General features: G+C 44.9%; 1 protein-coding gene and 1 long non-coding RNA gene across 3 annotated transcripts; both read right to left on the bottom strand.

Annotated features, from left to right (window-relative positions):
- Nucleotides 1–27,396: 27,396 nt before the first annotated feature.
- On the bottom strand, nucleotides 27,397–31,903 carry LOC119967304. The gene is made up of 3 exons (XR_005460957.1): nucleotides 31,449–31,903; nucleotides 30,040–30,103; nucleotides 27,397–27,684 (listed from the first exon to the last, which is right to left on the bottom strand). It is a non-coding gene; the product is annotated as an uncharacterized LOC119967304 (long non-coding RNA).
- A 16,588-nt stretch (nucleotides 31,904–48,491) lies between these two features.
- On the bottom strand, nucleotides 48,492–142,891 carry LOC119967303 (histone deacetylase 2-like). Of its 2 annotated transcripts, XM_038799649.1 has the most exons (15): nucleotides 142,786–142,891; nucleotides 119,618–119,656; nucleotides 102,270–102,382; nucleotides 102,058–102,175; nucleotides 96,475–96,549; nucleotides 96,214–96,352; nucleotides 73,994–74,135; nucleotides 66,232–66,324; nucleotides 65,949–66,057; nucleotides 65,688–65,828; nucleotides 63,551–63,659; nucleotides 59,229–59,359; nucleotides 57,395–57,547; nucleotides 50,472–50,522; nucleotides 48,492–49,864 (listed from the first exon to the last, which is right to left on the bottom strand). In XM_038799649.1, the coding sequence occupies exons 1-15, from the start codon at nucleotides 142,874–142,876 to the stop codon at nucleotides 49,842–49,844; spliced, it is 1,527 nt and encodes a 508-aa protein (XP_038655577.1). In that variant the 5' UTR covers nucleotides 142,877–142,891; the 3' UTR covers nucleotides 48,492–49,841. The 2 variants fall into 2 exon arrangements, with proteins under 2 accessions (XP_038655577.1, XP_038655578.1); XM_038799650.1 differs by lacking the exon at nucleotides 119,618–119,656.
- Between the last annotated feature and the right edge of the window lie 1,288 nt (nucleotides 142,892–144,179).

Raw genomic sequence — 144,179 nt, 5'->3', positions numbered from 1 at the left:
ATTTTAAAACATTGGCATGCCATTAGTGAGCACTCTCTCCAGACCTTCCCCCTTCACGGAATCTTGATCCCGCAGTGGGGCGACGTCACGCAGATGTAATTTGTTTTTCTTTTTCTTTTTTTTCCATAAATTTAGAGTACCCAATTAATTTTTTTCCAATTAAGGGGCAATTTAGCCTGGCCAATCCACCTACTTTGCACATCTTTGGGTTGTGGAGGCGAAGCCCACGCAAACACGGGGAGAATGTGTAAAATCCGCACGGACAGTGACCCAGAGCCGGGATCGAACCTTGGATTTCGGTGCCGTGAGGCAGCAATGCTAGCCACTGTGCCACCGTGCTGCCCACGCAGATGTAATTTACACCAAGTCCAGCCAGGTGTGAGGCAATCGATGGGATCCCTCCGGGGAAGCAGAGGTAAGTATAGCCCTTGGGGAGGGGTGGGGGGGGGGGGGGGGGGGGGGGGGGGGGGGGTTGTAAAGGGACATGCCCAGCATGGGCAGAGTGGATAGTCAGAAGCTTTTTCCTCGGGTGGCGGGGTCAATTGCTAGGGGACATAGATTTAAGGTGCTGGGGCAAAGTTTAGAAGAAATGTGCGAGGGAAGCTTTTTTACACAGAGGGTAGTAGGTGCCTGGAACTGCTGGGGGAGGTGTGGAAGCAGATATGATAGTAAAGTTTACGGGGCGTCTTGACAAATACATGAATAGGGCACCCCCTAAAACGAGCCTCACAGCATCTCACTATGTTCTTTCTGTGCCCGCAAGGATAAAGCGGTCCATAATACCCAGAACGTCAGAAGTTGGGAGACGACATTGCAGATATTCCATCCACACCTGCTCAGAGGAATGGGCCCTGCAACTCAGGGGGGAGGCCAAGTAGAAGGAAATTGCTGCGATGGAGTTCAGCACGAGCCAAGCAAGTGAGAGTCTAATGCAGCACAGATGTTCCGATAGCAAGTGAGTAACACCTCTCACACAGACCAATCTTTTCCAAGATCTCACCCCATGTCTTTTGTCTGGCAGCATCATCATCAAATGAGGCCGGCTATCCAGGGTCACTACCCACTAGCCAGATCCTCAGAACACCCCAGAGGCGACTCTGGGCAAGGCACTGACACCATGCCACTGCTTTCATCTGCACCATCCGCCATTGCAGAGACTATTGCCTCGGTGGGTAACGTTAGTAAACAGGCTCCTGGGTCGCCACACACGTGCTGCAGCACATCAGGTAGAGGTTGGGACACTCAAGGGTGAAGACAGTCAGAGGGCTGCCTGCTTCCAGGAAACAGCTGTTACCCAGACAGTTGTTGCGCTTTTGGAAAAGATAATCCCATCACTGGTGCAGATGCAGAAGCAGTGCAAGAATCTACAGGAGGGGATGTCAGCAACATTGCAGAACCTGCAAGTCCATCTGAAAGGACCAGCTGCCTGCAGGCGAAGGAGATGGTGCCGACAATATTTGACACCCAGGTCAACACTGAAAGAGTGGCGGTGGGAGTGGAAGGCCTGGAGAAAGACATCAGAGCCATGTGCCAAGACATCCAAGATTTGGGCACACTGCTGTACATGGCTGAGGTGCAGGACAGGAGAACCCAGTCACAGGCAGACATTTACTGGGCGCAAATAGACATTGCTGTGGTGCTCCCGAGCTTGGCCCATTCATAAAGAGTCATGGCGGGGTGGCACGGTTAGCACTACTGCCTCATCATGTCAAGGAGCCGGGTTCGATCATGGCCCCGCGACACTGTGCGTGTGTAGTTTGCACATTCTCCTCATGAAATGAAAACCTCTTATTGTCACGGGTAGGCTTCAATGAAGTCCCTAGTCGCCACATTCCGGCGCCTGCTCGGGGAAGCTAGTACAGGAATTGAACGTGCTACTGGCCTGCCTTGGTCTGCTTTAAAAGCCAGCGATTTAGTCCAGTATGCTAAACCAGCCCCTGGTCATGTCCCCACAACTCATAGATGTGCAGGGTAGGTGGATTGGCCACTCTAAATTGCCCCTTAATTGCCCCTTATACGTGGCACGGTGGCACAGTGATTAGCACTGCTGCTGACAGCGCCAGCGACCTGGGTTCAATTCCGGCCTTGGGTGACTGTGTGGCGTTTGCACTTTCTCCCCATGTCTGTGTGGGTTTCCTCCAGGTGCTCCGGTTACCTCCACAGTCCAAAGATGTGTTGGTTAGATGGATTGGCCATGTTAAAATTTACCCTAAGGCTAGGTGGGGTTATGGGGATACTGCGGGGAGTGGTCTGAGGTTAGGCTGCTCTTTCAGAGGGTCGGTGCAGCTTTGTTGGGCCAAATTGCCTCCTTCTGCATTGTAGAGATTCTATATATAATTGGAAAATAAATAAATAAAAGGTCATGGCTGAGGGTATCGAGAGCATTGGCCGAGCACTGACTGGCATTGGTCAGTCACAGAGGGACATGACACAGTCCCAGAGTAACAGGACTGAAGAGGTGAGGGATATGGCTCACTCACTGAGGGGCATGATCCCGTCTCAGTGCGCCATGGCTGAGGATATTGAGACCATTGTTCAGACCAAGCAGGCCTCCAGAACTAGCAGCGCCAGGTGATATTGGCACCTCCGGAGCTCACTCCGGTCTGCCCTCCATCCATGGAGTAGCCCAGGGGCCAGTGAGCACCCTGAGGGAGAAGAAAGTGATGCCGCCCATGCCCATGACACATGAACATCCCACATGATTACACCCTCACCGCGAACTGGCAGGGCATAGGGCAGCAGTGTGAGCTCACCTTGTATGACAGCATCCCCTTTGAGTGAGCCCTAACTGTTCAACATCCCCCGCAACCCCCCAACATTCTTTGGCCCGTGTAAAAGAATCACATGCAGGGACCATCTGGGCAGACAGGGTTACGTTATCTTAAGGACAGGAGTCAGACTTTGTCAGACAACGAGGAGCAGCAGAGTTCATCTCACAGCGGATGCGCCATGATATGTGCATTGTGCACGCTGCATGGATATCAGGCGCAGACGTGCATGATGTGCAGCTGATGGCCACATCATCATCCTCCTCCGTTCTGTGGACAAGACCTGCTGATACTACCAATCTAGGGCCAACACCCAGTGGTGACGATGCTGGTAGGACCCTCGGAGGGGGAAGGGGAAGTTGTGGTAGTGGGAAGGAGTGGAAGCCTAGGGGGAAGGTGGCAAGAAGGACTGAGGGAGAGGGAAAGGTTTGAAGGACTAAGGGTGTGGGAAGGGCTGAGAGGTTCAAGGGAAGGTGGAATCTGTGTGGGGTGGGGGGGGGGCATTGAAGTTGGGGTAGGGGGAAAGAGGGGGGAACAGGGTGGCAGAGCTGCATGTGACCTGGCCTCCTAGTTGGTATATCGGGCGTTAATGATGTTATCCCGTGTACAGTGGTCCTCGATCACACATTGGGGGGCCTGCTCTGGCAGATCAGGTCCACGCCCAGATGCTCCTGGAAATCATCCTTGTACCCCTCATACTGTTCTTCCTCTTCCTGCATGCCATCTCTCTGCTGCGGTATGTTATGAAGAACACAGCAGGCCACCATGATGTTTGAGAGTCTCTGAGGGCTATATTGGAATGCCCAACCAAAGCAGTCCAGTATCGGAAGCATCATTTGAGAACGTCTATGCACCGCTCCATGATGCTCTTCGTTGCTGCATGGGAATCATTATAATGGTTCTTCACCTCATTCTGTGGCCTTTACTCAGGTGGCATTAGCCAAGATCTCAGCAGGTGACCTTTGTCGCCCACTAGCCAAATCCTCACCCGGGGGAGTGCCTCAAAAGTGCCGGGAACTGACGAATGCGCCATGATATATGCATTGTGCACGCTGTGTGGATATCAGGCACAGACGTGCATGATGTGCAGCTGATGGCCACAGACCAACTGTACTTTCAGGGAGTGGAAACCCTTCCTATTGTTGGCTGTAGTCCGAAATCCATGTATCTGTGGGAGGAGGGGGGAAGGGATAGAGATAGAGCAAGATGAGGATTCCCTTGCCATCCAATGCTACCAGGTTACATAGTCACCCTGACTGTGCTGCTGCACCACCCTTACCTCCCCACCCCCTCCTTCCTTCGACCCCTCTGAGGTGATGGAGACTGCACTGCACCCATGTCCCCATCAGTAACTGGCCCTGTGATTTGGGAAGCTTCTATACTCACCACACATCCCTGCTGTTGGCTGCCGCAAACAATGGTAGCAGTAGGCTTTTTGCCCCCCTGTTCGATTTCTCCCAGTGAGGTCTACCGTGGGTCTCCTCACTGGGTGAGCCTTGTGCTTCACATCAGGAGGGTGGCAAATGGTTGAGGTCGTGGAGACATTCATACTGTGCAGCCATTTATCTCCATGGAGTGCCCGCAGGTCCTACAGATGGAGATGAGCAAAGTATGTGTGTGTTTGCTGGGACCTTAGCTGCAGTGTTATGTGGAGCCTGGGTTTTACACATAGATGCAACAGGGAGCTGGTCAGGTTTCCTGGCTGGGGGCAGGATGGATGGGATCAGTGCCATGGTGGACAGGCAGGGCTTGGAGTCATCTCGTGATCCTCAGAAATGGACTAGCGGGGCTGCATGTGGCGCAATGGATAACACTGGGACTACGGCTCTGAGGGTCCGGGTTCAGATCACGGCCCTGGGTCACTGTCCATGTGGAGTTAGCACGTTCTCCCCATGTCTGCATGGGTTTCGCTCCCACAACCCAAAGATGTGCAGGTTAGGTGGATTGGACATACTAAATTGCCCCTTAATTGAAAAAAAAAAATTGGATACTCTAAATTTATAAAAACTTTTTAAAAAAGAATGGACTAGCTGATGGGATTAGTGAGATTTTCGCTCTGAGAGGGTTCCTGCAACAATGGTGCATGTGTCCATTGTTTGGGGTGAGCTCTGCTAATGTTCTGCTTCCTCTGCTGTGGGGCGGCACCTGAGGAGTGCACTGAGTGCCAACACCTGGCACGTGGTGGGCCAGCGATTGACCATGGCCATGCCCGTTCCCTCAGTAATACTGCTGGGTATGACGGCTTCCAGAGAGACGGGTTGGGTGGAGAGCCACGTGATCAGAAGCCCTCAAGATACTATGAGCATTTAGCAGTCTCGATATCCAGGAACGTAAACTGCAGCTAGGGGGTGGGTTTAAATGATTGTATAGCAGCAACAGGGATGTCAGCCAGGGCACCCCACTCCAAAGGTGGACAGCCCGAGTCCACATATTTGCCCCATAATTTAGGATGGGGATATTTGTGGAGCCTCTTCCTCCAGTGAGTTGTTTAATTTTCCATTACCATTCATGACTGGATGTGGCAGGACTGTAGAGCTTAGATCTGATCCATTGACTGTGGGATTTCGTAGCTCTGCCTTGACATGCTTCTTCCACAGTTTGGCCATGCAAGTAGTTTTATGTCGTAGCAACACCAGTTTGACAACTCATTTTTAGGTTTGCCTCGTGTTGCTTCTGCCATGCACTCCTACACTCTTCATTGAACCAGGGTGATCTCCCAGCTTGATGCTGGGAGTAGAGTCAAGGATATGCCAGGCCATGAGGTTACAGAATGTGGTTAAATACATTTCTGCTGCTGCTGATTGCAGTACCTCATGGATGCCAAGTTTTAAGTTGTTAAATCTGTTCAAAATCTCTCCCATTTAACACAGGGGTTCCACAAAACACAATGGAGAGTAACCTCCATGTGAAGAAGATGTCATGACATACACCAGTATATCATGGTGCAGACACACACTGATGGACACACACAGGGACTAATCAACATGTACAAACACCGCAGCCAATCACCAGTTAGAATACACACACTATAAAGGCAGAGGGCACCACGGTTCCCGCTCATTCTGGGTGCTGCCTCTGAGTGTAACAAGAACTCATCCAGCCCAGCACAGACTTACAACACATGCTGAGAGAATCAACTGGTTCGGACAAGGCTTAGGTCTCTAGTTTAAGTTAGCATCATTTAGACCCACAGTCATCATGTATTAGTTAGTTAGAAGTAGTTAATAAAATTGAGTTGAACCTTCATCAGTGTTGGAAGTGTCTGTTCATCTCTCAAGTCTACACTAGCCAACACTTCAGAAGAGACTTTGGGCTGGATTTCATGTGTCCCCCACTGGGTATGTTTTTGGCAATGGATTGGGTGGCTTGCCCTCCACCTTCTCACACATCGCTGAGTTGACCCAAATAATATACAAGGCGAGTGGATGTCAAAATCAGCAGCCTGCCTACGATTATAAATAAAAAAATTGAAGATCTATTAGGCTTGTTAATGAGCATAGTGACCTGGATAATATGCTGCCATGCCACAATCTAGCTGAGTAAAAAGTCTTCCAACACCAGGTTTACGTACAACAGGTTTATTTGGAACCACTAGCTTTGGGAGCGTAGCTCCTTCATCAGGTGGAGGAATTTATTTTCACTCTGAATTTATTTTTAAAAAGTATCCAAATCAATTTTTTTCCAAATAATCAGGGTCAGCATGGTGCCGCAGTGGTCAGCACAGCTGCCTCACGCCGCTCAGGGTCCAGGTTCGATCTCAGCCCCAAGTCACTGTCCGTGTAGAGTTTACACATTCTCCCCGTGTCTGCGTGGGTCTCACCCCCACAATCCAAAAAGATGTGCAGGATAGGTGGATTGACCACATAAAATTGCCTCTTAATTGGAAAAAAAAAAGAATTGGGTACTCTAAATTTATATTAAAAAGGAGAGATAACCAGAGGGAACATAAGAAAAGGACTGTAGAAGGAAATTATAAACATAAAATAATTTTTGGACCAGAGGAAACGACAAAAGAATACAAACAAATATTGAAAAAAAAAAGTGAAAGGAATAGCAGGAGTAAGTAATTAAATTGGAGACTGAGACAAAAACAACACATTTCTCTTTAAACATCTTGGGTGGGGTTCTCCATCGGCTGATGGCGGAATCGTGAAACGCGATTTGACGGAGACTCGGTTCCGACACTGAAATAATGGCAGGCGCCTATTTCACACAAGATTGCAATTCTCCGTTGCCTTACAGTGGCATCAATGCATTCCAGAATGCATTTACAGTAAATACCATTGGCATATCATTAATAATGATAATCATCTTTATTGTCGCAAATGTGAAAAGCCCCTAGTCGCCACACTCCAGCCGGGATTCTCTGATCCTGAGGCTAAGTGTTGATGCCATTGTGAACGTGTGACGGCGTCAACATGGCCCCAGGATCAGCAATTCTGGCCCCTACACGGGGGCCAGCACGGCACCGGAGCGACCCTTGCTGCTCCAGCTGCCGATCCCAGGTTCAACTGTGCACTGTGGGGTCCGTGCATGCGCAGTGGCACCGGCACCAACATGCGCATGCGCAGTGGTTCCCTTCTCTGCGCCGGCCCAAATGCAACATGGTGTAGGGCTACAGGGGCCGGCGCAGAAGAAAGGAGACCCCCCAGCACGAGAGGCCGGCCCGCCGATTGGTGGACCACAATCGTGGGCCAGGCCACAGCGGAGGCCCCCCCGGGGTCAAATCCCCCTTCCCTCCCCCGGCCGCTCCCGGACCCTTCCACGCCGAGGTCCTGCCGGATAAGACCAGGGTAGAACAGCGCCGGCGGGACTCGGGTTTTCTGTTTCGGCTGCTCGGTCCATCCCGGTCCGAGATTCGCCGAGGGGGGTGGGGGGTTGGGGGGGGGGGGGGGGGGGCGTAGAGCGGCTCCCGGCTGGTGCCGCGCCGACCACGCCAACGCCGATGGTGGCGAATCTCTGCTCTGCAGAGAACCGCGTCCCAGCGTCGGGGATCCGCGATTCACGGCGGTCACAGTGATTCTCCGGCCCCGGGCTGAGGGAATGCCACCCTTCGTGTCTGTTCGGGTACACAAAGGGAGAATTCAGAATGTCCAATTCACTTAACAAGCACATCTTTCAGGACTTGTGGGAGGAAACCAGAGCTAACCCAGAGTCAACACACGTAGACACAGGGAGCGCATGCAGACTCCGCCCAGACAGTGGCCAAAGCCAAGATTCGAATCCGGGTCCCTAGCACTGTGAAGCAACAATGCTACCACTGTGCTACCGTGTCGCCCATACACCACCGTGCTGCCCATAAACCCAGCATTCTCCAGAGCCTCAGCGACCGCCTGCAATGGGCCAAACTCCCGACAGCAAGCCTCACTTGTGCTTTTAATATTTGTGAAACAGGTGATGTGGCTAATAAGGGAGTGAGAGGGGAGTATGGAAATTTTTCTGACAGTTTTCTGACAGTTGTGCCGCTGGCCGTGTCTTCTGCCAGTGCTAGGGGGAGTAACAGGGGGTGGCCAGGAGGTGGGCTATGGGGTCGGGATGGATGGGCATAAAACACCATTGCCGCAGCCTGCAAGGCAGCCATGCAACTGCACATGCCGCTGACTGCCCACTGTGAAACACCTGTACTAAAAAATACTTTACAATAGGCTAATTAATTCTTCCAAGTTCAAATCTGAAACAGAGGAGTCCTGTATTATATTTTGAAGCTCTTTAAACTTCCACAGTCAAAATACATCAGGACGTCTGTTGATTAGCTGGTAATTTTTTAATTTGCTGTTCATGAGAGCTTGCTGAGTGCAAGTTAGCTGCTTTTTTACCCATGGTGCAGAAGTGACTACATATCAAAAGAACCTCATTGGCTGTAAAGCACTTTGGGGCATCTTTAGGGTATGAAGAATGGTGTGCAAGTGCAAGTTCTTTATATTCTTATACTGTAACCTTAAAAAAACAGCCCATAGAAACTGAAATTCCCTAGCAACAGGAAACAAATAGTAATAAATTATTCAGAGGAAATTTCAGAAGTGACATGTGACATGTTGAAATTTAATTTCTAAACCCCTGCAAGATAGGTGGTAATTCACTTTGTGGGCGGAATCTTACCAAAGAAATGGCAAAGAGTCAGTTCCGGTATGAAAAACAGTGCGGATTTCTTGTCATATTTTGAGCCACCTTGCCAAACTAATGTGAGTGGGCATGATTTACGCTGTCACTCTGGCAGGGTGCTACCTCTTAGAGTTGGTAACCAGCTCCAAACAGATTGGGCTGCCACCTTTAAAGGGTGCCCCGACCACCATTGCAATCTAACAGTCCCAAGGCCACATCACGGAGCTCCCTGGGGCTCTCTGCCCCATAACATTCATCACCGGCATCCCCCCCTCAATGGCCACTCTCTCCCCCCCCCCCCCCCCCCCCCCATGGAGCTCCCACTAGGGTTAGCCGCTGGAACTACTTTTGGCACAAGTTGGCACTGCCAGATTGGCACTGCCAACCTGTACTGGGGCAGTGTTCGGGCATTGGCCAGGCATATCCCTCCACCCACCCCTTCCAGGGTTATATTTAACTCTGTGCCTCCCAGGCGGCTCCCTTCGACTGCCTTACGCCTGGCCAAACATGATGTACATGATGACAGCGTGATGTCATGCCGGTGCCCGGTGAATATTCTATGAAAGGTGAGATTCTGGAGCTAATGCTTGCTCTGGCATGCTAATATATTAAAATGAGGTCCCTGGGCTCCTGCAACACAATTCGTACTACTCCACTCGGAAGGGGATGGTGGTGGGAGAGGTGTGAAAATTCCAAAACCCAATCATGCCGGAGAGAACTCCGTTTTTCGATTCTCCCTGAATTTTGAGCCTACGCCAAGTTTATCTTGGGCAGAGAATGCAACCAAAAAACAGCCTGCTATGAGATTGTGGACAACGGATGTAATGAATTAGCAGCATGACTAATCTTCATGTCCACTTAAATCACAGGCCTGATTTTCCAATAAGAATAATCTTTAAGATTAAAAAAATTTTTTTTTTTTAAATTCAGAGTGCACATTTATTTTTTTCCAATTAAGGGGCAATTTAGCATGGCCAATCCACCTAACTTGCACATCTTTGGGTTGTGGGGTGAAACCCATGCATACACAGGTAGAATGTGCAAACTTCACACAGACAGTGACCTAGGGTCGGGTCCTCAGCGCAGTGCTAACCACTACACCACCATGTTGCATGGAATAATGGTTTTGATAACAGCTCTCATCTTTATAATCATGTAAATTGCACAGCAACTTCTGATGTCCTCATTTGTGCAGATAAATGTGCAGAAATACACTGCTCCTCCATAGACTGCACTACATCAGTCTTTATCAATATGCTTGCCATTGAAATTAATGCAAAAACATAAACATGGGGTGTCCACTGGCTCCATACAAAATGAACTGAGGAGTTAAGGCTGGCACAACATTCAGAGTAACTGAGATTTTAAACAGCTTCATTAAGTGATAGCTGTTGCTGAGCAATCTCTGTTCAAGAAAAGTTGAATTTATAAGTGTGCTGTCTCATGCCCTCAGAAGAAATTTTAATGTCGTACATTTCAAAAAGTATATACTTTTAGCCTTTTCTGTCGATCTCTTTTATTACTCTCAGTCAACCCCAATATATACTTTGCTTTCTGCACTTGGCTTACATCTGATTTTTATTTCCTGCTTTAAACCTTGTAGATAAACTCTTTGGCTGGGATTTTCTGGCCTTGTCATAGTGGGACCCGCCACGGGAGATTCAGCAGCTCAACCAAAAGTCCATCGACGTCTGGTGGGAATGGGAGATCCTGGCAGCGGGTGGGGCTGGAAAATCCCACCCTTCATGTCTCAATGGAAATCCTGCAAATTAATTAGTTGAAGAGCCTTTAAATTACTTATTCTGCTCAAAGGTGTTATTAATCCCCTACAGCGGTGTCACGTCGCATCAGTCACCAGTTTGAAGCAAATTCCCACTCAAATCTGCAAAACCCATGAGAAGTTGTCATCAAAGTGAAAGGTTCCTTCATCACTGAACTTGAAATCTGGGCCAGTGAAAAGGGGAGAGATGGAAAACTAACTGCCTAACCATTGTCATCCAATTTACACTATCACACAGAATAAAAATTACCTCATTGGCCACATGTATTAAGCCATGATCAAGTTGCTGAAAAATAATTGTTACTTATTGTATAAATTCTAAACCTGAAAGCCATTTCAAGCCATCATAAATCAACCCATTTTACTCACAAGGCCAGTGTATTGGGACACATTTCTTTTAGAATAAAATATTGATGTAAGAAAGTATTTTTTTAATGTGACTGACACAACAAATAAAATAGAGGCTCATGTTAAACATATAAAAAAAACTGAAGCTGGCCTCAATTGTAGTAGTAATTTGATAGAATTACATAAATCTGAATTTGTTTTATGCATGCTCATATTATCCTATTTTTAAAAATAAATTTAGAGCACCCAATTCATTTTTTTCCCAATTAAGGTGCAATTTAGCGTGGCCCATCCACCTACCCTGCACATCTTTGGGTTGTTGGGGCGAAACCCAAGCAAACACGGACAGTGACCCAGAGCCAGGATCGAACCTGGGGCCTCGGTGCCGTGAGGCATCAAGGCTAACCCATTGCACCACCGTGCTGTCCCCTTATTATCCTATTATTCACTTAAAATAAGGGAAAGACATACAGATTATAGAATCATATCAGTGCAGAACAAAACCATTCAGTCCAACATGTCTGCACCAGATGTCTGAAAGAGCTTTGTGATGTTGTACTTAAATTTATGATCAGTAGTCATTTTGTTTGACTCAGTTTTCCCTGTGTTACTTTCCTATAAATCTTCACTTAAAGTACTTTGTCATTAATAGGAACAAGGTAAAGTGGAGAATGTAATAAATTTGCCATAAATTTTTCTATCTGTTGAAGGGTCAGCTATCCCTCTCCCTCTTGAGGTACCATGTCCTGAAAGAGCATTGGTGACCATGGTTAACAGTCCAGAGTTACACTTAGCAAGCTAGTGCAGTGGTTTGCCGTTGCCTTCTGCTGATGGCTGACCAGGAAACTCTCCCGCTTTTATCACCTGCCATGGAGGTGCCAGAAGGATTACAAGTTGCTAATCAACCTGTTTGGTCATCTTGTGAACGCACTTTCGGTGGCTATCAAGTCCTGGGGTGAAGGGCAGCACGGTGGCATAGTGGTTAGCAGTGTTGCCTACGGCGCTGAGGACCCAGGTTCGAATCCTGGCCCTGGGTCACTGTCCGTGTGGAGTTTGCACATTCTCCCCGTGTCTGCGTGGGTTTCACCCCCATAACCCAAAGATGTGCAGGATAGGTGGACTGGCCACACTAAATTGCCCCTTAATTGGAAAAAATAATTGGGTACTCTAAATTTTTTTTTAAAGTCCTGGGGTGGGACTCCAACCTGATGTTTTTGGCTCAGAGGTAGGGACGGCTACCCGCTGTGCTGCAAGACCTCAATCAAAGGCTCTGCCGTGTTTGTTAACCTCATACTATAATTTCAGTGGCCTGTGCAATTCTGAGCCTCAGATTTATTTTTAGAAACATGAGAGCAGCATTTTAGATATTATCCAAATTCCAGTTAATCTTGTAATTTTGTAATTTCCTCCGCTTGTCTAATGAATTTGTGTTTTTCCAGTATCCCTGTACATTGTAGCTGAATAGTATGTTATTTTTATGACCATATTCTCCTCATGGATTTGCACATTGAACATTTATCTATGTTCTATATTATCCAGATGTCAGGCCCCTGTGATATAAAACCCTAGAATTCACATCTGGTCAGTATTTTCTTCTCCCCTCATTTGATATCCGCACTGTCCAGTGGGACTTGTGGCTAGCAATCAAGAGTGCGAACCCTGGCTGAATCTTCCACTTGCTAATCCAGGATGGACTGAAGCCAATTGATTACTCCTATCACCACCTTGGCTAAAATCAACGAACTCAGTACAGACTGTGGATGAACTGTATTGCTCAGTTCCATCCTGGACGTTGAGGTAAGTTTTCAATGTCTGTTTCGTTTACAATTTCTATTTCTCTTGTTGGCATGGATCACATACCCACAAGCTTTCTTGAGTGGAAACACACAGAAAATGAAATGATCTAAAGTTTAGATGGAAAAACGCTGACAGTGCAAACTGAGTATCCTTTGTCAACATACTGGAAACAAAAACATCAATTTGATTGGCTCACTGTCATGTAAAATGCCCTACCTCCACCCCAACCCATCCCCCCCACTGACACTCCCAGGATATTTCCTTGAGAGATGGCATGTTTTGTTAATACTTTGCAAGAATACAATAAATGAATGGTTCATGACAAACAAAATAGAAAATAGAAAATCCTGAAGTCGCTGAACCACTTAAAATTGTTCTGCAGTTTAAAAAAATGCCTTGGTCTTCGGGGGCGGTACAATGGCTAGCACTGCTACCTCGCAGCGCTAGGGACCCGGGTTCAATTATGGCCTTGGGTGACTGTGGAGTTTGTATTGTCTCACTGTGTCTTTGTGGGCTTCCTCCGGGTGCTCTGGTTTCTTCCACAGTCCAAAGATGTGCAGGTTAGGTGAAATGACCATGATAAAATTGCCCATTAGTGCCGAAGGATATGCAGGTTAGGTGGGGTTCTGGGTATAGGGTGGGGGGGTGGGGGGAATTGGGCGTGGGTAGGGTGCTCTTTCAGACGGTTGGTGCATACTCGATGGGCCGAATGCCTTCCTTCTGTACTGTAGGGATTCTATGATTATATGATTTCTTAATGAATATTCCTAGTCATCAAGGTAAGAGATATTGGGAAATAGGTTGCAATTCCTTTCACAGAGAACTCACAACCAGCAGACCAAGACTTTCATTCCATTAGTCCAGGCTGCATTTCAACTTGAGTCCCCTAATAGAAAGAACTATTTTAAACCCTTTAATTTCCTGACTAATGTAAAATTTCATGTTCAGTTCCACTTCCAGTCCACAAAAAATATTATACTTTACAGACAAAATGTAAGGACCAGGAAGTTCTTTAAAAAAAAAAATTTCGATTATTTTCACGTCCACACTGAGCAGCGAAATGGGTTTGTATGATCTGCATTCCCTTGGGTCTTTGTCTTTTTTGGCTATGATAGCGTTGGAGGCAGGGTGCCCCTCGCTGGCGAGTCTACGAACATCTCCCTTAGATGCGGGGGGAGCGCCAGCATGTTTTGCAAACGTCTGCCGGGAAAGAAATTGGGTCCCAGTGCCTTCCCCACCTGCATGGAGCTGATGCTCTCCATGACCTCTCCCAGCCCTATTGGTGTTTCCAGCTCTCTCTGTCTATTGCCCGCCTCCAATGGTGTGTCCAGTCCATCGAGGAACCGTTTCATCTCCGAGTCCTGCCGGGGTTTCGGAGGTGCATAGACCCGGTAGAAAGCCTCAAATGTGTTGTTGACCTTTTTTGGTTCAGCTACCAGTCTGCCTCTGCTATCCTTTACCTGTGCTATTTCCCTCATGGCCTGCTTTCTCAGCTGGCCTTGCCTCCATCTCATAAAAGGTTCACCGTGTCTAACAGAGTTGGTACACTGCTTTCCTGGTGGATAGCAAATTAAAGTCCATTTGTAGCTTTTTCCTCTCTGCCAGAAGTTCTACAGTAGGGGCCTTGGAGTACCTTCTGTCGACCTGGAGTTTGGAGTCAATCAGTTGCTTACTAGCTGCCCTCTCTTCCTTCTCGCTACGGGCCTTGTAGGTGATAATTTCTCCCTTAATCACAGCCTTCAGTGCTACTCAGATGTGGAAGGTGGGACTTCCCCGTTCTGATTATTCGTAACGTACTAACCTATGGCCTGTGATGTTTTCTGGCAAAAGATCTTGTTGGCCAAGAGGGTTGTGCCCAACCCCCACATGGGATGTTGGGCATGGTGGGTCTCCAACCTCACATCCATATAATGTGATGTGGAGATGCCGGCGTTGGACTGGGGTGAGCACAGTAAGAAGTCTTACAACACCAGGTTAAAGTCCAACAGGTTTGATTCAAACACGAGCTTTCGGAGCGCAGCTCCTTCCTCAGGTGATGTAAGGACCAGGAAGTTCATTCACCTGAGGAAGGAGCTGCGCTCCGAAAGCTCGTGTTTGAATCAAACCTGTTGGACTTTAACCTGGTGTTGTAAGACTTCTTACCATATAATGTGGAGGGTAGTTGGAGATTACGATTACAGAGTATTCCGCTCTGACTATTTCTTGAAGCACCGATTTCCTCATTGCAAAGAGTCGTGCAGGTGTCAAACTTGTGTACTGGTGAGAAGAACGAGAATTCCATCTCAACTGGGTGCATGAACTGCCATTGGTCCACTGGCCCCATCTGCTCCATAAACGTTCCCAGTTCCCTAGCCATACCTGTTGTTTTCCCCATTTTGTGGCTTGCTCTATCTGTGGGTCCGGCACACAGTTGATGTTTCCCCCCCTCATGATCACTGGGTCTCTATCTATGTTGGAGATTTACGCCACGGTCTTTTTTACACGTGTCATCCTAGTTGGGTACGTACATGTTTGCCAGGTCTACCGGTGCCCTGTTTCGGAAACTGCTGACCATAACATACCGCTCCACCTTTATCCGGAAGTGTCTTTGTCGCCGTGAACACCGACTTCTTGCTTATCAAAATTGCCACCAACTTTGATCTCATCCCATAGCAGGAATTGTATGTCTGTCCCACACAGCCCTTCCTTACCCACAGTCGGCCCTTCTCCCTCAGCTGCGTCTCTTGGAGGAAGACTATGTCGGCTCTCATACTTTTCAGGTGCGCAAAGTCTCCGGATCTATTCTCTGGGCCGTTAAATCCTTTTAAAAAATAAATTTAGAGTACCCAATTATTTTTTTCCAACTGTGTGTACGTCATGTGGGTGAGCCCCTGCACTCCGGGGTTTCCCTTTGATTAGGGACCCTCCAAAGGTCCCTTGCAGTGCCATCTTGTTCCACCTTGCCGAACCTGACCTGACGAAGCCAGCCTAGAGCTCTCCCCCCCTTAAATCGCTGTGTTCCCTGTTGGTCTCGGTTCTCCCTTCTATCCTGCACTCTGCCCTCCGCCACCCTCCCCCTCCACCCCAGAGCCCTCCATTTTCTATCTGCCCCTCTACTACCCCCCCCCCCCCCCCCCACCCCCATCCCTGTGTTTCCACCCTCCCCCCACCAGACACACTCCCTACTGGGAGATGCACCATGCACCCCTCTCTCTCATGCTTCCCGGCACTAGCTTTCCCCACTAGTGTGGTGGCCCCCCTCCCGGGCTTGATCTGACCTCCTCCTATGCCCATTCTGTTGACGTCTTCTCTGTCTCATCCTCACCCTCCCTGTGCTTTGCTACCCCCGCCCCTCCTTTCCTATCTTTTTTTTTAAACCTATGTGAATTAGGTGGATTGGTCACGTTTATTGACCCGTAGTGTCCAAAGGCTTGGTGGGGGTTTTTGGGTTACGGGGTTGGGTGGAGGTGGTGGGCTTAGGTAGGGTGCACTTTCATAGGCAGCACGGTGTCACAGTGAGTAGCACTGCTGCCTCCCGGCGCCGAGGTCCCAGGTTCGATCCCGGATCTCGGTCACTGTCCGTGTGGAATTTGCACATTCTCCCTGTCTTTGCGTGGGTTTTGCCCCAAAACCCAAAGATGTGCAGGGTAGGTGGATTGGCCACGCTAAGTTGCCCTTTAATTGGAAGAAATGAATTGGGTACTCTAAATTTATTTTAAGAAACAAAAAGAGGTAGGGTGCTCTTTCAGGAGCCAGTACAGGTTCGATCGGCCAAATGGCCTTCTTCTGCACTGTAAATTCTTTGATTCTATGATTCTATAACACTAACAATTAAATGTAACTTTTTTTCAAATCTTTTCTCTGGAAAAATACATTTAAACATGATAGTACTGAAAAGAGAATTGCAAGTGTTGATCATTAACATATATAGCTATGTGATAACCAGAGGAAAAGTGTGTATGTTTATTTTGTAAATAAACATAATTGTCTACTTGTTGAAGAATTGCCATTCCCGATCTCAAATGTATTAACATGCACTTACAACACTCAAAATTTGAGGTGAAGAGCACCATAACTTGCTATTGTCATATAAAACTGCTGTTGTGGATATCACCCGAATCTCATTTTCACTGACGTCAATGAAAATTAAAATCAGAGCATTTCTACAATGGACAGCCCTGGGCCTAACCATCTTCAACTGCTTTTCAATTACTGTTCGCTGATGATTGCACAATGTTTAACATCATTTGCAATTTGTCAGACACTAAAGCAGCAGTGTACATATGCAGCAAGAACTGGACAGCATTGAGGCTTGGGCTGGTACGTCGCAAGTGACATCCATGCCACACAAGTGGCAAGTAACAGTTCTCTTCAACAAGGTCCTCTTCAACAAGGAAGGATTTCGCCTTTTCGCATTCAATGGCATTATCAGTGGGCACAAAGGTTATCACTGCTGCCTCACAGCGCCAGAGACCTGGATTTGATTCCAACCTCGAATGACTGCGTGGATTTTGCACATTCTTCTCGTTTCTGTGTGGGTTTCCTCCCACAATCCAAAGATGTGCAGGTTAGGTGGACTGGCTGTGCTAAATTACCCCTAGATGTGGTTATGGTGAAAGGTTGGGGGATTGAGCCCAGGTAGGGTGCAATTTCAGAGGGCCGGTGCATACTTGATGGCCAAGTGGTTTCCTTCTACATTGTAGGGACTCTAATTCCCTTGCTCAAAGTGAGGCAGTGCAGTCCCACGCAAAATTGTCCATTTCCATCGCTTTCTCTCTCTGAGTCTTCCTCACCGCTGCCTCGTTTGCCTTTTGTCTAGTCTGTTTGTGTGGATGAACTCTTCCGCCTCTGCTGGGGTAGGAAACTAGTGCTCCTTGTTCTGGTACGTCACCAAGAGCCTGGCTGGGAATAATATCCCAAATTTAACATTATTTTTGTACAGGGCTGACATTGTATGTTTGAATTCGGCCCTGCGCTTGTCCAGGTCCGCCCCAAAGTCTTGGTATACGTTTATCCTGTGTCTTTTCCAACTGCCTGCATTTCTCTACTGAGCACAGCACAGGATCCTATAAGACCATAATCCTGATCCTCATCCTGGTATCTGTGCAGCTTGGCTATTATTGCCCTGAGCTGCTCGCTGGCCTTGGGTTTGGTTGGAGCGACCTGTGAGCCTTGTCATTTTCCAGAGGTTTGGAGAAGCTGTCCCTTCCAACCAGGGTGACCAGCATCTGGGCCACATAGTCGGTTGGGTCTCTGCCCTCAATTTCCTCTGGCAGGCCCACTATCTAAATATTTTATTGCTAGGATTGGTTCTCTTTGTCCTCGACCTTCCCTTTCACGGTCCCCTGGGTCGCCTCCAACCTATTTATCTTTTCCTCCAGGGTGACAATTCGGTTGCTCTGGTCCGTCAATGCCTTTTCAAGTTCCTACATCGTTTTCCCTTGGGCCTCCAGCCTCCTTCCCATGCCGTCGAGCGCCATCAGCATGGCGGCCAGCATCTCCGTCACTGCCACTGTTTGAATCTCCTCCTTAATTTCGTCCTTCATTGTGGTTAGTTAGATAGGAATGTCTTCCAACCATCTCCTGATGGCGGGGGGGGGGGGGGGGGGGGGGGGGGGGGGGAGCCTGCTGCCCGGGAGTGGGTCCGCTGACCCGCTTGCTCTCTGCACAGCCCTTTTCCGCAGTTTCTGGCGTCACTACAGCCTCTAAAGCTACTGTTTCCTGCCATTCTTGTCCTCTCTGCTGTCTTTGTGGCTGAGGGGCTGAATGAGTCCGCTTTGTCAGACTAAATTCAGCCAAAAGTGTCTATATTGCTGAGTTCTGGAGGAGGTCACCTGATCATAGAATCATAGAATCTACAGCACGAGACAGGCCCTTCGGTCCAAACTGTCCATGCCAACCAAAAAGCCCATCTCAGCTAATCACATTTGCCTGCAGTTGGCCCATATTCCTCTAAACCTTTCCTATCCATGTTTCTATCCAAATGCCTTTCAAATGTTGTCAATGTCCCTGACTCAACCACTTGTCCGGCATCTCATATCTCTCAGCATATCCCCGTCACTGGAAGTCTAGGCCACTCACTGTTGACCATGAAGTGGTCTCCCAGGTGAGAATTTTCACCTCTGCCTCCATGCGGGGGTAGTGTAATTGATTACAGTGTCCTTTACTGAAGATTTGCAGTGTGGAGCAACAGTGATGTCATCAAGCTCTTTAAGTAGCCAATCACCTTGAAAGGTTTTCAAAGACACGCAAACAGGAATCTAGAAGCACTAAAATAAAAATGTTTTTCAAGTATTTTACACAGAGCAATTAAAAATTGGGACATGCAGCATGGTGGCAGAGTGGTTAGCACTGCTGCCTTACAGCACCTGGGTTCAATTCCAGCCTTGTCTCTGTGGAGTTTGCATGCTCTACCTGTGTCTGCATGGGTTTCCTCTGGGTGCCCTGGTTTTTGCCCACAGTCCAAAGATGTGCAGGTGAGTGGGATTGTCCATGCTAAATTGCCCCTTAGTGTCCAGGGATGTTAGGTTACAGGGAAAAGGCGGGGTGGATGGGAGAGTGGGCCTGGATACGGTGCTCTCTCGAAGAGTCGGTGCAGACATGATGGGCCGAATGGCCTCCTTCTGCACTGTAATGAATCTATGACCCTATATATATGTGGTGAAGGCAGAAGTTAAAATTTTCTGAAAAAACCTTTGTTTAAAAAAATTACATGCACAAAATTGGTTAAATGTCTAATTAATCACTAACAGTGCTCATGATAATAAAATTATATTTTTTGGAGCCAGCTCTGCTGTTTGCCAAATTTTATCAATCACATCACCCTTAAAAAATCCAGTTAGAGCTGATTGAACCAGATGAAATTTTTTAAAGTGTTTGAAACAGCAATGTGGGGACAAAACTTGAAACGTTTGGCGATTGCCAACTCTGGGGCAGAGAGGTGCCACAGTGCAGCCAGTGTTGGAGCCCTGAGTGACATAAGCAGGATTTCTGTGCTAACCTGCCCACGTCCAACATCCTGAAGTTGCATTCGGTTTTAGAGAGGTAATGATGGTGAATTATTTTCTTTAAAAAATTTTTTTTTAAAGTATCCAATTTTATTTTTCCAATTAAGGGTCAATTTAGCGTGGTCAATCCACCTACACTGTACATATTTGGGTTGTGGGGCTGAGACCCAGGCAGGCACGGGAAGAATGTGCAAGCTCCACATGGACAGTGACCCAGGGCCAGGATCAAACCCAGGTCCTCAGCGTTGTAAGGCAGCACTGCTAACCACTGAACCACCATGCCACTCTACCAACGGGCACTTACGTGTCCAGCAGCAGGTTTTCCCCAGGAATAAGGGCCCCAATATTGTGTAGTAATGTTTGTTCTTAGTTGGAACAAGGTCACTTTAAGAGCTTGATCACATGACACACTGGTGACATCATTGGCAGTTTGGGGGGATCTGACAATCAGTCTGTTCTAGCAGCCTATGAGAAAACATCTTTCCACTAAAGCTCTTCTTTGTGCCTTTGTGGTCTGCAAACCTAACCTTTAAAAATACCTCAAAGAAACTGGCGACAGGGTGTTCAGAACCATTTTATCAGACTCCCGGAGAAGAAAGAAAAATAGAAAAATCATTGATCTGTGTGCAAATATCCAAAAAGGAATAAGAAGCTAAAAAAAAAAAGGGCAGCACGGTGGCCTAGTGGTTAGCACAACCGCCTCACGGCGCTGAGGTCCCAGGTTCGATCCCGGCTCTGGGTCACTGTCCGTGTGGAGTTTGCACGTTCTCCCCGTGTCTGCGTGGGTTTCGCCCCCACAACCCAAAAATGTGCAGAGTAGGTGGATTGGCCACGCTAAATTGCCCCTTAATTGGAAAAAATAATTGGCTAATCTAAATTTATAAAAAAAAAAAAAGAAGCTAAAAAATATTGCTACACCAAAACTGGTGACGGATATATAATGGCAGCAAACATCGAAGTAACCAAAATTCAAAGAAAGCTTTTGGTGAAAACAGCATCAAAAGAAACTTGCCAGAGGCTCTGCTTGGAAAGTTCTGGAACAGTGCTCCCTTTGCTTATGAGTAGCAAGTAACAAATACTCTGCAACAATAGTTTAGAGCTGGGTGTGTTCCAAACTTGGAAAAAACAGGCTGAGCTCAGTGTTACATTGTTTGAAGGAGAAAAAAGAAGCGGGTAGTACTAAAAGCTTTGTGGCACATTTGTGCTTATGCAAGCCTTCACATCATAAAATGGCAGGGGTTTTTGGGACCATTGGACCGTGTAATGAAAGCACCGAATGCTGCCATACATTGAAAGATTCAAATACTTTGTTCAGACAAACAAAATTTTGGCAGACATAGCAGTCCCGAATTTCCTGAGTACGATGGACAACTTACAATCTCCCGCGCAGTCTGGTGCTACCAGAAAAACCAGATTGGAAAACCTATTGTGAAATCGTGGAGCTAGTGCAGGGCCCCTTCTCACCTCAAAATCTGGCTATTGCCGAGGGATTCAAGTTCCATAAATGTAACTAACATTTATGTGGTGAATCAATCTCACAATTCATACCTACTTTAAGAAATTGGCTGAATACTGTGACTTTAGAGATGCCTTGAATGACACCATTAGGGACGGACTAGTGTGTGGGTTAAGAAGTGAGGCTATCCAAAAAAGGCTGCTGACAGAAAGTAACTTAAACCGAAAGAAGGCTTTAGAAGTCACGATCGCTTTGGATCAGCATCAAAGGAAGCTCAACAATTAAGCTTGATCATTAAAATCAATAAATATTTCGCTGAGACCCGAATCCAGACACAGGTTTGAAATTGCCGTTGATGTGCAAAGACTGGGCACACAGCAACTGATTGCTGGAGTAGAGATGCAAAATTTAGGAATTGTGATAAAAAGGGGCACATCAAGCATGTGTGTTGGAGAAAGAAGCAACAAGTTTCAAACAAGAATTATAAAACAAAAGAACAAAGTACATCAAATGAAAAATCAAATAGGGGGAAGAGTACCCACGTGATACTAAAAGAGCACGGAAAAGGAGCAGTCTGATGCCAAACTGTCATTGAACATACTGGCCATTGTGGGCGCAGCGAACTATTAGTGGGTCATTCCTTTACTGGACAGACAACCAGTAAAAATGAAGAGGGATACTGTCGCAGCAATTTTGTTGGTCCCAGAAACTGTTTACCAAGAGAAACTATGACATATTGCCTTGGCACACTCAAAGATTAAAAACATTTTTTTTTAAAATTTAGAGTTCAATTATTTTTATCCAATTAAGGGGCAATTTAGCGTGGCCAATCCACCTCCCCTGCAAATCTTTGGGTTGTGGGGCTGAAACCCACGCAAACAGGGGGGGAGAACGTGCAAACTCCACACAGACAGTGACCCAGGGCAAGGATCAAATCTGGGACCTCGGCACCATGATTGGCACCCTCAAAGATAATACTCAAAACCTATCTCAGAGAAGTAGTTCCGTTAAGGGGTTGTCTCAAGTTAAATATACAGTTAAATGGACAGAACCGCAGACTTGTCCCTTCCGTTATTAAAGGTTCAATGTGGAGAACCTGGCTGAAGAGACTTAAGCTAAACTGGGCCGAGGTGAATTTCATGTCAGAGTCTGAAGTAGGCCCAACCAACAACCTAAAGGAACAGAAAGTAGAAGCTGCTGAAAAATGGAGCTGTGGCCAAGGCTCAGGCTAGCAGTACTGGGACCAAGACGACAAAGACTCAATACATACTGCAACAAATGTAGTTCAGGAAACAAAAGAGCTGACAGAAGAGGCATATGAATGCTTTGACAAAAATGAAACTCAAAAGTATACTGAAAAAGAATTACTGTAACCTGACTTTGCTTAAGGTCTAAATTTGTTATGTTCTTAATGGGTGAGAACCCTTTTGGAAATCCTCAGGAGCAACAGCTTCAGCTGGAGAGGTTAAAAGTTGCATCCCAGAAACATGGCCTAAAACGGAAGGGTGAATGCAGCGAGAATGAAACCTTGATGGGGGAGACACAGGGTCTGACAGAATCACGCCACAATCTGGAAAAGGCACCGCAGAAGCTGTGCCATGAAATTCAGGCAAAGGCGGCCCCGGTATGCAGTCTGGAGGGGCAGCGGTTGGCATCAAAAACCAAATCGACAGCCTGGGGCAAGAACTAAGGAGGCTGGAAACAGAGCTTGAGTGAAGTCGGAGAACTTCAACACTCGCAGAATAATAATAATAATCTTTATTATTGTCACAAGTAGGCTGACACTAACACTGCAATGAAGTGAACGTCAGCCCCAACCTACTCCAGCGAAGATCTATCCTGGATGTATCACGCTCAGCAGTGTAAATGAAAGATCGTAGCCTCTGAAGTGAAAATTGTGAAGAAGCAGCCAAATCAGGTTTTGCAACATGAGAACAAGGCTAAACAGTATTTTTTATAAAGGTCAACAAGTATTGGCAAGGAACTATACCACCAGTAAGAAGTGGGTACCTGCCATCGTATTAGCAAAGACAGGACCCAGTCTCCTACACAAGTCAAACTTGGGACAATGTAGTGTGGATACGGCATGCTGATCAACCTTTAGCAACTAGAACAAGGTTGCCGAAGACAGTCAACTGAGAGTGTGCAACAAACTCTACCAAGTGAAGACCTGTACATACTTGAGAACCTGACAATACCAGAAAAGACTTTGGAAGATTGTACCTCAGTTGATGACATTTCAACACCGCGTCAACCTTCAATTTCTAGGTTGACTCCAGTTGAGACAACAACGGACGATATTCAAATTACACGAAATACACCAGAAGTTAGAGTCAGCATGAAAAAGCCGACTCCTGTGGTTCACCAAAAACCACACCAAAATTGAAGTCCTCTGAAACTTTTAATTTATTGATTGTTCTGTTTATTACCTGTTCACACTGTGCATTTTGATTGTTAATGTTATATTGTGTTTCATTTCAGGAACCACTGATGTAAAGGGGGAGGAACTTGTTGTGTACTGATGTTTGTTCCCAGTTGGAACGTTAAGAGTTCAGTCACATGATATACTGATGATGTCATTGGCATCCCTGACTAGTTCCTCAACCAGTGAGGCAGTGTCTTTGTCAACAGTTGCTTTGTGGTCTCGACATGTGCGATGGGGCATAACTCGGGTGGGGGGGGGGGGGTCTTCTAATCCCCCAGTTTATCATAGAATCATAAAATCTTAGAATCATAGAATTTACAGTGCAGAAGGAGGCCATTCGGCCCATCGAGTCTGCACTGGCCCCTGGAACGAGCACCCCATTTAAGCCCACACTTCCAACCTATCCCCGTAACCCAGCAACCCCACCGTACCTTTTTGGACACTAAGGGCAACACTAAGGACTGCAGGTCAAAATGATCTGTTTGCCTCGGCCAGAATAGAACAACAAACTGGATGACTGTAGTTTAACTGGATAAAAAAATTGTTTTTGTGAGTATTTGCAATGCCAGTTTTTGTGCTTCTTTAAAAGTAGGAGCTGCCGTGCTTTTTCAGAGTCAGTGAAGACTGGACGGAATGGCCTCCTTTTGTACTTTAGGGATTCTATGACTCTTGCCCCATGAGGCTTGGCCCTTGTCCTTCCACAGCGGCCATGGGTAATTGAGCAAACTATGTTAATACGACACTGGTGTCCCCATGGTACCCAAAATCTTTAAGGTTTCCCCTGTATAGGTTCCCAATTGAGCATTCATGCTGTTTAGATTCAGGTGTTTGACTCCTCTTTGAAGGTACTTGTAAGTTAGTTCACTGTGACCGACGCCCCTGTGTCAACCTTCAAGCTTACTGGTCGCCAGTTGACTATAAGAACTATTTCTATGAGAACCACCTTGCTTACTTTAACCATATTTAACCTGTAAATCTCTGATTTCTCTTCAGGATTTTTCACTACTATATATGTACTGGAGTCATGATGTGTTTTTAAAAAAATCGAACATGCCCTGTCTGGCCGAGCAACATCCGTGTATGTGGCCCTTTCTATTGCACTTGAACTACACAAAATCTCTGCAATGGCATATCTCTTGGGGATGATCTCCCCCACATCTGTAACACTCATCAAAATTCCTGGGCTGATGGTTCACTTTTCTTTCTTGCCTCTGTCCACGATCCTGCTCCTGGGATCTCTGTTCAGCCTCCTTTGTGCCTGTTGCTCAGGGTACTTGCCTGGCATCTGTTCAACTCCAAAGCTGAGTTACTTCACCTTCCTCACTCATTCCTTCATTCAGTGGCTTGAGTTATCTCTATTGCTTTGTCCAGGAATATTTTCATTTTGACTAATAATTTTCTTTGTACATTGATATTGTTGATGCTGCTTACAAGGCGGTCGCACAACATGTCGCTTAGCACCGTGCTGCAGTGTTCAGTTTGGCAACAAAAAACAAAATTGTCTCCCCTGGGTCCCTGATGGCTAAATAAACGTATGCTGCTGCAGTATTGGATTTGTTTATTGTCACGTGTACCGAGGTATGGTGAAAAGTATTGTTCTGCGTGCAGCTCAGACAGACCATTCCATACATGAAAAGAAAACACATAGGGCAAACATAAAATACACAATATAAATACCTAAATACAGGCATCGGGTGAAGCATACAGAAATGTATTATTACTCAGTAGAGAAGATGTGTGAAGAGATCAGATCAGTCCTTAAAACTGTTGTTAAGGAGTCTGGTAACAGCGTGCAAAAACTTGTTTGAATCTGTTCGTGCTTGTTCTCAGACTTTTGTACCTCCTGCCCAATGGAAAAAGTTGGAAGAATGAATAAGCCGGGTGGAAGGGGGTCTTTGATTATGCTGCCCACTTTTGCAAGGCAGCGGGAGGTGTAGACAGAGTCAATGGATGGGAGGCGGGTTTGTGTGATGGACTGAGTGGTGTTCCCGACTCTCTGTAGTTCCTTATGGTCTTGGGCCCACCAGCTACCATACCAAGCTGTGATGCAGCCAGATAGGATGCTTTCTGTGATGCCTCTGTAAAAGTTGGTAAGTGTTAATCTGGACATCTCAAATTTATTTAGTTTACTGAGAAAGTATAGGCGTTGTTCTGCTTTCTTGGTCATAGTGTCAATATGGGTGGACCAGGACAGATTGTTGGTGATGTGCATACCGACAATGGAGGGTCTGGGAATGAAGTGCTCTTTCATAAGTGTCACCAGCTGTCAAAAGATTTTATGCCTGGAGCCTTTGGGGGTGTTAAATTCCTATTGTGGTTGTATGCCTGGGGCCCACAACCGTTAAATAAATGATATTTTGCTTATCTTCCTCCATGATATCATTGGCGGTAAAAAGGTACCAGAACCTTTCAATGCACTGGCTCGAGTCTTCGGCCCCCTGGTCGAATAGATCAAGTTTTCCGATCATAGGTATTATTTCTCGCTCTGTTTTTTTTTGCTGACCTCGTCCATTCTGTTTCGAGGAGATTTCCGATACAGTCCCTTCCTCCATGAATTTGGAGACTTGTTACCATTGTCCGATTTACTCTTGTTCCCAATGTAGTAGTGCGAGGTATTACTGAGAAGTCTTCTTATATAACAAAGAGGCTTATTGGGAACAACAATGATGTCCAATTATATACAGGCACAGAGGTATATCATACATGTCTTCAGTCCTTGATTCTCAGGTCCAGACTATCCCACCCCCTGCTCACAGGGCCTTACACTTTCCCCCCATTGGTTGGGGTTCACACGCTCCCACATGACAGCCTGAGTGGGTCACATGCACCACGAAAGGCCACCCCTTAAAGCGGCCATGCTACCACAAATACAATTACAATTTGGAATGATTTCAATCTCTTTCATAGCAGGCCTGTAGTTTCTCAGTTAAATTGATACTTAGTTGGAGCTGAGGTCTTAATAAACAAAGGAATCACAATAAGCTGCAGTTGAATCCCCAGGAGGCTGACCTCAGGCAAACTTGCAACTGGATCAAGTTGTTGGGGGAGGGGTGAATTCCTTCTCACTGTTAAGGTATAGCTGTTTTATCCTGGCTCCATTGTCTTGCAGCTGGTTTGATGGCTTTTCAGTTGGATGTTCCTGATTTGAGCTGCTTCTGTTCTTATCTTTAGAAAGAGCAGGTGACAAACAGGGCTGCCTTAAATCATGTGACCTATTATAAGTTCAAAGTCCTTCCTCAAGAAATGGCACTAGGGTGTTTCTCTTCGCATCTTGTGTTTTAGCTTTTCACATGTTGAGAATTTTTGAGACAGCCAAGGGTCATTTTAACTGTGTGACTCATTCAATTCAAATCAACCTTTGCATGCCTTTCTTGAATAGGACAATGTTTCAATGGCTCTATGGTCCAGGACAACAAGTTGGTTGATATTTGATAGTTTTGTTCCATTTGCAGTTTTGTTCCATTTGCAGTTCATTCTTAATAAAAAGGACTTGTGAGTTTCACAAGTGACTGTGATTTTTCATACTTTAATGAGCTATTTGCTTGAGTTTCAGTTCTGCCGAGAGTTAACAATATCAATGTCACACGGTATGTTGTCAACCATCCTAAAAACTATTGGGTCAATTCCAAAAATATATAGTTTAAAAATTTGTAATATCTTCATGCTTGCACTGGCCATGATAATTTTAACAGAGATACAAATTATCCAAGTAAAATTAAATCAGGACAATGGTCTTGCCAAAAAATATATATTTTCACACGTTTCGCACATAATTTCAGAGCATTGCCAATTACAGTTAATAACTTTCTTTCTCAGTGCTCTGGTTGTTTTAGATAGAAAACCATTTGCAGAACGTACAGTTTTAATGATGTTTTTGTCATAGTTGCAACTTTTCATAAATGTTTTCATAAGTAACTAACTTTAGTCCAAATGATCACTCCTGTAATAATGGGAGAACTGTCTTGTGATGTGACTGGTACAGGTCCAATTGAACTTCAAGCAAGGCCTTCAAATTGCTCAGGCTGTAACATCACATGGCATAGTTAATGGATAGCTGCAAGTTAGAAGCGTATTTTTAAAAGAGAGTGAAATTTGACTTGTGATATGCTCAACATACTTTTCAATCAATGCAAGACGGCACATTTCTGCATTGATGAAATGAAATAAGGAAGATTTGAACCTCATATATTATTCGATCTTGGGCTGGATTCTCCAGTTCCCCCAGCCGCGTGTTTGTCGGTGACACACGATTCACTGATGACGGGATTCTGCCTTCCCGGCGTTTGTCAATGGGATTTCCCATTGAACCCACCCCACGCCGCCGGGAAACCCACGGGTGAGGGTACGGTGCTGGCAGGGAAAAGTAAATAATAATAATAATAATCGCTTATTGTCACAAGTAGGCTTCAATGAAGTTACTGAAGCTCCTTGTCGCCACATTCCGGTGCCTGTTCTGGGTGGCCGGTACAGGAATTGAAACCGCGCTGCTGGCCTTGTTCTGCATTCCAAGCCAGCTAAATCACAAGGGCAGGAGAATTTTGACCCTTACTTTTATAAAAATTACACAGTAGCAAGCTTTAGGATATTCTTGAACTTGTATCCCCTGCATAAGTAACAAATTAAAGAAGTTGAATTTTAATTGCCTAGAGCTGGACTGTAATGTTATTAACTTCGAAGGCGGCATGGTGGCGCAGTGGTTAGCATAGCTGTCATCCCGGGTCACTGTCTGTGTGGAGTTTGCACCTTCTGCCTATTTCTTCGTGGATCTACCCCACAACCCAAAAAGATGTGCAAAGTGGGTGGGTTGACCATGCTGTATTGCCACTTAATTGGGAAAAAAAAGAATTGGGTACTCTAAATTTATATTTAAAAGAAAATTAGAGCTTTTGACCCTTTGAGCCTGTTCCACCATTCAACATGATCAAGGCTGATCATCGATCTTAACACCACACTTTCGTGCTGTACCATGCCCCTTGGAACTACAGTATTAGAGTCTGGATATCTATCTAGAAAGCTATCTATCTAAATCACAAGCTTGCCACCCTCACATTGATTCTGTATACACCTCCCGCTGCCTTGGGAAGGCAGACAGCATTATCAGAGACCCCTCCCAACCAGGCTTTGCCTTCTTCCAGACCCTTCCATCAGGCAGAAGATACAGACCTGGGGCTGGTTTAGCACAGTGGGCTAAGACAGCTGGCTGGTAGTGCAGTACAAGAACAGCAGCACGGGTTCAATTCCCGTTCCAGCCTCCCCGAGCAGGCGCCGGAATGTGGCGACTGGGGACTTTGCACAGTAAGTTCATTGACGCTGTTATTATTATTAGAAGTCTGAAGACCCGCACATCCAGACATAGGAACAGCTTCTTCCGCACAGCTACTAGACTCCTCAATGATTCTCCCTCGGATTGATCTGTTCCCTGCAAGAATACTATTCATGATACCCTATGCTGCTTTTACTCATGTATTTGCTTTGTTTGGCTCCTTGTTCTGCACTGTAACCAATCACTGTTTGCCGATGTACATTTGTCAATGTTCTCTGTCAATTATTCTTTTTTTGTCTACTATGTACGTTCCCTTGGTCGCAGAAAAATACTTTTCACTGCACTTCGTACATGTGACAATAAATCAAATCAAATTAAAAAATCAAAATCAAATATTTGCTTCTTAAATACATTCAGTGATTTGACCTCCACAGCCTTTGTGGTGGAGAATTCCATCGGTTCATCACCCCTCTGAGTGTAGAAATCCTAAATGCCTTTGTACTCCAATGTTTTGTGTCAACCTTGCACCACAAAAGACGTTAGCTGGTAAAGCCATTACTCCAGAGAGCCGAGAGCATTATTCTGACTTTAATGTTGGGGTCCAATGCTATTTTAATTTTGTGTTGCAACGTCAGCGTCTGGTGTCAAGCGCACCTAAAAAACCCACTGCTGAGCAGGAGCAAGTCCAGAGGTGGTCTGAGAAGATAAGTATATTATTATAATATTGGTTTCCTTGTGTTCCAAGAGAAGGAGGAGTGCTCTTCCGGGAGGTTCTGGCCACTTGCAACCTGGATTTTCACCTCTTCCTATTAAACTTACCTTCTCAAGGGGCCATCTTATGGCAGTTGCTTTCTGCTGAATTCACTGCTCCCACCCACCGCTGCGAAATAACTGATGTTGGATTTGGGTGTAAATCAAGGTCTGGCTTACTGAAATGACGTTTGAGAGTTAAAATAATCTTAGTCTAACATAAGCATGAACCTGACGGTTGCCCTAGTACCACTGCCCCCCCCCCCCCACCTCCCCCACCCCCACCCCAGCGCCCCCCCAAGCGCCAGACACACACACACATACCCCAGCAATTCAATTAAAAGCAGCAAAATATGTTACTTACTTTTTCTTTTAAAATGAATCGGGAGAGGCCTGAGCACACTCCCAAGTGTCAGTATGAAGGTCACCTTGACAAAGGGGAAAATTATTCAGTTACCAACAATCTGTTCATCACTCCTTGTTATTCTTATTATTACCCAGCTGACTATTATGAGACACTTTATTGAAAAAAAAGACAAATTGGCCTGTACCTTCCGGGCTCCCTAGAATCTGATTTGTGGGACCCGTCTGGACCCCATCAGCTTACCTTTCTGCCCTGACCTCTGGCCCCCAACCAGAACCATATGGAACTCCCACTTCCCCCCACCCCATCCTTTGACCCAACCCAACTTCCCCTCCACCCTGAAAAATTACCCGATCTGGCCCAGTTAGATTACCTCCCCAACCTGACCTGGTCCAACTGGACCACCAACCAACCGCCTCCTCGCCCTTACGCGCCAAAACCATTCCAATGTTTGACCCTCTAACCCCTGATGCCCGACACCCCAGCCACCCACGTCCAGCACTCCATGCCTCTGATATCTGACCTAGCCGCCCCCCCCCCCCCCCACCCACCCTCAGCATGTCTGAACCCCCACTCCCCAAACTCCATTCACTTATCTTCTCCCTAGCCTGATTGTTGCTCCAAGGAAGTTCTGATCCATTGGCAATAATTCTCCGAGTAATGGGACTGCTGTGCGTGAATGTTCTCTCGACCTAACCGTCCGATCCCAACTGCCAAAGAAACGCGTAGTGCAATGTCCATCAGTGCACAGTAGAGACAAGACACTTGCCTTTTTACGGTACTAGCTGCTGCATTTTGCCTGGTAGGTTTAAAGGTCTTTTGGGCTGGGTTTTATGGCTCCTCCACAAAGTTTTCACTGGCTTCCCGCCTACACGCAACCTATAAAATAGGGTGCGGAATGAATCAGTGAGTAAAGCACCAACTAGGCCACCTGTGTCTGGCAATGTTGGCACTTAAGTGGCAAATGATTGCCCACTTAATGAACTCAATAAGCCTCTACTACTATAACCTGGGGCTCGTTTGGCTAGATAGCTGGTTTATGATGCAGAGCAAGGCCAGCAGCCAGGTTCAATTCCTGTATCAGCTGAGATTATTCATGAAGGCCCCACCTTCTCAATCTTTCCCCTCACCTGAGGTGTGGTGATCCTCAGGTTAAATCACCAGCAGTCAGCTCTTCCCATTAAAGGGGAAATGCAGCCTATGGTCACCTGGGGACTCTGATGACTTTTACTACCATAATATGCGAGGTAATGGAAGGCAGATGAGAAGGCCATTCTTTTTAACAAATTTGCTGAAAAGTCAGGAAGGAAGGGGGTTATATCATTTGGCAGGAGAGGTGGGGGTGCCCTGTGTGTATTGGAAGCTTTAACTTCCTGGGCAATTTGAAAACACACTACTACTACACTGACCTTATCGGAAAGACTTTTATCAGCATATGCCGCCTGCTGTTTGTTTAATTGCAGTGTGCCCGAGTCAAGTGAAATGTGGAGGAACAATTGTGGAGGCAACTTCAAGTTTAGCAGAGGAGCCCCATAGGATTATTTCCCTTCCTCCACCTTCAGGCCAGGAGGGGTTTTGATACAGTGCCGAGGGGAAAGCTGTTTTGGTCTGTAACCAGAGGACACTGGTTTGTGGTCATTGGCAAAAGAACCAGAGAGGAGATTGAAGAAAATTTGATTTGTAATGCACATTGTTATGATCGGAAATCAGGGAATCTGTCACGGAGGGTAGTCGAAGCAAATTTAACTGTAGCTAATAAAAAGGGAATTGGATACATTCTCAGAAGGAAGAAATCGCAGTGGAGTGCGACTAATTGGAAAGCTCATTCAAATAGCAGGCACTTGCATGATGGACCAAATGCCTCCTTTTCTACAGTTTGACTCATGATTCACTGAAATATTACTCCAATGCGACAATCACAGTACAGTCTGGTAACATCGTCACAAACGTCGTATTGTCCAGCTCACAGTTTTATCACACGTGGGAGTGGAAAGATAGATAGTCCATTAAATAACTAAAATAATCCTCTCAGATTGGAGAAGTGGGCACATATTGTTTGGACACAGCTATTCATTTGATACCTTCCGTGTGCACAGCCAGAGTAAGTGATTCTCCCTTTAGTAAAGTAGGACTAGGAGCTAAGGTGCTCTCACACTGTCTGGAAGAAGTTCACGGATTGTTATTAATAGTGCAATAGCACTATCTGCTGGCAGGATTCAGAATTGCACCAGGAAAATGCCTGTCCCTTATGACATCTCTCCCTTTTCCTCCCTTCTCAAATACGATTTCCATCCTCTGGTATCTTGCCCAGGTGATCATCACTGATTTGTGTTTTGACAGTTTTCTTAGCTATCGGGGCATCACAGTTGAGCCTACTTATACCTTTTATCCCGTGCCCACAATATCAGAAATAGCAACGTTTTCCAATGCTCTCTTTCCCCCACATTGAGGGGGTAATAAAACCAACTAAAGACTCAGGAAACTACATGCCTGGGATCAGGGCCAGAATTCTCCAGTAGTTTCGATTCACTTTTCCCGCCAGCAAGGCCCCCCCTCCCTCAACTTGTGGGTTACCCAGTAGCTGGAGTGGCTTCAATGGGAAATCCCATTGACAAGTGGAGGGAGTATAGAATCAAGCTGCCAGCAAATAGCTCACCACCGAGAAATGTGGCTGGGGAACCAGAGAATTCCACCCCAGGTAACTCAGCATAGACCTGGGTTCAATCAGGGAATTTCCTTATCTGCATCCTCTACCCAGTCACTGCATAAACATACACATCCATCATAAGGTGTACTTGAGGATAGACTACTTTATTATGGCTAGGATTCTTCTCTCCTGGGTCAGCAAGGTGGAATATTCGGCTGTCGTTATCCTTGGCCATGCTCCACATTTCTCTCCTGGTGTTGGAGGCGGGCTGGACACAATGCACAGAATGAATGTCGGGCTTTTGTGACCATCAGGGCAATGGTCAATGCCTCAATGGAGGTAGGGCTTTTGCCGGATGTGGGGTTTTGTGGGCGGGTTGAGAGAGACATAGGCGAATGCATGGAGTTCAACGAGAATGGGATGGTTTTGTCTTCTACTCTGTGGGGGGCATTGAAGATGGTGATTATAGGGAAGATCATATTGTATAAGGCACACAGGGATGGGGAGGCTAGGAAGGAGCACCTGAAGTTAATGGACGAGGTCCTGGGAGTGGACCGTGGGTATGCGAGTGACCCTACTCTGGAACTTTTAGAATACAGGAAAAAAGCTGCAAATGCAGTTTGACCTGCTGTCTCCTAATAGGGCGGTGCACCAGCTGAGGAGTTTAAGGAGGGATGTGGCCTATGAGTATGGGGAGAAGGCCAGCCGTTTCTTGGGTCACCAACTGAGGCAGCAGGTGGCCTCTAGGGAGACCATCCATGTTAGGGATTTGCGAGACAGGCTGATGAATGGGGCATTGAGCCTTTTATGAGAGGCTTTATTGATCGGAGCCGCCAGAGGGCAAGTTATGAATGGCACAGTTTTTAAGAGGGCTTAGAGATCCCCAAGGTGGGAGGGGAATTGCGGGATGGGCTGGATGCACCACTGAATTTGGAGGAGGTTCGAACAGCATTGGGTCAGATACGGACAGGGAGGCACTGTGTCAGATGTGTTCCCATAGGAATTCTACAATAGTTTGCAGATCAGTTGGTTTCGTTATTGATGGAGATGTTTAATAACTCTGTGGCACAGGGCTCCCTCCCCGAGAAGCTTGAGCAGGCACCCATCACTCTTCTGAAAAAGGATAATGATGCAGAGTTTGCACATTCTTCCCATATCTGTGTTTCACCCCCATAACCCAAAGATGTGCAGGTTAGGCCACTAAATTGCCCCTTAAATGGAAAAAAATAATTGGGTACTCTAAATTTATAAGAAAAAAGAAAAGGTCATAAGGATCCCACAGAATGCGGGTCGCAATGCCCGATTTCATTGCTTAATGTAGATGTAAAGCTATTGGCCAGGATTCTAGGTTGGAGTCCTGTCTCCCAGAGGAAATTGGGGACGACCAGATGAGGTTTGTAAAGGGCCAGAAATTGTCGTCCAATGTGAAGCGACTGTCGAATGTGGTTCTCACCCCAGCAGCTGAGTCAGAACTTGAGATAACTGAGTCGTTTTGAATACCCAATTGTTTTTTTCCAATTAAGGGGCAATTCAGCATGGCCAACCCACCTACTCTGCACATCTTTTGAGCTGTGGGGGTGAAACCCACGCAAAATAGGAATGTGCAAACACCACACGGACAGTGACCCGGGGCCGAGATCAACCCCAGATCCTCGGCTCCGTGAGGAAGCAGTGCTAACCACTACACCCCAGTGCTAACCCTGGGTGGGGTTTTAATGTGTTGGGTGTGTTTTAGTTTTGTAAAATGTTGAAAATTGGAATAAAAATACTTTAAAACCCCCCTCTCTGCCTAGGTATGGTGCCCACACATTCCAGTTGTCCTTGACCTCTGACCCGTCAGGCTTACAATATCCCCTTTTGTGCACATGCAGTAGAATTACCGCACAACAGGCACGAGAGGGAGGAGACACGGGGATATACCAGAGTTGAGATTTTTTACTCCATTCGAACAAAAGGCAATGGAGCCCGCTGGGAATGAGCAAGATCAGGCCTGCACCGACAGTGAAGTAGGCCTGCGACAGAAAAGTGATGAGCCACTCCACGTTCATCCAGGTGACCTGTCTCAAGTGAGTCTTTAAAGTGCCCAAATCCTTGACCCTGTCATTTACAAAAACCATGTTACTTGCCTTGCAGGATCATCAATTGATGAAGCTGGACCATCCATTAGATGATTCTCCCCCTTCAACTCTCATCAGCACCTCTGAGGAGATCACGGAGGAGGACACCGAAGATGTGTCACATCTATTGCCTGCACCATCCACCTTTGCAGAGGGGTGAACTTAGCAGGGAGGTTTCAGGGTCACTTTCTGGTGAGCAGCGCACTGCTTCTGATGCACATCAGGTGGACGCAGGAAAGTTCCAGCGATCGGGCAATCAGTGGTCTGCTGGATCCCAGGACACAGCTGGGCCCCAGCCAGATGCTGTGACTCTGGATGCGTTCGTCCCTCAGCTGCTAGAGATGTAAAGGCAGAGCGGAGAATACCAAGAGGGGTTGTCAGCGACATTCCTGCAACTGCTAGGCTGATTGGAGAAGTCCAAAAACCTTGCTGGCATTATGTAGCACCCAGACCAACATTGCAAGGGTGGTGTCTGCTGTGGAAAACTGGGTCATGTCATCAGAGCCATGGCTGGTGAACTCCAAGTCTTGGCTCAGTCTGTAAGAACCATGGCTGAGGGCTTCAAAAGCATGCTTCACACAGTGGTTGCCTCCAGATGACATTGAGGCTTCTGGAGCTCACTCCAGCTGCCCCTCTGTTCCAGGGAGTAACCCAGGGGCTATGAGCACCCGAGTGAGGGGAAAGTGCTGTAGCCCATCCCTGGGCCTTCCACCTTAGAATCTCTGGCAGTGATTAGTCCTTCTGACTCTCACCTTCCTGTCACTGGAACACCTCAGGGACAGCAGGCAGAACTGGGTGACACGACTACACCTGTACCACCTGAAAGACAGCCGGATTGCTCCAGGTACACGTCCACCAAAGAACACCCACCAAAGGCATGCCAGACAGCAGGCTGCCTCCACTTCTAATGTTCATCCTGGGGCCACACCAAGACAAAGTGGGAGGACTCGTAAGATGAATGAGTTTTAGGGGCACAGAGTGGGTATGGGTGAAGTAAGGCGCAGCATTACGGCACCCTGGGCAAGTGTGCGGTCAATTCCAGCCCCACGTGCCCCGTAGTCACAACAAAAGTGAATTAAACAATAATTCTCATATAAATTCCACACGTCTTTGGCCTTTGACTCACCAAGTTTGTAAGTTGAAACACAATTACTGTTTATTTATACCAAGAACTATCATGAAATATGCAGTAAATACAACTGGTTAATGACAAATTAATAGCTACTATCCACTTTAATGTCCTACCCTCTACCCACAGACATAAAACAGACAAACACAGAGGGGTGGAAAGAAGGATAAGGGGCAAAAGATAAGAGCCTTTGCTTCAAATGGTGGTTCTTTAGCATGCTTGCTGATTAAAGTCTCTGGTTTGCAGCCAGTAATGGTCTTCCTTGTAGAATCATTCATTTGGGGACCTAGTAGTTTAGTACTCACAGGCTTTCTGGAGAGACACTTTGGTTCTTATCAAACAGGGCCTTCAGCTCGAGGTTCACTTTAGACCATTATCGTTCTGAAGAAACACGGTCTTCCACATCAAACTCTTGCCTCCAGCTCATGGTTCGACTTCAGGCATCCACAGTCTCAGGAGAACGGCACCTAGACCTGCTAGAGAGACAGTCAGCTCTCATAGTGCCCCTCTGATGAGCGTTTAGCTGGATCTTTTGGGAGGGAGTTAGTTAGATCCCTCCATCAGGTTGCCCAAATCAAAACCAAAATTAAACTGGAACCCTTCTGACGCTGAAAACATTCCAGTGAGATCAGATACAATCACCACCTGTTACTGGGTAGAGCACGGCCTTTTGAGCCATTTCATTGGTCCACCAGCCAAATCAATCAAACCAAGTCATCACTGATACCAGTCAGCCTGCAATCAACAATCGAAACCTGAATTAAAGGCACAGGCCACTGCTTCCGTCTGCTTGAATTAAAAATACAGGCTGCCTTAAAGATATATGTCCATAAATCATCCAGGGACCAAAAATGTAACGGCAAAAATAAAAAAGGGGAAATAAGGGAATAAACAGGTAGTTAGGATTCAAAATAATTTGCCACAATCACTACTCACATTATTAAAAGCTATTGTAGTTCACAACCATCATGCCTCACAGTCATTGACCCTTCTCCCACTGGGATAGGTACTCACCAATTCTTATACTGCTTTTCCCACAGATCCTCAATACAAGATGAACGTTAAGGTCCACTCAAACCGACAGTAACAGACATCCTGGTAGGGCGCTGCCGATATTCAGTGAAGCCTAGACCTAGCCCCTTTTCCCCTTCTGGGGCAATGGAACAAAGGGATGTGGCTCCGACCCTCACTCAGATACGAACCAAGGAGCCAGTGTGCAAGAGTCCATCCTCCTGGTGCTCCTTGGGCTCTCCCTCCAGTCCATTCTGGACAACCTCCTCAACAGAGGAACTGTCCTGCTCCTCCTGGTCTTCCTCCAGTGCATTGCCCTGCTGCTGCACTAAGTTGTGGAGGGCACAGCACACAACGACAATGCAGGAGAGCCCTCTGGGAACTGTATTGAAGGACCCCATCGGACCTGTCGAGGTAGCGAAATCGTATCTTTAGTAAGCCGACGCATCGCTCTACCACAGTCTGGGTGGCACTGTGAGCCTCATTGCAATGGGACTCTGCCTTGGTCTTAGACCTCTGCACCGGCATCATCAACCAAGATCTAAGCAGGTATCCCTTGTCTCCAATGTGCCATCTCAACAGCCTGGGGTGACCCCTGGGATTTTGCAGCTGCCCCAGGACAAAACTGTCATGCATAATCCCTGGAAAGTGTGAAGAGACATGCATCACATTCATACTCTGGTCACACACCAGCTGCACATGAAGGGACTGGAAGCCCTTCCTTGGTTATCTAGGGGACTCCCTGATGCCACAGTGAGTGAATAGCCATGAGTGCCATCGATGGCCCCTTGGACCTGTGACGGACCAGCAATGGACACAAATCCCATAGCCCTGTCATCCTGATCAAGATCAAAGTTAACGTATTCTGAGACCCAGGCATACAGTACATCCGTCACCTCGTGGATGCATTTGTGTGCAAATGACAATGAGAGTCCACAGTGGTCACCCGTTGAACCGTGGAACGATCCAGTGGCATAAAAATTTAGGGCTGCCGTGACCATCATAGCCACAGGGTGCAAGGTTTGATAGAAGGTGGCACAGGTGCCACACTACCACCTTTGTGATATGGGAGTCTCCTGTTCTTCAGCAGGTCCATGAAGGACACCTGGGTCTTACACACCCTTGATCTCCTTATTCGTTGCCTTAGAGTCCCTTCTTCAGCCTGATGGATAGCTGGTCCTTGAGGCTTGCTCTGCAGTCCCCAGACTTCCTGGCACTGGATCCTCCTTGGGTGCAGCATGTTTGCACTGCTGGAGTCTGTGCTTCTCCAGCTAAGTGATCAGTATAATCGCCAGCTTCACTGGCTCCATCTTGATACATCTCAGAACACTGGAAGGGATCAGCGACACAGAGAAAAACAGGCAGGTTGGTGTTTCATCCCTGGTCCAGGATGCTGTCAACCCTACACCTTATCTAGAGCCAGCGCAAACTTACATGTCTGTGGCTGTTCCAACTTCATAGCTTGACTGGCCCCGATCAATGCCTTTGCCATTTCAAAATTGTTGATGGACTTGCGACTGGTTGATCACTCCCGCAATCTCAACACCACAGGGGGTTCTGGCAAGTTGCTTTAATGGATGCCCACCCCTCATGCGTAGGAGAACACCTATGTGATCATTTTTTTAAAGGCAGTCGGTGGGGAGCGGCTGCGAGGCTCAACGCATTTCTTCCCAATGCCCTGCACCCAACCTTTCATCCTTGATACACAACGTTCCACCCCTCTCTTGGACCTTGAGACGGTGGGCAGCTGACATTGGTAAGGCTCAAATCATGATGGCCAACTGGCTAGATGAGCAGGACTCAGAAATGTTAGAGGGCACAATTACTCTCGAGGCAGAGACATGTGACACACATAGGCAACAATCATACACAAGCTTTGTAATCCCATGAGTTAATTGCTGTCAAGCCTTTACACCCAAGACGCCTGGCTAATTTATGCATAATCTCGAATTTACTGCCCAATGGTGCCTCTTCATCCAGTCACCCCCCCCCCCCCCCCCCCCCCCCTTCCTCATTATCGCCCTTCCATCTCATCCCATCCAGCCAGCCCCTTAGGGTAGCCTCTTTCTGTCACTTCACTTCCATCCAACCCCCCCCCCCCCCCCCCCCCCACCTCATGAGCCCCACTCCACCTGCCCATACCCCGCAGGCCAACAACAGTTTAAATTATGCACTCATTCTCACTTACTTGTCACACAGACAGAAGCATCATTCATGGCAGTCAAAAGGTTTTAAATCAGAAAGCCTTCCTTTAGGATCACTCGGGCAGTTAGCAGCTGTGAAAATGGAAAGCCTTCATTCATTATGGGCTCTTAAGACAAGTAGGCTGAAGACTCCATGGCAACAAGCAATAACCGACCATCTTGGAACTGTCCCCACACACCCCCTCCCATCATCCTTGAACCATTGCCTCTTGGCAGCTGGCCAGTAGATACTGTCGCTTGTAAACCTCGGTACAAGGAGAGAGGTACTCACCTCCTTCCTCCCCCTCAGACACTGTGGCACCTGGCTTCCATGTTTAAAAGTACCAATTCCCACCCGTCTGGCATGATGCAGGTGGATGGGAACATTTGGCTTGAACTTTGGTAATGATATTAAAATGGATTCAAATTCATTCAAATCGAGTTTGCCCCTTTCCTGTTGAAATGCTTTTAAGGGTTTCAGTGGTTTAGATCTAAATTTTAGAGAGATGTGAATAAATTAAAATAAAATCACTAATTATGATTTTGTTCTTTAAAATTTTTTATTAAGAGTACCCAATTATTTTTTCTCCAATTAAGGGCCAATTTAGTGTGGCCAGTCCACCTAACCTGCACATCTCTGGGTTGTGGGGGCGAAACCCACGCACACATGGGGAGAATGTGCAAACTCCACACGGACAGTGACCCAGGGCCGGGATTCGAACCCAGGTCCTCAGGCAGCACACTTTAATTTTGTTGACCGTAGTCAATTGGTACAGATTAAATCCTGGTCTGTTTGACTTCCACATAATGGCATTTACAGAGTTTCTCAAGTTAACTCTTAAAAAAAATTACTTAATTAAAAATTGGGTACCCAATTATTTTATTTTCCAATTAAGGGGCAACTTAAAGTGGCCAATCTACCTATCCTGCACATCTTTGGGGGTGAGACCCACGCCGACCTGGAGAGAATGTGAAGGTAACAATACTCTTGGGCAGCACGGTGGCGCTATGGTTAGCACGCTGCCTCACAGCACCGAGGTCCCAGATTCGATGCCGGCTCTGGGTCACTGTCCACGTGGCGTTTCCACTTTCTCACCGTGTTTGTGTGGGTTCCGCCCCCACAACCCAAGATGTGAGGGTAGGTGAATTGGCCATTAATTGGAAAAAAGTAATTGGGTAATCTAAATTTATATTTAAAGAAAAACAACTCTTTTATCTATATAGCTCCTTTAATGGAATGAAACATAGGAATGTTATAAAGTAAAATTTGACAGCAAATCTCTCACAATGATGAGGATCTTGATTTTAGAGGTAAACTTTAAGGAGAGAGGTGGAGAGGTTTAAGGAGCGAATTCCAGAGCATAGGGCCCTGGCAGCTGAAGGCATGGCCACCAAACAGAGAGAAATGAAAATCAGGCATGTTTGAGGCCTGATCAGTTGGAGCGTAAATATCTTGGGAGAGGTGCAAGGCTGGAGGAGATTTCAGAGATAGGCCAAGATGGAGCTGTGGAAGGATTTGAAAACATTGATGAGAATTTTAAAATCAAGATAGTATTTAACTACAAGCCAAAGTAGGTCAGTGAACACAGTGGTGATAGGTGAACGGGAGTTGGTGGGAGTAAGGATTCGGATAGCAGAGTTTGGGATGACAAGAAATTTATGGACAGCAAAACCTAGGAGGTTGGCCAGGTGTGCATTGTACTAGTCAAATCTAGAGACGACAAAGGCAAGGAGATTAATAGGAACATTTTCCCAATAATATAAACTAAATCAATGGCATGGCCAAGGTTTTCCACCATCTAAGATGTCCCCCTGACCTCAATAGAGGGAGTATATGACCAAGTTGGAAGAGGTGTCTCAAAGCATACTCTAGAGTTTCTCTCACAGGAGATCTGTGTGTTCAAACTGACTCAACTTTGCAGCAGAGTATGGGGCCCCTCTGTTTCTTAATAGTTAAAGACATCCAGCCCAGGGACAGAGAGGAATGGACAAAATCTCCAGAGATGCAGCCCAATCAAGAGGGACGGACAGAATGCCTAGGCCAGTTTACCAATGGAATGGATTTAGAAGCAAAATTGTTAAAAGGCATTTTTTCAGTGTCAGCATAAATATGTCATGAAATCACTCCAAAATCCCCTTTTAACATAGTGACTAAATAAAATAGAAAAATGTGACGATTAACTTATGAAAATCAGATGTTTCTGTAAAGCGGTTTTCTTTCTCGTTTGAAGAGCACATTTAAACCAACTTCAGCTTAACAGACGTGAACCTTGGTTTAAGTTGCCCCGGTGCTGTACCTGTCTCTCTGATTCCTAGCTTCAAATTTGTTTTATAAGATTCTAATTTCTATGATTATTCTTTACACCGTTTTTAGCCTTGGTGTTAATTTTGTTGTTGCTAACTCCAGTTTGATAGGTCATTGTAGAACAAGAGTTGAGAGAAACCAAAGTTTATTAATCACTAGTATTCCATTAGTCCTGACACCTAACTACCAATTACATTAAAATATTTAGCATCACACATTAGACACTGTTGTGTTTTGTGTCCAATAACAAAATGTTTAATTAAAAGAGCTGTAAAAGCTGAAAGTTTAATTAAAATTGGAGTTACACTAATCATGTTAAAGTTTAATTAAAAAACAATTAACTGTGCTGCCTGTAAAATCTCTATGGGCTGTTCCCAGAAACGCACACCAAGATAAACATCAACTGTGGATGGAGAACCATCAACTTGGTGAAAGATGCTCTTCGGTCTGCTGGAGAAGTTGCTGATCTTCTAGTGCAAAGAGTTGTCCACGGCTGAATGTTGCCCACTTGCTGTTGACTCCACCCTAACAAAAACGCTGCTTATGAGATTATGGTCCTCAATAAGTAGTTGGTAATCACCATTATTTTAATGTAAAAATAAAACAGTTAATCTTGAAATTAAATCAGCCAAGACGAATCAAACAGAAAATGCTGGAAATGCACAGCAGCTAGCCAACATATGTGGAGTAAAGAAAAAGGTGCAGGTGATGTATTTTGCCATGTTTATGTCTTTATTATTTTTTTTTTAATTAATAAAATCTAGGAACAGGCTGTGGAACAGGACCCCCAATGTCATTATATTTAAGCCATTTCCTATATTTGTTGAATAATCCTGGAAGTCACGTTCCCCAAATGTTTGTGAAGCATGTCCACTCTGCTAGCATCATGGAGGATGCTATTTACTGCCATCTTTGTCAATCAGTTGTAGCAATCTTTTTCAGTACGGACAAGAATAAATATGAAAGAATACAAAGCTCACATTAAAAAAAAAATCTGTATCTGATTGTCATGCAACTAAATGTTTTTCAGGCCAAGGGGTAGGAGGAACCTAAAGACCAGTCTACAAGCATCTCTATTCCTAAAGTTACAGGTTGTGAAGGCCAGAGAAATGGACAATTCCATATCAGACAGGCATTGTTCAACTGATCAGATGTCTGCTAACATTGTACCAACTATCATGGAACTGATTTCCAAGTCCACATATGTGAAGTCAGCTATTAATTGCACTGCAGTTTTATTTGAACTTTTATTTTTGTTTACTTTTTGTTTGCATTCGTGAATCATCCTGTTGCTTGTATTTGGCATGTAGAAGTTATATGAAGTCAGCGGCCAAGTGGTAAATAAACTTGAATATCAACTAATTCTAAAGCTTTTGGTAGGTGGTAAAATCCAGAGGAAGATATTGTTCTAAATTTTGTGCCAATGGGTTGCTTACCAGAGAAGATAATCCTCGTCCAATTCTTCTCCCATTTTCCATTTCAGTGAGAAGGCCCTCACTTGGTTCCTTTCGTACCAATCCAAAGGTTTTGCTGCCTATCCTACACCATTATGAATTGTCTTAGGTTCCATGCTCTTCCTCTACATGTAGCCCTTTGGAAACATTACATCACCGTCCACATGTATACAGATGACAGCCAGATCATCTCTCCACTGCCTCTATGTTGTCAAGATGGCTTGCCAGGTAGCCATGTCATTTCATTCAAGTAAACACAGGGGAAACCAAAGCCATTGTCTTCAAGCCTAAGCAGCTCTGGCCTCTTTCCAGTGATTTCATCTCTTGTTAGCAATCACTTGTCTCACGTTGAGCCAGATTGCTCACATTAACATACATTTGAGCTCAGCTGAGCTTCCAACTCCATGTCATCTTCATCACAAAGTATTGATTTCTGCAGGGCCACATCACCTGCTATCTTCTGACCTCAAGGGTATATTTTGCCTGCTTTTGACCACCATAACATCGGTCACTTTTGTTTTCCCCTCAGCTTATCTACTCCTGAAACAAATGTCTTTGTTAGCTCCACAATTGACTATTTCAATACTCTCTTGGCTTGCCTTCCACACTTCATAAACTTTAAAGTAATTTAAAACTCTACTGTTTGTACCCTATTCCATCTCACACCACACCCTGCTCACATCACTTCTGCCCTTCCATACGTGCATTGTCGTTGGACCTCATCATCTCCAATTTAAAATTCCACATTTAAGTCCCTTCTTCGCCTTTCGCCTCTTCATTACTATATTCTCCAGTTACCCTCACCATCATAAACTCTTTCTTTGACTTTAGCCTCATCCCCACCCTCCGTTTTGCCCCACAGGTGATGGCCATGCATAAAGCCACCCAATGCCTAGGCTCTGAAACTTTCATCACATGCTCTCCAGTTCCTTTAAATCTATTACTTTTACCAAGCCTTGGATGGCCATACCCACAATGTTTCTTTGTAGTGTCCATTTTTCTCAGATTACACTGATATTTTGCTGCATTAAAAGGTGCAAGTGGTTACAAACACCAAAGCTGGAAGAGTTTGATGTGATGGCAATTATTATCCACGAGGGGGTGCTGTTTACCGTTTTTAGATTTTAGGAGATAAAGCAGGTGATTATTTTGAGCAATTTAGATTTACTTTATATACAACAGAGGAATATAGGCTTTTTTCAGAAATGTGCAGGAAAATCAGAACTGATAAGTAATAGTAGAATGTCAAATGGCAAAATAAAAATGTGAACACATTGCAGCGTTACATACCATTGGTGTCATATTTCACACAATGGAAGGTAGTTGTGGCTGCTGGAAGTCTATTATCTCAGCCCTGGGATGTTGGTGCAGGAGTTCCTCAGGGTAGTGGCCTGGGCCCAACCAATAATGCTTCATCAATGACCTTGCCTCACTTATAAAGGTCAAAAGGGCGGATGTTTGCGAATGATTGTACAATATTCAGCACTACTCACAACTCCTCAGACAGTGGAGTATTTCGTGTACAGAAGTAGAAAGACTTGGACAGCATTCTGGCTTGGGCTGCTAAGTGGCAAGAAACATTCACGGCACACAAGTGTCAGGTAAAGGGTGGCACAGTAGTTAGCACTGCTGCCTCATGGTGCCGAGGACCCAGGTTTGGTCCCTGCACTGGGTCACTGTCCGTGTGGAGCTTGCACATTCTCCCCGTGTCTGTGTGGGTTTCATCTCCACAACCCAAAACCCAAAGATGTGCAGGGTAGGTTGGGCCATGCAAAATTGTCCCTTAATTGGAAAAAGAAAAATCAAGTGTCAGGTAATGACCATCTCCAACAAGAGATGATCTAACCATCTGCCCTTGACAGTCCAGATTACCAGCACAGAATCCTCCACTATCAACATCCTAGTGGGGCGGGGGTTACCATTGACCAGAAACGAAACTGGACAAGCCAAATAAATACTGTGGCTATAAGTTTGGTCAGAGGCTTGGAATTCTGCAGAGAATAACTCACCTCCCGACGCCTCAAAGCCTTTCCATCGACAAGTTAGGAGTGCAATAGAATGTTCGCCACTTGTCTGGATGAGTGCAGCTCCATCACTTTAGAAGCTTGACACCATCCAGAAAAAGCAGCCCGCTTTATTGGTAACACATCCACCACCTTCAACATCCACTCCCTCCACCACCAACACAGTGGCAGCAATGAAAACCATCTACAAGATGCATTGATACAATGCATCAAGGCTTCTATGACAGCACCTTCTAACCTCCAGCCTCTATCGCTTAGGACAAGGGCAGCAGGTACATGGAAACAGCACCAACTGCAAGTTCTCGTCCACACAACATCATGACTTTGAAATAGTTCCTTCACTGTCACTGCATCAAAACCATGGAACTCCCTCCCCCCTCCCTTACAGCATTGTGGGTGTACCGACACCACATGGGCTGCAGCAGTTGACAACAGCAGCACATCATCATGTTCTCAAGGGCAATAAAAGTGCTGGTTGAGCCAGCTATGCCCATGTCCTTTGAAATAAGTTTAAAAATGTACAATATGGGCAGCACGGTGGCGCAGTGGGTTAGCACTGCGGCCTCACGGCGCCGAGGTCCCAGGTTCGATCCCGGTTCTGGGTCACTGTCCATGTGGAGTTTGCACATTCTCCCCGTGTTTGCGTGGGTTTCGCCCCCACAACCCAAAGATGTGCAGGGTGGTGGATTGAACACACTAAATTGTCCCTTAATGGGAAAAATTAATTGGGTACTCTAAATTTTTTTTTAAAAATGTACAATATGCACTGCAACTTACTAAGGCTCCTCAGGCAACACCTTTACCTAGACCTTCTGGAATGAAGGGCAGCAGATGCATGGGAACAGCACCACCTTCAAGACACACAACGCTCTTACTGGTGTGGGTTGCACGGGAGCAGTGATTAGCACTGCTGCGTCAGTGCCAGGGCCCCGGGTTTAATTCCAACCTTGGGTTACTGTCTGTGTGGAGTTTGCCCATTCTCCAGGTAGTCCGGTTCCTTTCCACAATCCAAAGATGTGCAGATAAGGTGGATTGACCATGCTAAATTGCCCCTTAGTGTCCAAAAGGTTACTATGGGTTATGGAGCTAGGGCAGGGGAGTGAGCCTAGGTAGGGTGCTCTTTCAGAGGGTCGGAGCAGGGCCGAATGACGTTCCTCTGCACATTTGGGATTCTATGAAATTGGAATTATATAGTCATTCCTTCACAGTGGCTGGATCAAAATCCTGGAACTCCCTTCCCAACAGCACTGTGGGTGTACCTACACATGGATTCTAGCAGTTCAAGGGGGCAGCTCACCATTATCTTCTCAAGGGAATTTAGAGATGGGCAGTAAATGCTGATCTAGCCATAAGTGCCCACATGCAAGGAACAAGTAAATAAAAAAGCCAAAAATTGCCTATGTTGGTTTTGTCACCGTTATTGAAAACAAGCACACTAGCCTGCTCGTGATTTCCCTCAATGTTTATCAATGCTGTAGAAATCTCCTTTAATTGTGTTCAGCACTTTAAGCCAGTTTTCAACATCCGTCGTATTTATATTAAAGTCATTAATTTTGTCTTGGTTCACGATTGTGGGATAAATTTAGGGTTTACACCAATGAAAATTTGGTGGAAGCAGTCATTCAGAATATTTATTACTTTATCACTCCAGAGACACAAAAACAAAATCTTGGCAACATTACAATTCAGTAATGAGTGCTGTGCTGCCTGTGATGCCATATTTTGGACGAGAACTAACCCATTTAAATGGTCGACTTCGAATCTATATGTGTAGAATCCACTTCAAATAAAATCTAGCACTGCACTTGTATAGTGATAATGAATTGACAGCAGCTGGCATGGGTTATCCAGATTGGAATTTCAGCTTTACTCCTTCTGTACGGTACCAATTTTTCTAGCTTTCTGCTGAACTTTAGTAAAATGAGATAAAGAACGATTCTTAATCTTCCTTAAAATGATAATGGTTCAAGAAATAAAAGCTATGCAGAGTTTTTGGGCAACACTCAACCCAACTATATAATTTAGTTACTGAAGATTGGTTTTAAAAGCTTTTTTGCTGTACGTCTCAAATGGCTGTTGCACTTTCAATTTTGCACAGTGCAGATTTTCTCAAACACAATACCAAATGGCCTTTTCAGTGAGGAATAAGTCATTTGAAAGACATCGATCAGAAATCAATCACTTTAATTGGAACCAGCAAGAGAAAAGGTGAGTTTTATTTCTTACGTCTGTGTACAGTGAAGTATTTTCAATGTATAATGTAGTTGTAATGAGAATGTACTGAAGGCATTCAGTCTAGTCACTACAATATTAATGACCCAACACTGCTTGCACTCCTTGTTCTCTGGTAATCACATTCTATATCCTCAAGGGACCATAGATCTTCGCAGTGTTGGCACATGCAACACAAGTGGAATGCTAAATGAATTTCATTTTCCCCAATCATTTTTAATAACAGCAGTGTTGATACTTGGAATTCTGAATCACTCAGGGTTATTGTTAAAAGTACACTGTTTAGGTGGCAGCACTAAATTCTTATTTGGAAGATCTGTACTTGAACCTCAGCTAGTGACTGTGTTTCATCAGCTCTTGATGAGATTACTTGCCAGAATATTTTTAGTGGATTGCTCCATCATGCCAGACGTGCATTTCACACTTAGCTCCAATAACCTACCTAAAACCTTTACTACATCCTGCAGGATTTCACATCATTTTGGAATACGTATTTCTGGCAGCGTACAATTAAAGAACACATTTAAAAAATATATATATTCTTTGCCTCATTTTTCAAGAAGAATGTCCTACAGTACAGTTGTGAAGTAGAAGCATTAATTTTAATATTTTACATTTAAACTAAGATGGCACGTGTAGAAATTTCTATTGCTATGAACTGCATTTATAGAAGGCAGCTTTTTCAGGTTTAAGTTACATTCCAATTTAATATGCATAAAATATAAAATATTTGTTTTCAATAAAGCCAACAAAATAACACGTTGTAACCTCTCCAGTCCCGAAATACATTGTTCAGAAAGACTAGTTCTGAGGAAATTCTTTGAACAGATCCTTGCATCATTTTAGCATAGTAGCAGAAAAATGGAAAATACAGTACTTTGGATAAGTGAAGCAATTGTTATTACTGCTTTGTCATGTGTTATCACTGGTTTATATGTTTCAGGTAAATGTTTTCCAATTTCCCCCCCACCTGGGGTTAGGCATTCTTAAGTCATTCTATAAATCTAGCAAACTGGGAAATCCTGATACGCCTGTGATACAAAATTAATTACAGCCATTTTAAATATTGATAATACTCCTAACTCGGAGGATGCCAAATCTAAACAGTGTCTTTGATTATTTAAAAACAATGGACAAAATTTAGTTCTGAACAGTGAATGAATGCCGGTGACATTTGTTTGGCTTGTACTTTTCTATGGACATTTCCATGGCAAGTTGCTGCCAGCCCACCATCAAAAAGTACAATGCCCTCCGGAGGACATCTGGCCTCGGTGCGAACAGGGCAAACACTAGTGTCTCTTTAAACAATCCAATTGAAGAATCAATGAACCACCAGTCTGAAGCACAATGTCAGTTTGAACAGTGAATTTAATGTCAAATCAGGTACAGTGCAGAAAGTGAAATGGACAGAAAGAAAGGCATGACAGAAAGAAAAAGAGTAGAAGAAAAATCTTCAATTGTTTTTAAATCTCCACAAGCTGAACACTGATAAAAGTTCATTTTAAGAGTCAGAGTGGTCATGCCCTTGACCCAGACTCATCACACCATTAAAGGCTACTGAGACTGGAATGGATATGCCCCAATCACTTCTGATAAGTTTAATCAAAGGCCAATTTAATGCAGAAAAGAATGACCACGGAGACCATGTATGTTTAAGAGAAAAATTCTAATCTTTCTACCCTCCTTTCCAAAACTTACCACCATTCAATGTACTTGAATGTCGATTCGAAATGCAAGATAGTATTATCTGCAACTTTTGAATTTTTACAGTCACGTCCAGCCCAATAGCTTTCAAAAGCAGCATTGTCAGGATCCATATTAACTGAGATTATAAAAAACAATCATATTGACCAATTTCAAAGTAAAAGGGTAGGTTCCTTTAAAGGGGATATAGGCCACTTAGGTTTGATATCCAGAGACTAACAAATGGGCAGTTTTTGAAGTAGTACAAAGTTCTTTGAACCTTTTCTTCCCGGCAGCATAGCAGTGTAATAATGATGTTTAAAAAGAAACACAGGGGCAACGAATACTCTTGTCTGGTGATTTTTCCAGGCTCAAGAGCTGATCTTTGCATCAGTATCAATTTCCTTAGTCATATGCAAAACATACTTTTCATTCACAATTATACATTTAGGCCAACACTCTAACACCTAAATAAGCAGGTGTTGATAAAGCAGGTTTTTGTTCAGCCTGAAACTGACACTTCCAAACAAAATGTTCTTCTAATATTGTTGTTGAAAGTTTAATTATTAGCATCAATTTGCAAAAAATTAGAAACCAGCACTGAAATACTGATAACATTTATCGGAGTGCAGATTGAAGTTACTTCCAACATGACAGACACATATTTGGTCATGTAACACCGTTTAATTACAAACATTTGTAAAAGTAGTAAACTCAGTTTTCAATAAGGTAACAGCATATTCAAAAGCAAAACAGTAAAAAAAAACAGATTTACTTACAAATGCTATTATTTGCAACATGGTAGGGTGGTTGTCAAAACGAAACCTTTCTTTCTCTCAGCTTCATAATTAGGATTATTTGTATTTCTGTTGCTTAGAATATCAGAAAGAAACTGACAAACACAGATGTCCAGTTTTGAAATAAATACATGGCCCATTTGAAATAGTTCAAAAAGTCTCTCAGAACAACTTTCTTTGAGATGTGACCTTCATTTACTGCACAAAACAACTCAAATTTTCATGGATTGCTCTGACTTGATCCTGATGGGGGAAAAAAGTAGAATTGGTGACTTTTATTACCACAATACCACAAATGCAAACACTCTGCAATACAATTACTATTTCAATGCAGAAAAGAATAACCATAGAGACCCTATATGTTTATAAAATATATTTCACGTTAAGCTTTCCACCCTTCTTTCCGAAAGATGCGGACACTTATTAGGTTATGCCTTCTGGTACCCTTCCCAAGTGACTTCTGAATAAGGTATGAGAGCGAGTGTCAGCAGGCTATGTAACAGTGGAGAGTATTACAAGCTCAACATAATCCTGTTCTATCAGTGGAAGAAGTTAGGTTGTGGTTAAGGGTTCCCCATTCTCCCTTTACCTCCACATAGCTGTGTCTCTACTTAGCTGTGAATTACAAGCAAATGACAAGAATTCACATCATGCAAAATTAACTTTAATTATTCAACCTGTTCAGCTGGTTTTATTTTGAACAATTGTACAGATGACAACTGGGCATAGGTATAAATCAATAGAACAGTTTAATTTATGCTTAGGTGCACTTGCTTATTAGATTGTCACCTTTAGTGAACAATGTTGCTAATTTAAAACGTTACAGTGCGTAGACAGCAATTTTGTTTACCCTTATCAGTTTTCTCTGTAATATCTTTTGCGTCGTCTTCTTCTTCAGCATCTGCAAACAGTTCAGTCATTATTACGTTGATTAAAGATAGACGAATTTAAAGAAAAGGCATTTGAGATATGTCCCTCTTAGTGGCCATATGATTTAACACGCGTTTCTTAATTTACATCTGCAGAGTTGTGAAACCATGATTTTCTGAATGAAAATGTGTCACATTTTCTACCATAGGTATGATATTCCTCTCGTGTCATCCTTCATAGAATAAATCAACGGAGAAGGTTTTCCACAGAAAATCAGCGTCTTGTTATTCACATTTTTGTTTGATGCAAGATACAGCAAAGATTTACTCTCACAGCAGGGGGATAAAAATGAGGCCAGAAGCAGGATGAGGTCTTAAATACAACATACTACTCGAACATCATCTGATTCCTAACAACAGATGCTACAATCTTGGTAGAGACTAGTAACATTATTTTCAATCCAGAAACCCAGGTACTTACTAAAACTATCAATCCATAAGGTTCATGGTTTAAACAAAATAATTTTACTACACAAAAACCGAAGAATATAAACACTAAGCACTACACTCTATCTTAGTCAGTGAGATTAAAGATATTAAAAGAACAACAAACACAGTTACATAGTTTCTAAAATGGACTTAAAACAAAAAGTTGCCGCCCTGATTCCACACTGACCGATGAAACCACAGCCGGGCTCATGGAGTACTGAGTCAGCGAGAATGAAAGAGGCGCCAGTAACATTGTTCTCAAATACATCCCTCTACACGAGACCTCCGCCATCCGCCCCACACTGACCTCTCCTCCACAGCCCATTTCCTGACTGTTTCAACATTCGCCGCCCAGTAATAATTCAACAAACTCAGAAGCACAAATCCCCTTTACCACCTGCCCCTCTCCAAAAACACCCTCCTAATCTGGGGTACCTTACCTGCGCATATAAAACTCCCAAATCACTATTCACTCTTCCAAAGAAAGACATGGGCACAAAAATTGGGAGATTCTGGAAAATTAACAGAAACTTCGGCGAGACCGTCATCTTTACTGTCTGTACGTTACCAGCCAGCGAAAGTGGTAAAACATCCCATCTCTTAAAATCCTCCTTCATCCCATCCACAAAGTTCGTCAAATTCAACTTTTGCAATTGGGCCATCCGTATACCCGAATATTGAAAACTTGACTTGACCATCCAAAATGCCCCCCCCCAATAATCAACCTGTGTGTGTTAACATCCGGAACCTTTACCAGCACCCTCTTCATAAAATCTATATCATCCTATTTGGGGGCATAGATGCTCAACAACACCACAGGCACACTCTCCAACTCACTATCATGTACCTACCCCTGGATTCCCCACTATACTGCCAGCTGAAAAGGTCACCTTCTAACTAATCAGGACGGCAACTCCCCTCGTCTTCAGATCTAACCCTGAATGAAACACCCTTTCCTCAATCTCGTCTGATGACAACCCTCAGATGCGCCTTTTGGATGCGTCTTTTGCATGAACACTACATTTGCCTTCAAGCTGTAAGTGGGCAAAAACACAGAATCTTTTGACCAGCCCATTCAGTTTCTGAACATTCCAAAACACCGGTCTAGTCAGCGGGCACTACCCAACCCCACCGCCACTGCCCCCTCAACCCCCACCACGTGCCCCACCCTGATACGCCGGCTTTATCCATGTCTCAATGGGCACCCCAGGCCAATGTCCTGCCCACCTACCAGGTCCCCTCACGGTGGCCACCAGTATCCAACAGCCCCCGAACAATACCTTCAATGTCTCCTCTGCCACCTCCCCAAACACAGAAATGAAAAGTCCCGCCTCCCCAGGCCCACCATTCCCACTCACATCAAACAAATCCTGCCTCCCCAAGCCCACCATCCTCCACCCACGCCACCATCAAATAAAACCAACATAGCACAATACCCAACCCAACCCCCCTCCCCCCGACCCACAGCTGGGCTGGTTTAGCTCACTTGGCTAAAATCGCTGGCTTCTAAAGCAGACCAAGCAGGCCAGCAGCACGCTTCGATTCCCGTACCAGCCTCCCCGGACAAGCGCCGGAATGTGGCGACTAGGGGCTTTTCACAGTAACTTCATTGAAGCCTACTCGTGACAATAAGCGATTTTCATTTTATTTCATTCAGCTGTTCCTCCCACTTCACTTTTGTTAACTAATCCCGACCCCCACAAGCAAAAGACCAACTCTCTCTGCACAAAATCACCCTCCCGCCCAACCCAACCCCTGCGCCACACCAAGCGCCTCCACCCCACCAGGTCGCTCCTCACGTTGCCCACCAACCCCCACACATTTTATGTTACAAACATGACTACCCCAACACAGGGAGGCAAAAAAGATACAAAACACTACCTTTACACAATTAACTATACAGAATGAGTAGTAAAAACCAAACAAAATATAACAACCCCATGCGAAAACAAACAGTATCTCCCCCGGCCCCCTCCCGGAAGTACAACATTTCCAGTCCGTTACGTTGATGAATCCAACCAAATTGCAATGTCCTCAAATGTCCCCCAATCCTTGGTTCCTTAAAGTGGCTTGCATCCTCCAGCATGTCGAAGTAATACTCCTGTCCCCCGTGCGTGACCCACAGACGAGCAGGGTACAGCACCCTGTTCCTGAATAGGGCCGCCTTGACTGTATTAAACCCTGCTCACCCCATGGCCTGCTCCGCTTCACATTTTGGTAGATACGAACCGTGTGGCCGTCCCAAATGCATTCATGTCTCCTTCGCCCACTTCAGAATCCTCTCCTTATCCAAGTATTGATGCAGCCCGACGACAATCGCTCTTGGCAGCTCTCCCGCTTTCGGTTCCTCAACGACCTGTACGCCCTATCCACTTCAGGAGGACAGTCGAAGAAAAAGCGTCTCAAACATCTTGGCCACGTACTTCGTGTCTTCTGCCTTTCACATGATAGGATGCCCCCAGACGCTTCACAGGAACATTATGAAGAAAAATATGATGCATAGCTCCACAAGGTGATATTGGGGCAGATTACCAAAACCTTGGTCAAAGAAGGTAGGTTTTAAGGAGTATCTTAAAGTAGGTGAGGGGGTGGAGCAATTTAGGGAGGAAATTCAGAGCTTAGGGCCCAGGCAGCTGAAGCTATGGTCATTAATGATGGAACAATAAAAATCAGGGGTGCTCAAGAGGCCAGCATTAGATGAACACAGATACCTTGGAGGGTTATGGGGCTGTAGATTAGAGAGATAGGGAGAGGTGAAGTAGGAGGGATTTGAAAACATGGATGAGATTTTAAAAATCAAGACATTGCTAACCGAAAGTTAAGGCAAGGAAGTGAGCATAGAAGTGATGGGTGAATGGGATTTCCTATAAAGACTCCAGCGCTTGACTTAAGCGAGTGGAGCTGAGAGCCATACGGAGATATCATCCAGCGTGTGAGTAAGAGAGAGAGAGAGAGGGAAAAATCAGTAACTGCAAAAATGTTGACGTGATCAGAGGATCAAAATGGGAATTCTGAAAGTGCAACTGTAACTGTAAGGAGATAGCTTTTTCCAGCAATGTATGCAGTGGTGTAGAAGGGGTTGTGGGTGGAGAGTGTTACAAGCAAGCGATCAACAATTACCTTACCTGATTGATACAATGGCACTAGCAAGACCACATGAGATGGCAAGATAAAGCGATGGCCATGAATATGGATTGGGGACATTACAGGGTGACTTATAGAAGATAGGAGGACAGTGAACTCAAGTGAAGAGAGTATGATGAGTTGGGATGGAGTGCAGTGTATTTAAAAAGGACAGTCCATGATCTAATCATCCTGTATGGATTTGTTTTCTTCTTCTAACTTCTCGTTTGTTCTGATAATCCCAGGTCCAATGGTCACTGAATCAACTAATGAAAACTATATTTCACAAGTCTAGAACTTCAATATCCTTTAAAGTGTTTAATCAAGCTAATCAATTTTGTAAATGTTGAGATTTTCATCTTGTATCCCTAAAGGAAGGGATTTTTCAGTTCATTCACTTCTCTGCCTCAAAGCTAAGGGACCCAGGTTCAATTCCAGCCTCAGTTGTCTGTCTTGTGTGGAGTTTGCACTTTCTCCCGTGTCTGTGTGGGTTCCCTCCGGGTGCTCCGGTTTTCTCCCACAGTCCAAAGATGTGCAGGTTAGGTAGATTGGCCATGTTAAATTGCCCCTTAGTGTTCAAAACGTTAGGTTGGGTTACAGGGATAGGGAGGAAACGTGGGCTTAAGTAGGTGCTTTTTCCAAGGCTGGTGCAGATGGACCAAACAGCTTCCTTCTGCACTGGAGGGATTCTATTCTATGCCTCCAAACCCCAAATTATGTGTTCTTCCTCTTTACTTGTTAAATGGAATAATCTTTATTGCTGTTCTCTGTACATTATGGAATCAACCTACTGTCACTTACAATATACCAACGCACTCAATGCAAAATATGCATCCATTATGAAAATGCATCTTCAAGTTATTACTAAATGCACACTTTAATGGACTGGCATGAGAAGGTTTGGGTAATGCAAGTCACTTCCGTAATAGAGTGGTTTTCACTTATTTCCACCTCTCGATTAACTGCAACAAGATGTGTTTTAAACTCTTGGTCATGGAGGACAATGAAGGTTGGATGTTTCTGGCAATGAACTTAGTGGGTTTCTGGCTTTTCCAGCAGAGGTTGTGGTTGAGCCCATGTAGCGAAGATATAATATGGTGAAATTAATCCCACTTCTCTACATTAGGTGAATTTTCTAAGTAAGGTTCTTCTTTTTCTTGGCGAGATCTCTTCCCTCTGTGGTCTTTGTACCAGGCTGACTGCCCTAGCTCATCTGCCAAGACTTCGGTTAATAGTGTGTTTCTTTGCATAAGCTAGTTTCTGTCATATGACCACAGTATTAATCGTCCTACTGTCCACACAAATGGTTTGTTAGGCTAAGCGACTGTCACACATTGGAGAATGTTCGATATCCCCAACAGCATTCAACTTATGAATAGCGCCCAAATATCTTTATTCGTATTTTCATCTCAATGAGGCCTGGAGGTGTATCAGATATCGTTAGTCTCTTCAATTGAATTGGAGGATTTTTTGGGAGGCGGGGAGAGGGAGAGAGAGAAAGAGCGAGAGAGAGAGGCGGGGGGGGGGGGGGGGGGGGGGGGGGGGGGGAAATCAGCATTTCGGAAGGCCATTTGCATTTTAAAGTGACTTTCCAGAGACATACCCAGACATGTCAGTCCATGCGTTTGTACAGAAAGCAAAAAAGGTCACCTGACACCCGGAATCCATCGTGTCAAATTGACCTTCTAAATTCTGCCTTTTAAAAAGTAGAGCGTTCATCCTCTTCACAACTTCACACGTATTTTACACTGGCTCAACAACTTTCAAAGTATACAGTAGAACACACTCAAATCCTTCACCCTACAAGTGCAACCATTCTCTTTCAAACCACACCAGGTTTCTTCCGATCAGTACTATGAATATTAAACTAACATTTAGCATTTTTCAGAACTCCGAATGTGCATATTTTGCTTCCCACACAATTGGATTGCAGTATATATACACACACAATGTATCTATTTAGTTCAAATAAATAGGGATGAATTTTGCAGTCCACAGTGAAGCAATGGCACTTGCCACTGACCTCAAACATAGCTGTTCCCAAAGATCCAATGATCTTGGGGAAGTACCCAAGTCAAGGGAATTGCCACGCCTCCAGCAGCAGTGATGTCAGCAAGAAGTATAAGCAGCCAATCACATTGTAATATTCACATGGACAGTAAAGCAGGAATTAATTATCCCTCACTTTTAATTTTTTCAGATAACAAAATAAATGATTGGAAGAAAAGAGAGCTAAAATACCAAGCTTAACAAAAAGAGTGTTTTGTTTTTATTATGGAGAAATGTGACATTGCACGAACATCAAATGTTTTCATCAAATGTTTTTCAGGGCCAAAGAAGATGTTTAGCAGTAAAATGAACTTAGTACACAAATTTAAATATCCAGTCACACTTGATTCATAATGCTGAAAATTACAGCAAGTCCAAATAGCATAAAAGTGGATTTTATTTGTCAATTAACTGATTTGGGATTGTATTCTGGGGAATCTCAATAGCATGTCTTTGGAAGAGTGTAGAATTACTGACAGCAAAGTTCCCTGCACAGGAGGCTGGATTCTCCGGTCGGCGATGCCGAAATCACGTTTGGCGAATGGCCGGAGAATTACATTTCCAGCCAGAATCGGGGCGGCGCTGCTTTTGCGATGCTCCGCCCCCTCCAACACGCCACATATCGACGGACTCAGGCCATTGCCTGAGGCCCGCTCCCCAATGCTCTGCCCCCGACCGACCGAGTTCCTGATGAGTTGGGACACGTGTGGTCTCATCCGTCAGGAACAGACTCAGTCCAATGCCGTCAGTCGGGGGAGAGCCGATCCGCGGGCCGGGGGGGGGGGGGGGGGGGGGGGCATTATTCGGGGCTGGGGGCACTATGGTGGGGCGGTCCGGGGTGCGTGAGCCAGCCAAAGGGGGGGGGGGGGGGGGGGGTGAGGGGGGGGCTATTTTGCAGGCTTGGTCTGTGAGCAGCCTCCGCCATGAAGCACGGGCCAGTCATTGCAGGCCGCCGCCGCGCGCATGTGCAGCCATGGACCGGGCAATTCTCCAGGCCGTATCGGTAGCTAGATTCGGGTGCTCTATACTGCCGCCCTGCTAGCCCCCAGCAAAACCGGGCATCTGTGGCCGTTTTGCACCAGTTTATCTGTACCACCGTTCCCACTCCGGCGTGGGGACACAGCCCCAGAATTGGAGAATCCAGCCCATGGACTTCCAAGATTCCTGTCAGTTTCAGTACAGCAATGGTGACGATTGAGTTGGCGCCAGTGTCACTGCAAAATTCAGGCCTTAGTGCACTCACCATTTTGTCTGTCTTCTGGTTGCTTCTTTTCTTCTATTCGTGCTCGCTTGGTACTTTTCTTATGATTTCCAATATTTCTTCTACCTCCTTCACCTTCATCTTCAGAGTCTGAAAATTCCTCATCACAGGCGATTCGCTTATCAGAAGCTCGGACTGCAATAAAGCAAATAAAATCATATGCCAAGGTCCATGTTCTGATTCAGAAATTTAGAGTTCTTTCATATAAACATTTACAAATAAATGCATGGTTATAGAGACAGTCAAGCAGACAGACAGACTTGCATTTATACAGTGCGCTTCATGATCTCAGAAAGTCCAAAAGCACTTTGATCTACATTTAACGTTTAATTACTGTTGTAATGTAGAAAATGGAACAGCTTATTTTCCACATAGCAAGATCCCATATAGCAAGACCACGTGTCAAGCAAATAACCTGTTTTATGTTGATCAAAGGGATAAATAACAACCAGGCCAAATGACAGAACTCTTGTCATTCTTAGTAAAAATACTCACATGGGATCTGTTACTTCTACTGAAGATTACTTGGTTTAATGTCACCCAAAAGATATCTTAAACAGATTATTTTGGAAAATATTTATATTCAAGTTTTGATCCATCTTAAACAGTTATGACTCCCTCAGTACCACACTAGGGTGTCAACCTAGGTCTTGTACTCAATTCTCTAGAACCTTCTAACTCAAGCAAGAGGGCTACCAGTGAGGTATTTTGGCTTAAAGGTACACAATTTTAGTCTGAAGAAAGAAAGGACAGAAAAACAATCAAATCTCAACTTTAATAAAATTAAGCAAGCACTTATTTTTTTAAATTTAAGTACCCAATTCGTTTTTTCCAATTAAGGGGCAATTTAGCATGACCAATCCACCTAACCTGCACATCTTTGGGTTGTGGGGGTGAAACTCACCCAAACACGGGGAGAATGTGCAAACTCCACTCCAGAGCCGGGATTGATCCTGGGTCCTCGGTGTCGTGAGGCAGTAGTGCTAGTCACTACACCACCGTGCTGCCCTAAGCAACCACTTTTATTATGGAAATAAATTATCTTGCGAACTCCAAATTATAACTTCTGAAGACAGAGGCATTTTTGACTATCATTTCAGCTTGTTGCATTCATATGATTCTTAGGGGGCTTGACAGGGTAGATGCGGAGAGATTGTTCCCCTTCTGGGAGAGTCTAGGTTCAGAGGGCATAATCTCATAGTAAGGTGTCACCTTAAGACAGAGATGTGGAGGAATTTATTCTCTCAAGAGCAAAGTGAATCTGTGGAATTCTTTACCTCAGAGGGCTTGTAGAGGCTGGGTTAAGTATGTTAAAGGCTGAGACAGACAGATTTATAATCAGCAAGCGAATCAAGGGTTATGGGGGTAAGGCAAGAAAGTGGAGTTGAGGAGTATCAAATCAGACTTGATCTCATCGAATCTTGGAGCAGACTTAATGCCCTACCTCTGCTTCTACGTCTTATGGTCTACATAAAGATGATTTCTGATTTCAATAACCTTCCCAATCTATAACTTTATCCGAGCCTCCAAAAACCTGGTCAAACTCCAATTATGGTCTCTTGTGCATACCCAACTCTGTTGAACAGAGGCCATACCGACAGCAATTTTGTCCTACGTTCTGGCCTTTTCTTTCTCTCCCTTTCTGTCTTTTCACCTCCTCCGCCTCCTTTGAGGACGTCCTTAAAAAACATCTTTTAATCAACTCTCCAAAGATCTCCATCTTGTACTCGTGTTAATTTATGTCTGCTTGCACTTCTGATGAATATTTTTTTACATTAAAGCTAGTGTTATAAAACATCAGTATATTCCCACTAACTTGAAATTCGTTTGTCAGGATCATCTTCCTCCTCGTCTCCACTGTTTTCTTGAATAGCATCCTCTGGAATAGCCTGCATCTGGGCACCAGGTGCATGAGGCAGCATACGTAGATTTTCAAATAAACGTATTCTGTAAAAGAGACAGGACAAATTACGCAAAAATCTCTTTTCTAGAACAATTGTACCATTTGAAATAGAACTGGGAAAATGTATATCTAAACATAAGATACTGTGGCATTTGGAGTAGTGCGTGCAGTCCTGGTCACCTCACTATAGGAAGTAGGTGATTGCACTGGAGGGGTTACAGAGGAGATTCATCAAGATGTTGTCTGGGATGGAGCACCTAATAAGGAGAGACTGGATAGGTTTGGATTGTTTCCTTTAGAGCAGAGAAAGCCGAGGGGGGTAGAGGGTATTAATGAGCTGTATACAACTATGAGGGGATTGGACAGGGTAAATAGGAACCAGCTGTTTTCCCTGTTGGAGGAGTCAATCCCAAGGGGCCATAGTTTTATAGTGTGGAGATTCAGAGGGGATTTGAGAAAATTGTTTTTCACTCAAGAGGGTGGTGAGAACCTGGAATACACTGCCTGGGAAGGTAGTCGAGACTGGAAACCTCACAACCTTTAAAACGCACTTGGATGAGCACTTAAACCAACATCACCTTCAAGGTATGGGACAAGTGCTGGTAAGTGGGGTTAGCGCGAGATCAGGGGTAGTTTTTGTTGGCACAGACTCGATGGGCCGAAGGGACTTTCCTGCACTGTTGGACTCTTTATACACTAAAACTATGGAATTGGAACATGTTAATTATTTTACAAATAGCTAAAAGGCTTTCATATATGAGCAAAATTCCATCTCCTGTCAAGGTACACTTTCAAACTGCCGTTGAGTGCAACGGTGGTGTGAGTGGCCTTGGTCAGTAGTTGCTGCCCATTCCTAATTGTCCTTGAAGACAATTCTTTAACCACGATGTGGAGATGCCAGCGTTGGACTGAGTGAGCACAATAACAAGTCTTACAACACCAGGTTAAAGTCCACCAGATTTGTTTTGAATCACTAGCATTCGGAGCCCAGCTCCTTCCACAGGTGAATGAAGAGGTGGGTTCCAGAAACACACACAGACACGTGTGTATATATACCGTATATACTCGCGTAACATGCGACTTTTGAGCACCTAATTTGAAGCCTAAATTTCGGGGGTCGCATGATACGCGAGGTACAAAGATCGCGGGTGTGAAATGCTGGCCAAGATAAGTCACATAGCATCCAGCTGGCTTTACTAGCGTCGTTCAGCCACTTGCCGTTTCCATTCATAAAAACATGACTGGAAACGTCAAGTGGCTGAACATCTTCCCATCAGAATACTACTCTTCAGATTGTGCAATTCACCTAACAAGGAAGTCTTTCGGGACTTGAGAGGGGAAACTGGAGCACCCAGAGAAAACCCATGCAGACATGGGAAGAACGTACGGACTCTGCACAGACAGTGACACAAGCCTTGAATTGAACCTGGGAACTCTGGCGGTGAAGCAACAATGCTAACCACTGTGCAACCAATCTGCAATGCCCATTGGTAATACCATTGAATGCCAAAAGGCTAAATCCTTCCTTGTTGAAGAGGACCTTGTTGAAAAGAACTGTTACTTGCCATTGTGTGGCATGGATGTCACTTGCGACGTACCAGCCCAAGCCTCAATGCTGTCCAGTTCTTGCTGCATATGCACACTGCTGTTTTAGTGTCTGACAAATTGCAAATGATGTTAAACATTGTGCAATCATCAGCGAACATCCCTACTTTTGACCTTATGATGGAGGGAAAGTAATTGAGGAAGCAGTTGAAGATGGTTAGGCCCAGGGCTGTCCATTATAGAAATGCTCTGATTTTAATTTTCATTGATGACAGTGAAAATGAGATTCGGGTGGTATCCACAACAGCAGTTTTACATGACAATAGCAAGTTATGGTGCTCTTCACCTCAGATTTTGAGTGCTGTAAGTGCATGTTAATACATTTGAGATCAGGAGTGGCAATTCTTCAACAAGTAGACAATTATGGTTATTTACAAAATAAACATACACACTTTTCCTCTGGTTATCACATAGCTATATATGTTAATGATCAACACTTGCAATTCTCGTAATTCAGTTTTTCAGTACTATTATGGTTAAAAGATATTTTAACCATATTTCCAGAGAAAAGATTTGAAAAGAGCTACATTGGATTGTTTTTTATAATTTAAAGTATCCAATTCATTTTTTCCACTTAAGGGGCACTGCATTGCCAATCTTTGGGTTGTGGGGGGGCAAAATCCACGGAGTGAATGCGCAAACCTCACATGGACAGTGACACAGAGCCGGGAACGAACCTTGGACCGTGGCGCTGTGAGACAGCAGTGCTAACCACTGCACCACCGTGCTGCCCCGAATTGTTAGTTTTAAAGTATTCACATAAGTTTTTCAAAAAAAAAGAGATGCAAGATGGCTAGATGTTGAAGTTGTTTCCCCCAAAATTCAGAACAATAAGCTATTCAGTACCCTGACTTAGAAATCAACAATCACCTTGTGTTTATTAAGCAGTATATAATGGAGGCAACTAGAGTCTCTGTCTGCTGGCTGGGGAGCCAGCGGCCATCAGCATCACCTCTTTTACGGATTTGTCCCCGAATTAAGCGCCGCTCCAGCACAACTGGACGGAGGCAGACCTTCCCCAGGATCCAGGACGCTAGGGCAAAAAACCTGCCAGCCAATCTTATTGAATGGAGGCAGTGGCTACTGCATGTACGACACCAACTTGAGTCCTAGAATTGTTGCTGGATCCCACACCATAGATGAGTTTAAAAAAAATAAATTTCGAGTACCCAATTCTTTTTTTACAATTAAGGGGCAATTTAGCGCAGCCAATTCACCTACCCTACCCCTCTTTGGATTGTGGGAGCAAACCCACACAGACATGGAGAGAATGTGCAAACTCCATACGGACAGTGACGCGGGGCTGGAATCACACCCGGGTCCTCGGCGCCGTGAGGCAGCAGTGCTAACCATTGTGCCGCCGTGCTGCCCCCAAGACCATAGATGAGTTGAATGATGGTTGGAGAGCAGTTGTGGGTGGGCCCTCAAGGGGGAGATTGGCATCAAACACATTGGAGTGGCTCTTAGCAGACCTCTCCCCACATCCGGATACCAGGTACCTCAATCAGGCACTGAATGTCTTTGAATGGGCAACACCCCTCCCCCTTGGGAGTCCGCAAGCACCCACCCCAGATTGTCATGCTTGCCACATGGTGAAGCCAGTACATGCTGCTGGGTTAATATAAGGATAAAGCCTTCAAGTGAACATTAATAATCACTCAAAGGCCTTTATTGGTGGCAGGGCAGAAGGTCGTCCACGCCATTGATTTAAAAGAGACGGAGGCAGGAAACTGGCACTGTCCTCCTGCTTAATTAAATGCCATCATCACCAGAGTCGGCCCAGTGGAGAGCAATAAATTTTGTGTGTTGCGTTTGTGAGGGCCAAGATTCCAGGCACCTGGCAGAAATTATTTGTAATGGGCCTGCCATTCTATTTGCAGGCAGAAATTCAATGGGGACATGACTAACCACAAATCCAATACCTGGATTTAAAGTCAAGGAAAATGATTCAACAGCTTGCATTTAATTTGCACCTTTAATGTAGAAAAAGGTTTAATGTAGCGAAGTGTAAAGCATTAATTGATTTGTAAGACGAAAAAACAAGTCATGTGAAGTAAGCCTAGTCTTAACTATTAATATCTGGCACATCTTACCACGTGTTTTCTCACTCCACTTCCCAAAAGATTGGAACACCGAACAATAGAGCGACCACTTAAGAAAGCTACCGTCAACACTCAATCCGACATAATGTCTAAGGCAAAGCCCAAATTCATAACGAGCATCTTTAGTGAGCATTTTTCAGCAATGCTCAAATTTCTCCTATTTTACCAAATACTTTATCTTCCTAAACTTTATGGGATATAACACTGGTACTTTTGTAGTGTCAAATGCAAGAATATGAATCAGAGCCATACCTATCAGACTTGGATAATCAACATAAGTCATAATGCTAATGATGGGGAACCTATGACAGAATCCAAAGAAATTAAAGAAGAATTTGCAGTGTTCTGGCTATGCCCAAATTCCTACACACATTGAAATGTCATTGTCTCATATGGTGCAAAGGAAACAGGAACAAAGTGCAAGTTGATCAGATCATGCAGGGTAAGATTGCTCAGTTGCAATTGTAAAAATCACAGGTTTATGTCTAAATCAGAATTCAAATGATCAGTTTATCAATTAGTACTTACTTAATTTTTTCCATGTATTCCAGTGTGTTCTGGTTCGTCATATTAGAAGGACTGATGTGCAGTTTAAAATCTGGCCCGAAGTACTCAAAATAGTCATTGTAAGGCAACTCTAAATTAGTAAAATAATCAATGTAAATTTAGAATCAAGATAATGTCACGTTATAGGGCAAAATAACAGTGCAAGTTCATCCTATTTGTACATAAATAGCTCATCAAAAGATTAAGGTCTTTCATAATGCAGGCTACTAGAGGGATATAATTCAAAAGTAGAAGAATTGTGCCAAATTTATACCGTATAAAGGATTTGGTTTTAAAAAATGCAGTGGATAATATCAGAACTGAAACAGTACAAATATCAGAAAAGATCTAGAAAACAGAAGACTGAGAGATGGCCTAATAGAGACCTTTCAAATTAGAAAAGCATTGTCAGGATAAAGATGATGTTTCTATTTATCGGAAGTCCAAGGTTAGGGGCCATAAATATAAGATAGCCATGATGTGGAGATGCCGGCGCTGGACTGGGGTGGGCACAGTAAGAAGTCTTACAACACCAAGTTAAAGTCCATCACCTGATGAAGGAGCTACTCTCCGAAAGCTCGTGATTCCAAATAAACCTGCTGGACTTTAATCTGGCATTAATAAATCAAATAAGGAATTCAGGAGAAACTTCATAATAGAGTATGGTAAGACAGCAGACTTGCTACCATGTGGAGTGGAGTGTCTGATGCATTTAAGAGGAAGCTCGATAAATATATGAGCAAGAAAGGAATAAAAGGATATGTTGAAAGGGTGCGATGGAGTAAATAAAATAGGATGGGATGTGTGTGGAGCATAAACACAGGCACACACTGCTTGGATCAAGTGGCCTGTTTTTGCATTATACATTTTACGCAATACTTTGTGCACTAGCTAGATTAATACAACTACAATTTTCTTTTCCTAGGACCTAAATGTACATGCATGCTTTTAAAAAAAAACTGAACTCAGAATGCAATTACCATAAGTTAGTATAATACCCTACAGTATAATCTAAATCCTTAGAGACATAACTGATTTGCCAAGAGACTCCTGTGCAAGTTTGCGGCAAGGAAAGCACCTGAGAAATAATGAAAATGGCTAACATTGGACATTCATGTCATTACTTTAGGAGTTCCGTCAACTGACTGAAGTTCCAGTATGAGCTAGAAGAACTCAGTTAAAATTCAATCTTTGATTAATGACTATGGCCTGAATTTTGTGCCCGTAGGGCACGTGCATTTGGTGGGCCCAGAAGCGGGTTTGAAGCATGCTTCCAGCAGTGATCGGTCTCGGAATGCAATTTCACACTGGCTGGCCAATTAAGGGCAGCCAGCATGAAATGCATGCTAGGAAGAGGGCAGGTGCCAAGAAAAGGGACTGTGTGGGTTGGGGCTTCTAATGGGCTCCTTCAAGGGGACACCCACTGTGAAGCTGTCGCAAGGAGCTGCAGACCTGAAAGAATAAATCCCGATTTTAAAAAAATTGTCTCGGCAGTACATTTAAAAACAATGTCAGTTCCTGGACACATTTTTTATCATTTCATCCCTGACTTTCCATACCACCCTGGATCGAAGTTGCAGCTAGAGCATTAAAAACCTCTTGGCCAATTGGTCCACAATCAACAGTAAAAGTTGACAGGCCATGAAAATTGCTTTCAATTCACCCCATAATGGATTAAATTGCCTGCTTGATTGTGGTTGGGCACACACACTTCCGACTCCTTTGTACACCCGCTAACTGAAATGTTGTGAGAGTTTGTGATGACATCGGGTCACGTGCCTGACATCTTCTTGCGTGATTTCATGTGTTTTCCCGTAAATTCTGGCCCAGGAATCATACCTACAATTATTTCACATATTTACATTTAATCCTTGTGCAAATGATAAAATATATAATCTTCTGATCAAACTAGTTGTATTGATAGGACATACAACTCCAATCAAAGGAAACCATGTACCAGTCTTCCTCATGTATCCAAAAAGGATTTTGCATTGTTGGTACATTAAAATACTGGTAATGAGACTAGAAGGAAATCCATGGGAATATCGGAGCTTCAGAAAGCTTACTTATATTTTCAAAGGTTGCGAAAAACTAAAGTTTTTTTGTATCAAATAATTACCATTTGGAATCTCTGTATCTAGTGCAACTGCAGTCTCATATGTCCAGCAGCGGGCGACATTTCGGATTGTGTAGCCTCCGCCTCCCAGCATCAATAAGGGTAGGTTGAAGGTCTTTACGAATTCCACACATTTAGCATGGCCTGTTTTAACAAACAATAATAATTTACAACAGCCCCATCTATAAATATTAGAACACACCATTAGTTTTTCAATAATGTATTAGAATTCACTATGACACACGATGATGCATTTACTTGTACCTTTCAGTGTAAGATTGAAACATCCAAGTCTGTCCCCTGACAAAGAATCAGCTCCACACTGCAGTACAGCTGCACTAGGCTGGTACATTTCCATTACCTTGGTCAAAATCTGAATTAAAAATGAGACAAGATGACCTTATTTGTTTTGTCACAATTATGACAAACTTTAATAAAAATGGCAACACTTCGTACTAAACTATTGTATGTCTCCAAATGTTGCATCACCATTACAGTCAAGTTTAAATAATTACTAAATAAGAAAAATAATATTTAGAAGACTTACTGGCTTAAATATCTGCTCGTAAGACTCATCATCAATTCCATCTCGAAGCGGAAAGTTCACAGCATAATATTTACCTTTCCCCGCTCCTATATCCTGCACATGACAAGAATACAAATTTAGAGCCAATTTTGAGGCAAATTACTGAATACTGCACGAACATTACTTCTTTTTGTTTTTAGAAAATATTTTATTGAAGCGTTTGTCATTTTCACAGTTTACGGTTTAACACTTAACATTCCTTAAACAACCGCGCGGCTGACGCACGCAAAAAACCTAAAAACATCTGGTTTAGCACACGGCTAAGGAGCTGGCTTTTAAAGCAGACCAACAGCATGGTTCAATTCCCGTACCAGCCTCCCCGAACAGGTGCCGGAATGTGGCGACTAGGGGCTTTTCACAGTAACTTCATTTGAAGCCTACTTGTGACAATAAGCGATTTTCTTTTCATTTCATTTCACGACCCACGGCCTATTTCCTAATTGCCCATGTACTAAGTTCCCTATCCTTGTCTTACACTACCATGCCTTCCATTCCCCCCCCCCCCCCCCCTTACTGCAGACGTTCAATTTTCCTTGAAGAAGTCAATGAACGGCTGCCACCTCCGAGCAAACCAATGAATTGAACCTCTCAAGGCAAACGTAATCTTTTCCAGCCTGAGAAACCCTGCCATGTCGCTGACACACACTCCTGACTTTGGAGGTTCGGAGTCTCTCCATCCCAGCAAAATCCATCTCCGGGCCACCAGGGAAGAGAACACTCGAACATCCCCCCCCGGGCCCCCGGATCTTCTAATGCCCCAAATATTGCCAATTCTGAACTCGGAGTCACCCTCCCTTCCAGTACCTCTGACAAAACACAAATCCCTGCCAGAATCCCCTCAACTTCGGACACACCCAGAACATATGTACATGATTTGCCGGGCTTCCCCATAGCGCCGCACCTATCCTCCATTTCCTCAAAAAACCTGCTCATCCGGGCTACCGTCATGTGGGCCCTACGAACCAACTTGAACTGGGTCAGACTAAGTCTGGCACAAGACGAGGATGAATTAACTCTCTTCAAAGCCTTTTCCCATAATCCGATTTCCAACTCTCCACCCAGCTCCTCTTCCCACTTCCTTTTCACCTCCCCAATAGGGACTCCTTCCCACTCCATCAACTCCTTACATATCTCCGAGACCCTCCCCTCCCCAACCCCCGTTTTTGACATCACCTTATCCTGTAGTCCCTCAAGTGGAAGGAAAGCTTGGAGCCTGCCTCCGGACAAAGTCTTTACCTGTAGGTGCCGAAACCCGTTCCCACCCGGCAACTCGAACTCCTCCTCTAATGCCTCCAGGCTCGGGAAACCCCCCCCCCTGAATGAAGAGATCCCCAAATCTCTCAATCCCTGCCTGCTGCCACCTCCTAAAGTCCCCATCCAGACCCCCGGAACAAAACGGTAATTGTCACAGATCGGTGATCATATTGACGTCCCCTCCAATCTCATATGCTGTCTCCATTGTCCCCACACCCTCAGGGCTGCCACTACCACTGGGCTTGTGGGGTACCGAGCCAGCAAGGGGTGCCGACAATAAAGCCTTTAAACTCGTACCCTTATAGGATGCCACCTCCATTCACTCCCAAACCGACCCCTCCCCCACTACCCACTTCCTGACCATCAAAATGTAGGCCACCCAGGAATAATTAATAAAACCCGAGTGGGCAACGCCCCCCTCCCCGCGACCCTGTTCCAGGAGTGCCTTCTTCACCCTCGGGGTTTTACCAGCCCACACTAAATCTGAGATCGCCGCATTCAGTTTCCTAAAAAAAGGTCTTCGGGACAAAAATCGGGAGACATTGCAAAAAAAACCAGCAGTCTCGGGAGGACTCATCTTCAGCATCTGTACCCTCCCCGCCAGTGTCAGCGGGAGCATGTCCCACCAGCGGAAATCCCTTTTCATCTGCTCGACCTCTTTACCCAGATTTAACTTGTGGAGCTGTCCCCAATCCCTAGCCACCTGGATCCCCAGATACCCAAGCTCCTCCCCACCACCTTAAAAGGTAACGCCCTCAGTCTCCTTTCCTGCCCCCGTGCCTGAATCGCACACACCTCACTCTTTCCATGTTTAACTTGTAGCCTGAGAGCCGCCCAAATTCTTCCAGTGTCTCCATAATTCCAGCCATCCCCCACAGCGGGTCTGTAATATAAAGCAGTAAATCGTCTGCGTAGAGCGAGACCCTGTGCTCCACCCCAACCCCCCCCACTATCTCCTGCCAAACATTCGATGACCCAAGGGCCATTGCCAAGGGCTCTATGGACAGGGCAAACAGTAGTGGGGAGAGCAGGCACCCATCTTGTTCCTGTCCAGAGACTAAAATATTCTGACCGGACCTGGTTGGTTCTTCCATTCGCCACCGGAGCCAATCCACAAATCCCTGCCCAACCCCGAACCTGCCTAAAATATCCCATAGGTACTTCCACTCCACCCGGTCTTTTCTGCATCCATAGCTACTACCGCCTTTTCTGCATCCATAGCTCCTATCACCTCAACCTCGCGCCCCTCCGCTGGCATCATTATAACATTCAGGAGCCGTCTAATGTTGGACGTTAGGTGCCTGCCCTTCACAAATCCCGTCTGGTCCGCCCCGATTACCTCTGGGACACAATCTTCAATAGGTGTGGCCAAGAACTTTGCCAGCAATTTAGCATCTGCGTTCAAAAGAGAAATCGACCTGTATGATCCACAGCTCTCCGGGGTCTTTGTCCCACTTCAAGATGAGAGAGATCGATGCCTGTGATAACGTTGGGGGGAGCACTCCCAACTCCTTAGACTCGTTCAAGGCCTTAACCAGGAGCGGCCCCAGTAACCCAGAAAACGTTTTATAAAACTCCACTGGGTATCCATTAGGTCCCGGGGCCTTACCCGATTGCATCGCCCCCAACCCGTCTATCACCTCCCCGAGCCCAATTGGGCCCCCAGGCATTCCACCAGCTCATCGACCTTTGGGAATTCTCGCCTCTCCAAAAATCGCTTCATACCCTCCTCCCCGGCTGGGGCTTCCGATTCATCAAGTCGACTATAGAATTTGCGAAACACATCATTTATCACCTTCGGGTCCACCACTACCTTCCCCTTCATATCCTTTACTATTGCCCCTTTCACCCTCTTCAACTGCCCTTCTGCCTTGCCTGTGGACAGGAGCACAAATTCCATTTGGAGTCTCTGATGCTCCTTCAGGAGCTCCTCATCCGGAGACTCCGCATATCTCCTGTCCACCTGTAAGATTTCACCTACCAGCCTGACTAACTCCGCCCGTTCCGTCTTCTCCCTGAGGGCCCGAATCAAAATAAATTCCCTCTAATAACTGCCTTCAATGCTTCCCAAACCACCCCTGTCGCGGTCTGTCTCGTGTCATTGCTCTTTATGTACCCCTGAATGGCCTCCCTCACCCGTTCACAAACCTTATCCTCTGCTAACAGACCTACATCTAACCTCCACTGTGGACGCTGGGTCCTTCCTGTGCTTACCCGTAGGTCATCCAATGTAGTTCGCGTCCGACACCACGATTGCTGAATACTCAGTGTCCTCCACCACCGCTAACAGCGTTTTGTCAAGTACAAAAAAGTCTACCCTGGAATATACCTCGTGCACGTGGGAGTAGAACGAATACTCGTTTCCCGACCTGGAACTTGACCGGTCTAGCCGCGGGTCTAGAACCAGATTAAAATCCCACCCCATAATCAGTCAGAGCGACTCGAGATCCGGAATCTTCCCCAGCACCTTCCTGACAAACGTGACATCATCCCAGTTTGGGGCGAATATATTGACTAACACCATTGCCATTCCCTCCAGCTTCCTGCTTATCATAATAAATCTACCCCCGGTCTGCCTCGATCTTTCTCACCTCGAATGCCACCTTTTTAGTAACCAGGATTGCCACCCCCCTTATTTTAAAGTCCAATCCCGAATGGAACACCTGTCTGACTCATCCCTTCTTCAGTCGAATTTGGTCTCCCAGCTTCAAGTGCGTCTCTTGCAACATGGCCGCGTCCGCCTTCAGTTGTCTCGTGTGCGAAAACGCTAGCTCTTTTGACCGGCCCATTCAGTCCACGAACATTCCACGTAACCAGCCTGGTCGGGGGGTACACAACCCCCCTCCCCTGTCAATCAGCCATGACCTTCCCTAGGCCAGCCCTTGGCTCATGGCCCGTATCTCACCTGGCCCGCCCCACAGCAGCTACCGTCATCTACTCTCCCCCTCCAACCTCCTAAAAGTCCCCTCCTCGTCAGCAACACCCCCTCCCCCAACGTTAATCTTCAGGTCAACCCCACTTTGCTTCCGTGAACTAACCCTCCCAGCCAGCCCGGCAACTCCCGCCCCCTAGCATCCTACCACCTGCTGGTTTCCCCCCCCCTCAGTCTTAGTACAAGTTCCAAAAACAAAAAACAAACAAACAAACAATCCCTCCCAAGGACCAAGCACAGAGGCCCACCCCTCCTCCCTTAACAAAATCTTATCTAATCTAACACCCTCAGGCAGGACCAAATAAGACCAGACAAAGAAAAAGGAATTATACTTGTAAAAAGTATGGGCAGCACGGTAGCATTGTGGATAGCACCAATGCTTCACAGCTCCAGGATCCCAGGTTCGATTCCGGCTTGGGTCACTGTCTGTGCGGAGTCTGCACATCCTCCCAGTGTGTGCGTGGGTTTCCTCCGGGTGCTCCGGTTTCCTCCCACAGTCTAAAGATGTGCAGGTTAGGTGGATTGGCCATGATAAATTGCCCTTAGTGTCCAAAATTGCCCTTAGTGTTGGGTGGGGTTACTGGGTTATGGGGATAGGGTGGAGGTGTTGATCTTGGGTAGGGTGCTCGTTCAAGAGCCGGTGCAGACTCGATGGGCCGAATGGCCTCCTTCTGCACTGTAAATTCTATGGAAAACTCAAACAGCTTTTCAAACATCGCAACTTAAATTACAGAGTTAAAAGACTAAGGTTTTTAAAAGGGCAACACAATTTCTAACTCAGTTCTCCACAGATCCTTGTTTGTCTACCAAGTTATCATCCTTCGCGAAGTCCGCCACGTCCTCCGGCTAACTAAAGTACAGTTCCCGACCCTCATAGGTCACCCAAAGACAGGCTGGGTAAAGCAGACCAAACTATATTTGCTTCTTGTGCAGGGCCACCTTGACTTTATTAAAACTCGCCCTCCTTTTTGCGAGTTCTGCTCCCAAGTCTTGGTACACCTGGATCTCAGAACCTTCCCACATACACCATTTTGTCTGCCTGGCCCACCTTATGATGCGTTCCTTATCTAGGAATCGATGCAGCCGTACCACCATCACCCTCGGGGGGCTCACTCCCCTGCGGCTTACGCATAAGCGCCCTATGGGCTCGGTCCACCTCCAGCGGCTTGGGGAACGAACCTTCCCATATCAACTCCTCTAGCATCTTTCCCCCCCCCCCATATGCACCGCCATTCGATCATTCCTTCCTCTCTGGCAGACCGACGATCCGGTATTCTGTCTCAGAGAACGGTTCTCCAGGTCCTCCACCTTCTCCAGCAGCTGTTTCTGTTGGTCCTGCAGCATCCCGATCTCCATTGCCATTGCAGTGGATTGCTCCTCTCGTTCCACCGCCAGCTCCTCCAACTTCTGGATCGACTGTCCCTGGGTCGACCACCGCCCTGATCGAGTCCACTGCCCGGGCCAGGTCCTCTGCACATTCCTTGCGATGTTGAGTGAACTTCTCGGTCAAAAGTCCACCATTGAGCTGGTGTGGTCGAACCCTGCTCCCCCGCCATTGCCTCCTTCAAACTCTTCTCCTCGCTTCCAGACAACTTTTGATTTCTCTTTTTCCGATTTTTCCTCGGGTGCAGCTCCATAAACTAGGGGTCACCTCCTTCTCCTCTTGCTTTTACATCTTTAATTTGAAATATTCCTGTGGAAATCCAGTCTAAAAGCCACAAAAAGACCACCAAGGGCGGGAGCTGCCAAATGTGCGACCTTTCACTCCATGGCCGCCACCGTAAACCCACAAACATTACTTCTGGTGCAGGGAACATAGGAACCGTAATGTTTTGTTTTCAGATATCCTTGTGCTTTAGATAGTCACTTTGCTTGGTGTTGCAACCAACACTATACATTTTATCTTTGGATCACTGGAACTCAAAACACATATCTCCCCATTGATAGTCAAGTTTTATGCTAATCAATTTGGACAATCTTACCACTTTCCTGAGGTCAAACCATGAAGGTATCTGTTTCCCCCTACCCATCCCTCAGCTAAATCTTTTCTTTGAAAGGATTGCAGTCATTGACCAATAAAAGGTACCATTTAGGCAGAGCAGGTTAGAATAATGTCTTCCAGAATTTGAACTCGAATTCAAAATCTTTGAGCTGCCATGATGAAAGTATCCTCAGGTAATTGAGTTTCTTCATTTTTGAAAAAGGGAAAAAAAACACCAGCTGCTATACCATTTCACCATCTGGCAGAATACATCACTACATGTAACCTGCTGGGCCATCATGACTACAGACTGCAACTGAGTTGAAGACATCTGGTCAGTAAAGCAAATCAAGGCAACAATTTCACACAAAGTGAAGGGAAAGGCTCTTAATTATGTAAATCACAACTAACAGCATGGCACACTTTACATATTAACCCCATCATATTTATTTCAGCATTGAATGGAACAAAGCCAAAGCTGCTGAACTGTTTTTTTTGAGTAATTATCTATTACCTTGCAATGACTTTAGAAACAAAGCAACCAAATCAGAATGTTAAGGTCTGGATTTTACATGTCCTCGTTGGGTGTGTTTTCAGTGGGGGGAGGGGGTATGTAATATCGGGAATCTCCCCCCCCCCCCCCCCCCCCCCCAAGCTCATCATCCCCATAACATTGTAGATGGGCGGGTGCCAAAATTGGCAGCCTTTCTGGCATATTTAAATAAATGATCATGGGTCAATCAAGCTTGTTAATAAGCCAATTGACCTCAATAATACACTACCCATGCCATAATATATCTGGTGTGAACAGTTGGTTGGAAATGGGCAGGCTGATTCTATTGAAAATATTTTTTAAAGGGTGAGAAGGAAGTGGGTAGGTGCCATCTTTAGGGGGTGATCGTTGTGCGTGGGGGGACGGAAAGGAAAGGGACAACTCTCTGCTGTCTTCGACCTGCCAGCTCTCCAAATCCCACCATCCCATGCTCCCCTCCTATAACTGCCCAAATCCTCCCATTCAATACCCCAGACCTACCTTACTTTGGGATCCATTGGGCCTTCTTCATGCCACTGCCCTGACTGGTGGGGCTGCTGGCCAATCGGATTGGCTGGCAGCTCCCGTAGATGGGACTTCCTCCCCACTGAGAGGCAAAGGTCCTACTGCTAGGCAATTTTGCCAGACTGCAGCATGTTATGCCAATAGCACAAGTGGAGGTGGGCTTCATGTGGGGACACGTGAAGCCCAATGTTTCTCTGCATTTTGTCTCTAGTTTAACCTTTTGAAGTTATTGTTTAGAACAAAAAAAGCCTAGTATTTTCTGAAAATTAATATCAGGTTTGAAAGACAGAAAACAGGCTATTATAAACACATGTTTGAAGACCCGAAGCAACAAGATTAGCAAATACAATCTTCCACTCAGTTGTGGTTTCTAACCGTGTACAATGTTTTCATCCTTTTCAGAAGGCCACTTCCAGGCATTTCAACTGTCTCAAGTTATTTAGCTTTCAAACTGAAACTTGTATTTATGAACATCTTTGTTACTGAAATGAACACTCACCCGAAGATCACCTGTCCCAGGGAAATATTCACCATATTTATGGAATGAAACAGTCATCACACGGTCTGTTGTATAAAAAGCCTCTTCTACACCATCTCCATGGTGGATGTCAATATCAATATACAAAACTCGCTGATGGTATCTGTGGAAATAGAAGACATTACATTTAGGACTGTGCTTTCTGTAAATGAAATGTTCAAATGGGAAACTGCCTTCGCTTTAAATCACAGACAAATGTGAGGCATATAGGACGTTTTATTTTTTTCCAAATGAATATTCTGCATTACTGTCTTAGAGTTTAAAACCACTGGAAATCAGTAAATGTGCTTGATTGCAGAATTTTTCTGATACCATGTTAGAAATGTTGCTATATATCTCTCAAGATGCCAAGTCAAGAAGAAAACACAAAGTGAACTGCTAACAGAATGAGAATGAAAACAGGGCGCGGTAGCATGGTGGTTAGCACTGTTGCTTCACGACGCAACAGTCCCAGGTTCGATTCCCGGCTTGGGTCACTGTCTGTGCGGAGTCTGCACGTTCTCCCAGTGTCTGCGTGGGTTTGCTTCGGTTTCCTCCCACAAATCCCGAAAGACGTGCTGTTAGGTAATTTGGACATTCTGAATTCTCCCTCAGTGCACCCGAACAAGTGCCAGAATGTGGCGATATGGGCTTTTCACAGTAACTTCATTGCAGTGTTAATGTAAGCCTACTTGTGACAATAAAAAATATTATAAAGATTATAATAAAAGAGTCAAAATGGTACTGTGGTGAATTATAAATACTAATAATCCACACTGTATTGTACATGTGTTGAGCCTGTATATTGTATTAGATCACGTGCAGTTGCGCGGCTCTACCCATAGGGGGAGATGAGGAGCTTGTACTGGGCTCCACCCCCTAACCGGAAGTATAAAGGTTGATGCTGAGAGCCTGCCTGCCAGTTCATCTAGAGTTCATCTCGTCACAGGCAGGCTCTGTTGTAAGACGATTAAAACCACTGTTCACTTCTAACCACGTGTCGCGTGAATTGATGGTCTCATCAATTTAATCGTCTTAAGAAACAGTAAGGAACGACTATGGAATCAGTCCTCAAACCTGATCGACTGGAACTTGACCCACAGGATGCAGAGGCGAAATAAATCTTTTCACACTGGCCCCGATGTTTTAAGGCCTACCTGGCTGAAGCAAGCACCACAGAAACGACGGAGGAGCAGAAACTCAGCCTACTGCACGCAATTGTGAGCCATCGTATATCTACTCAGTTAAATTGTACCGGCTCATATACAGAGGCCCTGGCCCGACTCGACAGAATGTACGTGAGGCCTGTCAATGAGCTCTACACGCGCCACGTTTTTACTACTTGCCGCCAGCGCCCCACAGAATCGCTAGAAGAATTTCTAAGAGACTTAAAAGCCTTATCCTGGGACTGTAATTACCAGGCTGTAAATGCTGCTGAACATAGAGAACTTGCTGTCCGCGATGTATTTGTTGCAGGCCTCAGATCCAATTACGTGCTCCAGCGACTGCTTGAGAAGGTGGCCCAAAATTTAGAAGACACTGTTGAACTCGCTACTACTATGGAGGTCTCGTTTCGCAGCCTCACCTCATTCCCTGCGGTCTCCGCAACCCCGTCATGGGCCCCCGACCAGCGACTGCCCCAGGCCTGCGCCGCGTGGACACCCAGCCACTATGCTTCCCCAGCCTACCACTTTTGTGGCCAGCCCCAGCACCCACGGCAGCACCTCCCGGCCCGCAACGCGACCTACAGCAGCTGCAGTCGCAAAGGACACTATGCCAGAGTGTGTCTGGCGAAGAAAGCCCCAGCCTCTAACCCTCCCGTGGCTCAAAGCACTCGTTCTCTGAATTCGCAGGCCCGCAGGCCTCGTAACGCTGCGGCCTACACCTCGACTCCGCCCCCACCCACCATGTGCGACCCATGGGGGCCGTTATCTTGGCAGACCCCCACCACGCGGCCGACCATGTGCGGCTTATGGGGGCCGCCATCTTCCTCGCCGCCGCCACGTGCGATCCACGGGGGCGGCCATCTTGGGCTCCATCCTCTCCAAATTCAAAAAATCTGATCGAAGACTGCGACCTCAGCGGGCATTCACCACAGGGCCACCCCAACACAGCGGACCGAGCCGCCGACTATCCGCAACTCGGCACAGTCACGTTGGACCAGTCGCGTCCAAAACACCTCCGCAACTCAATGACGACCGTTCAAGTTAACGGGTACAGTACACCGTGCCTCTTCGACTCCGGGAGCACCGAGAGCTTCGTACACCCAGATCTGGTAAGACGCTGTTCACTCCCTGTTTTTCCTGCACGGCAAACTATCTCCCTCGCTTCGGGCTCCCACTCTGTTCACATCCAAGGGCGCACTGTCGCGACCCTAACAATCCAAGGCGTTAGTTACTCTAATTTTCAACTATACGTCCTGCCCGAACTCTGCGCCCCACTCTTACTGGGACTCGATTTTCAGTGCAACCTCAAGAGTCTCACCCTCAGCTTCGGCGGATCCCTACCCCCACTCACCATCTGCAGCCTAGCCACGCTGCGAATCTCCCCCCCCCTCCTCTCTTTGCCAATCTCACTCCGGACTGTAAACCTGTAGCCACTCGCAGCAGGCGGTACAGCCTACAGGACAGGGTGTTTATCCGAAGCGAGGTCCGCAGGCTCCTACGTGAGGGGATCATAGAGGCCAGTAACAGCCCCTGGAGAGCTCAGGTTGTGGTCGTCAAGACCGGGGAAAAATTCTGCATGGTCGTAGATTATAGTCAGACCATTAATCGGTTTACGCTCCTCGACGCGTATCCCCTCCCCAGGATTGCAGACATGGTGAACCAGATCGGCCAGTACCGCATCTTCTACACGGTGGATCTGAAGTCTGCATACCGCCAGCTCCCAATTCGCCCGGAGGACCGCCACTACACGGCGTTCGAGGCCGATGGCCGCCTCTTCCACTTCCTCCGAGTTCCCTTTGGCGTCACGAATGGGGTCTCGGTGCTCCAACGAGCAATGGACCGAATGGTGGACCAGTACGGACTGCGGGCCACGTTTCCGTACTTGGATAACGTTACCATCTGCAGGACCACGATGCCAACATCAATCGATTTCTCAAGACGGCCCTGAAGCTCAATCTCACTTACAAGGAGAAATGCGTTTTCCGCACGACCAGACTAGCCATCCTCGGCTATGTCGTGGAAAACCGAGTCCTGGGCCCCGACCCGGACCGTATGTGCCCCCTCTTAGAACTCCCTCTCCCTCATTGTCCCAGGGCCCTCAAACGGTGCCTGGGATTCTTTTCATATTATGCCCAGTGGGTCCCTCAATATGCAGACAAAGCCCGCACACTCTTTAAGGCCACACTTTTTCCCCTGTTAGCTGAGGCTCGCCAGGCCTTCAACTGCATCAAGGAGGACATCGCCAAGGCGGCCATGCGGGCGGTGGATAAATCCGTCCCCTTTCAGGTTGAGAGCGATGCCTCAGAGGTAGCTCTTGCAGCCACATTAAATCAGGCAGGGAGACCAGTCGCATTTTTCTCCCGAACCCTCTCCGCTTCGAAAATGAAGCACAAGCCATTGTGGAGGCTATACGTCACTGGAGGCACTACCTCGCAAGGAGGAGGTTCACCCTCATCACCGACCAAAGATCGGTTGCCTTCATGTTTGACAACTCGCAAAGGGGCAAAATTAAAAATGATAAAATTCTGAGGTGGAGGATTGAGCTCTCCACCTACAAATACGATATTATGTATTGACCGGGGAAGCTCAACGAGCCACCAGATGCCCTGTCCCGCGGCACATGCGCCAGCACGCAGAGCGACCGCTTAAAAGCCATCCACAATGACCTCTGCCACTCGGGGATCACCCGGCTCGCCCACTACATTAAAGCCCGAAATCTGCCTTTCTCCACTGAGGAGGTAAAAGCCGTCACCAGGGATTGCCCGATCTGCGCGAGTGCAAACCGCACTTCTACAGACCAGACAGGGCCCACCTGGTCAAGGCTTCTAGGCCCTTTGAACGCCTCGCCATCGATTTCAAAGGGCCACTCCCCTCGACTAACCGGAATGTATACTTCCTGAATGTCATCGACGAGTTCTCCCGATTCCTTTTTGCTATCCCGTGCCCCGATATGACCTCCCACACAGTCATTAGGGCCCTGCATAGTATCTTCACCCTGTTTGGTTTCCCCAGCTATGTACACAGCGACCGGGGTTCGTCCTTTATGAGCGACGAGCTGAGTCAGTACCTGCTCGACAAGGGCATCGCCTCAAGCAGGACTACCAGCTATAACCCCAGGGGGGAACGGGCAGGTGGAGAGGGAGAATGCGACAGTCTGGAAGACCGTCCTACTGACCCTCCGGCCCAGGAATCTCCCGATCTCCCATTGGCAGGAAGTCCTCCCAGACGCGCTCCACGCTATTAGGTCCCTCTTATGTACCGCCACCAACCAGACCCCTCACAAGCGGCTCTTTATTTTTTCCAGGGGCACTACCACGGGGGCTTCGCTCTCGGCATGGTTGAAGACACCGGGCCCAGTACTCCTCCGGAAGCACGTCAGGGCACACAAAACTGACCCACTCGTAGAAAAAGTGCTTCTACTACACTCAAATCCCCCAATACGCCTTCATAGAGTACCCTGACGGCCGTCAGGACACCGTATCCCTCCGGGACATAGCGCCTGCAGGATCAAACCCGAACACTACCACCACCGAGGTTCCCCTCACACTACATCCCATCCCACGCAACTCGCCGTGCCCCACGCCCCCGCGCCTACCAGTTCGCTACACATGTTCTGCGCGCCCGCACCCGCAAGCTTCCAGCGCCCCCACTCCCCAGTCAAACCAGACGGGTACGAAGCTAGGACATAATCACCCCCGGAGTCCGCCATCGTACCCCAACCGACCGTGATCATCCAGCCACCAGAAGGGGCTGCATCCCCGGTGCTCCGCCGATCACAACGGACAACCCGACCACCGGACAGACTCAATCTGTCAACCATCACCCCCGCCGGACTTGATTTGTTTACAGGGGGTGAATGTGGTGAATTATAAATACTAATAATCCACACTGTATTGTAAAACATGCGTTGAGCCTGTATATTGTATTGGATCACGTGTAGTTGCGCGGCTCTACCCATAGGGGGAGATGAGGAGCTTGTACTGGGCTCCACCCATGGCTCCTCCCCCTAACCGGAAGTATAAAGGTTGATGCTGAGAGCCTGCCTGCCAGTTCATCAGGAGTTCATCCCGTCACAGGCAGGCTCTGTTGTAAGATGATTAAAACCATTGTTCACTTCTAACCACGTGTCGCGTGAATTGATGGTCTCATCAGGTACATCCACAAGATATTAGGCTAACAGGAATTAGCTCAATATATCGAGGGTAAAATCTAACTTCAGTGAGGGCACAAAAAGCAGTGGTAGATCAGCAACCAGTTACATATTGCAAAATTGCAAAATCCATGCAGAGGAAAGTAAAGAGTCACCTAAATTAGAAATAAAAAGGTAGGGTAAAGCTTTCTGAAAAGGGAAGCAGAAAACGTAGAATTAGATTTAATTAGAATTATAATTAATATAGAAATAAAGAATTCAGCAAAATGAATAGCATACAAAATAAATAAAGGGGCTAAGGCCAGAAGGCCACATCAACATAAACAGTGAAATGACAGGGTAACCACTGAAATAAAGGAATGAGGGGTGTGAGCTTGGGGAAAATAAAGGCAAAGAAGTGGCATTAAATATTAACATTAAAAACATGAAATGCATAAATTGCAAAGTGGAAAATAAACCAGGAAAATCAGATAAACCACAGTCCACCCACCCGTCTTCAACGTGCCCTGCCAGCATTGGACACTCAACCGTTTCAGTGCTGGCCACGGTCTTCGTTCGGCAAATTGGCACAAGTGGGTTCTGGCAGGAAACCTGGACTGCAACCGTGGAGCACCCCAAGCAATAACTCACATCATTAAAGACTGCCCCATGACAATATTCAGCAGAAGGCTCAGAGAGCTCCATTTAGCTACTGCGGAAGCTATTGCCTGGCTTGGTGATTACTGCACATGTGAATAATAATATAATCAGAGAAATTAGAAGTTACTTAATTTAATAGAACAACAGGTACTTGGTTGCAAACTGTATGGAATGAAATATAATGAGTTATAATATTTTTAGGAGAGACAGAGCAGGTAGGATAAAAATGCCAATATTGATGGAGAAGGGAATATATGCTGTGGACAGGACTGATGAAGAAAAAGTGAAGTTGCATTTATATAGTACATTTCATGACCTCAGGATGTCCCAAAATGTTTTACAGGCAATGAATTTTATTGAACTGCAGTCACTGTAGTAATAAAAGGAAATGAGCGAACCAATTTGTACACAAAATAGTCACACAAACAGAAAGAATATAAATGGATACACATTGGCGTTAGGTAAAAAAACAGAAAATACTGAAAATATTCTGCGAGTCTGGCAACATCTGTGGCGAGAAAGGGGCGGGATTCTCCGGTCCCCCAGCCATGTGCCATTCGTTGTCAGCAAGATTCTATCTTGCTGCCGCATGTCAATGGGATTCCCATTGAAACCACCCCTCTCCGCCAGGAAATCCATGGTGGGGGTGCGCTGCAGGTGGGAACATCGCAACGATGGGAGAATTCCGGTCAGAGTTAATCTTTCAGGTCAAACATTAACCCTTTTTCTCTCTTCACAGATGCTGCCAGACCTCCTGAATACTTCCAGCATTTCAATTTTTAAAAAAAGATCCCCAGAATCTGCAGTATTTTGCTTTTGTATCATCTACTTTATATGTCAGTTCAGAGATAAATAATAGCCAGGCAACTGGGGGAACTCCACTGTTCTTCAGATAGTTACATGGAATATTTTATGTCCACATAAAGAGTGCATACAGATTTAACGTTACATCTGAAAGGAACCATCTCTAACAGTGCAGCACTTCCAACACTGAAGTAATGTTTGCAAAAAGGAAGTACAAAGTCAATATGGTTAGAGATCAATGAAATAATAGACGTAGTTACACTGCTTAGGCTGCGTTATGACCTTCCCACCCCACCCCAATTATTAGGAGGGAATGAAGAGGAAAATATAGACACATTAGGAAGAAGATTTCGGAACAAATTATCATCCTACAAGGTTTTAATTACTTGCTCAATCATTAAAACAGAGGAACTAACTGAAGAAAAGGGAAAGGAATTTCTAAAGTATGTACAGGATTCCCCCTTCAAGCATTATATTCATATGTCAATGAGGGACAGTCATTGCTAGTGAGTAACAAAATGGTTCAGATAGGTGAGTTACATGTGGGTAAGCAGGCAGGGAGCTGTCATAATGTGATACAGTTAAAGAACTAAATGGAAAAGAAAAAAATTAGTACACCAGATTGGAATAGGGCAGATTTTGGAAAGATGAGCAGTGAGCTAGCTGAGGTGAGAGGAGAAATTGACACACAGGAATGCTGAATGCCAATAGGACCGTTTTAAAAAGATTGTAAAGTTGCAGGAGAAATACATACCATGAAAAAAGGAGACAACTTCAAGTTTCAGGATGCTGTGAATAAATAAAGAGGTTAGAAACAAAATAAAACTGAAGGCCTATGGGAATTATAGATATAAAAAATAGAGAATAAGAAAAAATAAAGTTAGGAGGATACGAAGAGTAAAGAGGGAAAATGAAAACAGAATCTCAATATTAGAAAGAAAAGTAATGTATACAAATGCATCAGTGAAAAGAGAATTGTTAAATAGGAGTTGGACCAACATAAATTGGCAAGGATATCCAACAAATACTTTGGTTCAATATTCTCCAAGAAAAGGGTAGTGTGGCGGGGTAAATCATGAATGAGTTAAAAGTAAGAGGACATTATCATGATAAGTATTGGAGAAATTATTTAAGATACATGAGCACCAAGGGCTGGTGGGACCAGAGGGAGAGTGGGACCAGAGGGAGAGTGGGGGAGTGGGATTCAGGGTAAAAAGACAGAGACCTCAAGGTTGTGTTGGGGGGGGATGGCATCAGAATGATAATGCTACTGAACTAGTAAACCAGAGATCCAGACTAACGCTCCAGAAACCCCAGCACGTGTGCTTGCGGAATTTGTAGTCCATTCATTAATAAATGTAATGAAATTCTACTCTCACTAATATTTTACATATTTAAAAAAATAAATTTAGAGTACACAATTTATTTTTCCCCAATTAAGAGGCAATTTTAGGTTAGATGGGCAGCATGGTCAGCACAGGCTTGGAGGGCCGAAGGGCCTGTTCCTGTGCTGTATTTTTATTTGTTCTTTGTTTATTTTGCGTGGCTAATTCATTGATGTTCTGCCATCCTACATGTGACTCCAGACCAACAGCAATGTGGTTGACTCTTAATTATCTGTTGAAATATCCCAACAATCACTCAGTTGCATCAAACAGGTCGTTAGGATCTCTGTAGAAACCTCTGTATGTAGAGACCAATGACTTTTTAAAAAATATATAAACGCCCAGCTAATAGCTGAAAGGATGACATGACTAAAAGCACGATTGACAAAACACCATCTTTGTAGGCCAGTCATACGTTAAACCAGTGTTTTTCAAACTTTTGTTTCCCCCCAGGAACCACTTTTGCCAACATTCAGGACCCATGCCACGTTGATTTACCTTCAATGCAAAAGGGGAGCCTGCATGGTCTTCATGTCATGATCTCACTCCAATCAGGTTCAAAGGAAGAGAGGTCAATGCGCATATCAGGTGCAGATTTCAGCCAATTCCTTTGTGTCATCTTCATGAGAACTGAAAATCCAACCTCACACATGCAGGGCGTAGTAAAAGGCAATAGCAACAAAATGTTCGTCTTACTCAGCAATGGATACTCCTGGGAGATGCTACTCCAAAATGCTGACAGGCGTATGGACTTTTCTGCATGTTTTTAATGTGCTGTCAAAGATGATTGATGCAGGTAGGGCAGTGGATGTTGTCTATATGGAGTTCAGTAAGGCGTTTGACAAGTTCCCTCATAGAACATAGAATATTACAGTGCAGTACAGGCCCTTCGGCCCACGATGTTCCACCGTCCTGTGATACCCTTCTAAAGTCCCTCTACACTATTCCCTTATCGTCCATATGCCTATCCAATGACCATTTGAATGCATTTAGTGTTGGCGAGTCCACTACTGTTGCAGGCAGGGCATTCCACGCACTTACTACTCTCTGAGTAAAGAACCTACCTCTGTCATCTGTCCTATATCTATCTTCCCTCAATTTAAAGCTATGTCCCCTCGTGCTGGACATCACCATCCGAGGAAAAAGGCTCTCGATGTCCACCCTATCTAATCCTCTGATCATCTTGTATGCCTCAATTAAGTCACCTCTTAACCTTCTTCTCTCTAACGAAAACAGCCTCAAGTCCTTCAGCCTTTCCTCATATGATCTTCCCTCCATACCAGGCAACATTCTTGTAAATCTCCTCTGTACCCTTTCCAATGCTTCCACATCCTTCCTATAATGTGGCGACCAGAACTGCACACAATACTCCAAATGCGGCCGCACCAGAGTTTTGTACAACTGCAACATGACCTCATGGCTCCGAAACTCAATTCCTCTACCAATAAAAGCTAACACACCGTACGCCTTCTTAACAACCCTCTCAACCTGGGTGGCAACTTTCAGGGATCTATGGACATGGACACCGAGATCTCTCTGCTCGTCCACACTACCAAGAATCTTACCATTAGCCCAGTACTCTGCCTTCCTGTTATTCCTTCCAAAATGAATCATCTCACACTTTTCTTCATTAAACTCCATTTGCCACCTGTCAGCCCAGCTCTGCAGCTTATCTATGTCCCTCTGTAACTTGTAACATCCTTCTGCACTGTCCACAACTCCACCGACTTTAGTGTCATCTGCAAATTTACTCACCCATCCTTCTACGCCCTCTTCCAGGTCATTTATAAAAATGACAAACAGCAACGGCCCCAAAACAGATCCTTGTGGTACACCACTAGTAACTGGACACCAGTCAGAACATTTCCCATCAATCACCACTCTTTGTCTTCTATCAGCTAGCCAATTTCTGATCCAAACTGCTAAATCACCCTGAATCCCATGCCTCTGTATTTTCTGCAATAGCCTACTGTGGGGAACCTTATCAAACGCTTTACTGAAATCCATATACACCACATCAACTGCTTTACCCTCATCCACCTGTTTGGTCACCTTCTCGAAGAACTCAATGAGGTTTGTGAGGCACGACCTACCCTTCACAAAACCATGTTGACTATCTCTAATCAAATTATTCCTTTCCAGATGATTATACATCCTATCTCTTATAAACCTTTCCAAGACTTTTCCCACAACAGAAGTAAGGCTCACTGGTCTATAGTTACCGGGGTTATCTCTACTCCCCTTCTTGTACAAGGGGACAACATTTGCTATCCTCCAGTCCTCTGGCACTATTCCTGTAGACAAAGATGACTTAAAGATCAAAGCCAAACGCTCAGCAATCTCCTCCCTAGCTTCCCAGAGAATCCTAGGATAAATCCCATCCGGCCCAGGGGACTTATCTATTTTCACACTTTCCAGAATCGCTAACGCCTCCTCCTTATGAACCTCAAGCCCTTCTAGTCCAGTAGCCTGTATCTCAGTATTCTCCTCGACAACTTTGTCTTTTTCCTGTGTGAATACTGACGAAAAATACTCATTTAGCACCTCTCCCATCTCCTCCGACTCTACGCACAACTTCCCACTACTGTCCTTGACTGGCCCTACTCTTACCATAGTCATTCTTTTATTCCTGACATACCTATAGAAAGCTTTTGGGTTATCCTTGACCCTACCTGCCAAAGACTTCTCATGTCCTCGCTTGGCTCTTCTTAGCTCTCTCTTTAGAGCCTTCCTAGCTAACTTGTAACTCTCAAGCGACCCAACTGAACCACCACGTCTCATCTTCACATAAGCCTCCTTCTTCCTCTTGACAAGTGTTTCAACTGCTTTAGTAACCCATGGTTCCCTCACTCGACCACTTCCTCCCTTCCCAACAGGTACATACTTATCAAGGACACGCAGTAGCTGTTCCTTGAACATGCTCCACATTTCCATTGTGTCCATCCCCTGCAGTTTTCCTCTCCAGGCGATGCATCCTAAGTCTTGCCTCATCGCATTGTAATTGCCTTTCCCCCAGCAATAACTCTTGCCCTGCGGTTTATACCTATCCCTTTCCATCGCTAAAGTAAACGTAATCGAATTGTGGTCACGATCACCAAAATGCTCACCTACCTCCAAATCTAACACCTGTCCTGGTTCATTACCCAGTACCAAATCCAATACGGCCTCGACTCTTGTTGGTCTATCTACATACTGCATCAGGAAACCCTCCTGCACACATTGGACAAAAACGGATCCATCTAAAGTACTCGAACTATAGTGTTTCCAGTCAATATTTGGAAAGTTAAAGTCCCCCATAACAACTGCCCTGTTATTTTCACTCCTATCCAGAATCATCTTTGCAATCCTTTCCTCTACATCTCTGGAACTTTTCGGAGGCCTATAGAAAATCCCTAACAGGGTGACCTCCTTTCCTGTTTCTTAACTCAGCCCATACTACCTCAGTATTCGAGTCCTCATCAAATGTCCTCTCAGCCACCGTAATACTGTCCTTGACTAACAATGCCACCCCTCCCCCTCTCTTACCACCTTCCCTGAACTTACTGAAATATCTAAACCCCGGCACCTGCAACAACCATTCCTCGCCCTGCTCTATCCATGTCTCCGAAATGGCCACAACATCGAAGTCCCAGGTACTAACCCATGCCGCAAGCTCACCCACCTTATTCCGGATGCTCCTGGCATTGAAGTAGACGCACTTTAGACCACCTTCTTTCCTGCCGGTACACTCCCGCAACTTTGAAACTTTACTCAGGACCTCACTACTCTCAGGTTCTTGTGTACTGGAGCTACAATTGAGGTTCCCAATCCCCTGCTGAACTAGTTTAAACCCTCCCAAAGAGCATTAGCAAACCTCCCCCTGAGGATATTAGTACCCCTCTGGTCCAGGTGTAGACCATCCAGTTTGTAGAGATCCCACCTACCCCAGAATGAGCCCCAATTGTCCAGGAATCTGAAACCCTCCCTCCTGCACCATCCCTGCAGCCACGTGTTCAACTGCTCTCTCTCCCTATTCCTCGACTCGCTAGCACGTGGCACAGGTAACAACCCAGAGATAATATCTAAGTTTCCACCCTAGCTCCCTGAATTCCTGCCTTCCATCCCTATCCCTTTTCCTACCTATGTCGTTGGTACCTATGTGGACCACGACTTGGGGCTGCTCCCCCTCCCCCTTAAGGATCCCGAAAACACGATCTGAGACATCGCTGACCCTGGCACCTGGGAGGCAACACACCAACCGCGAGTCTCTCTCGTTCCCACAGAATCTCCTATCTATCCCCCTAACTATGGAGTCTCCAATGACTAATGTTCTACTCCTTTCCCCCCATCCCTTCTGAGCAACAGGGACAGACTCTGTGCCAGGGACCTGTACCCCATGGCTGACCCCTGGTAAGTCCCCCCCCCAACAGTATCCAAAGTGGTATACCTGTTACTAAGGGGAACGACCACAGGGGATCCCTGTACTGACTGCTTACCCCCAGCCCCTCTCACCATCGCCCATCTATCTTTATTCTTTGGCGTAACTACCTCCCTGAAGCTTTTATCTATGACCCCCTCTGCCTCCCTAATGATCCGAAGTTCATCCAGCTCCAGTTCCCTAACACGGTTTTTGAGGAGCTGGAGTTGGGTGCACTTCCCACAGATGAAATCAGCAGGGACACTGACGGCGTCCCTCACCTCAAACATTCTGCAGGAGGGGCATTGTACTGCCTTCCCTGACATCACCTCTAGATTTAAAAAAAAAACAAGAAAAAGAAAAAGGAAGGAAGAGCTTACCTGATATTCCCTCAAACCCTTAGGTTAGAGGAGGTGGAAGGGTGGGGGACACTGCAAGTGTAGCGTCTCGGGTTTAGCAACCACCCGACTTGTTACAGGCACTCACCTTCATGGCAGACAGGTGCAAAAGGTGAAGTCACATGGGATCAGAGGTGAGCTGGCAAGGTGGATACAGAACTGGCTAGGTCATAGAAGGCAGAGAGTAGCAATGGTAGGGTGCTTTTCAGATTGGAGGGCTGTGACTAGTGGTGTTCCGCAGGGATCAGTGCTGGCACCTTTGCTGTTCATCGTATATATAAATGATTTGGAGGAAAATGTAACTGGTCTGATTGGTAAGTTTGCGGACGACATAAGGGTTGGTGGAATTGCGGATAGCGACGAGGACTGTCAGAGGATTCAGCAGGATTTAGATCGTTTGGAGACTTGGGCGGAGAGATGGCAAATGGAGTTTAATCCGGATAAATGTGAGGTAATGCATTTTGGAAGGTCTAAAACAGGTGGGAATATACAGTGAAGGGTAGGACCCTCAAGAGTATTGACAGTCAGAGAGATCAAGGTGTACAGGTCCACAGGTCACTGAAAGGAGCAACACAGGTGGAGAAAGGTCGTCAAGAAGGCATACGGCATGCTTGCCTTCATTGGCCGGGGCATTGAGTATAAAAATTGGCAAGTCATATTGCAGCTGTATATAACCTTATTTAGGCCACACGTGGAGTAGTGTTCAATTCTGGTCGCCACACTACCAGAAGGATTTGGAGGCTTTAGAGTGGGTGCAGAAGAGATTTAGCAGGATGTTGACTGGTATGAAGGGCATTAGCTGAAGGGCATCACTGGAACAACGGAGGTTGAGGGTCGACCTGATAAGAGGTCTACAAAATTATGACAGGCATAGACAGAGTGGTAAGTCAGAGACTTTTTCCCAGAGTAGAGGAGTCAATTACTAAGGGGCATAGGTTTAAGGTGCGAGGGGCAAGGTTTAGAGGAGATGTACGAGGCAAGTTGTTTTTTTTTTTTTACACAGAGGGTAGTGGGTGCCTGGAACTCGCTGCCGGAGGAGCTGGTGGAAGCAGGGACGATAGTGACGTTTAAGCGGCATCTTGAAAAATACATGATGGGAACAGAGGGATAAGGACCCAGGAAGCGTAGAAGATTTTAGTTTAGATGGGCATCATGGTCGGCGCAGGCTTGGAGGGCCAAAGGGCCTGTTCCTGTGCTGTACTTTTCTTTGTTCTTTCTCACAGGTTAGGGACAACAGCTTAGCCTTTTCATTTGGAGTCAGCTGCAAGTTAATAACTGACTGGGGTCTCAACCTCAAAATCGATTTTTTATCCACAACTTCTCTTTCAAAATCTGAAACTTCTCTCATTTTCCAGAACTTCCCTATATAGCACACATGGGCTTTGCATCCTTATTTGTGTTGGCACATTTGACAAAACCATAGCTCAGGAAATCATCTTTGGTCCAGAATTAAGTTTCTTATTTGTAGGCTGATAACCAGAGGCCCTGGAGCTCTGTGCATAGCTAACATCAGCATGTTCTGTCCTGCTGTGGATTCCTCCGAGCAGCTCTCTCCAGCAGATCCTGGCCAGTAGGTACACTGCCTATTTGTGTCTCTGGCTGTCTCTTTCTTGTAACAAAATGACCCATCTTCACAGTCCTTTTGTCTTGCTTGCTAACAGCTAGAAAATGGAAGAAGCTCCCCTCTGTGATTTGGCACTGAAAGCACGTATACAGGGCATTTGACATCAAGTGTATGTGCAGGGTGAGAAACATGCTCACTGATACTGCTTATGATCAAAGACTGCACACAGCCTCATTTAAAAGCCGGTAGCGGCCGCCATTCTCAATTTAAACATCGGTAGCGGCCATTGGGCACTCTGCAACCGCCTCGACACCCACCCGCGACCCACACTTTGAAAAACCCTGCTTTAAACTACAGAACAGAACAATCCCCTTTGAAGTGTGTTTTTGGTTGTGCAAAAAGACAGATATACTCTACATTGTCTATTAAGTAGACACTCAATTCTCCTAGAACCAGTCTTAGGTAATTCTTAGAGGGGTTTACTTTGTTCTTTTCTTTTCTCAGCATGACAACTTTTAAACTCAGAACTGTCTTTCACTATGAGGATTCCCCCCTCGTGTTTCTTTCTCTCGGGAAGGTAGTCCAGTCTTCCAGCATCGTTTTAACTCCTCATGGATTTGGTCTTTTCACTCTGTGTGCGAGCTCCCACCTGCATGCTTTTGTGGTGAATTACATAGATTTTACAGTGCAGAAGGAGGCCATTCGGCCCATCGAGTCTGCACCGGCTCCTGGAAAGAGCACCCTACCCAAGGTCAACACCTCCACCCCATCCCCATAACCCAGTAACCCCACCCATCACTAAGGACAATTTTGGACACTAAGGGCAATTTATCATGGCCAATCCACCTAACCTGCACATCTTTGGACTTTGGGAGGAAACCGGAGCACCCGGAGGAAACCCACGCACACATGGGGAGGATGTGTAGACTCCGCACAGACAGTGTCCCAAGCCGGAATCGAACCCGAGGCCCTGGAGCCATGAAGCGATTGTGCTATCCACAATGCTACCGTGCTGCCCATAAATCATAGTGCCTTGCCGTCTATAACTACTCTCTCTCTCTTCCAGATCTTTTCAAGATAGCTTTGGCCTAATCCCTCTCAAAGTCCATCTCTATGGCAACATGAATCACATGAACCTTGTGTTCAGGTAGTAATACTGATTAGCTATCCTCGAGACCCTAACCATTTTTTACCTCGGAACTAAATGGACAGTTTGACCACAACCGTTTACAACTACATGTTCTTAACACTTCCTTTGAACATTGGAGACCCACAGTACATCCACCATTAGAGATAATGACAGCACCCTATGTGCGAAGTATAAACACCTTGCACTTCCTTTCCAAGTGCAATCTAGGTCCCCTTTATCCTAACGCCCAGGATTACTGACAGGCAGACTGCAGAACAGATCACATGAAGTATCTTCTGTCAAAATAATTTCTCCCCCAATCACAGCCTTCAGTGCCTCCCAGAACGTGGAAGGTAAGCTTCCACGTTCCGGTTGTTCGTAACGTACTCGGCTATGGCCTGTGATGTTTTCTGGCAGAAGACCATATCGGTCCAACCTCCATGTGGGGTGTTGGGCTGGGCAAGGCCCGCCTCCAACCTCACATCCACATCATGTGGAGCGTGGTCGGAGATTACGATTTCTGAAAGCACCGATTTCCCCACTACAAAGAAGTTGATGCAGATGTAGACTTTATGTACTGGTGAGAAGAATGAGAATTCCTTCTCACCTGGGTGCAGGAACCTCTATGGGTCCACTGCCCCCACCTGCTCGATGAACATCCCAGTTCCCTCGCCATGCATGCAGTTTTCCCCGTTCTGGGGTTTGATCTGTCCATCAGTGGGTCCTGTACACAGTTAAAGTCTGCCCCTCCCCATTAATCAGTCGGTACGCATTGATTGTCAGGTATTTCCGCCATGGTCTATTCTACAAACTCAGTGTCCTCTCAATTGGGCGTGTACATGTTTACCAGGACTACCGATGCCCCGTCTCGGACATGCTGACCATGACATACCATCCCCTTTGGTCGTAACCATCTTTGTCGCCATGAACACCGTCCACTTGCTTATCAGAATAGCTAACCCCCCCTTGTCCTCGACCTGTAGCAGGAATGGTACGTCAGTCCCACCAGGCCCTTCGTTACCCGCAGTCGGTCCTTTTCATAGAATAGAATTTACAGCGCAGGAGGTCATTCGGCCCATTGAGGTCTGCACCATGGAAAGATCACCCTACCTAAGCCCAAACCTCCACCGTAACTCAGTAACCCTATCTAACCTTTTTGGACACAAGGGGCAATTTAGCATGGCCAATCCACCTAACCTGCACATCTTTGGACTATGGGAGGAAACCGGAACACTGGGAGGAAGCCCATGCAGATACAGGGGAAAATGCAGACTCCACACAGACCGTGACCCAGCCAGGAATTGAATTTGGGATCCTGGAGCTGTGAAGCGACATTGCTAAGCACTGTGCTACCATGCCGCCCGCACTGTGCTACCATGGCGCCTCAGGTGCATCTCTTGGAGGAAGACTATGTCAGCTTTCGTATTTCTCAGGTGGACAAAGACTCTGGATCTTTTCACTGGGCCGCTCAGTCCCCTTACGTTCCAGGTAATAATCCTGGAGGGGAGTTTCTGACACGCCCCTCCCCCCTGCGGGATCAACCATACGTACCTTGTGAATGTGCCCCGGCACTCTGGGGTTTCCCTTTGATGGGGGGCCATCCAAAATGGCCGTGGGCCCGTTCTCACCATGAGGCTGGGCCCCTTCACTCTGGGTTTTCCCATTACCCAGGGACCACCCAACATGGCCACCAACTGTGTGTACACCACATGGGTGAACCTCTGAACTTTGGGTTTACCCTTTGTTCAGGGACCCTCCAAAGTGGCTGCTTGCAGTGCCATATTGTTCCATCAACCCAAACCTGACCTGCTGAAGCCAGTCTAGAGCCCTTCCCTTCCTTATCAATATGTTCCCCCAGTGGTCACGATTCCATCCTCTTTCCCCCCTACTTCCTTCCCCCCCTCTCCCTGTGCTCCCTTCCTATCTCCCCCCCCCCCCCCCCCCACCAACCCCTGCATCCCTGTGTTGGTTCCACCTACCCTCCCCGTGTCCCTCCCCAGCCAGGCACTCTCTCCCAGCCGCAGCCCCTCCCCCTCTCTCATGCTTCGTAGCGCTAGTCTTCCCCGCTAGTGTGGTGGGCCCCCTCCCAGAGTTGTTCTGACCCTCTTCTTTGCCTGTTTCATTGCTGTCCTCTCCGTCTCCTCCTCACCCTCTCCAGCACTCTGCTGCTCCTTCCTATGAGCTAGTTCTCCTACTCATAGTGAGGCAGAGCCGCCCTGTGCAAAAATTGTCCATGTCCATCACTTTGTTTTTCCTCCCTGCATCTTCCTCACCGCTGCTCTGTTTGCCTTTTGTCCACACCTCTGCCAGGGTGGTGAAATAACATTCTTTATTTTGGTATGTCACCCAGAATCTGGCTGAGAATAACATCCCAAATTTTACATTATTCTTGTACAGGGCTGACTTTGCGTGGTTGAACCCGGCCCTGCGCTTTGCCAGGTCCGCCCCGATGTTCTGATATGTCCCCAATGTCTGGACGAGTAACTCACATAGCTACTCTCCAAGGTCTGGCCGCCATTGCCAAGGCACAAGACTGGCATGTGATGGAATACTCTCCAGTTGCCTGATGAGTGCAAATCCAACAGCTCTGAAGAAACTCAGTTATTCAAGACGAAAGACCGTGTTTCATCAGGATCCCATCACCTCCACCACTAACCAACTGGCTAGCAGAAAGTTAATGATGGTATCAAATTGAAAGAGAAAAAAAAGCATATAATTCAGCGACAGGTCAGAACAGAGTATAAACAACTGCAAAGAACAACTAAAAGATTATTGAGGGTGAAATTAGAGTACGAGAGCAAGTTCAAAATATAAAAACAGATAAGAGTCTCTACAAGTATTTAAAAAGAAAGGATTAGGCAAGATGCGTGTTGATCCTCCAGAGAGGGGGTCTGGGGAATTAATCATGGGAAATAAAGAAATGGCAGATTAATTTAGTTGGATATATTGTGTCTGTCTTCACTATAGAAGGTATAAACAGCATCACAGATTGTGACTCAGGAGTAAAACAGAGGGAGGAACTTAAACAACTGCAATCACCAGGGAATGGGTATGAAGAAAACTTTTAGAATCTGACAAGTCCCCAGATCCTAATGATTTTCATCCTCGAGTCTTAAAATAAGTGACTGACATAATAAATACATTGGTTTTAATTTTCAAAATTCCCCAGATTCTGGAAAGGTCCCATTCGATTAGCAATAGCAAGCATGACTCCTCTATTCAAGAAAGCAGGAAGACAGAAAGCAGGAAACAACAGGTCAGTTAGCTTAACATTTGTCATTGGGACATTGTCAGAAACTATTATTTTTCCCTGTAATCTTATAGAGGTCTATAAAATAATGAGGAGCATAGATAAGGTCTATAGCCGTGGGCCCGTTCTCACCATGAGACTGGGCCCCTTCACTCTGGGTTTTCCCATTACCCAGGGACCACCCAACATGGTCAACATATAGTCAACATATTTTCCCAAAGATAGAAGAGTCTAGAACTAGAGGGCATAGGTTTAAGGTGAGAGGGGAGATACAAAAGAGACCAGAGGGCAAATTTTTTCACACATATAGAAAATCTCAAGGCAATCAGAGTCAACATGGTTTGGTGAAAAGGAAATCATGTTCAACTAATTCATTGAAGTTCTTGAGGAAGTACTAATGCAGATAAAGGTGAACCTGTGGACGTGATATACTTAGATTGCTAGAAAGCATTTGACAAGTTACAACATCATCGCTTACTATGCAAAAAAGAGCTCATGCGTAGGGGGTAACATATTAGCGTAGATAGAGGATTAGTTAGCCAACAGGATACAGAGAGTAGGCATAAATAGGTCATTTACAGGTTGACAAGATGTGATCAGTGCTGAGGCTCGGGGCTCCAACTATTTGCAATCCACATCAATGACTTGGATGAATACATGGTAGTTAAATTTGTCGATGACACAAAGATAGGTAGGCCAGTAAGCTGTGAAGAGGACATAAGGAGTCTGCAAAGGGTTAATGCCATGGGCAAATATATGGTAGATGGAGAATGATGTGGGAAAATGGGAACTTCCAAAAATATTTAGAATACCCAATTATTTCTTTTCCAATTAAGGGGCAAATTTAGCATGGCCAATCCACCTAACCTGCACATCTTTGGGTTGTGGGGGTGAAACCACGCATACATGGAAAGAAGGTGCAAACTCCACACAGACAGTGACCTAGCCTGGATTCGAACCCGGGTCCTCAGCGCCGTAGGCAGCAATGCTAACCACTGTGCCGCCCTGGAAAATGGGAACTTGTCCACTTGGGCAGGAAAAAAAAACCTCAGCATTTTATTTAAATAGTGAGAGACTGCAGAACTCTGAAGTATAGAGGAACAGGGATTTTGGGTACCCTGCCACATAAGCCACAATACGTTAGTATGCAGATACAGCAAGTGATTAGGATGGCAAATGGATGAAGTTGTTTCTGGCAAGGGCAATGGAATACAGAAATAGAGAAGATTTGCTACAGCAGTTGGTGAGAGTGGATCTGGAATACCAAATTCAGTTTCAGTCTCCTTATTTAAGGAAGGATATGAATGTGTAAGAATCAGTTCAGAGAACCTTTTGTGGGGCTATCTGATGACAAAACATTGGATAGGCTAAACCTGTATCCACTGGAGTTTATAAGAATGAGGTGACCTTATTGGTACATACAAGATCCTGAGGGGACTTGACAGGATAATGCGGAAAGGATTCTCCCCTTGTGGGGGAGACTAGAACTAGGGTAAACTGTTTACAAATGAGTCTCCCATTTAAGACTGAGATGAGAAGAATTTTTTTCTCACAGGGGCCGTGAATCTATAGAACTCTCTTCCTCCAAGAGCGGTAGAGTCAGCATCATTGAATATCATTAAGGCAGAGATAGAAAGATTCTTAACTAACAAGGGAGTCAAAGGTTAATCGGAATGTTAAGTTGAAGTCACCATCAGATCAGCCATGATCTTATTTTTTTTTTGAAATTTAGAGTACCCAATAAATGTTTTCCGATTAAGGGTCAATTTATCATGGCCAATCCACCTGCCCTGCACATCTTTGTATTGTAGGGCGAAACCTAGGCAAATACAGGGAGAATGTGCAAACTCCACATGGAGAGTGACCCAGGGCCAGGATCGAACCTGGGATCTCGATGACGTGAGGCAGCAGTGCTAACCACTGTGCCACCGTACAGACCAACCCTGTTTTAATTGAATGCCGGACCAGACTTGAGGGGAGAAATGGCCTACTCCTTCCTGCACTGCCATTCCTTCACTGTCGTTGGGTCAAAATCATGGAACTAATTTCTGAAATGTACTCTGGGTGCATGAACATCGGGTGCATGAACATCAGATGGGACTGCAGTGGTTTAAAAAGGCAGCACACCTGCATGTGCTCAGGGGCGAATACGTATGGGCAATAACTGGCGGTCATGCCGGCAACACCCACATCCTACGAGAATTAATTTTTAAAAAGATGGGCAATACCTATTTTCAAAAAGGGAGACAGAACTAATCAGAATAATTACAGGTCAGCAAATTTATCATTTGTGGTTGGGATAATTTTTGAATCTTTAAAGATGAAATTGCCAAATACCTAAATGAAGATGACATAATAGAAGCAACAACATGGACTTCAAGAAAGATAATGTTTAATAAAAATAAACGCTCTCTTAAGGAGGATGGTGAATGAAAAATGTAGTGGTTGTGGTGAACATGAACTATCAGCTGTTCGAGAGCCTTTGACAAGGTTATTTACACAGGAGTATTTTGGAAAAGATGAAGCAGCATGGAATTTGAGCAAAAGAAGCTAACTGAACTAAAAACTGGTTAGAAAGAAGAGAACTGGCAGGCAGTTCTCACGTGTGGTTAGAAGTGGGTAGCAATGTTCAATGGGTCCTGTTTGGGGCTGATTCTGTTTTGTCTATATCAATGATTCAAACATTAGGCCAGATGGAGGCCAAACTTACACAGAATACTAACATAGGAGGCACAGTAAATAATTGTGAAGCTAAAAAGGAATATTGATACGGTAGAGCCATGGAACATGCAAAGGATAAACACCAGCAAAATCAGGTGGGCCAAGTAATCTTTTAAATGCTGTCATGTCTTGTAGTGTGTGTTCTGCCCTTGGCTCATTGTCTGCTGATGCTTCATCCTGATACTGTTTCCTTGGCATGTTTTTAAAATCAGTGGTGGCTAGCTATTGCTTTTCACTCTCAGAGCCAGGGCAAGGAGAAAGGTCCCAAGTTTACCTCGGCTGGAACAGGAATTGAACTCATTCTGATTACATTATTCTGAACCATATGTTAGCCATCTAGCCAACAGAGCCAGCCAGACCATATTTAATGTTTTATTTCTATATAATTTTTATGCCTCTACCTAGCAATATTACAAGTGTAAAATATGTACAAGTAGCTTCTTTGGAAAATTTTAGATTGTCAATTTAGGTTTAATTCTTCCTTAAGCAATTTTACTTCATAGAAATTTCTGATTGTCGTGGGACAAGAATGTAATTCTACAGAATAAGCCAAACAAAATCAGTTATTTCCCTTAAAAAGACAATAACTGTTTTACTTACTTCAGCAATTCAAGAATGGCGAGAACAATATCATTGACGTAACAAAAACCTGATGCCTCAGATTTCTTGGCATGGTGAAGACCTCCAGCCCAGTTGACTGCAATGTCAGTCTGTTGTCTATTGAGTTTTACTGCTGCAGCTATGTAGAAAATGAAATTTAAATTATTTTACTTGGCTCAGTAGAAATTTTGTTTGCAATAAATTTTTCAATAAATCACAAAAATGTGATGTCAGTTAACCAAAGATTTTACAAAAACTTACCCACTGAACCTCCTGTTGATAATTGGCAAAATTCAAACATTCCATCAAATACAGGACAATCTTCTCCAACATTAACTGTTGAAATAAAATAGTTTAAAAAATCTTGCATGTAATTTAGCAAATATTAAAATTAAGGATTAATATGCAAGATTAATTTTTGAAATAGTCAATACCTGTTGCAGAATTTATTCAGGATATCAATGTGAATGCAGTGGAAACTGTTTTTCAACCAATAAGCCGAGATCATGTATGGGCATGCTCTAATCTTCAATTCATTTGCTTTCACTACTAACACCAGTGTCAGGACAGTAATGATTTAGCTAATAAATCAGAATGTTGATGGTTTAGATCATATTTTGGGAGCACATAATCTAAGATGATACTGCAATCTTCAAAAGTCCTTCTATTTGGGAGTCTTTCGTTTAGATTAGAAAATTGCACAAAGCACACCTATTTTTAAAAAAGTCAGGAACGGAAGTCAGGGAGTTACAGTCCAGTTCGCCTAACATCTGCTGTCAGGAAATTACTAGAGTCAATAATTAAGGACAGATTGACTGGACACCTTGAAAATGTTCAGGTGGGGCAGCATGGTGGCGCAGTGGGTTAGCCCTGTTGCCTCACGGCGCCGAGGTCCCAGGTTCGATCCCGGCTCTGGGTCACTGTCCATGTGGAGTTTGCACATTCTCCCCCTGTTTGCGTGGGTTTCGCCCCCACAACCCAAAGATGTGCAAAGGTAGGTCGATTGAACACACTAAATTGCCCCTTAATTGGAAAAAAAATGAATTGGGTACACTAAATTTATATAAAAAAAAAGAAAATGTTCAGGTGATCAGAAAGTCAGTATGGATTTGTAAAAGATAGGTAATGCCCGATGAACCTGACTGAACTTTTTGAAGAGGTGACTCAAGGATTGGACAGTTGAATGACTGCCTTGGATTTTCAGAAGGTATTTGATAAAGTCACTCAAAAGAGACTAACTAAAGTTGAACCCGATGGAATTGAAGGAAAATTATTCAGCTGGTTAAGAAATTGGCTGAGCAGGAGACAGAGTAGGGATAATGGGCAGATACTCTAATTGACAGGATGCAATCGGCAGCAGATGCAAAAATTTGTGCCGAGGTGCCAACTACTCAAAATATTAACAATCTAGATGATGGGGTGAAGCAACACAGCCAAATAGTTTTGTGGCATTATAAACAGTGTAGAAGGACAGGGCTGGACAGATTGGATGCAGGGATGTTATTTCCTCTGGCTGAACTGGACTAGAATAAGGAATCGCAGTCTCAGGAACGGGGTAGGCCATTTAGGACTAAGATGAAGGTAAACCTCTTCACTCAGAGGGTGATGATGTGGAATTCTCCACCACAGAAGACTGTGGCAGCCAAGTCACTGAATATATTTACGAAGGAAATAGATTTCTGGACTCTAAAGGTGTCATGGGTATGGGGAGAGCGAAGAGGTATGTTGCTGAGACAGAGGACCAGCCATGATCACACTGAAAGGCAGAGCAGGCTCTAAGGGCCGAAAGACTTATTCCTGCTCCTACTTTGTGTTTCTAATAAGCATAAAATAAAAGAATATTAATACTAAGCAAATGGGCAAATAAATTTCACTGTACAAAAATGTGGTATAATTCACTATGAACCAAAATAGAACAGAATCCTTTAAAATGGTGAAAAGCTAGAAAGTGTAGCTCCAAAGATATTGGGTGAGGGGTGGGGGAGGTCCGTGTATCCACAACATTAAAATGCAATGAGCAGGTACTGAAAATAATCAAAAACACTAATGGAATTTTGGTCTTTGTATCTCGAGGGCTAGAATTCAAGACAGAAGTTATATTACGGTCACACCACATTTCGGAGTACTGTGAGCAGTTCTGGGCACCGCATCTTTGGAAGGATATATTGGTCTTGGAGGAAATGCAACATAATTTACAAGATTTATACCTGGAACTCCAAGGAGAAATTCCACAAACTAGGGGTGTACTCCCTGGAATCTAGAAAGTTAAAGAATAATGGTTCAAGATATTAAAGGGGAGGGCAGGGGGCAATGAGCATGAGCAGAGAACAACTATTTCTGTTAGTTAAGAGGTCTAAAACTGGGAAATATCATTTCTAATTGAGTCAGGCCTTTCAGGAGTGAAGTTAGAAAATACTTCTACACACAAAGCTTGGAACTCCCTTCCACAATTACAGTGGATGCCGAGTGAATTGTTCATTTTAAATCTCATAGATAGATTTTGGTTACTAAAGATATGAAGTGGTATGGATATATTAGAATGGGGGAGAAGGGTCCTGTGCAGCATCAGGAGACCATTCAGGTTATGCAGCATAGCATAACCCGAATGGTCTTTTTCTGCTGTAAGCAATATGTAATGATGTGTAGTTTATATGTCATTGCAACATTGAGGCATCACCCCAGATGAGATGTTAAATCAAGGTCACTTCTGATGTTGCACTTGTTGAATTAATCCAGCATGGAGTTAGGTTGCTGATCAGGCATGATCTAACAGAATGGTACTTGAGCAGACTGGGCAGCTATATGGCTTATGGCTGTTCCTATATTTTCCTCTGGAAAAAAAGAGAAGGCCGAGGGGAAACCTGGTCGAGGTATTCAATATTATGAACCAGTTTGATAGGGTAGACTTAAAGAGGATGTTCCAACTTGTAGAAGAGACCTAAAATAGGAGCCTCAAGTGTAAGACCATCACTAATAAATCCAATAGAGAATTTAGGCAAAGCTGCTTTAGAATGTAATCACTGACTGGATAAAGAAACTGCTATTCCCTATGGTACAAGTTGAGTTCCGGTAACTAGTGTGGGTATGGGGGGGGCACAGCACCGAGGACCCGAGTTCGATCCTGGCCCTGGGTCATTGCCCGTGTGGAGTTTGCACATTTTCCTTGTGTCTGCGTGGGTCTCGCCCTCACAACCCAAAGATATTCAGGGTAGGTGGATTGGCCATGTTAAATTACCTCTTAATTATATAAAAAATAATTGGGTACTCAATCTTAAAAAAACTAGTGTGGTTGCATTAACGTAAAACTAGATGGAATAGTTGAGGAAGACTAGAAAGATATATTAGATGTAGTGGAGGAGAAGGGTCCTCTGCAGCACAAAGAGACCATTCAGGTTATGCAGCACAGCATAACCCGAATGGTCTGTTTCTGCTATAAGCAATATGTAATGCTGTGTAGTTTATGATATGTCATTGCAACATTGAGGCATCACCCCAGATTAGATGTTAAATCAAGGTCGCTTCTGATGTTGTACTTGTTGAATTAATCCACTGCTGAAACTTATTTGAGAAAGGTTTCTTTTACTTTGCCCAATCTCCTTGGTGCACAATTGCACTCAAATTATATTTTCATTCTCCTGTTAGAAATTAACAGTATGCTTAAAAGGAATAGGGAGGGTGCTGCAACTTCTGTTTTACTGGAAACTGCTTGAGGTTTTGTTTCTTTAGATATAGCAAGTAGAATAATTATTCTGAGGGAATGACACCTGCATGTAACCCAAAAAAGGGGTCATGGTCAGACTGGACCTCTAGAATAGTGGAGAGCAACTGGATCTTTTCCCGTTTTCTATCCAACAGCAGATAAGACGCACAGTGCCCATGGGTCAGGCAATGAGTCAGGTATCAATTCACTCCAGATGGAATGGCAATCAAACTAATCTGTTCACACTGGCCATCCAGTTAACTGAGCCACGCATCCCCTTCCCCCAAGGGGTCTAGGTTGCAATGGCAACATTCATTTTTATATGAATGTTATAGTTTGGGGCTATGGACAGCAATGCTAGAGGCCCCAATTTTCTTTTCCGCTATTACAACCTGCTACTGGTGCATGTTGGAAGGATTTGCAGATTGATATTCAACCTGTTTGGCCACGTAATGAACGCATCTTCCTTTGCCATCAAGTCCTGGAGTTGGATTCAAGCCCAAAGCTTCGGACTCAAGCAGAGACACTACCCACAGCACCACAAGACAGCCTCAGCAACTAACCATACTTCAAGGCTGTGTCAGAACCTTCAGTTAACCTTGCTTAATTAAGATGCTTGCTGAAATGTGAAAATTAATGAATGTATGAAAATAGAATAGAAGTTATTTTAGTGAACCACCCTATAATTCAACTATCTGATAAGGATGTAGATGAGTTAGCAGCATATTAACAGGCCTTATAAATAGTTTTGAGCTTAAATAAATGACAATAGGCCAATACAAACCATGAAACCCCCAAATGTTTGTTTAAAGGTTAGAAATGAGATGGAATGGAGTTATAAAACTAGTCATGGGAAAGCCTAGGGTGAGATGAGGGAAGCTAGGTTGATCACGGGCCGACAGTATGTGCCAAAGCTTTAGAAGCTCATGGCAAGAACTCAAAAACTGTTAGGCATTTTGAACTGAGGGGAACCTTTATAGAACAATAAGACATATGTTTTTGACATATGTTTTTCATGTTTTATGCTCCATCTTAAACTTTGATTAAATATACCCACCATAATGGTTGGAGTCGATCCTGATAATAAATTACTGATATCAGCAACAAATTGTGCCTGAATTAAAATGCCAACAAATTTTTGGGCATAAAATCATGTGTGCCCTTATGGAATCAGAGGAAAAATATAATTTGTCTTTTCTTACCAACCAGAAAAAAGTTACCCAATCATTTCAGGTATGCAACTGCCAAAGAGCGACAACACGAGAGAGGGAGGGGGAGACAACGCGCGAGAGAGAGGGAGACAACGCGCGAGAGAGAGGGAGACAACGCGCGAGAGAGAGGGAGACAACGCGAGAGAGAGAGGGAGACAACGCGAGAGAGAGAGGGAGACAACGCGAGAGAGAGAGGGAGACAACGCGAGAGAGAGAGGGAGACAACGCGAGAGAGAGAGGGAGACAACGCGAGAGAGAGAGGGAGACAACGCGAGAGAGAGAGGGAGACAACGCGAGAGAGAGAGGGAGACAACGCGAGAGAGAGAGGGAGACAACGCGAGAGAGAGAGGGAGACAACGCAAGAGAGAGAGAGAGGGAGACAACGCGAGAGAGAGAGAGGGAGACAACGCGAGAGAGAGAGGGAGACAACGCGAGAGAGAGAGAGGGAGACAACGCGAGAGAGAGAGAGGGAGACAACGCGAGAGAGAGAGAGGGAGACAACGCGAGAGAGAGAGGGGGAGACAACGCGAGAGAGAGAGAGAGGGAGACAACGCCAGAGAGAGAGGGAGACAACGCGAGAGAGAGAGGGAGACAACGCGAGAGAGAGAGGGAGACAACGCGAGAGAGAGAGGGAGACAACGCAAGAGAGAGAGGGAGACAACGCGAGAGAGGGGGAGACAACGCGAGAGAGGGGGAGACAACGCGAGAGAGAGTGGCTATAATCAGAGTGAAATATATTCTAACACAGAAGTGATGGGACAAAGTTTGAACTGTGAGATTATCTTACAAAAAATACTGGATGATGTGTCCAATTTCCTCAAGACAATCATAAACACTTTAGTCGGGATTACCCATCCATGGAGGGTTCACCAATCCTCAATTTTTGATCCTATCCAATTTCATTATACAACACAATTTAAATTGCATTCTTACATCTCTGCATCTGTTTGCTGTACTCGGACATGTTATCTGGTCGAATTGATCGCAGAAATTTGATGTAGTCATCACTGTGGTACTTTGTCATCTCCTCAGTTGTGGCCTTGTGTGGCCGCTAATGGAATAATAACCAGAATAAAATGGTTACATTGTTGCCAGTTCTCCTTCTCCCAACTAATCAGGTTTAGAAAATACAAGTACCAACTTACATAGATTTCCATCTTTCTATATAAGCCATAATTCAGCAATAGATTATGGGTCATACGGATTCGGTGTGGTTTCATAGGGTGTCCCTGTCCATAATAGTAGTTCCCTATGTCACCTAGTAAAAGGAAAACCGAATTGCTGATTAATCAAGAAGGAAAACTGCATTGATGTCAGCATTTTAAAAACTCAGCTTATAGACTTTAGCTAAATAAGATATCTGAAACTACTCATTAATTGCATCCCAACAAAGTAATGCAAAAATGAATACCAAAGAACACGATTCAGAAATTAAAAATTATATCAATAGCAAATCACACATGTGGCACTGCACAAAACTAAATCACAAATTGGAAAGAGGAACCCATGGGAACATTTGACAATACCAAAAGGGTATAAAACAAACTATGATACTATTTCATACATCAGGTGAAAACGAGAAAAAAATGGCTAAGTTTAGCAATTAATTAGTGAGGTTTCCAATCCATTTAATAAACTACAAGTTTGATTACTAAGTCAGAGGAGGTCACAATGAATGATTAAATTCACTAATCAGCATTCACAGAGGACAACAGTAATTCCATATCTTAATTGAGAAACCTGATTTCATGATAAAAACAGAACTTTTGTCAACAAAATTTTACATTATATTACATTTTGCTTAGCATAGCGTCCTTTATGCTGATTAACAAAATCGGCTGAGAGGAAGAAAAGGGAACTTGCATTGTTCATGTTCAACTGCTTCATACAAGTACATAAAGAGAAAAGGTTCCTTCCACTTACCCAACCCATTCTAAACAAGCTAAATAGTCCACACTATTGCAGATTATTTCCAATTTAGCTGACCCAAGATCAATAATCACAAGTAAAAGTTCTGAGGAAACTTTTTCTGAACCGCTAAGATTAAAACTTGAAGGACAGTAATCTAAAGCTACTCTGAACTTGAATTCCCTACCAAGGCAATACAATTGATGGTGCCCTCTGACAGTAATTATTGAATGCTCTTTTTATAGAAACAGTGATTCCGTCAAGGAGTATAGGCTTTTTAACTGTAAGGGCTTTACCATTCAGAGCAAAGCTAAATATGTTCTGCCAACAGCACTTGAACCAGGTCCACCACTGTAGTTTTCTATCCGCCTGAATGTGCTTTCAGTATTTTTGGCCCATGCAGACCTTGGCCAAATATTAAGGAAAATTTTCAGCAGATTTACAAAGCACAACGCAACTACATCATGGTAAGTGAGATTAGCTTGCTGACAGTGTTAAAGGTCATTTTTGCAGCTTCATATATGAGATGGAGCAGTTTCCTCACTACCAAATCATCCTCCAGCAGAAGTAGTGTAATTTCTCACCAACAGGTAACAGCACAATTTCTTGGAAATGTTTGAGTAACAAATGGGACAAAAGAAGACAATTGTTGTTATTTATTCTTGACTAAGTACTCAGCACTTCATATCACTTAATGTCATTCTCCACTGGTCTTTCTATTATCCACACAATACATAAATAATATATAGAGAATGATCATTCTTGGCTGGCAAATAAGACAGTGCTAATAATTTATCAACTTTTACTTTTAAGAGCTCGAGACAACTTTTAAATAACTTATTTCTACTTTGGAAAAGACTGAAATTATAAAAGTTCTCAGTTCATTGAGGCTCTTGTCAAGCACAACATATTGGGAAAATGTCTTGGACGCCACCAGGAAGCACCAGGGGCCCTGCAGGCACAAATGTGTAGTGGCAGTATCTGGAACTTACCACCTTCCTACCGTCGCAACCGGTCCACAGCAGACGCCATTTCCCTGGCCCTACACTCACCCCTAGAGCATCTCGACAACAAGGACTCCTACATCAGACTCCTATTTATTGACTACAGCTCCGCCTTCAACACCATAATCCCAGCCAAGCTCATATCAAAGCTCCAGAACCTCGGACTAGGTACCCCACTCTGCAACTGGATCCTCGATTTTCTGACCAACAGACCACAATTAGTAAGAATGAACAACAACACCTCCTCCGCAATAGTCCTCAATACCAGGGCCCCACAAGGCTGCGTACTTAGCCCCCTACTCTACTCCCTGTACACACACGACTGCGTAGCAAAATATGGTTACAACTCCATCTACAAGTTTGCTGATGATACGACTATAGTGGGCCGGATCTCAAATAACGACGAGTCAGAATACAGGAGGGAGATAGGGAACCTAGTGGAGTGGTGCAGCGACAACAATCTCTCCCTCAATGCCAGCAAAACTAAAGAACTGGTCATTGAATTCAGGAAGCAAAGTACTGTACACACCCCTGTCAGCATCAACGGGGCAGAGGTGGAGGTGGTGAGCAGTTTCAAATTCCTAGGGGTGCACATCTCCAAAAATCCCACCCACCCACGTCGACGCTACCACCAGGAAAGCACAACAGCGCCTATACTTCCTCAGGAAACTATGCATGTCCACATTAACCCTTACCAACTTTTACAGATGCACCATAGAAAGCATCCTATCTGGCTGCATCACAGCCTGGTATGGCAACTGCTCGACCCAAGACCGCAAGAAACTTCAGAGAGTCGTGAACACCGCCCCGTCCATCACATGAACCTGCCTCCCATCCATTGGCTCCATCTACACCTGCCGCTGCCTGGGGAAAGCGGGCAGCAAAATTAAAGACCCCTCCCACCCGGCTTACTCACTCTTCCAACTTCTTCCATCGGGCAGGAGATACAGAAGTCCAAGAACATGCACAAACAGACTCAAAAACAGCTTGTTCCCCGCTGTTACCAGACTCCTAAATGACCCTCTTATGGACTGACCTCATTAACACTACTCCCTGTATGCTTCATCTGATGCTGGTGCTTATGTAGTTACATTGTATACCTTGTGTTTCCCTATAATGTATTTTCTTTTCTTCCCTTTTCTTCCCATGTACTTAGTGATCTGATGAGCTGCTCGCAGAAAAATACTTTCACTGTACCTCGGTACACGTGACAATAAACAAATCCAATCCAATCCAATCCCACTGATCTCAGTTGTCTGTAGGAAATGACCCAATGATACTTCTTTAAATTTCTAAAGAAATCAATGATGCTCAAGCTCTCCAGAAAATTTCACCCAGAATCTGGTTAAAATGGATTCTATCTAACCAAGGCAAATATCTATAAAGTTTCTCCCTAACCCCATTCATAATAAATGAAATTTCATAGTAACCTCACAAAACACTGCCACATTCATTTTCTGCAGCTTATGAGCATTCATATCTTCCAATACATATCAGTTTATAATTTCTAATTCATTCCACTCCCTTTGGACTTCCTGTGGTGGGGATATGCTGAACAATCACACGAAAAGTGGCTGTCCCTTGGGAACTTCAAATTAGGCCCTTTTAACCCGTCAATTGGATACCAAAAACAAACAAACATTACACTAAACCAGGGTTTTTGAAACTCATGGGTCGCGACCCGCAGGTGTGTCGTGATCAGGAGGGTCGTAGGGGCTGGTTTAGCACAGGGCTAAATCGCTGGCTTTGAAAGCAGACCAAGGCAGGGCAGCAGCACGGTTCAATTCCCGACAGCCTCCCCGAACAGGTGCCGGAATGTGCCGACTAGGGGCTTTCCACAGTAACTTCATTTGAAGCCTACTTGTGAAAATAAGTGATTTTCTTTTCATTTCCTTTCACAGAACAATCGGTTGTGCCTTTCCCGATCACGGGAAGAAGCCCCCAACGACTGCGACTGGCTTTTAAGAATGCAGGCCGTGGGCAGTTCCAGATTGGTTGTAGCATTTGATGGGGCGGGAAGGCACGAGGTCTTTACATCTGTGCTTTAAGCGCAAAATCATGGAGAGATTCCTCCATTTTGTAGCTGCCAGCAAGCAAGCAACAGGACTGTGTGAAAAAACTGATGATGGATCATTTTGTAATAAGGAAGAGAGGACCAGAGGCCCAAATAGGCCAGGATCTCACAATTAAATCTGCTATAGAGTTTATCAGGAGAGTCCACGGCAAGACAAAGCAGTGTTGATGCGAGCAGCATCCAGAGTTGCAGGGCCTTTGCTGAACAAACAAGAAGAAGAAACTGAAATCAGGAACAAAGCAGTATAAAGATGATTTCTCGAGTTATGGCTTTAATTGTGTCAATGCAAATAAGGATGCAAAGCCCATGTGTGTTATATGCTGGGAAGTACTGGCAAATGAAAGTTTAAAACTCTCAAATCTTCAAAGGCATTTGAAGACTAAGCATAGCGAGGTCGAGGACAAACCTCTTGATTTTTTTCAGATGCAGTGAGAACTTAAATCATCCGCTGAAGTCCTTTGCAGAAATGTAACACTGAATGACGAAGTGAGATCCTGAGGACCAGGCAGGTTCACCTGCAGCATCAAAGATAAGCAATAATGGCGTGTCACAAAGGTCACCTGAAATGGGTCGCGAATGTTGGTCAGCATTGATCCGCCGTTTGACAAAAGTGGGTCCCGGGAAAAAAGTTTGATAAACACTGCCCTAAACTAACAACCACCAGAGGAAATGCTTTCAAATCATCCACAGAGCTAGAAAAATAGTAAAATCAGCAAAGTTAGGAGACGAAGATCCAGACCTCAGACACACAAGAGCAAAGCAGAGCAGAATATGGCAGATCAAGGGGGACCAATGCGAAAGCCTGCCCACCCACCATCAGGGCAGTGGATGGAGCCCCTCACACAGGAGCTCCAAAAACATAGGCACTCCATTAAGGAGGACCTCATGCCCGCCATGAGGCTGGGCATAAAAACTGCGCTGGCTCCTTTCAAAGAAGTGCTGGAAAGAATGGAGTGGAGCTGGAGACCTTGGAGATGACAGTGCGGGAACTGGAGAAAGATGCCACGTATCGACTCGCTCGAGGCAGAGGCTGCAAGGTTGGTGACGACCCAGAGGGCACTCAAGGGAAAATTGGAAGATCGGTAGAACAGGCCTCGCCAGCAGAATTTAAGGATTATCTGACTACATGAGGGCACAGAGGGTAGAAACCTGACAGGGTATGTCGCACAGATGCTCGGAAAGCTGGGCTGGAAGGGTGGGGGTGGGAAGCTTCCCCAAGCCCCCAGAAGTAGAACGAGCCCACAGGTCACTCCAGCAAAGGCCCAAAGCAGCAAAACCAGGCGATTATCGGCAAACTCTGCGAGAAGCACACGGTCCTGTAGATGGGAAGGGCATACAATAAGAATCTACGCGGGACATTGAGGATCTACGCGGGACATTGAGGCTGAACTGGCCCTACGCCAGCAAACCGCTGGGTAACTTACATTAATACAAACGTGCTGGACGATGCAGACCAGCTCATCCAGAAAAACGGGCTGGGAAGACAGCAATAGCGGACATATATGGACCATGAACAATGCATCTGCGATCTCTAGGCTGAACACTTGCACACCTTACACAGGGCGGGGAGTGAACAAAAAAACTCTCAGAAGGTAGGGGGAGCTGCTCCCAGATAGGAGCCACCACACTGGCAAGTATGCTAGTGCATGGAAGTAGGGGAAGGCACAGTGCAGCTCCTGAGGGAGGGAGCGCCTGGCGGAGGAGGTGGAACAGTGAATGTGGGGGGCAGCCAGAACAAAGATGACAATGACAGCCATCTTGGGTGGCCGCCAAACAAAGGTAAACCCGGCGTGCGGGGGCATGTCCACGTGCTAAGTATGGCTAACTCCACAGAAGTGGGGGGAATAGAACCCCCCCCCCCCCCCCCAACCAGAATAGTCACCTGTTTCGCGAGGGGATTTATCGGCCCAGTGAAAATATGCTGGGTCTTTGTCCATCTGAAAAGCCTGAGGGCCGATATTGCCTTACACCAGGAGACATACCCGAGGGAGAAAAACCGACATGAGGGTAAGAAAAAGCTGGATAGGACAGACTTACCAAGAGTGCTACAGGACAAGGGTGATTGCCATACTGTTTAGCAAAGGGACGACCTTTACAGTGACGAATACAGGGATGGACCCAGGGGGACTGCATGTAATGTTCAGCAGTGTCCTGGACGGGGCATCAGTGGTGCCTGTGAATGTATATGTCCCCAATATGTGACATGTGCATTCACGGTCTTCATCAAAAAGACAATTCACACTTCTTTAACCTGTGATTATCCCTCTCTCCAGTTGCTCCATCTGGACCTGTAAAGACATAATTACCTGCAAAGACTGGCATTCAAAGTATCGTTTTGCATCATTGACTTTGTCTATATATATATATATATATATATATATATATATGTTTCTGGAACCCACCTCTTCATTCACCCGAGGAAGGAGCTGCGCTCCGAAAGCCAGTGATTCAAACAAACCTGTTGGACTTTAACCTGGTGTTGTAAGACTTCTTACTGTTCATCAAAAAGGCCATGGTAGAAATCCCCGACCTAGACTCCCACCAACTCATCATATAAGGAGGCTTCAACTGTGTACAGGACCCAAGGACAGAGAAATCCAGCCCCAAATTAGGGAAGCAGTCAGCTATGGGAAGGGAACTGAGCATCTGAATGGAGCAGATTGGGGGGTGGGGTGAGGTAAATGGAGGTTAACCACCAAGGGAGAGAGTACTCCTCCTTCTCCCAAATCCACAAAGTACACTCCCGCATCAACTTCTTTGTAGTGGATAAATTGATGCTTTCAGGGCTGGTGGGGCGGAATACTCAACAATAGTAATCTCTGACCAAGCACGACACTACGTGGATGTGAGGTTGGAGATGGGTGGAGCCCAGGATCGCCCACAGAGGCTAGACACGGCCCTCCTCGCCGACAAGGTGTTCTGTGAGAAAATGTCACAAGCCATCAATGGGTACATATTCTATAACCTGAACAGGGAGGTCTCACCCTCCACAATCTGGGAGGCACTGAAGGCAGAGATAAGGGGGGAATTAATAGCGTACAAAGCACGGAGAGGCAGGAAGGAGAGCTGATCAACTCCATATTGGAGACGGATCGGCGACACTCCACGGCCCCAACCGTGAAGCTATTGGCGCAGAGGGATAAGTTACAAATGGAATTTGACCTGCTCTCTCCACCGGGAAAGCAGTGCACCAGCTCTGCCAGACACATTGGGGGGGGGGGGGGGGGGGGGGGGGGGGCAACTGCCTGCTGGTTCACCAGCTGAGAAAGCAGGCAGCAGGACAGAGATAGTGCAGGTAAAAGACAGGAACAGTAAACTAGTCACAGCATCAGATAAGATCAATGAGGCTTTTGGGACCTTCTACCATGAGCTGTACATCTCCGAGCCCCCAGAGGGGGACTCTAAGATGAGGCAATCTCTCGACGGGCTGGATATACCACTTGTGGGGGAGGAAAAGCGGCAGGGACTGGAAGCACCAGTAGAACAGAGCTAAGTTATGGACAGCATTAACTCCATGCAGTCGGGCAAGCACTGGGCCCGGATGTATTCCCGGTGGACTTGTATAAAAGATTCATGGAACCACTGGCCCCTCACCTGCGGGAGATGTTCAATGACTCGCTATCGAGAGGGACTCTTCCAGCCATGTTGGCACAGGTTTCGATATCACTGATCCCTAAAAAAGACAAACACCCAAGAGAGTGCGGGTCATCCAGACCCATCTCACCCCTAAACACAGACACAAAGTCCTGGTGAAGGCCTGTTGAAATGACTGAAAAGTCCCAGAGGTAGTCAGGCGGGCTTTGACAAGGGCAGACAACTAACAGTGAACATCAGAAGCCTGCTGAGTGTGAGTATGTCTCCACCCGGGGGAGACACCAGAAGTGATCATCTCTCTATATGCACAGAAGGTCTGCAACAGAATCGAATGGAGGTACTAGAACGGTTTGGGTCTGGGCCAAGATTCACCTCTTGGATAAAAGGACTGTACAGCACTCCCATGGCAAGCATACAGATGAACACCACCAGCTCTGAGTACTTCCAGCTACACTGAGGCACGAGGCATGAATGCCCATTGTCTCCGCTACAATTTGCCCCGGCAATTGAGCAACTGACCATCGCTCCCATCAGCCAAGGGGTGGAAAGGCATTTAGAGGGGAAACAGGGAGCACAGATTCTCACTCTATGTAGATGACCTGCTCCTCTGTGTCTCAAACCCCCTAGCCAGCATGGGAGGAATAATGGAACTCCTAGGGAGTTCGGACTCTTCTCAGGTTACAAACTCAACCTGAGCAAAAGTGAAATCTTTCCCATGAACCCGTTGTTAGTTATTGGGAAGTGGGGGAAGGGGGCATAGAGAGAAAGAGAAGAGAAGCAGAGCTAAGGAACTTACCATTCAAACTGGCCGAACCCAAATTCCGATGCCTGGGGACTCAAATAGCCCACGACTGGACATGGATACACAAATGGAACCTGCAGAGTCTGATGGAGGAGGTAAAGAGGAGGCACAATGTGGGACTCACTCCTACTCTTCCTAGCGGGGAGAGTGCAGACAATCAAGTTGAACATGCTGCCTAGATTTTTTTTTCCACTCAGATCCCTCCCGATCTTCTTCCCCAAGGCCTTAGAAGAGGAATATGGGGAATCTGACGCTTCCGAACCTCCTATTCCACCAACTGGGCAGCTACCGCAGAAAGAGTAGAGGGACGGGTCAGAGCTGGCAGCTGATCATGTGAAAATGAAGAGCTCCTGTAAGGGGACATCCCACCGAGCAGTGGCTACAGCTCCACTCTCATTCCCCTTGTGTTGCCCTATTATGTATTTTCTTTTATTTCCTTTTCTTCCCATGTACTTAATGATCTGTTGAGCTGCACGCAGAAAAATACTTTTCACTGTCCCTCAGTATACTTGACAATAAACAAATCCAATCCAATCTCAGCCAAGTACTCAAGAAGCCCAGTGAGTGGTGGCCACACTGAGAACGTGGAATCAATTTGGATGAATATGTGGCTGGAGATGATGTGGGGGAGGGGCATTGGGACCGGTTCTGGGGGAGGTAGGACCAGTACAAACTGGGTGGGTTACGACTGGGTAGGGCCAGGACTGATGTCCTTGGAGGGTACTTGCTGCAGTGGTTAGGGAGGGTTTAAACTAAAATAGCAGGGAGGTGAGAACCTATGTGAGGATTCAGAGCAGGGGGAATCAAGATGAGGAGAAAAAGACAGCAAGGAGAATAAGAAAAGTGCTCGGCAGAGAAATAAAGAGCCTAAATCAGATAAGGACACAGTAAAAATAGTAGGGATGGGACAGGGAACGTTAAAAAGACAAGCCGTAAAGTTTTGTACCTGAATGCAAGGAGCATTCAAAGTAAATGGATGAATTATTTGCGAAGATAGATGTAAAGGTGTATGATGTAGTTGGGATTACTGAGACATGACTCGAAGGTGTCCAAGGATGGAAACTAACCATCGAGGCATATTCAGTTTGCAGGAAGGACGGACAGAAAGAAAAAGGTGGTGGAGGTGCATTGTTGATTAAAGAAGATATCGATGCAATATCGAAGAAAGGTACAAGCACAGATAATGTGGAATCTACATGGGCCGATTAAGAAACACCAAGGGGAAAAAAAACATTTGTAGGAGTGGTATACAGACCATCAAACTGCAGTGGTAATGTTGGAACTTGCAATAGACAGGAAATCAGAGATAAAGGAACATCTGTCATTATGAGTGACTTTAATCTGCATATAGATTGGGTGAGTCAAATTAGTCACAGTACAATAGAGGAGAAATTTCCGGAGTGTAGACAGGATAGCTTTCTGGACCAATACATTGAGGAACCAACAAGGGAACAGGCCACCTTGGACTGAGTATTGTCCAATAAGAAAGGATTAGTTGGCAATCTAGCTGTGAGACAACCCTTGGAGATGAGTGCCATAATATGATAAAGAAATCAAGGTGGATAGTGAGGTAGTTGATTCCAAGGCCAGGGTCCTGAACTTCAATAAAGGGAAGGCGATGGTCTGAGGCATGAGCTGGCTATGATGGACTGGTAAACATTACTGAAAGGAAGGACAGCGGATAGGCAATGACAGACATTCAACGAATGAAAACGTCAACCCCAAAAGTTCTTTGTTCTTATTTGGCGCAAAAGTAGAAAGGAAGCTGTGGCCAAACCATGGCTTACAAGGGAAATTAGAGGTAGTATTAGATTCAAAGAAGAGGCACACAAATTAGCAGGAAAAAGCAACAGACCCAAGGACTGGGAATAGTTTAAATTCAGCAAAGGCAGACCAAAGGATTGATTAGCAAGAGGAAAATTCAATATGAAAGTAAACTAGCGGGAAACGTAAAACTGACTGTAAAGGTTTCTATAGGTATGTAAAGAGAAAAAGATTGATAAAGACTAATGTAGGCCCCTTACAGTCAGAAACAGGGGAATCCATAATGGTGAACAAAGAAATGGCTGAGGAACTAAATTTGTACTTTGCTTCTGTCTTCACAAAGGAAGACACCTTCAGTGAGGAGCTGAAGGAAATTAGTATGAATAAAGAAATTATTCTGGTGAAATTAATGGGATTGAAGGCGGTTAACCTCCAAGGCTTGATAATCTTCATCCCAGAGTGCTCGAGGAAGTGGCCCTAGAAATAGCTGATCCAATGGTGGTCATTTTCCAAAATTCTTGAAACTCTGGAATTGTTTCTATAGATTGGAGGGTAGCCAGTATAACCCCGCTGTTCAAAAAGGCAGGTAGAGAGAAAACAGGGAACTGTAGACCAGTGTGCCGATGTCGGTAGTAGGGAATTTGCAAGAGTCCTTTATCAAGCATTTCATAACACAGCATTTGGAAAGTAATCAGAGAAAGTCAGCATGGATTGACAAAAGGGACATCACGCTCAACAAATCTACTACAATTCTCTGAAGATGTAATTGGTAGAGTTCACAGGGAGAACCAGTGGTTGTGGTATATTTAGATTTTCAGAAGGCTTTCAACAAGGTCTCACATAGCAGACTATGTAAAGTCAAAGCACATGGAATTGCGGGTAGTGTCTCGAGATACATAGAAAGCTGGTTAGCAGACAGGAAGCAAAACAGTGGAATAAATGGGTCTTTTTCCTGGATCTGTGCTCGAAGCCCAATTGTTCACGTTATATATTAATGATTTGGACAAAAGGACTAAATATATTATCTCCAAATTTGCAGATGATACAAAGTTGGGTGGGAGGGTGAGCTGCGAGAAGGATGCAGAAATCCTTCAGCAGGATTTGCACAGGCTGTGAGTGGGCATATGAATGACAGATGCAGTATAATGTGGATAAACATGAGGTTATCTGCTTTGGTAGCTAAATTAGTAAGGCAGATTATTATTTGAATGGGTGTCAATTGAGAAAGGTGGATACACAGCGAGATCTTGATATTCTTGTGCATTAGTCGCTGAAAGTAAGCACGCAGATACATCAAGCAGTAAAGAAGGCAAATGATATGTTGGCCTTCATAGCGAGAGGATTCAGCGAGACTATAACCTGGTATTGCAAGACTTCTTACGGAGAGGATTTTCGTATAGGAATATTCTACTACAATTTTATAGGGCATTGGTTAGGCTACACCTGGATTAGTATGCACAATTCTGGTGTCCTTATTTGAGGAAGGATATTATTACTATAGAGAGAGTGCAGCAAAGGTTTACCAGGCTGATTCCTGGGATGGCGGGACTCTCATGAGCAAAGATTATACTCATTGGAGTTTACAAGTGTGAGAGGGCATCTCGCAGAAACTTATAAAATTCTAACAGGATTAGACAGGGTAGATTCAGAAAGAATATTCCCGATGATGGGGGAGTCCATTCCCAGGGGGTCAAAGTTTGAGGATAAGGGGTAAACCTTTTAGGACTGAAGCAAGGAGAAATTTCTTCACCCAAAGAGTGGTAAATCTGTGAAATTCACTACCACAGAAAGTAGCTGAGACCAAAACGTTCTATAATTTCAAGAAGGAATTAGATATAGCTATTGGGCAAAAGGAATCAAGGGATATGGGGGGGCGGGGGGGGGGGGGGGAAGAGGCAGAGCTGAATGGCCTCCTCCTGCTTCTATTTTCTATGTATGTTGCTATGTAATTCAGGCACCACTTCGGGTTGGTCGCAATGTCCATCATGACCCTCATCCGCAAGAACCATAGATTTACCCCTGCGAGGATAGAGGCCTCCGTTTAAAAAGGTGGAGACAAGATGAAGGCGTACTGAAGGTAGGGAATCTATACAGAGACAGAGTAGCTACACTGGGGGAACTTACGGACAAGTTCCACCTTCCAAAATGGAACAAACTCCGATATATGCAAATAAGGAACTTCCTCCACAAGGAGGCAACAACGTTCCCCCAGCTACCAGGACACTCCCTGCTGGATAGACTTATGACCACAGATTGGGGGATGGGTAGCTGCACGGACACGTACGGGCAAATGCTGGAATAGGTACAGGCATCACTGGACGAGAAACGGGAGACTTGTCAGGAACAACTGGACAAGGAGACAGGGGGAGGACTCTGGATCAAAGCACTGCACAGGGCAAACTCCACCTCCTCATGCACAGGGCTGAGCCTAACGCAACTAAAGGTAGTGCACAGGGTACACTTGACCTGAACTCGCAGGAGTAGGTTATTTCTAAAGGCGGGGTACAACTGCGAACGGTGCCAGGGAGACCCGGCCAACCACATCCACACGTTCTGGCCCTGCCCCAGACTTGTCGGGTACTGGACCACTTATATCGAGGCCATGCCCAAGGTTGTTGGGGTGAGAGTGGAGCCATAGCCACTAGTGGCGGTCTTTGGGGTATCGGAACAGCCAGAACTCTTTATGGAGAAAGGGGCAGATACCCTAGCCTTTGCCTAGCTGATCGCCTGCCAGAGTCTCCTGCTCGGCTGGAGATCAGCTGCGCCATCGAAGGCGGAGACTGGCTTTTCAACTTCACAAAATTCCTTAAATTGGAAAGGATAAAATTCTCCATTTGGTGATCAGAGGAAGGCTTTCACCACATGGGGAAGCAATTCACAAGTCCGTTCCAAAACCTGTTTGTGACCAGCAGCCAACAAGGGAAGGGAGAGGTGGGGGGGCTGACAGAAACAGACAACGAGAGAAGGGGGGGGGGGGGGGGGGGGGGGGTTCCTTGCAATGTTATTAGAAATGCAAAACCAATAAAAATACTTTCAAAAATTCTGCCCCCCTTTAATTTTGTTTATTAACAGAACAGCAATTGATTTCTGGAATCCTATTAAAATTACATAAATGGGGAAAACTATGCCGAATCTCAAACTTTGCTCGGAGTTTATGCAACCATAATCTAATCTAAATGATCTATTTTATTTACGTGTTTACACGTTATCATAGCTTTTTAAAAACCTGGTTCTTGCACCCTCCGTCATCTTTCCTCCACTGAAGACAGGATTTGGGTTTCAATTTATAAAGAACCAATCATCCTCAGCATACTCCTCTATCTCATCTTCTATAGGTGGGGTAACTAATTTATGACACAATCAGACTATTTACATAATTAGAATAATTTATTTTGACTTTTATTTGTTCCCATTTTTCATTAGTCAAGCTGTCAAGTTCCACATTGGTCATAAACTTTCAATGATTAACAATTATACCTAAACTATTTCCACCATTGTTAACAGACACTTTAATCAGGCGCCTATGATTTCAGCACATTTTACATTGACTACAAAAACCCATCTACTGTACCCAGCTCTACTGTTTAATTTGTCCAGATAAACTTAAAAACTTAAATTATGCTCACCTCCCTTACATTTATCACTAGGCATTTATCACTCGGTCATTCTAACTTGATGCGAACAGCTCATTTACCCAAGAGATTGTTTCTTGTCATCTATCATGCTTACATAGTGTAACCCTAAGACTTATCGTCCATTCCTTTCTTTCTCCAAGGCATTGCTCTTTATTAGATGCACTGTAAAATGCATTGTTATTATTTTCAAAATGTCGATAGCAATTCAACATACTGAGGCTTTATGTTGTAGCTAACTATATTGAAGGGCTATCGGTGGGAATTGCTTACTTCTTTAAAATTATTCTCAATATGAATGATCAAATATTGCAAATATTTACCCAGTAGAGGGGAAACAGTGGCAGTGTGGTTAGCACTGCTGCCTCACGGCACCGAGATTCCAGGTTCGATCCTGACTCTGGGTCACTGTCCGTGTGGAGTTTGCACATTCTCCCCATCATTTGGGTGGCACAGCTCCAGGGTCCCAGGTTCAATTCCGGCTTTGGGTGACTGTGTGGAGTTTGCACTTTCTCCCAGTGTCTGCGTGGGTTTCCTCCCAGTGTCTGCGTGGGTTTCCTCCGGGTGCTCCGGTTTCCTCCCACAATCCAAAGATGTGCAGGTTAGGTGGATTGGCCATGATAAATTGCCCCTAACAGTGTCTAAAAGATTAGGTGGGGTGTAGGTTACAGGGATAGGGTGGATGCATGGGCTTAAGTAGGGTTCTCTTTCCAAGGGCCGATGCAGACTCGATGGGCCGAATGGCCTCCTTCTGCACTGTAAATTCTATGATCTATGATGATTAAGCAGCATTCTTTGTACTCCACCAAAATTAAATATTAAAAATGCATTTCCTCAGAACGGCAATCACACACTTCAACGTGCACAACAATACAGAGAACGAAGCTGAAGCAGTGTTGGCTTCTAAATAGTATCCAACAATAGATTATTGAATATCAGAAAGATGTCCGCAAGCGACTATTTATACAAAATCAAGCAGTTCTTCGTGACTTTGAAGCCCAAAATATTTGGAAATCCATACTATTTATTCAAGAAAACAGCAGTCACAACAATAATCAATCAAGCAGCTTTTATTTCTACATACTACCAAGGCTGACAAGTTTTCCATAAGCCTTTACCATTGTTTATATTTATAGATGAAGGGAAATGAGGACACTGGAAATTTAAAATCCTATTACACAGTCAGCCATAGCAGTGTCTTAAAATCTTAACTGATTTTTCTTAGTTTTATAGCTAAAACTATCAAATGTTGTATCTATTAAAATCATTTAATTGCAGTGTAGAAGTATAACTGATTGTAATGAAAATGAAAAAAAAAAATGAAAATCGCTTATTGTCACGAGTATATAGAATATATAGAATATTACAGCGCAGTAGCTTCAATGAAGTTACTGTGAAAATCCCCTAGTCGCCACATTCCGGCGCCTGTCCGGGAGGCTGGTACGGGAATCGAACCGTGCTGCTGGCCTGCTTGGTCTGCTTTAAAGGCCAGCGATTTAGTCCAGTGAGCTAAACCAGCCCCTATCGAGCTAAACCAGTAAAGACAAGATATAGATGATTTTTCAAAAATGTATTACTGGCATAAAATCAAGTAACAATTCCAACAATAAACAGTATCTTTATTGTCACGTCTAAACAATTTAACATAGACTGAACTCATTGCAAATCAGACCTCCGTAATTGCAATTTTCAATTTTAAAAAATCATAAAAACAAGATGCAAATATTAATTATTGTTTGCATTCAGGCAAGGGACTTGGGAAAGTGGGGGGGGGGGGGAAAGAGTATGCTCTAACTGGGGTGGGAGTCACATCAAATGGATGGCATACTTGGAATTCAAGTAAATGGGTACATGTGACTATGCTATTTAGCTTTGTCGCTGTAATGTTAGAATCCAACTGAACAGTAAGCTTCTACTTAATCCAAGTCAATTAATTCAAATTATCCGTAATTCAAAGCCTTGACAGGTTTAGCTCCATGACTATTTACAAAAGTTTTTATTTTGAAAGAAAAAAAAGCCTGCTCAACTTACCCTGCCACCTTCAAAGATTTGACCCCCTTCTCTTTGTTCTTGAGCATCCTATAAAACCATTTTATTTCATTCGCTCTTCTCATTCCCCTGACCAAAATGCATCACTTTACAGCTTTCTGCATTAAATTTCATGTAAACATGTCTGCCCATTTCACCAGACTGTTGTTATTCTCCTCCTATTAACCTCATTGTATCATGTCATCTGCAAACCTGGAAATTATGCCCTGTTTACCCAAATCCCTTAACCGTATATCAAAAAGAGCATACTGACCACTGGGACACCTCTATCTTTTTCTCTCCAGGCTACTCACCACTATTTTGCTTTCAGTCTCTTAGCCAATTTTGCATCTATGTTGCTCCTACTCCATTAATTCTATGCGTTTAAGGCAGCACGGTGACACAGTGGTTAGCTCAGCTGCCTACAGGGCTGAGGACTCGGGTTCAAATCCCGGCCCTGGGTCACTGTCCATGTCGAGTTTGCAGAGTCTCCCCGTGTCTAAGTGAGTTTCACCCCAATAACCCAAGGATGTGCAGGGTAGGTGGATTGGCCATGCTAAATTGCCCCTTAATTGGAAATAAAATAATTGGGTACTCTAAATTAAAAGAAATAATAATTCTATGTTTCAATTACCTCATTTTTTTCATATAATACCTCAAATTGTAATGAATGGATCAGCAAGCAACGAACTGAAGTAATTAAATATAGGGTTGTGTGGTTGCAATTTCCTCAAATGTTGAATGTCCAATCTCGACCATGCCATTGCGGGGAGGAAGCGCAAACTATGATATTTCTTGCAAGGGTGGAGGGAAGGGCTGCACCAAAATTTAAGTTCAGTATTTGTAATAGCCTCATCCTAATCCTCTTGGCCATTTAAAAGATGTGGAAACTACAAAAGAAGGAAGAGGAAAGAAACTCAGCAAGTCTTGTTTCTCAGGCCAAAGCTTATTCTTATTGTTTGGAATTGTCAAATGCAGTTGAATCAGTGTCACACGTAAATCCAAATGAAGTAATTATACTTAAATAAAGTAGTGCACAAACCAGAAAAAAAAAATCAATATGCATTCACAGTATTGAGAAGACTATGTAAAAAAGTGATTAAAGGCGATTGAATTCCTTTTTTACACCAGCTTCATTCAACCAGTATCAGAACAATAAAATATGTCAACAGAAAGAAAACACATTGTATGCGCAAAACACAAGTCTAATTATATAGATTTGGCTCTGCCAATAAAATGTCCAACATGGTACCTTCAAAAAGTCATTCTGCTCCACAACATAAACTGTTCCAAAGCAAACTGACAGTGGCAAGCCATGCCAATATTGAATTTTTCTGAGAACTACTTCATGTTGGAGCAGTTACTTGGCATAAGGAAATACAAAATAGCAGGTCACAACCCAGAGACAAAAACAAATGCCATCAAATATGGGGGTTTCCTCTCCTTTCCAATTGTTTCAATTGGGCGAGGAGAAGCAAGAGTCCTGTACTAAAAATACTGCCTCTTTATATTTTTACTAATAAACAAATTTAGTTTAGAAAAAATTGAATTTCTATGCAAAGGCGAATCATCAGGATTGTTTTGAACCTGCTGGCTACATATGACAATATTACTAGAATTCCAGATTAGTATCACATACAAATTTCAATGATACTTCAGATTTTTTGGTCAAAAACTAAAAACTTACCCACAGCATCAGTACTGTCAGCTCCACTTAAGTGAACACCTGATAAATGAACATTTCTGTTAAGTAAGCAGTAATTGAAAAACCAAAACCAATTTCTGTCTAAATACATATATGAATAAAATTCAATTTATTACACATTTGGCCATAGTTTCTAAACTGCAATTACTTTTGCAAGATTGCGATTATTTGAACACTGATATTACAGATAACTGTTTGAATAATTTACACTACACCAATAGAATTAAATAGCATAAATCACTGTACAACAAAAAGAAACTAATAGCTCAGGGTGAACGCCATATAAATTAATAAATTTTGTGGAAGCAGGTTTAGATAAAAAACAATCACCAGTAATTGTGTTGAAAATGTGCTGTTCTTATTTCGAAAAAAATGTAATTACACAAAGGGAAAGGAAAAAAAAACTAAGTTTAGAGAACAACACTCACGAGTATGTTGGGGGAACAAAGATGGTTAATATAAAATGGTAATCATCTGCCTTAGAATTTAATTTAAATCTATGTTTATGAGTAATTATAATCCTTGAACACCTCTTTTAGAAATGTCCCATGTCACCAGACTTATTTAGTACATAGGAAATGATGTGCACTTTTGTGAATTGACTTTAATGTTACACATGCATATACTTGGTGTATATTCTTTATTTACCTCAAATGATTCCAGCACCATAAAGAAACGCAACCACCAGTACCCGACTCTTTTATGCTCTATTTCTGTTCATTCAAAGGACTTTTTGCACTATAAAAACTGGAATCCTTCAACAATTTGAAACAAACAACTTTGAATTATGGGGTGACTCTGTATTCAAAATAATCTTATCAAATGAATCAGAGCTTGGAAGAACAAAGAAAATGACCTTTCAAGTACCCAATGATGTGCTTTACTGAGCTTGGGTGTGAAAAACAATATTGTATATGTGTGTAAAACAATCCACTTGCTCACACGTGCACACACACATACACAAAGTACAATTACTTTCAAGATCTACAGTACATTTAGCCTTTCATCTGAGGATTCATATCTAATGTGAATTCAAAATTCGGGACACAAAGAGCAAGACCTCCACACTGACTCTACACTTCAATAGCACCTTCCCATTTGTTTCAAATTCTACACCAATTTCTCCTTTCAACAAACTAATTTTAATATTTAAAGCTGCAGATTCTTCTGTACATTTTTTCCCTTTATTTCAGGGCATACATTGAAAATACTGCTCCCAGTCTCCCCTAAAGAGTACTGATTTGTAATATTTTATTTTTAAAATTGCTATTTGACATTATTAACTGTTCAGGTTGAACAAAGTTGGAATATGGGTGTCAAGCTGACCGAAGGAACCTAGAACAATTCTAACTTTGTAATGTATGAAATTGCTAATGAAGCCAGAGTGGTGTAATATTGCAGATCACATATTGGATGTGCTGTATTGGCCTGAAGTGAGAATTGAAGTAGGCACACCAAGAATCAAACATTCTGCCTATCTGGAATATCTATGCAAAGTCAGAACATGAACATAATAGATTGCAACCAGTCATTTCATAATAATGGTGAAAGAACAAAAATGTCATATAAAGTACAGTAATTATGTAAATAATAATGTTTACAGGTTATAAAACAGTGATAATTAAACCATTTTACATTTATTGCCCTGGAAGGGGAGTTAATGTTACAGCCTATCACACTGTTATCAGCCTGTGAATTATTCTGCTACTTTGTACAATTTTCAAAGGGAAAAACGTGTGAAAAGATGGAAACAAAATTCTCATAATGGAGCATGGGTGAAGTCTGCCAATATTAGTATAAAAGTCTCCACCTTTAGTCTGAGAAAATGATTTTAAAAATACATTGTGAACATGGTTGTAACAAACTGAATTAAATATCAATGTTTTTTCCTTCTGTTGCCTTAGTTCTTTTCCCAATCATCTTCCATCAGTGTCCTTGGGTTCTCGAAACTTCCACGAAAGGGAACAGTTTCTCTCTATCTACTTTGTCTCACAACTTTGAATCCTTTAATCAAATCTCCTCGCAACCTTCTGTTTGCTAAGGAGAACACGCCCAGCTTCTCCAATGCACCCCTCATCCTCAGAAACATTCTCCTAAATCTTTTCTGGACCCTAATGTGGTGGCCAGAATTGGGCATAATAAGTGGAGGATGAACCATTATTTCTTAAAGGTTCAACATAACTTCCTTGTTCTTTGTAATCTATGCCTCTAATTATAAAATCAAGGATCCTATATGCCTTATTAACCATTTTCTGAATCTACCCTGCCACCTGCAACAATTTATGTGCATTTACCCTTGGTTGTACCATTGATTCCACACCGCCTCTCCTTGCTCTTCCTCCTAAAATTCATCACTTCACACTTCTCTGCATCAAGTTTATCTGCCATGAATCTGCTCATTCCATCAGCTTGTCTATATCCTCTTGAAGTTTAAAACTATCCTTCCAAGTAAGTTTTATGTCATCTGAAAACTTTTGAAATTACGGTCTGTACACCCAAGTCTATGTCATCAATATATGTCAAGAAAGCAGTCATCCTTGTACTCACCAGAGAAATCCCACTGTATACCTCCTCCAGTCTGAAAAACAACTGTACACCTCTATTTCTGTTCCCTGTCAATCAACGAAACGTTCACCTCTATTTCTGTTTCCTGTCACTCAACGAACTTTGTATCCATACTGCCACATTCCCTTTTATTCCATGGGCTTCAACTTTGCTGGGATGCCCATCATGTCACTTTATCAAATACAGGGATGAGAATAGCCAAAGACAAAAAGGTCTGAAATTCTTTTATGACAAGAAATCACGTATTAATAGCCATTTATGACAAGGAATCACGTATTAATAGCCACTTCAAATGGGTGGAACTGTTACAATTTCAAGTGGATAGAAACACCAGTTTTCTCTTTGCTTTTCTGATCTTGCCATTAAGATTATGACCTAATGGATTGGTATAAAATCACCAAAGTGAGCTCAACATTTCAGCATTAAATACAGTTTGCGCATTTAATACAGAACAAATCTACATTAATAACAGAATATGACATTGCTGGGTTAGTTATACGTAAAGCAAAGCAAAGGATTATGGCAGTGCTTCACAAACTATTTTACAATGTAACCCCATTTTAATTTGCCAACATCGTCTCAAGAGCAATTAGGAATGGGCAAAGGTGGACTTGCCAGTAATGTCCACATCCTATGAAGTAATATATAGATATAAAAAAAAACACTTGAAACATATGACCCCCAGATGCCAGCAAAAAAATAAACAGCAATAAAAAAGCATAGTAACACTTGGTTTGCTATTATTGAAGTTTGCATATTACAGATCAACATTAATTAGGACACATAAATATGCAAATCTGTTTTTGAAGCAATTTGCAAAAATATTATTTTATGTACTTGCCAAACTCTTCATTTTCCATCCATTGTGACAGAAGACTCAGTGAAGCTCTTCTACCCCCCCCCCCACCCACACACATTGTAAACAGCTCGTCACCACCACCCCCCCCCCACCACCACCAAATGCCTCTTTAAGTACACACACATATACACACACACACACACAGTCCCCTCGCTAATACTCCACCTCTTCAATCAGCTCCCCGCTCATTTCCTCCCTCCCAACTCACCCACACTCACTCATCTCCTCCTTCACCTTGCCCAGATGTGGGGGAGCTGGGGTGATAAAGTAACAGTAATGATGATGGATAAAAGAGAAGTATTAATTAAATTAGACTCAAATCCTAAACCTTTATAAAACATTATTGATTTGGTAGAAAAATACCAGGGCCTGCATCCCAGCCATAGCCCAGCTCCTTCTTTCCCTTCCCAATCAGCCCTTGCTACTCCCTACTGGTCCCAGATCACAGCCACCAGGTCTCGGTTATGCTACACCCCCAACTCCCCCATCCTCAGACCAGCCTACAGGCCTCAATGGAATATCATGCTCCAAAAATCAGAATACTGCCAAGCGATGGAAATTCCCCTGCAAACATCTTTTTGAATATATATGCCACAGCAACTCTGTCACAAAAAGTTACTTAAACATGATTTGCCTTGAATAAATCTGCGCTGGTTTTCCTTAATTAATCCATACTTGCCTGACTGACTGTTAATTTTCTTTGTTCGTTTTGTTTCAGGGGAGCAGGAATAATCCAGGAAGTTATAGGCCGGTGAGCCTTACGTCAGTGGTAGGAAAATTATTGGAGAAGATTCTCAGGGGCAGGATTTACTCACATTTGGAAACAGATGGACTTATTGGTGATAGGCAGCATGATTTTATGATGGGGAGGTCGTGTCTCACTTGCTTGATTGAGTTCTTTGAAGAAGTGACTAAGATGATTGATGAAGGAAGGGCAATGGATGTTGTCTGCATGGACTTCAGTAAAGCCTTTGACAAGGTCCCTCATGGCAGACTGCTACAAAAGGCAAAGTCACACAGGATCAGAGGCAGGCTGGAAAGATGTGTTCAGAACTGGCTCTATCATAGAAGACAGGGTAGCGGTGAAAGGGTGCTTTTCTGAATGGAAGGCTGTGATTTGGAGGAAAATGATGAGCAATTTTGTGGACAACACAAAGATTGGTGGAGTTGCAGATGGTGAAGAGGATTGTCAGAGGATACAATAGGATATAGATCGGTTGCAGACTTGCCGGAGAAATGGCAGATGGAATTTAATCCGGTAAATGAGGTAATGCATTTTGGAAGGTCTAATACAGGTGGGAATTAAATAGTAATTAGAGCTTTGACAGGCAGAGAGATCTGGACGTACAGGTCCACAGATCACTGAAAGTGGCAACGCAGGTGGATAAGGTAGTCAAGAAGGCATACGGCATGCTTGCCTTCATTGGTCGGAGCATTGAGTATAAAAACTGGCAAGCCATGCTGCAGCCGTACAGAACCTTAGTTACGCCACATTTGGAATACTGCGTACAATTCTGGTCGCCACATTACCAAAGGATGCTTTTCAGATTGCACAGAAGAGGTTCACCAGGATGCTGCCTGATCTGGAGGGTATTAGCTATGAGGAGAGGTTGGATAGACTTGGGATTGTTTTCACTGGAATGATGGAAGTTAAGAGACGACCTGTCAGAGATTTACAAAATTATGAGTGGCATGGACAGTGGATAGTCAGACATATTCCCAGGGGAGAAAAGTCAATTACTAGGGAACATAGGTTTAAAGCGCGAGGGGGAAAGTTTAGAGGAGATGTGCAAGGCAAGGTTTTTTTACGCAGAGGGTGGCGAGTGCCTGGAACGCGCTGCCAGAAGTGGAAGCAGATGCTAGAGCGATATTTAAGAGGCATCTTGACGAATACATGAATAGGATGTGAATAGAGGGATACGAACCCCCGAATGGCAGAAGGTTTTCTATTGTAAAAGCTTTCCCATCACTGAGCTTAAACTGACTGGTCGAAAGTTTCTGGGCTTACACTCTTTCAACAACTGTGTAACTTTTGCAGTTCTCCAGTCACTACCCTGATATTTAAAAAATATATATTTTATTCCAAATATAAAATTCTTACATACATGCGCTAACTATAATCTAGTTTATCATTTTTATTTGAACAAAGTAACAGCAACAACCCAAAATCCCCTATCAGCCCCACTATCCCCGCCCCATCCCCCTAACTGTTGGCCACACAGGTCCTTAAAAGAAAGTGATGAATGGCTACCCCTATATTTAAGAATGATTGGATAATTAATTAGCCAGTAACTCATCTCATCTGATCCTGGTGACTTATCAACTTTTGAGCACAGCTAGCTCTTCTAATACATTCTCTTTAGCTATGTATGGCTCATTCTGTATCTCAGGTACCTCTTCTTTCCTTGATGAAAACAGATACAAAATACTATTTCCATTCTCTTCATCTGTAGACCCCCCTTTTTGGTCCCAAATTAGTACACTCCAGCTCTTACTACCATTATATTATTTACATGCCTTTAGAAAACTGTGTCTTTTATGTTAGCTGCCAGTCTCTTCTGATACTTCCTCTTTACCTGCTTCACTAATTTCCCTTTTCACTTCCCCTCTGAACCGTCTATATTCAGCCTTGTTCTCAATCTGACATCTGCCTTTTTCTGTGTCATCTCACTATCATCCAGGGAGTTCTGGCATTGCTTGCCCTACCTTTCTGCCAGGGGGAATGAAGCTTGACTGTATCCAAACCATTTCCTCTTCAAAAGGCAACCTATGGTTCTGTTACAATTTTGCCTGCCAATCTTTAACTCCAATTTACCTGGGACAGATCCATCTTCCTCCTCGTCCCGCTGTACAGCTGAGCCACTTGTGTTGTGATCGAATTTGGACTGGCTGCATTTCTTAGACAGACCACTCCCAACAGTATTTAGAGCTGAATACAAGTTGCCGAGTGAAATGCACTCAGGACTCCTGCACTACCTGATTGACCTTTCCTGACTGTCTGGTAATCACCTATTCCCTTTCTGCTTCCACAACCTACAGCTGCATGGCATTCAGAAAACAGAAAACCTGGAGCTTAAGCTCATCCAGCAGATAACTCCTGCATGTGTGACTTTCCAGGATATAACAAGCATTCTGGAGTACCCACAGGGAGCAGGATGAACATTTCATTGATTGAGGTGGCTTGCCATGCCTCCACTTACTGAATACTAACTATATTTAACAGAAGTAGAACTTAACTTTAAAAACAAACTTAACATTTAAAATCAAATGTAATTATTCGAGTTCCTTATTTTACATCCTTAACTCAATATTTACCCTCTATAATGATCTTAGTTCCCTCAGGTTCTGCTGCTCCTTCCGCGCCACATTGATTCTGGCATAATTCTCAATTTCTGCCTGTGCTCCTGCTGATCATGAGTTTGGTCTTGCACAGCATCATTTATCCAACTCCACTCAGATCAGATCAGATCAGATCTTGTGTTTGCTCTGTTGTTGCCCCTTTTATCCCACTCCATTCTTGCCCAGCTCTCATTCTTCCTGGTCTGCGGCCTGCTCTGCTGCCACAGCTTTTATCTCACGCCACTTACACTCCTACTGGTCTGGACAGTGGTTTCGAGAATAAGGTCGGGCATATGCTCAAAAGCACAAATAATTAAGATTAGAGGAGACTTTTGAAGATGGCAAGGGATGCAGCAAGGTGGAGGAGCTTTAGGGTACAAAACAGGGTAAAGATCAGAGAGTAGAGACACTGGCCTACACTCAGAGCGGACAGTGCAACGTGGAATATAGGGCTGGAGAAGGTTTATGAGCTATAAAGTGATTTCAGCTCATGAAGTGATCTGAAAATAGACAAAAGTTTTGAATTCAATGATCCAGCATTTGCAACAAGATAACAGTGAGACTATCAGTACTCACCATTATAATGGAGAAAATCTGACAGCAAATTCTGAAAAGCTAAATACGCAAAGCAAAAACACAGAAACTCAGAAGCTTCTAGGAGATCCCCTCACTCACCACAAGATGCAACATTGATGTACTCGTGGCTGGTGTAATCAGGAATAACTGAGTTTTTAACGGAATGATCACGTCATAATTACCGAACAACATCCATGGCCCTGAAACAAGTACAAGTGAATCGTTGACAAAATGCCCTACAGGCTGCTAAATAAGATAAGAGCCCATGGTGTTAGGGACAAGGTACTGACATTATTGAGGATTGGCTGACTGGCAGAAGGCAGAGAGTGGGAATTAAGGGGTCTTTTTCAGGACGGCAGCCAGTGACTAGTGGTGGTCTTCCGAAGGGGTTAGTGCTGGGACCACAACTATTCAGGATATGCATTAACGATCTGGAAGAAAGAACTGAGGGTATTGTTGCTAAGTTTGCAGTTTAAAGGGCAGCACGGTGGCGCAGTGGTAGCACTGCAGCCTCACGGCGCTGAGGTCCCAGGTTCGATCCCGGCTCTGGGTCATTGTCCGTGTGGAGTTTGCACATTCTCCCTGTGTTTGCATGAGTTTCGCCCCCACAACCCAAAGATGTGCAAGGTAGGTAGATTGAACAAGCTAAATTGCCCTGAACTGGAAAAAATGAATTGGGTACTCTAAATTTATAAAAAGAACAAAAAAGAAAAATTTGCAGATGAAGTAAAGATATATAGAGGGACAGGTAGTGTTGAGAAAGTGGGGAGGCTGCAGAAGGACCTGGTCTGGCGAGGAGAGTGGGCAAACAAGTGACAGATGGAATACGATGTGGAAAAAAGTGTGAGGTTATGCACATTGGTAGGAAGAATAGAAGTATAGACTATTTTCGAAATGGGGAATGGCTTCGGGAATCTGAAGCACAAAGGGACTTAGAAACTTTAGCTGACGATTTTCTCAAGGTTACCATGCAGGTTCAGTCGGCGGTTAGGAAAGCAAATGCAATGTTAGCATTAATTTTAGAGGGCTAGAATACAAGAGCAGGGATGTACTGCTGAGGCTGTAAAAGGCTCTGGTCAGACCCTATTTGGAGTATTTTGAGCAGTTATAGGCCCCATATCTAAGGGCCTTGGAAAGGGTCCGTAGGAGGTTCACAACAATGAAGGAATGAAGGGTTTGTCATAAGAGGAGTGGTTGAGAACTCTGGGTCTGTATTCAAATTAGTCACTGTACAATAGAAGAGGAATTTCTGGAGTGTATACGGGATGTTTTTCTGGACTAGTATGTTGGGGAACCAACAAGGGAACAGGCCATCTTGGACTGGGTATTGTGAAATGAGAAAGGATTAGTTGGCAATCTAGTTGCGAGAGAACCCTTGAGGATGAGTGACCATAATATGGTAGAATTCTTTATCAAGGTGAATAGTGACGTAGTTGATTTTGAGACCAAGGTCCTGAACCTCAATAAAAGTAACTATGATGGTCTGAGGCATGAGCTGGCTATGACAGACTGGGAAACATTACTGAAGGAAGGACAGCGGGCAGGCAATAGAAGGAATTCAAGGAATGAATAGGTCAACTCCAAGTTGTTTATTCTTATTTGGCGCAAGGATAGAAAGGAAACTTGTGGCCAAACCATGGCTTATAAGGGAAATTAGAGATAGTATTAGATTCAAAGAAGTTACATACAAATTAGCAAGAAAAAGCAATTGACCTGAGGACTGGGAACAGTTTAAAATTCAGCAAAGGCAAACCAAGCATTGATTAAGAAGGGGAAAATACAATTTGAAAGTAAACTAGTGGGGATCATAAAAACTATATAGGTATGTAAAGAGAAAAAGATTAATAACAACTAATGTAGGCCCCTTACAGTCAGAAAAAGGGGAATTCATAACAGGGAACAAATGGCTGAGGAACTAAATTTATGCTTTGCTTCTGTCTTCACAAAGGAAGACATGAATAAAGTACCGGTTCTGAGAGCACAAGTTTTAGCGAGGAGCTCAAGGAAATTAGTTTCCGTAAATAAATAATTTGGGGGAAATTAATGGCATTGAAGGTGGAAAAATCTCCAGGACTTGATAATCTTCATCCCAGAGTACTTAAGGGAGTGGCCCTAGAAATAGCAAATCCATTGGTAGTCATTTTCCAAAATTCTTTGGGCTCTAGAATGGTTCCTACAGATTGGAGGGTAGCGAATGTAACCCCCTATTAAAAAAGGGAGGGAGAGAGAAAACAGGAGACTGTAGACCAGTGAGCCTAACGTCGGTAGTAGGAAAGTTGCTGGAGTCAATTATCAAGGATTTCATAGCAGGGCATTTGGAAAGTGGTGGTGTAATCAGACAAAGTAGCATGGATCTACAAAAGAAAAATCATGCTTGACAAATCTATTAGAATTCTTTGAAGTTATAACTAGTAGAGTTGACCGGGGAGAACTGGTGAACGTGGTTTATTTAGGCTTTCAGAAGAGTTTCGACATGGCCTCACATATCAGATTGATGTGTAACGTTAAAGCGCATGGGATTACAGGTAATGTATTGAGATGGATAAGAAGATGGGTTAGCAGGCAGGAAGCAAAACAATGGAATAAATGGGTCTTTTTCTGATTGGCAGGGGGGGTACCACAGGGGTCTGTGCTCGGACCCCAACTGTTCACATTATATATTAATGATTTAGATGAGGGAACTAAATGTATTCTTCAAATTTGCAGATGATACAAAGTTGGGTGGGAGGGTGAGCTGTGAGGAGGATGCAGAGAAGGACGGTTATTCAGCGATACCTTGTTGCCCTCTTGCATCAGTCCCAGAAAGTAAGCACTCAGATACAGCAGGCAGTAAAGAGGACAAATGGTATGTTGGCCTTCATAGCGAGAGGATTTGAGTAGAGGAATTTGGATGTGTTACTGCAACTAAATAGGGCATTGGTGAGGCTACACCTGTAGTGCATGCAGTTTTGGTTTCCTTATCTGAGGAAGGATGTTCTTGCTATGGAAGGAGTGCAGCAAAGGTTTACCAGGTTGATTCCTGGGATGGAGGGACTGCCATATAAGGAGAGACTAAGTCGGTAAGGATTTTTGGAATTTGGAAGAGTGAGAGGGTTCTCATAGAAACTTAGAAAAGTCTAATAGGATTAGACAAGATAGGTTCAGAAAGAATGTTCCCGATGGTGGGTGAATCCAGAATTAGGGGTCAGAGGTGAGGATAAGGGGTTAACCTTTTAGGACTGAGGGGAGGAGAAATTTCTTCACCCAGAGAGTGACGAATCTGTGGAATTTGCTACCACAGAAAGTAGTTCAGATCAAAACGTTGTGTAATTTCAAGAAGGAATTAGATATAGCTCTTGGGCTAAAGGGATATGGGGGGGGGGGGGGGGGGGGGGGGGGGGGGAAGGCGAAATCAGGGCATTGAACTTGATGATCAGCTATGATCATAATGAATGGCGGAGCAGGCTCAAAGGGTCTCCTCCTGCTTCTAATTTCTATGTTTCTATGACCACGCAAATATATCAACGGATATTTTTAGAGCAAATCTTTTTTTTAAATTGAATAAAATACTGTGGATGCATAGGTGCACAGAAGATTCTTAGAATCAGCAATCTTCAAATGCATTTCAGCGGAAACAATAAAAAGTTTATAAAACAAGTTCAATTTGCACCCAGACTACAGTTCTTGACCAGTTTGCAAATGGCTGCATGGCTTTTTCTTATTCTAAGCTTTCTTTTTTGCTCATTCAGCGTTTTCTCAGCAGAAAACACCAAGAGAAAAATACATAACTCATTGCATTGATTACAAATTCAATACAATTTAACTTATTCATTATCAGACACAATTTTTATCGTTACCACATACTAATGTAAAATTTTCAATAGATATGTTTCAAGCATTGACAGAAGATTTTGCTGATGCTAATGAATTAGAAGTGCTCAAGACTTGCACAAGTAATATTCAGTTATTAGATTCTAAGTACTTGCGGTTTAAAAGGGCAGGACGTTTTAAAAAGGTTTTAGGGGTGCTTTCTTTTTTTCCATAAATTTGGAGTACCTAATTATTTTTTTCCAATTAAGGGGCAATCTAGCATGGCTAATCCACCCACCCTGCACATCTTTGGGTTGTGGGGGTGAAACCCATGCAGTCACGGGGAGAAGGTGCAAACTCCACAAGGACAATGACCCAGGGCCAGGACTCAAACCAGAGTCCTCAGCGCCTCAGTCCCAGTGCTAACCACTACGTCACATGCCATCCCTAGGGGAGCTTTCATTTGCACCTATGTTTTGCAATGCAGTCAGTGTATAGAAGCATCTTAACCTCAACGGAGTTTTGACTGAACAGTATTAATTTTAAAGTACGGTGAACTGTACCTACATACCAACATTTATTTTTTAATTTTAGAGTACCCTATTCATTTTTTGCGTAACTAACAGGAGAGGATAGGGTAAACTCTGCAGACTTGCACGTAAATCCAGAGGGACTGTGAACCAGAATATAGCCATAAGCTGTACCCATTATTCGATCGACTCCCTGTTCCCCCGTTCCAAAATAAATTCATGAAGAAATGGCAACGCAATTGTTAGTGAAGATGATCAATCCGCAGCAGCAAACTGAGATTAAGGTAGTCGACATGTCAGAGCAGTGTCCCGTACGGGAGGACGTGTTGACAAAATACTTAAAGGGGAAAAGATGGCCCCTACGGGCGAATTTCTGTGCGAACACAGAGTCAGGTTCCGGGAAGATAGGACAAACTTGGTGGGAAGATTTCTGTAGCATTTACAAGAAAAATGCGACAAATTGTAAGAAGCCAATGGCAATAGTTTGCCGCTTGGCTCAGTTGAGAGGAACTGAGGTGGCCGTGGAGGCGCTCCGGGGTCAGTTAATAGAGAAGAGGGAGGAGGAGAATAAGAAAAATGATGAGAAGCTCCGGGAGATGTTAGCCGCTAAGGATAGGGAATCACGGATATTCAACGTGCCCACCAGTCCAGTGTAATCCATTTTAGCAGCTTCCAAACCCAGTATGACAAGGCCTAACAGGACACACAAGGTGCTATCTTGGTAAGAGAGAAGACCAAACGAAAGGTCACTCAGCTAACAGACAACTGTGCCAATTTACAGGCAGCTTTAAGAATGCTCCCCCAGTCCACTAAGGAGCAAAGGCAAAGTACCGCTGACCACACCAAGTGCCAGAGAGAGATCGAAAGATTACAGGCACTACTTTCGGTTCAAAATGGATTGGTGTGTACCCTCAGGACAGCAGGGACAGAGGAGGAAGAGACGGCTGATGGGGAGAGAACAGGAAGTCGAAAGCAACCCATTCCAGCAAGAACTGCATCAGCCGCACCAGCAGGCACCAACCCCAGCGAGTAGTGAAACTGCCCCGGCACCCATGAATCCAGTCACTAGAGAGTGAAGAATAGGGAATACTCCAGGCCCCGCTATTACCTACACCATCCCACTCACGGTAACCCAGTTAAGGGACGCATGTAACAAAATCACAACCTTTGAGCCCACTGCAGACCCGCATAACTTCTTTGAAGAAGTACGCCAACAGAAAGTCATGTATGGTCTAGACAAAAGAGAAAAGGTGAAGTTAATAGTGATGAGCCTTGGCCAATCCATACGATCAGCTCGACCTGAGCCCCAAAATGTAGGAAAGGGATCCAGTGGAGGGCTTGAACAAATGTAGACATAGGAAAGGGGAACATCCGACTGCCTTTGCCGGTCGCCTCTGGATACATTTCAAGGCAGTATTTAGGGATTTAAACCGTGCTAACCTAGATTATGAAGACACTACTAAATGGTCCCGCACTTTAGTTTTGCATGCCACAGAAGCAGGTGGGAAAGCTTTGGCAAACTACGACCCAGCAGAGCAGACGGAGAATGAAGCATGGGTACTTAGGAGTCTATCTCGGGCATGGGAACAGTCGCTGCAGGAACAAATACAACGGAATGGCTTAGAAGGTGCCATGCACCCAGTTAGGACTAGTCAAGAACCCACATGGATAAATGAGGGCAGAGGAGAGGACCAATATCCAACGGAACAATACCTCAGAGAGCAATACACCAGAGCACCAGGTCCACCCCCAAGCGTCCAGAGGGTCATGTTACAATTGTGGGCAATCGGGACACTGCGCCCGCGAATGCAGAGAGAATCCAGCAACTTATAACTGACACCAAAGACCACAGGGACACCCTAACCCCCGCCAAGAAACAATAGGCCCGACCACAATCGCCACCCACGTCAGCTTGAAGGCAACACTCGCCCCATGCATACCATAAACGCTCGCACAGGTGATCTGGCCTATAATCTCTCGACTGACGGTGTCTGGCATCCCCAACGTGGATCTGTGATACGCGCTGGGACAATGTTGGAAGGCTGGTAGTCACAGGCAAAGTTCGGGGTCAGTTGGTGGATTTTCCCTGGGACACAGGAGGCTCCCGGGATCACAGTAAATTTGTCCGCCCTATTCATCAAAACACCCTGGCCAATTACGGACACCATCACACTAAGAGGATTTACTGGGCACATGCAGGAAGGATACATTACAGCCCCTATACCTGTCCACCTGGTAACCATAGCCACTAATCACTCGGTCATTCTAGTCGAACTCCCCCCAACCGCAGAGCACATTTTAGGAATGGATTTCATGAACGCTAATAATCTCTCATTTGACCACGTAAATAGGTGTGTATGGCAGATGTCTACAATAACAAAGGCCCCTGTAACGCTATCAGTAGGCTATTAGGTAAATAGGATCTGCTCAGTGGGGGTGTATTGGTTCAATCCTTCAGCAATTAGCACGGACACGACCATCAGGGAGGTGCTCAACAAACACAAAAACGTCTTTGCCGTACACAAACACGATTGTGGGAAAATATCGGGGGATGTTATGATCTCAGGCCCAGACCCCAAATCGCAGAAACAGTACGGCATTCTCCAGCAGGCTGCGAACAAAATCTTCAAGGTAATAGACAGTTTACTGGACCCGTTGCATTCACCAACAATGCTCCGATTTGGCCGCTTGAAAAACCAGATGGCACCTCACAACTGATTACTGCGAATTGAATAAAGTAACCCCTTTAACAGCCCCCACTGTTGCCACGCGTCTGGCGACCATGCTTAAACAGGGAGCGCAAGCAAAATATTTTACGGTGCTAGATATTAACAATGGTTTCTGGTCCATTTCTTTAGACCGGGCTTGCCAATATAAATTTGCTTTTACGTTCCAAGGTCAGCAGTACTCGTGGACATGTCTCCCACATGGTTTCCACAACCACCCCCTCCATTTTCCATAGACAATTAGCTGCTGGTCTCTCCAAATTCTCACGCCCCAAATGCCTAGTACATATGTAGATGACCTACTCCTGCAAACCGACACCAAGGACGAGCATGCGGCTCTGCTAGCTGAACTGCTAGCCCTGCTCCATTCCAGCGGATGCAAGGTAAACCCCAAGAAAGCCCAAATAATGAGGGAGAAGGTACTCTATTTAGGGACATTTATCACCCACAATAAAAGGGAGATTGAGCATCAAAGCGAAGTGTGAGGAAGAGTTGGGAGAGGTTATAGAGGACGGGGTCTGGTGTGAGGTGCTCTGGAGAGTAAATGCCTCCACCTCATGTGCGAGGTTGGGGCTGATACAGCTGAAGGTGGTATACAGAGCACACCTCACGTGGGCGAGGGTGAGCCGATTCTTTGAAGGAAGAAGGAATAGAAGATGTGTGTGAGCGTTGCGGAGGCAGCCCCGCTAATCACATTCATATGTTTTGGTCCTGTCCAAAGCTAGAGAATTACTGGAAGGAGGTTTCTAGAGTAATCTCCAAGATGGTGCATATGAAACTGGACCCGGGTCCCCGGGAGGCCATATTCGGGTGTCGGACCAGCCAGGGTTGAAAACGGGTGCGGAGGCAGATATCGTAGCCTTCGCCTCATTGATTGCCTGAAGGTGGATCCTGTTGGGATGGAGGGCAGTCTCGCCACCCTGTGCCCTGGCGTGGCGGGGGGACCGGTTGGAATTCTTGACTCTTGAGAAGGCGGAGTTTGAACTGAGGGGAAGGACGGAGGGGTTCTACAAGTCATGGACATTATTTATTATGCACTTTCAAGAACTGGATAACATCGAACATTAGTTGGGGGGAGGAGAGGCTGTGTGTATTAAGGGTGACTATGAGTAATCCCCGATTCCTTTTTGCCATTTGTTTATGTAAACATGCGGGCCAATGTTTGGGGGTTGGTGGGAGGATGGAATCATTGTTATTGTTATGGGGATTGACATATTTGTTGCTGATTATTGTTTATTGTTGATGGGTGTAAATTTGGGAGAAAATGTGAAAAAGGGGTATAAAAATATTTTTTTTTAAAAGCGATGCAAGTGACATCAGGGGCACCACCCGGTTTTGTTTTGCTTGTAAATTTGGGAGAAAATGTGAAAAAGGAAGAGAATAAAAACATTTTTTTAAAAAGGGAGATTTAGCAGAAGCACATAGACACCATCATCAAATTGCCCCTGCCCCGTAATGTAAGTGCACTCCGTTCATTCCTAGGTTTGGTAGGATACTGCAGGAATCACATTGATGGTTTTGCCACTAAAGCCGCCCCACTCTCAGAAATCTTATAAAAGAACACCTCCTGGAATTGGCTTCCACAGCTCACAGATGCAGTAAACGATTTAAAGCGCACATTAGCAAGAGCCCCTGCTTTACAAGTTCCGGACGCTGACTTGCCATATGCCATTGAAGCATCAACCACAGAGCAAACCCATTCAGCAGTGTTCCTACAAGAACGACATGACAGATTAGGACCAGTAGGCTATGTTTCTAGAGTTTTAGACCCTGTAGAACAAGGGGCGAAATTCTCCCAAAACGGGAGAAATCGTAAAACTGCCGTAAAACCCGGGCGGGTTTTACGGCAGCGCGCCCCTTCCCGACGGGGGACCGATTCTGGTCCCCCGTCGGGGCTAGCAGCCCGACGTTGGAGGCTCCGACAAGTCGGGCTTAACGAAAATCGTTAAGCCCGCTTGCCGGAGTTAGCGCCGGCTGACGCGTCATATGACGTCAGCCGCGCATGCGCGGGTGACGTCATCGCGTTTTTGCGCGAAACCCGCGCATGCGCGGGCCGGGTTGCCCCTCAGCCGCCCCGCGTATTGATACTGCGGGGCGGCGGAAGGACAAATAGTGCGCGGGCATCGGGCCCGCTGCCCGCGATCGGTGCCCACCGATCGCGGGCCCATGACACCCTTGGCACGGCCGTGGTACTGCCGTGCCAATCGGTGCCATGGTTATTTTTTGCGAGTTTGTCACGACGTTTTTACGAATGGCAGGACCAGGTGTGTTTGCCGTTCGTGAAAACGGCGGAAAGGGCTGGGACTTCGGCCCATCTAACAGCTGAGAATCGCTGCCGGCCGTAAAAAAACGGCGGCAGCGATTCGTGTCGGGACTTCGGCGGGGGGGCGGGGAGAATAGCGGGAGGGCGGGGAAAATGTCGGGAAGGCCCTCCCGCTATTCTCCCACCCGTCGTGGGGGGGCGGAGAATTTCGCCCAAGGTTTTTCTGGCTGTGAACGGCACCTGCTTGCAGCCTTTTGGGCAGTTCAGTATTTCGCATACATTACAGGCCTCAACCCGGTCACGATTCTCACCGAGCATACCGACTCAGCTTCTGTTGGATGGTAGACTTAAAGACGGTTCAGTTAGCCAGGTCAGAGCAGCGCGCTGGACACTACTACTAAGGGTAGCACGGTAGCATGGTGGTTAGCATAAATGCTTCACAGCTCCAGGGTCCCAGGTTCGATCCCCGGCTGGGTCACTGTCTGTGCGGAGTCTGCACGTCCTCCCTGTGTGTGCGTGGGTTTCCTCCGGGTGCTCCGGTTTCCTCCCACAGTCCAAAGATGTGCGGGTTAGGTGGATTGGCCATGCTAAATTGCCCGTAGTGTCCTAAAAAAAGTAAGGTTATGGGGGGGTTGTTGGGTTACGGGTATAGGGTGGATACGTGGGTTTGAGTAGGGTGATCATTGCTCGGCACAACATCGAGGGCCGAAGGGCCTGTTCTGTGCTGTACTGTTCTATGTTCTATGTTCTACTACAAGGCAGAGACGTCTCTGTAAAGCGTACGAATGTCTTAGCGGACAAGTTACAATATGTAGGAACCCCACGAGTGCCAGATCATTACAGCCAAACACCACACAGGACCCTTTATTCCCAAGTCACTACAGCCATGCATAGGCAGCAAGAAACCAGATTCCAAACACTCAGGGGACACATTTAAAATCTATGTTTCCTTCTCCACTATTGAAGATGGGGTTAGGATAACTGGATGCAGTATATATATATATATGGAAGATTCACAGGGACGTTCACTGGAAGAAGTAGCCTTAAAATTGCCAGGACATCAAGGGGCAGAAGCAGCAGAACTTGCAGCCATAGCCTATGTAATCGCCCACCCGGAGTCTTTTTCAATACCTGCGGACATACACTCAAACAGCATGTATGTCTGCACTAGTTTGACCGAATTCCTCCCCCTATGGGAAGCTCGTGGTTTTGTGTCCACCGACGGGAAACCCCTACCTTCAGCTCCCATTATTGAAACACATCCTTAAAGAAGCCACCGGCCAGTTATACGGCATAATTAAAATGAAAAGTCATCACCGCACTTCCCCACCCGGTAACTGCAAGGCAGACGCCTTAGCTAAAGCTGGAACCCGCAATGGTCACTTCTGGCAGTCACCCGAAGGCGAGCAAATGCATGCAATCCGGGTATCCCAAACCAACATCGCAGACTTTTTCCAAGCCCAGAATGCAGTCGAATCCCTCAAACAAGTTTTAAACAGCACCTACCCAGCCCCCCTATGATAAATGGAAGGACACACTCACTATACAGGATGGCATAGTTTTAAAGGCAGGAGTTTGTGTGGTCCCCACCCAGGACAGAAATCAGCTAATATATCAGTTCCATGATGGACATGGACATCAGGGAATAGACACTACCATTGCCCATTTAAAAACTTTGTGCTGATGGCCTGAATTGAAGCGACGCCACCCATTGTGTTGAGAATTGCCTCATTTGTGCCCAACACAATCCCGATCGTTATGTAAAGGGACAATTAAGACACACCCGACCTGTAGAAGGCCCCTGGACAAACCTGCAAATCGATTACATTGGTCCCCTCCCCTCCTGCAGGAATGCTTGCAAATATGTTCTGGTTGTTATCGATACCGTTACCAAATGGGTCGAAACCTTTCCCCCGATCCAACACAGCAAAAGCTACAGCAGAAAATTCTGATCCTCAATATTCACGCACTGGGGTCTTCCATGCAGCATTGAGTAAGACCAAGGCACCCACTTCACCGGCAGGGTAATGCAAAACATAATGGCAATATTTGGAATTAAACAAAATTTTCATATAGCGTACCAGCCCCAATCCAGTGGCATCGTCGAGTGCATGAATCGCACTATAAAATCAATTATGTGGAAAACGGTGCAGCAAAACACCACTTGGGACACAGTGCTTCCTTTCGCCCTCGTGTTTATTAGGAACATGATTTCCAGCCCACAGGCTTTACCCCCCACCCCACACACTTATGACTGGCAGACCCATGAAAGGAATTGAGTATTTACTAGAATTCGATTTGGCCAATCCTGCAGTAACTGCCCTCACCCACTAAAAAGCAGTACAGCAGGTCACAGAGAACATTAAAGTGGCACAACTGGCTGCTGCTGTCCGACTAGGCGCTAGGAAAAGGCAGAGGAAAGCCTACTTTGACAAAAAGGTCCACTCTATAGAATAGTCGGCCAGCAAGTTATGATCTCGTTGTACAACCCAAGCTCCTTCCTATCCCCTAAATTCACAGGCACCTTCGTCATCTCAGACAAAGTAAGCCCCTCCATTTACAAGATAGCATACCCTAACGGCAAAACTGGCTGGTTCCACATCAATTAACTGAAAACGTATGGAGCTCAATGTAATCACGCCCACCACGTCAACTTGGCAATGGGAGAGGACGCCATCCCACCCACTAACCAACCATTCCTATAGCCCTGCCCACACAGGCTGCCTTCACACTTGAACTTGACTCAGATGATGACCTCCTGGATCTCGCCAGTAACCCTAGCGACTTGACCGATCTCTCTGAAGACAGCGACCCCCGCAACGTTCTAGATCCCCTACAGGACACTGATCCACCCGACCCACTTGAGACAAATGATTGGCTTGACTCTCCCCACCTCAACGGCTTGCTTCACTTCGACCCCATGCCTGCCTGGCGCCCACCACCGATTTATCCCCACTCCCTAGCAGCATCGCTTCCACCTCCGTGACCACAGACCATGATTACCCTCCGTTACGTCACAACCCCAACCCTCCACTATGGCACAGTGACCCTACTCGCAGACTGGTGCGCAATGACGGATCAGACAATTCACAGGCCCACGCGGCACCCAGCACACCTAATGTCATGAACTGCAGGCGCGAGTCTGGTGCCCAGGAGAGGTGGATGATTCAAGGGATAAGCCTCTTTTGTGGAATTTAACAGAACAGCTGAGGCATGCACTGTTCTGAGCTGATATCTGAGGTGTCCAGATAATGAGAAGCGGACACCTACTGACAATTAAGGTGTCCAATTTCATATGGAGCCTGCCTTCTTCCTTCTTCTTCCGCAACCTTTCTTACTTTTTCAACCCCTGGTTTTAATTCATGTCGGCTAGACGCACGCCTCAAACTCGTATATGAACACTGCAGAATTCACGCTCAGTAGGACTCCTACGTCGGCAAGACGCCAAATCGAACTCATTTAAGTAGATAATTGAATTACCGGTTCAGCACGACTCGCACGTCGGCGACGTGCCATATCAAATTCATACAAGTATACCGCAGAATTCACGGTTCAATACGGGGGCACCCGAATTCCATTCATAACAGTACACCGCAGAATTGCCACCCGCAATATAGCATACCGCCAAATTAACATTCTGCACAGAATCCCACCCACATGAACACACACGTTTCCCTTCTTCACGGTCACTCAGGTAGGGAGACACGGCACTGATCCCCACCCTGCCCGAGGACTCCAAAACTGGTCAAGTAAAGCTCGGGTAGTGGACAAACGGCATTTTCCTCGCCCTACCCAGGGATCCCACACATTCATCACCCGTCGCGGCCCATACTCACCTCAAGACACCTCCAAGCTCTCTGGAATGATTTTCAGCACACTACCTTGACCTGAGCAGGCCTTAATCTTCGCTTCAACCCTGACTCTCTACCCTCAGGTTGGTTGTGGGATGAAGAATGTATTTCCACAACACCTAACCATCTGAACCCTGATCTCTTTACTTTTTTTCCAGATCCCTTTAAATTTCTGGTCTCTCTCCTAAACTTATTTAAAACAAAATATAGGGGAGTCACACATGGTGACACTCAATTATAACGGATAATTGGAACAAGGGAGAGAGAGAAATAAATGCAGATGTTAAACAAGGGTAATAACACGATACTATGCTTGATCCCCTAGGAACACACACACAACAGAAACTACAGAATGATTCCAGGAAGGATGCTCATCGTACACCTGATGATCGGAGCCACCGGACTCAGCATACAGGATAAGCTAAATGTACAAGATAATATAAAACTGTTACACTCAGGGTACCTATGGTTTGCACCACCTAGTGCAGGGTAATGTGAGGACGGTACTCATGGATAAACCCCGACATAAACATCCGATTTGGGTGAAATAATCAAAGGGCAATTACAAAAGGCTCAACGGGACCACATCTGCATGCTACATCAGCACAACCGGAAAAGGGGATTGGTGGGAATTTATTAATGAAGGGTGTCCCGAAATTGGATGTTTAAAGAGAAGCCTAGGGAAAGGATTGGGAATCGGACAAAATTGTCCCGGGACACTCACTAAAGGTAACTTGGTCCTGCACAGAATCCAGATAGGACATAAGCCAGCCCCAACCACCCGACGAACCAAGATCACCACAGTCAGGATACCACCCAACAACTGTTAGAAAACGACACCAAAACGCCCACCTGGTGGGAAGACATGGCAAATTGGAAACCCCTCTCCTGCACAGTCGAGGCCCTCCTCCTGACTGCGGTAATATATATTGTCGTCCTCACATGCCAGCTCCGCAAATGGAAAGCAAAAGCCTCTCACCCACAGATATACACGGCCCGAGTTTTCCTTTTTGGAATCCAACAAGAAGGTACCCTGACAATGTGTGAACAAATGTAAACAACCGCTACTGAAATAAACTGAAATAAACCATTTGTGCCTTTATTTTACTGTTAAGATAGGTAGAATGAAATAGGATGCTGCTGGTTTAAAATTGTGTTGTAAATAAGTTCCTTAAATGTATGAGCAAGCAGCATGGGAGTAGGTTAGCTTAGAAATGAACTGTCGTAAATGAATTTAACTTACAAAAGAAATTTGTAGGTATTAATGATTTAACTTTGATGAATGTATGTAATAATGACTTAGGTAAAACTGTGCAATATATTTAGGATAGAGTAGAGTAGCACCCAAATTGACCAACAGGTGACCAACAGGTGACTAGGCAAAGCAGGGCAGATATGGGCTTGAGTCTGTGATCCACCACGCTTCGCGTTCAAGATCAAAAGGATGGATATGTGGCCATCTAAAATGGCCGCCCGCAGAGGATAATGGTAATTATGGTCAGGTTGGGACACAGACTGTACACAGCCCCTGTGTATTATGCAGGGGAAACCAGACCTGTAAAGAAACTCACACCTGCTAAAGGTCAATCACCAATTTCCCCATGACAATGGGACACAGATTGAAACATAGCAGCAGTAGCAGACTCGGGGGCGCCTATTTACCGTATTTGGGAGTGCATACGTGCCTTGGAAAAGAGCAGCTAGGGCCCGCCCAGCCATCGAGGTACCCACCCCTAATTGGTCAGAATCGATTAGGGTGATCAAAACCCTATTGATGCATTGGATCCCGAGTTGGGACTGCCCAAAAGAGCGTGCAAGATCGGTGGATAAGAAGAACTGCGCAACCAGTATTTGGCCTCTTTTGGGACCGGCCTCTGCCTCACCAATCGTAGCATATCGACCAGCCAAGTTCAAGGGCCCGCGATCGCTACCTGAAGGACGAGCCGCAGTCGAGACCAACCTGACGACCTCCAGCCGTCACAAGTAAGGATCCAGATAAAGGCCTTATCTAACCTGCACAGAGCTGGTCACTTGGAAGTTAAGTAAAGTTCATTTCAGTTGTTAGGCATAATTTAATAAGTAGCCACGTGCAGATTATTACGCACAGAACCAAGCCTGTGCTTAATAATAAACAATAATTGAACTAATATACTGGTTATGTGGCCATTTGGAATGTACTCGCATCTTGTGATCTGATAAAAGAGCAACAACTCCCTCTGACACGATTGCTTTCTGTGTTGTGCTGTGCCCCTATTCTGCTAACAGTTTGCGTCCCCCTCCCGAGTTAATTTAAACTCCTCTCAACAGCACTAGCAAACCTGCCAGCAAGGATGTTAGTCCCGCTCTGCTTCAGATGTAGACCGTCCCACTTGTACAGGTCCCACCTTCCCCCAAAACGGTCCCAATGGTCGAGGATTCTAAAACCCTCCTTCCTACACCAACTCTTAAACTGTGCATTCATCTGTGCTATTCCCCTATTTCTGTACTCAATAGCACCTGGCACTAAGAGTAATCCAGAGATTACAACTCGAGAGATTGTGCTTTTTGCCCACCAAGGCGCAAACCAATATCTCACACGACCAAGGCTGCCAAAATAAGTGATAAAACTTCATACTTATTGCATTTCCCCTTAATTACATGTGTACTATTCACCTTCATTACTCCAGCTGATCCCCAATTCACACTGACACCAACTCGGAGTAAAGTTTCTCTCGAATTCCTTGGTGGATTTATCACTGACCATGTCTATTGTCCCAGTTCAAGATACTCCCCCAAGTGGAAATAGCTGCCACATCTACAATACCTAAAGAAAAAAGGACCAGCCTGTTTAGTGTTTGAGTTATAACATCTCACTTGCAATATCATCCACCTCATTCTTTTCTGCACTATATCCAGTGACACTATATCCCTTTTTTGTAAATGTGGAGTCGACAACAGAGCATCGACTGTGTAACCAAAGTTTGATACAAGGGTTTACCCTAACTTCTTCAAGTGAGCAACAATCATTAAGGTTCCCTAATTTGAAACAAAAGCAAAATACTGCAGATGCTGTATATCTGAAATTTTTAAAAAAAGAGAAAATGCTGGAGTGTGGGAAGAAGAAAAATGTTCTGTGATAAGACAGGAAAGGTTCTGGAAGACAAGAGAGATGAAATAAGAGTTCATGGTGCAAGGCCAAAGGAAACACAAGTTGAGTCCAGAGAACAATGAACAACTTACCATCAAAAGCAAAAACAAGGGAAAACCAACAGTAAAATCAAAACCTGCAAAGTAAAAGGAAATAAAACTGCAGTCTGAAATTACAGAACTCAATGCTTAAGAAAGCTGTGAAGTGCCCAATGGAAAAATGAGGTACTGTACCACAAACATATGTTGAGCTTCATTGGAACACTACAAGAATTTAAGGACAGAATGGTCAACATGGTGGAGAATTAAAATGACAAATGAGGTTACAAAAGCACAAGGTCAGGTTTGTGTACTGAATGGTGTCCTGCATAGCTGTCATCTGCATCATGGAGATCAAACGCAGAATTGTCTTACCACTTTGATCCTGCACCAACTCTTTTGCCATTTAATCTCTTCTGGCTTCCACTCTACCACAATCCTTCCCTTTGTTCTCTCTTCACCCTCTCCTTTTCTTGCTCAAACCTGTTAACGTTTCTAACTTTTCCCCAGTTCTGATGAACTTCCATCAACTTAAATCATGAAATTTTTCTGTAATATTCCGCACAGGGCTTACGGGTGGAATGATCATCTTCCCCATGGTTCTCGCAGAGTATGAGCTCTCCCACTGAGGGCAAGGGGAACTCCATTCAACTGCATATAAAGGTCACCCAGTAAGGCAGCAGCCGAGGAGAGACCCGGTAAGGAATTACCGGGAGTTAACTCCCCATTGATTCCCTGTGTCCTTCTTAAAGTTTCTCTCGCCACAGAATCAGCCTGACCTGCTGAGTATTACCAGCATTTTTTGTTTTCAATCCCTTATTTGATTTGGCTCTTCCCATCCAGAAAAATAACAAGACAGTAGACTTGACTTTAGCATCTGA

The sequence above is a fragment of the Scyliorhinus canicula genome, chromosome 6, assembly GCF_902713615.1.
Source record: "Scyliorhinus canicula chromosome 6, sScyCan1.1, whole genome shotgun sequence".
Lineage (NCBI taxonomy): Eukaryota > Metazoa > Chordata > Chondrichthyes > Carcharhiniformes > Scyliorhinidae > Scyliorhinus > Scyliorhinus canicula.
The sequence above is the reverse complement of the archived record's forward strand: the minus strand, read 5'-3'. Positions and strand labels throughout refer to the sequence as shown.

What these genes read in the sequence shown, in the direction of transcription:
- LOC119967303 (XM_038799649.1), bottom strand. Translation starts at nt 142,876, where the DNA reads ATGGTCAGTGATAAATCCACCAAGGAATTCGAGAGAAACTTTACTCCG. An exon ending in CTGGGACAGGTGATCTTCGG is followed by an intron (nt 66,325 to 73,993) that starts GTGAGTGTTCAT and finishes TGTCATGTGCAG; the next exon opens with GATATAGGAGCGGGGAAAGG. An exon ending in GAATACATGGAAAAAATTAA is followed by an intron (nt 59,360 to 63,550) that starts GTAAGTACTAAT and finishes TCTCTTTTACAG; the next exon opens with AATACGTTTATTTGAAAATC.